This window comes from Syngnathoides biaculeatus, chromosome 7 (genome assembly GCF_019802595.1).
Source record: "Syngnathoides biaculeatus isolate LvHL_M chromosome 7, ASM1980259v1, whole genome shotgun sequence".
In the NCBI taxonomy this organism is placed as follows: domain Eukaryota; kingdom Metazoa; phylum Chordata; class Actinopteri; order Syngnathiformes; family Syngnathidae; genus Syngnathoides; species Syngnathoides biaculeatus.
The window spans coordinates 13,753,745-13,882,933 of record NC_084646.1 but is presented as its reverse complement, the minus strand read 5'-3'; the positions used below and the strand labels follow the sequence as shown (position 1 = coordinate 13,882,933).

The following is a 129,189-nucleotide window of genomic DNA, read 5'->3' as shown; positions in this document are numbered from 1 at the left end:
CATGAGGGGCTTCTCTCCTGGATGCATGTAAGAAAAATCGCCATACTCATCAAAGAAACTCTTTCCAGAAGACGAGAAGAAGCTGTTGTGTGTGCAGAACCAACTCCAACAGCAATTTTCATCCATTTTCACTTCCTCTAGGTGTAATAGCCAGGTCTTCCATGCCGAAAAGCTGAAGAAATTACATCGTCACGCTAAAACGACTCACTCAACAAGGATTACATCACTTAGTTACCACAGTCTGACTCATTTTATCTGCAGCCAACACACTCCTCGGTCCTCTCTTCTCGCCAACCGCTTTGCCATGTCACGATCATGCGATCTCTGAATGCCGTCGTCACCCGGCCATTTAAAACCCTGGAACTTTAAATGAACCTGAGCAAGAGTGAGTCGGCGGCAGGCCCGGATAAACACACGGGCGAAGAGGGGTGGGAGGCCTGGTCTCGGCGGTCGTCTTACTGTAAGTCCAGAGGAAAACCATCCAATAATTCTGTTGGGAGCAAGCTCACCCTTTCACATCCTGAGTAACATCAGACAGAGATGGGAAGTTGGATCACAGCAGTGTGTAGGTAACAGACTGCATTTCGACGTCTTTGCTGAGAGCGGAAAAGCAGATGAAAACTAAATTACACTTCCCCACTTATTTGTGGTTTGCTCATCTCAAATATCCATCCATTTTCTTCACTGCTTATCCTCACGAGGGTCGCGGGGAGTGCTGGAGCCTATTCCAGCTGTCAATGGGCAGGAGGAGGGGTACACCCTGAACTGGTTGCCAGCCAATTGCAGGGCACATTGAGACAAACAGACGTACTCACAATCACACCTAGGGGCAATTTAGAGTCAAATATTTCATGGAAAATGTGTCAATTTCCCGGTGTTGTCTTGTAGGAATGTTGTTGCACTTTTCTCTTTGACAAGACTTTGACGCCATCTTGGACCACTTAAAACAGACAACAAAGGGAGCAAATTGCTGAGATTTTTTTTTTTTTCCTCATCAAGTAATAGAGGCTAGGTTCCCCAAAACAAATTTATGAATAGCCCTAATGGAAAAGTAGTCCTACTGTTTTGGGATTATATTTTGTAGTACATTTATTAGGGCTCGGACTCGCCATCTAAATCCCCATTTACAATTCACGTTGAGAGGAATGAACAATTAACGAATTACAAATGAATTGTTACTTTGTACAGTTCTGGGAAAAAAAGTAATTTTTCAACAAAATATAAATATAATTATTTGAAAATTACCTACAGCCCCTGATTTCACACTTTTTTGCAGATTCTTTGGGGTCGCAGATTTTGTCACAGCACCAAAAACAGAGTATGTTGTTGCTGATTTATTTGGATTCCCTCATAAACTCCAGTCAGGACACTCCCCGCTGCAACGTGATTGGCTCTTGTGTTGCAGGTGACAAATATGTAACGAGATGACGATCCCAAGTACTTATCATATTTGAAAAAAAAAAAAAAAAAAAAACGAACATTTATAATGGTTTGGTGTAGGCCTAGTTTTTAGACTTAAGGTGGTTTAAGACGATGGCTCAGGGTTAGTGCGGAATCATATTGACGACACGACACTTAAGTCACATTTTTTTACATTTGGAAGCAGGAGAACATGTTCTCATGGAATACAGCTGCCAAACATGTCCTGTAGCTAGTAATATCAGAGCAGAGCATGTCCTGCTTGGAAAGCATCAATCCTAATAACGCTTTTTGGGGCAGGCTGGAATTTAAATTAGTTTTTCGCTATTCAGCAGTCTCTAGCGCTCGCAAACTTCAATGAACTCCGCCTAATTGAGGTTAACTATTCTGTAATTGGTGACACAATGGTGCAACTGGTTAGAGTGTTGGCCTCAGAGTTCTGAGGACCGGGGTTCAAATCCTGGACCCGCCTGTGTGGAGTTTGCATGTTCTCCCCGTGCCTGTGTGGATTTTCGCCAGGCACTCCGGTTTTGTCCCACATCCCAAAAACATGCATTAATTGGGCTCTATATTGCCCTTAGGTGTGATTGTGAGTACAAATGTTGTCTGTCTCTATGTGCCCTGCAATTAGCTGGCAACCAGTTCATGGTGTATGTACCCCACCTCCAGCCCGTGGATAGCTGGGATAGGCTCCAGGACCCCGCCAAACCGAGTGAGCATAAGTGGCTCAGAAAGTGTATCACTGGAAAAAGATACTCACTAAGTCATCAATTTTAATAACTATCCTTTTTTGTGCTCTTTCTATAACAAAGCCGAGGTTACCAGAATCGCAGAGAAGTAATTTGAAGTGTTGTAGACTTCACTAACAAGTTTTTTTTTCATGTCGAGAAGTAGCTTAGTTTTTGTCACGTTTGGTCTGGGTTGTTACGAAAAGTCTTCTGTTTTTTTTGGTATAAAACATCGGATGATAAACTACAGCAGTCTCAACTTTGCTTTGCTACAACTGGTATTGTAAAAGATTCTAAATGAAAAATAATGTACATGTGCACTTCCTGTGCATTCAAACTTTTTCCAAGTCTAATCACTTGTAACCCCTTTTTTTTTTTTAAATATTGTTTTAAGATTAACTTAAAATGATACACGTTTTTAGGCTCACAATAATTTACAGTTAAACCTATAGGCAAATATTTAAACTCTTTGGAGGAAGTATTTTTTTTTTCTCTGCTCTTTGCAATTGCTGACATTTACGGTATTGCCATCAGGAAAGCATTTAAGCTCTTGCACACTGCAGTTTTAAATTACACAAACTAAAAATGCAAGGACCTCACACCTGAGCTACTGTCCATATGTTCAGCATTGCAATACGACTTTTGCTTCATGCAGTAGTATGGATGTCTTCTGCCTCTTTGGCTCTCTTGTCCCATCCCCCTTCAACTTTGACTAGCAGTGGTTTAAGGTAGCCGCAGGAGTCCTTATGAGGAAAACAAAAATCCTTCACAGACAGAACTCTGTATTCATCTTAAGAGTTTTGATGTGTTAAAAAGTTGCTTATGTGAGAGGTGACTCGACCAAATTTGGGTGATATAACCATCATTCTATCTCGTGGTTAACACTATCTGCCTGGTGGAGTAGAGTAGTGCTGATCATAAATAAAGTAGACGTTTAGCGTCTCCAAATGCACGTACGTGCACTTTTTAAAATATATCTTTACTTTTTATCTACAGTATGTGAAACAAAGTACTGCATTTGTGTTTCATAAATAATACATTCAATTTGCAACACCTAATACTTTGTAACTCAAACTGGATTTTTTGGATGTCAATTGAGTAGTTGTACTCATTACATTTATATGTGCTCCATTTTTAATTTGACAAAACTAAAGATCAAATTTTCAATTTGCACTTGAGCGGGGATGATGCAACAAGTACACTATGGAGCTCGTGCACGTGACACCACCATTTTCACCGCGCCATATTTCTGGTCAAAAAGACCTGCTCTACAATGTGGGGGACATTGAATAGTCACAATGCCCGAGACCTGTTGTGTGGTTGGTTGTTACAACGGACGAGACAGATATTCAAAGAGGTCATTCTGTAGAATAACAGCTGAAAAGATGAGAAAAGATCGATGGATTTCAGCAATTAAACGTGATGGATAGTGCCCAACCAAATACACACGACTGTGTAGCGATCACTTCAATTCAGGTAGGAATTATTCTTCTCAATCTCAAATTCCCAAGAAGTATTTATCATGCCAAGTTGGCTCATTTGAGAACAATGCATTAAAGAAAAACAAAAACGACAGAGTCGTCTCCAACATACACAGGAGCGTGTTGTGGCCACACCTTAAACTTCGGTTGCATTGTTCTCAAATGAGTCCAGTGGGTATTTAAAAAAAGAAAATAAACCGTCTGTGACAGACGTCTACGTAGGTTAACGTGTGGCCGCAACATGCTTCTGTGTACGGGGGCTGAAGCTTATCTCAGCGGTTTATTTTCTTTTTTTAAATAAGCATTGTACTCATTTGAGAACACTGCATATTTAAAAAAAATAAATAAATCTGTCATGGAAACTTTTACCGAAATTTAATGTGTGGCCGCAACACGCTTCTGTGCATGAGGAGCCGACTCGCTGTCTTTTTTTTTTTCTTTCATTCATAGTTAATGAATGAGAGTTTGTGTAAAACCAGGAGTCATTTATTTAAATATTGGTACTTGTGTTGAAAAAAATCTGAGTGGGTCCATCACTATGTGGAATTTATTCTTCATTGAGAACAGATCCAGCAACGAAGTATTTGTATGCGTCCAGACTTTTATATACTTTCAAACTCTTCCGTGTAAATCTCGGCGGCTTACTCACCAGATAAATGTGTACATGTGTAGATCCAGTTGTCCAAGTCAAGCGGAAGCGAATTAATAGTTCAATTTCTTATCGTCTAAAACATCACCTTCGGCCTTAAATATGGGTCCTCTATGCCAAGTGTCCCTTATTTTTCCATGTACCTTCGTTTATCACCTTCTAAATTTTTAACGGTATTGGACAAAACCCTGGGGATTGTGCTATAGGACATATTTTCCTGACGTCTCCAACCGACTTAGCATTGATCAATGCTCTGTTAGATCAGCAATATGGAAAGTCATGTGACTTCAGTGATGTAGGTGTGTTATTTAATAATGTAATAAAAAATAATGAATTACGTTGTCCTAATCCATGAAAATGGGTGACTGTTTGGTAGCAGAGCCCAGACTGGGGGGGGGGGCGGGTGGGGGGGTTGGCTGAGCTAACCCATAAAACATTTTCATTCATAGGTGCAGCACTTCATACAGATCAGTTAGTGCGCACATCAGTGTATGTGGCACATGCAGCAGACCTCAGCGCATCCAACAAATTTCACTCGAGCTCCGCTTGCATTCTAGTATTGATGTGGTCTGGCTATTGCTTAAAAATGGAATTATGATCGCCTGGCCTCACTGCCAAGTCGTTGGCGAAGAAACTGTGAGAGAAGGGATTATTATCTCAGTTAGCCATATTGTGACATCAAAACTTAGAATGGCTCGCTCACGGATTTGGAAATAGGCCAATAACAGGATTTATTCGGTTGTTTAATTTCACACATGATTGCTGAGAACTATTTGTATGTAGGCCATTAAAATGCCCAATTTAAACTGTTGATCAAGAACAGCCTGGTTGCATGTCCAAACCCCTTTGTGTAGAGCTCATGAACGTGATGTCGCCATTTTCACTGTGCCTTATTGGCGGTCAAACAGAGCTGCTTGACATTGTGGGAGACATTGAACCGGAGGAGAATATTTACAATACCCGAGATCATTTGGGCTGTTGGTTGTCACAACAGATGAGACAGATATTGACAGAGATTATTCTATGGAATACCAGCTAAAAAGATCGATGGATTTCGGCAATTAAACGTTATGGCTTGTGCCCCAACCAAATACACACATCTGTATAGCAATCACTTCATTTCATGTGTGTGTGTGTGTGTGTGTGTGTGCGCGCGTGTGACCGCAATACGCTTCTCTGTTGGAGGAGCCGACTCCCTGTCCTCTTCTTTTTCCAGTCATAGTTAATGAATGCGGTTTGTGTAAAACCAGGGGCCATTTATATAAATATTGGTATTTGTATTGAATACTAGCTGAAAAGATCAAAGGTTATCGTGTAGCCGAGTACACTTCGCGTTCAAAAGCCGTCTTCCCGTTGAGAACAGATCCAGCAATGAAGTATTTGTATGCGTCCCGACTTTTATACGTTTTCAAACTTTTCTTTGTGAATCTCAACGACTTGCTCATCAGATACATGTACATATATCCAGTTGTCCAAGACAAGCAGAAGTGAATTAACAGTCCAATTTCTTAGCGGCGAAAACATCGACTTCTGCATTAAATATGGGTCCTCAATGCCAAGTGTCTCTCATGTTTCCACGTACCTTCATTTATTATCACATTGTAAATGTTTAACGGTATTGGACAAAACTCTGGGCGTCGTGCTATAAGACATATTGTTGTTTCGTCTCAACGGAATTAGCATTGAACAACGCTTTGTTTGACCGGCAATATGGCCAGTCACGTGATTTCAGTGATGTAGCTGCACGAGCTCGATAGAAATTGTTTGATTTTGGTGTGATGCAACATATTTTAATTTAGTCATACCTTATTAGTGGTATGAATCTAGTTTTCATTGAAGTGTTATGTTAAAATTGCAATTTCCATAGCTCTTGACAATTGTATTTGCGGTAGTGAACAAAAAGGATCCAGAGTGTAACCCTTAGGTTGTATTCAATGCCTTCTTCGACATGTAATGAGTTAATTGACACCTGGTGTGTTTCACAAAAGAGAAGCGGGGTTTAAACGTAACCGGGGGCTTTGGGGGTGTAGGTGAGGTTGGAGAGGATTGGCCCAGAGTGTTTCCTGTGTCACATCTCCAGCGGAGGTACCCATCCGCCCCTTTGAAGTCAGAGACAAACACTGGAAACACTTTCATCGGCCCGATGTGTCATCACAGCCGGGTCCCATGTATATGTATGGGACAGCCTTAAAATATACAAAATCCAATTTGCCCGGTACAGGCCAACCTCAAGATAATGAATCGCATATGATGTGTTTCTGATTTTGCAGCCTGAGTCATCACCAGATGTTTCGACAGGATGACTTCCAGTTCTCAGGAAGAAATCTGCACTTTTGAAAGAGAACCCAACAAGGCTCTATTAAGCGAGACAAAGAAAAGCAGTCAACAAACATTTGCTGCCATGATTAGTAGCGCATCGGGGCTTGTAAAACGTTCAATGCCTAGTGTCTCTGGAGGGCAGACCAAAGTGTTTCTCTGGTCTCTAATTGGGGCGACACAAGCCAAATGAGAGGAGTGTTTGAGGTCAACAACAGAGGAGGAAGTAGCTCAGGCAGCAGGCCTTCAGATAAAAGCTTACAGGTGCGAGCGAGCGCGCTCGTACATATGCATGCAAGCTGTGGCGCTTGTTTGTTCTGGTGTCTGTTTGTATGCAGAAAATGCAACTCCCAAAGCATAATGTGTTTGCTCAGACTGAGCATGCTGTGTACTCTGGACAACATTCCCTGGCCCGCCTTGCTCGCTGCGAGCTTTGTTTGCGCACGCTAAAGGAGGCTCGGCGCCCTTCCCTTTTTCGCTTACGAATTAGTAATTCACCTCTTGAGGAACATCTCACTGTGTTTATGTGCGAAACGGATTGTGTGCACATGTGAGTGTGTTAGCGTGACTGAGAGTAAGAGTGCGTGCCCGTGTGTGTATGTGTGTGTGAGGGAGAAAGAAAGATGAGTGAATGAATGTGTGTGTGTGTGTGTGCGTGCGTTCCTCCATGAGCCTCAGAGTGCTGCGCATCAGAGAGCGACTCGCAGCATGCCGTGTTGTTGTAGGTGAGGGTGAGGAGCTCCCCTGATGGGATGCTGTGGCAAAAAGGCCAGCTTTGATCGAAGGCCCAAGAAGAAGAAATGGAGGAGGAGGAGGAGTAAAGGAAGATGATTGGAAAGTGGAGGTTACCAAGGAGAGCAGCGAGGTGAAGTGACGCTACAAAATGCGTTGACCATGTTCATCTTTTAGTTTGACAGTCACTCAGTCTCCCAATTTTTTAACCCTCAGCAGAAATGTATTTTCCCTTAATCTACTCATCACTGCATTTGATTATTCTTAGATTACTGAATAATGTATTTATTCAATGGGCTCGGGGTAGCATATCGACCGTGCGCACATTGAGTCGTGTGCCGAATCTGTCGGAAGCGTCTCAAAAGACAAACTGGACACATCTGTGCACACGATGGACAATGCATTCACTCTCGATGCCTGCATGATGCAGACAAATTTAAAACGGTACACAAAGAGAGAAACCGAAATAGTATTTAAGTACTCTGAGAAATGTGCAGCATTTTTCCTGTCAGACTAAGTGTCCCCCTTACAGCTGCCTTTATTTTGTTAACATCCTCAAAATGAGATTCCTACCAGAGGGCTGCTTCCATCTTGCATGCAGCTCGATGTTTCTATTTATTTTTATGTGCTTGCAATTTGGAAGAAACTGCTGCTACTTTTAGTGCTATTACTAACCTATGGTTTTTAGAATATTGATAGACTCACGCATGCATATTGGCTTTATTTCACATAATTTACTATTGCAGGTTGTTCAAGTGAGATGTCTGCATAAAGTGTCAAATAGTAATTATCGGAGTGGTGTTTTAAATACCTAAACAAGGTCCAAATTTGCACAGAATAATATTCTTAACTTCGTTTGATTGCATTTATGTGTAGTGGTCTCTTGACTGAGTTTTATTAATCAATAACTCAATTGCATGTAATGTCGTTACACCAACCCCAATTTTTTTGTTACATTTTAAAATAAATGAATGTATATAATTTAAAAAAAATAAATGTATTTTGAAGCATCAATATAAAAAAATGGATTTAGAGTTGGCGGCACGGTGCATCAGCTGGAAAGCGTTGGCTTGACAGTTCTGAGGTCCCTGGTTCTATCCCTGACCCACGTGTATGGAGTTTGCATGTTCTCCCCGTGCCTGCGTGGATTTTCTCCGGGCACTCTGGTTTCCTCCCACATCCCAAAAACACACAGCATTAATTGGACACTCTAAATTGCCCCTAGGTGTGATTGTGAGTACGGCTGTTTGTCTTGATGTGCCCTGCGATTGGCTGGCAACCAGTTTATGGTCTACCCCGCCTCCTGCCCGTTGACAGCTGGGATAGGCACCAGTACTCCCCACGCTCCTTGTGAGAATAAGCGGCTAAGAAAATGGATGGATGGATAGATTTGGAGAAAGAAAATGGTTTTATAAAGTGTATTGAAGCTGAAAGCCATGCAATGTGCATTTGTGTGTTGATGTGACTTTAAGAGGAGGCGGGGCCTGCTGAATGAGAAGCTGCAGTCATTCGGGTTGGCTTTTTACCGCAGGGTTAGTTCAATGTTCAGGTCTTCTCCGTGCAACATACTGTATGTTAACATGATATGCAACTGTATTTGTCAAAACAAATCTTAAACATCGGAAAATTATCTTTGGTAGTGGTTGAAGACATCTCGTGTATCATAAAATGAAGAATCAGTGATATTGCTACTGTTTGTCCTGGTATTTTAGTCCTGGCCTCCTGCCACTGGGCTCTGCCAGTCACCTTTAACTGGAAGGAAGTGCTTAGACGTGACAAATGAGGAAGCTGGTTGCGCGTCAAACAATGAAATTGTGACTAGTGAAAATGCTGAGTGTTTATTGACTCTGGGAAACCATTAGCCACTGTAGCTGTTAAGTAAAACAGATACATTTAAGCCATGCTTGCGAGGTTTCTTCAATCCAAGCTTGTAACTGGATATACTCACGTAGACACTTTTCCCTATTGAAATATAATCCAATTAGCTCCTAAAAAGATTTTCCGTGGTCCGGGTGAGGGTTTTCATTTTTTTTTTTGTATATCACTGTTTAATTTTATCAATGAGGCTGTGGACTTACTTAGTTTTAAAAACAAATTGTAGAATTTTTGAGCAAATTTGACTCCTTGATAATTATTGTAACATAGTTTTCATATGTTGAGTTTAACACCAACTGCTTTTTAAGACGTAAAAACATTACCGAATCAACACATAGAACACACAATTAATTTAGCATCAGGAAAAAATAAAAAGTCTTGAATTCGCCCACAAGTTCTGCGTGTCTTGACGCAAAGGTTGATGCTGAAAGGGACATCGCACTTCATTATAATTATGGTCTCGCTGACGTCTATAACAACAAGGACGACACTTCCTGCGACTGCTCCTGCATGCAATGCGGGGGGGACCAAAAAAACTCGGCGTCGTTTAGTGTGGTTTCGGCCCCAGTTTTGGGTCCCCATATGTGCTGCCTGCGCGCCTTGTGGGGTGGACTGAAAAAGAAAAACAACAATTAGACATGAATGTGTGTGTCCAAACAAACGAGTCAAAGGGCCTGTTGTGTTTGTGGGAAGATGATTGGTGGGCGAGGGAGAGCGCGTCGCTTCCCTCTGTGAGCTGACCCCATGTTTGAGTCCTGCCGCGCAGGCCCGAGACACGCAGATGGGCCGCTCTCGGCGTCCCCTCGCTTTCATTATTTGTTCGTCCCAGTTAAACTCCCGTGAATCCAGTTCACTTTCATTCAGCTCAATGACTTTCCACTTCGCTCCTCTTCTTTCTTCGCATGTGCCTCGTCATGATAGTGCTGGGAAAATAATAGTACTGCAAATTATCGTATTGCTTGCAATTTTTACTTAATGTTCACATCCATATTTCTCAAATACAGTGGTCAAATTCCATCTTGTGATTTTTTTTTTTTTCCATGGGTTGATACTTCGTGGCTCCTGAAGGTGGCGCTTCCAGTGAAATTGTAGCAGAAAAATAATAAACCAATATAAAGTACATATGCACCCGTAAGCTTGACAAATGTATCAGACCAATATTTTTCTCCAAGAGCATTTGGAATCGTTTGACCTGTGTACCCCTCCACTACCAGCTATTCCATGACCATTATTAAACCTATTACCAGGAATAAATCTTGCTTCATACAACATTTTGTCATAACTCAGTTTACAAGAATAGTTGGCTTTTTAACTCCTATTACAAGTGAAGTTCTTTTTCAGTTTTTTTTTTTTGATAGAAGTTGGAGCCAACATCTGCTGTCTTTACAGACCTTTATACTTTTTCTCAGAATTCTTTTGAGAGTAATATTATGACCCTTCTGAAATTGTTGAATACTGACTTTATAGTATTTTTCAATGGTTTTGATGATCATTGTTTTCATTCAGTTTTATATTTTTATATAGTTATTTTTACACAAACATATTCTAATGTATTGATTTTTGAGACTTTTGAGATTGGTATCATAAGCAAATTGTGACAATATAGTACTTGTGTGTTCTCCTCTCTGCTTCCCTTTTCCCTTTGTCACACAACAAACGAGCTGCAGATCGGTCAGTCAGTCCATGCCTGTCCCAGACGAGCAAAAAAGGAAAAAAAAAAAATCCAATGTTGTTCTCGTTTTTCCCCCAGCAGACACGTGAGGATGTGGTTGCAACCCATCAAAGACAATAACAGGCCCGAGCTGTCACGCTTTAGCCATGTTTTGCAAAAACAATGCGAAGCGAGCGCAAAGATTTGCTCAACACGCCACCCATGCCTTAAGCTGCAATTGTAGCGTAAAGAGCGAAAAGACAGAGACGATCCCAGGAGGAACTATAAAAGGAGCGGAGAGATGAGAAGCAGCTATTTCAAGACTCCAAGAAAGCCGCGACAAGTTTCCTTCCCTGCCTTCTTTTCACTTAGATGCATGTTGAAAAGTTTCCAAAATGCGCGGTGTGGGTTGTGTAGCTAATTTGCAGTTATTCTACCGCAGCAAGTAGGCCCTTTGCGCCTTCCGCAACCGTGCACTTAGAGCCGCGCGGCGTCTCTGTTTCGCAGCCTGTGTGGGCCCGCGGTGTGAAAACCGCATGTCCGCTCGGCTTCGCGCCGCATGGACTCGATATCACGCTTTTCTGCTCTCCCGGGCTGCGTGAGATGGGCCTGCCGCTCCTCCGGGGTCCTGTAGACCTGCGGGCAAAATGAGCCTCTCATGGTTGAGGAGGGCGGGTGTTTGTGTACTCTCCATTTGCCAGTAAGTTGCTTGGATCAAAACCAAGCGGTTCTCAAACGGCAACCAAAGCTTGGGGGTCTGCAAAATAATTTGCATGGTGTATCATTTTAAAAAGTTCACACATTTGGGGATGTTAAAATAAAACTAATTACTCCTCCCACAAACTGTAAATCTGACATCCTAGGTGAATAAAGTTTTTATTTTTTCGAAAGAAGAATTTCTCCAGGACTAGTTATTTTTCAATTACAAATACCTTTAAAAAAAAAAAAGAATATATCCATTTATTTTTCCTGGATAAAAGGTCTAATATGAGGAGAAATGCATTTTTTTGAATTTGCTTGTTAACATGAGTTTCTGTGTGTGTGTGTGTGTATATGTTTATATGTATGTATATAAAAAAATGAAAAAATTGCATGGTAATATTTGTACTCTGTATTGAGTGGTCAGTACTTGTCTACTTTTGTAAAAATATGAATTTGTCATTTGAGTAGGCAACTTTTTAATTTCTATGCCATTTAGGAGTACACCAAAGAGTTGCGTTTTAATTACTGTGAGGATTATGAGGGGTGGGGTGCGTGTGTGTAGATGTGGGGGTGGGGGGGGTGTCATTGAAAAAATTGCTTCCAAGTAAAGGGTCCCGCGACCTGAAAAGTTTGGGAATCCCTGACCGAAACGATTTGTTGACCAGCACAATAAATCTGTTGTGTGTTTCTTGGCATGCTGAGGGGGAGGATTACAAGTTGTCACACAAAGGAATGCAAATCGCAAGCCAAACTCCGAGAGGCCCGCGGACAGCCGCTTTAGGAGTTATTTGTCCCGATCTGTACCTCCTCCTCCACTATTTTAGGTTCCTCTATTGCTCCTAATAACCGTGAAGGGCCTGAGAGTAGCCACTGTATTCATCTCCAATCAATGGCTTAGCCGCCGCGCACCAGCTCCACACCTCCACATTTACATTCCAGCTAGCGAGATGACCGGCGGGACAATGGGTGAGAAGTCGCACTCAGCTTGGCCTTGCCTGATGGAAATCCTGAATCCTAAATAAGACTACGTCCATCCAATGACTACAACCAGCAGAGGCGCTGTTGATTTACTCTCGGTTACTTTGCAGTTGGAAAAAAATATGCATTTCTTTCGGCTTGTCCCATTAGGGGTCGCCATAGCGTGTCGTCTCAGCTGGACGCTCATATTTGTTTGGCACAGTTTTTATGACGGATGCCCTTCCTGATGCAACCCCTCTGCATATATCTGGGGGGGAGAGCTGGAGCCTATCCCAGCTCACTTCGGGCGAAGGCAGACTATATCCCGGACTGGTCGCCAGCCAGTCGCATGATTAAAAGTCAAAGTGGTTGCTCTTTATATATACATCTATTAGAAATAGCTCTCAGTATGACGCAGTGCAATTCTACATCACCTCAAAATTCAGCCACAAGAACAAACAGTTAAATTAATATCCCTCAATCAAAACAACTTTTTATTTTATTTTTTTTCCCAGCCCGAAATATTTGGATGCAGCTCTTCTAATTTGACCGAATGAAGTGTCTGGTGAGTGTACAGACATAGAAGTCGGAGCAGGCTGTCATTTCAGTGTGTGGTCCTTATTCCACTGGAGCCAGCCCTCATTCATACCTCCTCCTAGTGACCGCAGTGGGGAAGTACAAGGAGGCCCGCTGCCCAAATTACAGCCGTCGTGTGTCAACTACATCAGCAGCGGCGGCGGGTCGACCCCCTGTCTGAATGAATAGTAGCGAAATTGTCGGCGTCGGCAGAGACGGCACCGCCAGCCAACTTTCTGTTCGCGCGGCAGCAGCCCGGGGGCCGGGTGGACAAAACCGCAGGACACGGATCAGCACTGCGATAGCGGAATTATTCCACTCAACTCTCAGCAGTAGTCGATCTGCTCCACCAGCACTTGAGCTGAGAGGAAGTGCAGACTGGCTATAAAAGCTCAGGTTGCTGCTGCACTGTGTCAAGCAATCAGACTACAAACACCCCCCCCCCCCCCCCAGAAAAAAAGAAATGACAAGGGATTCCAGTTTAAATTGACAATTAGGTCAAAGCAGTTTCACGAACAGGATAGGGTTTTACCGAATGGGGAAACATTGACAGTGGGACAAAAAAACACTTAAATATTTCACTGTCATTTGTAAAATGTGTATAATTTCTCAAATGCAGTGGTGGGAAATAAGGAAATACTAATACAGTTGTGCCTTGAATTAAAATCTCACCTCTTCTCAGTACAGCCGCAATAGTAATTCTTTTCAGAGGATAAAGAATATGCACTACGTTTGCCAGTCAACTTGTTGCATAGTTTGTGCTTAAAGGGTGATGTCATCGCCATAGATCCTAATTTTTAGCCTCGATTGGAGGTTTTCATTGTATGTTATCATTCAAGTAGTAGAGGCTATGTGGTTGCTTTAAATACACACCGTTCGACGGTAGCTGTGTGCTGTGTCAATAAACAGCTTGAAGCTTTTTTTTTTAATATTTATGAATATTGGTTTAAATGTCGTGTTTTAGTCTGAGTTTGAAAGTATTGTGGGCCAAAGTAGGATGTGCATGGTCATCTTATCTATCGGCTCCCTTTGACTGCCAGTCACAAATTTAGTGCCGCCGGTGTAAGAATTGTGATTGCATTGGGGTATCGGAGGGTATCGGGGGCTGGGAATGTAGCGCATGAGTCTATGCAGAACTTCAATCTACTTCAACAACCTTCTGGTTGGTTGAATTTGTGACTGTATATGTATATCTACACGCACAGTAAATATTTTTGTTACATAATTATGCCTAAGTACCGTGTGAATATTTTTGCCACCTCTGTTAAAATGTAGCACGGCCCATTTGTAGATGTGATTAAGATCATATTCTTTTTTTTTTTTTTTTTTTAAGTTGAAGCTGCTCACCTCGTTCCTTCCTTCTGTCAGGTTTGACGGTGGGTGCGTAACTGTGATTGCAAGATTCAGGTTCACGTCTCCACTCAGCCTGTTTTAATTGGCAATCAGTCCGGAAAGCGTACCCGCGTCCATGCGCACACACACACACACACACACACACACACAAATATGTGGCGTCAATGGATGCATTTTTCCAAATGCTCTCATTCACCAGTACCATATCACCCATTGCAGAATTGATTACCTGGACTCCTACAAACGCAGCGGACATCTCTGCCGTCTTCCCGGACCACTTCACACTGCACGGGAGAGATAGTTTAATTAAAGAACAACATTATCATAGGACTGCTAGCAGTGAAGAATGCTGTGTGCATGTGTGTGTGTGTGTGTATGTGTGTGTGTGTGTGTGTGTGTGTGTGTGTTAGGGTGGACTCTTTTTCTTTATGCCCTCAATGACTCATTCTCTTTCAAAAGCGCTTTTTAATTGGCATGTTTGTAAAACACCTCGTTTTATAAGGGAGTCGCAGTGTTGTTTTACAGGCCAAAGCGTTGCCCTCTGTAACTTTTAAAGCGGCCCTGTGTGTGCGCAATGGGTTGCATAATGGCAAAGGCCCATTATTTTCAAATGTACACTTTGTGTGTTTGTGTCCTCCGTGTGTGTGTGTGTGTGTGTGTGTGTGTGTGTGTGAGTGTGTGTGTTTTTGCGGACCATAAACTGTGTACTAAATCCCAAGGCCGTGGGTACGGACTCTCTTTCACGTCGACAACCAGGACACGTGCAGCATAATGTGAGGCATGTCACCAATTTGAGGCATATTTTAGAGCAATTTTAGACACAGAGAGGCAAATTCCTCATATTGTACCTCCCTGACATCTGGCAGGATCCTCTTATATCCAAAACCTTTATTTTTCAGGGGAATCCCCCACACCTCCTTTAATTAAAAAAAAAGACATTTTGGTAAATAACAGACCGATGTGGTGACCGCGCAATATAATTGATTTGTGAAAAAATATTAAATTGACCAAATTTGGAGATGGTAGGTTGTTTACACCAAACCCCTGGGATTTCACCATTTTACCACATTAAATTATTTCATGACGTTAATTCTGGTTGTTAAAACTAAGAATAGGCTGACGAGGTAAAATATGCATTGCAATATTTTTGTTATGTTACTTGTCCATTTAGTGGAAGTTTGCACAGCAAGTGATTAATAATAGGTTAAGATAGAATAACCGTATAATTTGTATGAAAGTGTCTTTGTGGTGATCTTTTTAAATGAATCTTTATAAAAGTCAATTATATATATATATATATATATATATATATATGTATATATATATATATATATATGTATATGTATTTGTGTGTGTGTTATAAGTAGAGCAGGTGTTAAGGTTGATATTTTCCCTAAATCAACAGTATTCATCATTACTAAAATGTTTTGTTATAAATACAAAGTGTCAGAGTCATTTTTAATTGTAAAATATTGGTATATGAACATTTTAAATGCACTATTGAATAGAGAATACATTTTAAATCATTTGTTTATTCCTCATTATTTCATATTAGTTATTGACCTGTGTTCCTGAACATCACCCCAAAAGTCATTTATCTATACTGTATGGTCAGATGTGAAAACTGTTTATCATTTCAGAGTTCGACTTTTTTTTTGTCCAAAGTGTTTTTGTTTGTCTTCATTTTACTATAAAAAAAAAAGTCAAAGCAAAAAATAGAGCAAACACCACCAAATCCCTTCCACATCAGACTGGCAGGGAAAAAAAAAACAGAAAACGGAGATGTCACGGTCGAGTCAAAATACAAAAATACACCACATCACATCCGAAACACCACAAAGTTCCAGTTGTTGTGTTTTAATATCGTCTAGAAAAGGGAAAAAATATGTTTTTCACAATAAGTTGACTCTACAGTGAATATCTGATTTTTGTCCACCTTTTAATTGTGCATATTTTTAACCTAGTAACTACAGTATTTGTGGATGCCAATTAGTGCTTCCATTTCGTCAGGGTGAACCTTATGAGTTTTACTTTGCTGGACTGCGTACATTAGTGTTTAATTTTCTACTAATTGAGACCGCGTTTGTTTAGAAAATGTCTTAAAACATTCTCTTTTCTGGTCTGCTGTTGGCCTTTGAGGCGACCTAATAGGGGACTTGCACGTGGTACATCTCCATCAGCGAGGCTCGGCGCCTTTGAAATGTTCCCTCCAAATCAAGACGATTGTAACCCCTGCTCCACAAAAGCATGAATATCAATTTCTAAGGGAACGGGTGAGTGCCCTCTCCACACCCCTCCCCTCCGCCCTCCTCGCCCCGCAACGTACTGTACTCGTTGCCCTGGTAACCTCACGGGGGCAGAATGCAGATCAGGGGTTCCGGCCTCTTGTCTGCCCCCCCCCCCCCCATTCGATTTCATCCTGATGATGACAAACACTTTTGTTCACCAAATGCTTCTAAACTCTTCCTTCGCTGCCTTCAATTTTCTTTTTCAGCCAATATTGTTTATTCCTTTCAGATAAAAAGAAAACTTTTATGATGGAAAAATAACAATCCCGAAGCAAAACTAAAAAAAGCTTAGTTATAAATTTGGTCAAGCCAGAGTTCCATTCTGTTGTCCATTTTGTAAAAAGGAAAACAAGATAAATGTTACATTTCCTTAGCGTTGAGAGTGAGTGATCCCATTTTTGATGAAAATGGCATTGTTGAGGTTTTGCTGTATTGTGGTACCATGCTGTACAAATATAGTTTTTTGAGTCATTTCGCTTTGTGTTGCTGGCCAAAATGTGAGTTACAAGTGATCTTAAAGTACTCTGCCGCTCAATTGAAAGGAAAAGAAATAAAAATAGAGCTTTTGTGAGTGTTTTGTTACATGCTTGGTTGCGAAACAGTGTTTTGAGTCAACGTAAGACTGTATACGGAGTATTGGGGAATATCAAAATACACGTAATGAGTGTGTAAATTTATTACCATATTTATGTAATTGTAATCCATTATTACGGGGAGAAAATGTGTAATTAAATTAATTGCCTTGGAAAATTTCTGTAATAAAATTTATTGTTATACATTGAAAAATAGCCTCATGAACTCAGATTTTTATCCCCCCCCCCTCCACATACACACACACACCGTATCACTTCCTCATTCTAATGCTAATGCTTGTGATTGGCCCTCTCTGATCATGAACCAATCTGCTGAAGTCTCAAAGGTAACATATATTTCCAAATTTTTCTTTTAAATTTCTTAAAGTACCACCTTGTGGTGCAGTCTATTTATGTGAAATTTTTGAAAAGGTTGGACTCATAGTTACACTTTTAAACAAATAAAACAACAGACTTTATATTTTTTTGTCTTTTTATGGGACTTTCATTATTCTGTGATATGAAGCTTTAGTGTCTAAATTGTGCATTTGTGTGGTAGGCTGAGGTTTATGGTGGATTTCCACATACTGTACTCATAATGCAATTAAAAAATATATTTCATCCCTTTATAAGTTTAATATTTCTGTAAAGAAACAAATGTGGTTAATTCCAAAATAATGACTAATGCTTTTAATTAGCTTTTTTTTTTTGCGGGGAGGAAACATGCAAGGCTCCTGTCTATTTATTCATTTGACTTTAAGAAAACGGTTCAAATGTAATTAATATTACTTTGGGCAACTTGCAACTGTAACCAACTAGTTTTCCACAGTTCTGTTCCCAACACTGAAAACAAGTAATTTTCCCCAAAGGAAGACTTGTTGACAAACATCTGCCCATTCAGTCATTTCACATTTTTTTTTTTTTTCTTGAGATGTTGTATTGCTCTTTTGGCCAATAATGCACTTAGATTACGTATGTTTTTGGACCTGAACTAGTAAAATGTCCTGAGCTCATTGTTTTACATCTTACAATAAGTTTAATAATTCTGTTAGTTATCTAGCATGACATTCCTCCCGCCCCCAAATATACATTGCCTTATTGTATTTCTCTAATACTGAATCCTGTTGTGTTGACTCCGAGATGACAGCATGTCCCTCCAAAGATCAGCGCAGACGTGGCAGCTTTTTTGTGAGAGGTCAGTGTTATCTAAACACACCCATTGGGCTATTTGCTATAGCACCCTCAATCAGGCGGCAAGCGCCAAGGAATCAGCCCATCACTTCAATCAGCGCCGGCCGCATACGATGAATTTGTAATGCCCGAATCAGACGGGGTTATGGAGGACAAGCGAGGGCTACGCCAGGAGAGTTTAGCTGCTCTCTGTGTGGCCGCCGCAAACATGCCAGCGTGTTTGGTGGGTTGGTAGTTTGTGGCAGAGTGTGACACGAGCGCGTGCATCCGTTCATGTACTTGTGCTGCGTGTTTGTCACCCTGCATATGCAAGTTTCTCCGTTTCACCGCTATATGGCAGTTCACCTACCACGCAACCACTACAGGTGTCTCAAACTTTTTATGTGCTGTTTATCTACTTGTCTCTGTGACCTTTTTTCTGTTTTTACATCTTTTTACGTTTTATTATAAATACTGTACAGTCTTGAGAGCATATCCATATTAATTAATGTGTAGTAAGTCACTGTATACAAAATTAACATTGAAGGAGTCTTGCAAGATTTTCATTCTCTTGGGCTCTGATTAGCTGCTGGTAACATTCTTACAGCCTGCGTTGAGGCTTCTTGTTGTGAGCCGAAGCGGCAGAGTAACCGCCTGACCTTTAAGGTGGCAATTAAATGCCAGGATATGCTTCAGGAAGGGCAGCGTTATGTGGCCATTGCATTGAGAACGCTTGTCAGTGTTCCTCTCTATAGCAGCATTTTGTTTTTTTAGTTTCTACATTTAATTTGGTGATTGTGGTAAGGAAGTGAAGAAATGGGTACAAGCGGGATGGAACAGTTGGCGGAAGGTGTCTGGTGTTCTATGTGACAGAAGAGTCTCCGCTAATATGAAGGGCAAAGTTTATAAAACAGTGGTGAGGCCAGCCATGATGTACGGATTAGAGACGGTGGCACTGAAGAGACAACAGGAAGCAGAACTGGAGGTAGCAGAAATGAAGATGTTGAGGTTCTCGCTCGGAGTGAACAGGTTGGATAGGATTAGAAATGAGCTCATTAGAGGGGCAGCCAAATTTGGATCTTTTAGAGACAAGTTGAGAGAGAGCAGACTTCGATGGTTTGGACATTTTCAGAGGCAAGAGAGTGAGTATATTGGTAGAAGGGTGCTGAGGATGGAGCTGCCAGGCAAAAGAGTGAGAGGAAGACCAATGAAAAGGTTGATGGATGTTGTGAGGGAGGACATGAAGACAGTGGGTGTTAGAGAAGAGTATGCACGAGATAGGCTTAGATGGGCAAAGATGACACGCTGTGGCGACCCCTAATGGGACAAGCCGAAAGAAAAAGAAGAAGTTTGTACATTCAATTTAATTGGAATGCCCTCACGTGCAAAAGGAGAGCCACCATCACCAATGTACTTTTCTTTTTTTTCCCCCCTTTAAATACCCGGAGAACAATAAATAAATAATGTCTTATGCGGAAGCTCCTGTCAGCTATGGCCCACATCCAGACTCTCACACAAAGTTGTTGACATTCTCAAGCCACTCCACCTCTTAAAGGAACACCCAAGTACACTGGCACGATACGTTCTGGACATTTTATTGAAATTTGTTCTCATCTTCAATTACATTTGTCCGTTTAAGCTTTTAAAATGTGTGCTAGGGTTAAAACAAGTTGTGGAACGTCTCCCCTGCGCTTAAAAGCAGTTGTTGTCGCTTTTCAGAGAGTAAGTCCATGTGAGAGTCCATGTTTCTAGATGCGGTGCTGGATAATAACTTGAAAGGAATCTATTTTCAAAAGCTGTGATATGAGTGTTTGTGCGTATCGGCAACCAGAATTAATCTTTTTTTAAAGTCGAACGTGGTCCGGCCACAGTCGCCCATCATCACTCCCCCCACGTGTCAGCGAGCCTCTGCCCTTTGACCACATTAACCGTCGCCGTCAGACTCATCCTTCGGTCGTCCCTTATCGCAAGAATCAAACATTAAAAGAGGGAGGGAGTCAGAGTTGAGTCATAAAAGTCAGAGAAATATGGACATCGGAAGGGCGATAGAGTTAAGCGTAAGAAAAACGGGTTGAAGATGGGAGATAGCTTACCACCCAAGACAAAAACCAAATGTATTTTGTTTAAGAAACCGTGCTTGATAAAGTTGACTTTTTTTTAAAACATATTGCTAGATTTGAATGCATTTAATGCAATTCATGTTAGTATATGCTGTATTTACATGGTTAATATAGTTTGTCTCTTTTTCACCGATCTGCTGCATTTGAAAATTTGCTACAAAGCTTTTGAACAGAGCATCTACTACAAACTTTTGAGTTTGACAACTCACTGGGAAATGTGTGGAAAATGGACACTCGGCTCCCACCTACAACAAAAGGCAGTGAAAAAGCGTTAAACTAAAAGCTACAAGCTTTCGCTTGCAGCCTCGTAAACTTGGCGTCTTATGAGGATGGCGGGGGCGTGGAGCTCAGTCGTAGGCAAACATGTTATTTTACGAGGACCAATTCCGCAATTAGCCGTTACCTTGACTGTCGTGGTTTTAAGAGCAGCTTGCCCTTGGAGTTACCTGGATACACCTGAGGGAGAGCGATAACGGGAGCTGGGAGTGTTCATGCGCAGGATGGAAACGAGACTCAAGTCCTCAGTCTGTGTGCCCCGGTGGCGCCCGCACACGGCAGAGCTGTCTGCTTGTCCGTCTACGGGAGTGACTCAAAAGGCAGCCGCGCACTAGACTGCATGGTACAATCGGAAATAGATTACTGTGGGTGACCGACCCTCCCACACCTACCCACCATCTCAAACTTGCCGCAACAAAAATACCACCTCTTATCGTGGAAAGTTATTTCATTGAACCGCACGTGATATGTTGCGACTGTCAAAGGACTGATTGAAACAAAGAAAAGTGAACTGTGCACAAATGTTTTTGTGTGGTGTGATCTTGGCCTCCTTTGCAAATTTCTGCAGAATCCATCTAGAGATACTGAACAGTATTTGAGATGCTGCTGGCAATGATAGCCTCATTCAATGACCGTGTGAATTATGAATGAAAGAATGATCCATTTTGGCAGCAGAAAGACCACATAATACTTATATTATATTTTTAGCCACAGGTACATATATTTTGAATAAAGTGTAGTTAAGTAGGGCGGCATGGTGGATCAGCTGGTAAAGCGTTGGACTCACAGTTCAGAGGTCCCGGGTTCAATCGCGGACCCGCCTGTGTGGAGTTTGCATGATCTCCCGGTGCCTGTGTGGGTTTTCTCCGGATACTCCGGTTTCCTCCCACCCCTAGGTGTGATTGTGAGTGCGGCTGTTTGTCTCAATGTCCCCTGCGATTGGCTGGCAACCAGTCCAGGGTGTACCCCTCCTGCTCCCCGTTGACAGCTGGGATAGGCTCCAGCACTCTCCGTGACCCTCGTGAGGATGAGTGGCAAAAGAAAATGGATGGATGGATGGATGGATGGATAGTTAGGTAGGTTAAAAAGAAAAAAACATGGACGAGGTGTCTCATAAAAGTTCCAGGACTGGTAGTATTTCAAATGCAAACTTCAAACTTTCTCAAGTAATTCCTCAAACATCATTTGCCAGCCTTCTCTATTTTGCCTTCGTACACTCCTGGAAGGATTCTTTGGGATCACAGCCATTAATGTGTTGTCCATCTCATGAAAACAGATCACCTCCAAGACCACAATAAGCTTGGGGAAGAAGACCAACATGCATGGAGTCATATTAGGTGCTGTTGCTTCACAACGGCGATGGTCTTCTAAGCAGGGAACTGTCGGACGCCATGGGCATAGCAAGCAGCTGCGTTGTCATCCTGAAGCAGCATCCAGTTGTCCTGCCAAACTTGTAGTTTGTTGAGGAAATATCTTGTTAAAATGTTCTTTTTTTTTCCTCAACAGTCCTGGAACTTTTCAAACACACCTAGTACACTACTGTACAAAAGTTGGATTTTATATTTTGCCCATCAATTTCTAATTCACTCTGATAAATGTACAAATTCATTTAGCTGATGATGTGATTTTCCAAGCATCACTGATTGGAGATTTTGGTCGGGTGACTTTTCTGTCGTAACAAAGGGTGGGATTGGCATTTACAGACAGACGGAATACGTCCACCCTTCCCGGTTCTCATTCATTCCCAAAAATGTACAACAATTGAATGTCAGCAGGCCACACAGGCTGGAAAAATCAAGATCACCCGATCATGACACCCTTTTTACCCACAAACGCAAATTTTGTTGATCAAGATCATGTGATATAAGATGGCATTTTAATCAATCATATACATCTGAGTATTCGTTGACAACTAGTAACAGTTTGCTGAACTATGCAGACCGCGTAACGTAAGTGGATTGGTAAAACTGCGTTGGGTCCCGTCGCTCGGTGCGCAGCCGGCTGAAGATGCCTCCATCCTTTCACCACCGTGAAGGCAATCGTGCTCGTCGCACGTCTCAGCCAGGAGATTTGCTCATAGTGATGGCTAGGAAAATATTTGATGTCCCACCCACACTCCTCCCCAGCTAGGCCATTTAACATTCTCACCCTGTGCTCTGACCTTAAAGAGTGCACACGCACGCATACATCGTTCATGAGTTGTGTGCGTATGTGTGTGTGTGTGTGAGAACAACATTGTGTGTTTGCCCACATAGCTTTTAGCCTCAGTTAGCTGGACACACACAGTCCTATTAGTAGGACTTATCAGGGCCCATTTGACCTCCACCTTCTCCCTGACCTCCAGAGCCTCATCTCTTGGGAGGACTGGTGAGCAAGGTGAAAGTGTGTGTGTGTGTGTGTGTGTGTGTGTGTGTGTGTGTGTGTGTGTGTGTGTGTGTGTGGTGTGTGTGGTGTGTGTGTGTGTGTGACAGGAGAGAGAGAGAAACTGTGTGGCGGGTGGGGGTGTTCTGCCGTCTGGCCGAGTGCAAACACTGATGTTCAAACCCATTGCCCCCTCTCCCGCCCCCTTGGTATCCCTCTTGATGTTAAGTGCATAGTGTTACTTCAGCTAATTACGTTCAGCTACGTGTCAAGTAGATGGAGCAAAATGTCATTCGACCGTAGATGTGAGAAACTTACTTTTTTTTTTTTTTTTTTGCACTAACCATAATTCACTTGAGGGCATTTTTGAATAAGTGTTACAGAAATTGGATACCGGATTGTGGATACATCTTTACTGTCCTAAGATCTTTCTATGTTGAGGAGGAGCTAAGTTTAGTTTGGGTTGTTAGCGGAACTTACAGAGTCTTTGTGGTATGTGCATGTTTTTCCTCTGATGAGTGACTATTAAGAATGCTAAAAATGTCTTTTGTACTGAAAAATCTTTTTTTTTACAAGTTTCGAAAGAGACATACAGTTTTGGTGATCCCCCCCCCCCCCCTTATATTTAAGGTTAGTGTTTTAACCCAGGGTGGCAATTTTTTGCCTTATTGAGATAAAAGTGTCCTAACAGGCCCCAATCAAGGAAATAACACTTCTTTTTCGTTTATGGTTAAATTATATGATAACTTTACGAATTTATAATCTCGTCCCAAAAATCTAACTGCTGACTTGGACCGATGCGTTACCAAATACCAAATTATGGCTTCCGGTTAAAACACTTAAATATTTTGATCTACTGAATGATATAATGCGTGAAAATCATGATGTCCCAAAAATGGGATGCTGCCCACGAATTGATTTTGAAATGATATTCAAATGTTTTGGGGTCATATTGTGTGGTATTTTATGGTTTGAAGTATAAATCTAGGCAATTAACAATATTTTTAAAGGGGCATCAATTGTTTTTTCCCCGACGAATCACCAGATTTCACTTTATGCTACTGGACGCCAGCCAATATTTTGCTTATTTAATGATTGCTTATATTAACGGTAGGTGCTTTTGATGGACTTGAGATCTGCAGTGGGCTGTCTTTCATTCACCGAGGTAGAGCCAATCTGCACGCTTACACCACACTCTCATTGTGAGATAATCTGATTGATTTTATCCACAAGTGAAAGAAGCTGGGTGTTCGGTCCTATGTTTTTGTTACCTTAATGTTGCTATTGCACAATTACGTCGCTTGAACTGTGCAATGTGATTTCAGGATTGGATTCCTCATCTTCATATCAGAAAACTTGTTAAACTCTTAAATGCCTGGAAGCACATTTGCAGTCGTCTTTAATCACTCATAGCTCACTTTATGGGTTTCTGGAATAATAATACATTTTTAATAATTTTTCTCTTGACTTGAATCTACAAGTTTGATCCAAATGCAGGGAGTCTACGTTATGTTAATCGTAAATGACATCTTTGGGCCCAAGTTAGAGGGACAGAGGTGTCTTTTCAAATCACTCTCCCACTCAGAGCAGGTTTTCCATTGACATGGAACAATGGGGTTCCTAATCAGTGGACCTTTGCACCCCCATGAAGATGTTCCTGGGTCAACCAGTGGCCCACTGCTTTGTATCAGGTGAACTGCATAAAATGTGTGTATAAAAAGGACTAATAATCACAGTGGGTAAGTCATATTTGTTTTTTTTTTTTAATACCTTTTTGTCCAGTTGCGTCCCCGGGGGCTTTCATGTGGCTGTAATTACCATATTTCATTAGCGCGTGGAGTGTCACCGCCGTGGCATCAAAGCGCTCTGCTCGTCGCCTATGCACACCGACCGCTGACAGGAAAGTACACAACTATCTGCCCCCCCCACCTCCGAATAAATTCGCCTGTGCCTGTGTTTGAGTGCACTCTCTCCCTCAAGCTGCTGTCGATATCAAAGAGAACCCATTCCGCATGTGAAGTGCCCCTTGTGCAGAATAATAAAGCAGTATATCATGGCAAAAAACTGTGAAACACAACACTCTCAGCACCCGCCTTTAATGCACACGCTAGCATTCGTGTGCGTGGCAATATGTACTCGAAGGCACTATTCCCATTTCCTTTGTAGCTTCTTTGCACTTCTTGGCAAAAGCACAATTACTTTAGTTTACGGTGCGTGGCGAACTTGAACAATGCATGCATCGACAATCCCTTCTGTCTTTTGCATAGAAATCAGTATATTGCATATGCATATGGTTCATTTATATTCCCCCCCACACACATTTTTTCACCCCCCCAAAAACACCCATAGTATTTTGTATTTTTAAGAATGAAAATAGCACTTTATTGAATAAAAACACAAAAAAGTAATTTCAAAAAATAAACTGGATTTATGAAGTGTAACTACTACAGGTAACGTAGTATTTGGATGTTGAGGATGTGCCTTTGAGGGCCGTGACCTCGCAAGTGACGTCAGGGAAGTCGCCATCAGGGGAGTAGGTTTTGGTCAACTGCAGCTTGTTGCCAAGTGATTTTGTATTTGTGTGTTTGGCTTTCCATCTCGTTCAAGTTGAACTCAAGTTCTGCACCCATAAGTCAAGGTATCCTGTTTGTCATTTGACTATTTTTCCAACACAAATACACAGACCACAGCAGTGAAGCCCCCACCCCAAACAATGATAATACTTGCGGCGACACACTCCGCAAACATGGTGAACTTGATGCGCTTCAAATTTTGCCATAAAAGCGCTATAAATATTACAGGACCCCTGACTGGGGGAAGGGGTGACAAATCAATTGTGGCCACAAAATAAATAAAACATGGGCAGAAAATCCTGATTTGTGGCCACACTGTGGAAAATCGAATGCACTTTCTCAAGATAGTATTATTAGCGTTTAGAACTACCAAGACTTTGTGAAAATCTTGGTTTTGTAGTTGCTACTGGCAAGATTGGATAATCACAATAAATATAATAATATTAAACCCTCTAATTAGCATTTTCTTTGCATGTTATAGTTATGTTGCCACAATTACACTTGATTTCCCTGTCTTGTCTGGGCCTCTGTAATGTACTGTAAGTATGTTGTCATAATTTAAAAGATAGAATATATTTTCAAAGAGTCATTAAAAACATGAAGAAAAATGTAATTACCAGTTGGAGTAGATTGCTTTTCTTGCTAAATCCTTCCTTACCCACTCTTTTTTTCACAGTTGCATAAAAGTCAGATTAAATATTTTGTTCCTATAATCTGTTCAGAAAATGTAATTTTTATCTGAAAAGATCTGACATTTTTATTTTCCTTATTTTTAAAGACAACAATAACAAAATTAGTTTAATTGTATGTTTCCCAATGTAACATACCTGTGGTGGCGTGAAATAAATTGTATACCACTATGTGAAATTCCAGATTATTATTTTTTTTAGATTTTAATTTTATTTAAAGATGGGTTATTTAAATGTGTACGTGTATTATTTTGGAATATTTTGTTTACCTGGGATTCAACCAATAGATTAACAGTGTAGTCGTATAAAATAAGTATCATGTTGGTATATCTTGATTATAATTTTAAGATAGAGGAGTCAATTTGGGCGTCCTCCCTTTTTTTCATGTAATACAGTGCCGAGGTATTGGATCTGGACTCTGGATCGGTGGATTGATATAAGAAAACAAGTGACTCGGACTCCGGGGTGCAAAAAATGTGATTTGGCCATGCTTAATTTAGATAATTAAATATCCTGCTTGGGTTTTCCAAAAATGGGATTGGGATCTGGCAGAATTTTTATTGGGAATGTCTGAGTAAAAATTGTGTCCAGCAGGTTCACATTAGAAGAATTTAAAAATATAAAGCAACCCTAAAAACCCTAAAAAAACAAAACAAAACAAAAAAAAATTTAACCTGGACTTAAAGGTGTCCAGCATAACCACTAAGTGTTGCTTCATGATGTTCGCTCTGGACTCTGTGCTCCGATATCTGTCCTGAGTCTGCAGATCTCGGACACTTCTGAATTGATATTCCATTAGCATTTCTTTCATGCATTCAGGTCTTTACCATTTAGTTATTTATAGACCAGTAGCACCACATTAAAGTCTATTTTATGCAAATAGAATATTTTATGCTACTCTAAGTGTGGAAACTTCCACCCTTGCCAGATGGATTTTTGGTTTGTGTGTGTTGTAATGAATTTTGTTTTTGCTGTACTGTACATGTAACGAGAGTACTTCTGGTATTTCCAATGCGGCTCATGAGCTGAAAACGTCGAAGCAAGCCTCCTGTTTTGCAAGTGCATTTCTATGCCTTTCGACGTATGCACCTGAACCGCAGTTAAGACTCCCCAAGGCCACCGGGCTCAACACAATTGCACACGTCTTCAACGGAGTCGGGACAATGGAGTGGAATAATGTCTCATCCAGCACAAACACACCCAAGCTTTGAGTTAGAAGCGCTCTCCAAACAGCGTGGCTTTGCGCCCGCTATCACCGGGATTATCTAAAGAGAGACAGAGAGCGGCTCTATCCGGTTCGTCTCCTTACGCACTTTTGTTTTCCTAAAGCTTTTTACGGCCACGCTCGGTTTGGCTCGGCTTGAAGCAGAGAGCCAAAAGCTCTTTCGGGGAAACGCGGGGTAATACTCAGAGCCCGGCGCCTTTCTCTAGCTCATAATTACTTCGCACGTTGAAAAGCAACACGTCGTAAACAACAAGAGGAGGACGAGAACATTGTGCGGTTGCGAATGTTTGGAGGCCATCTCTTGTTCGGCTCCCTTATATTATTGCTGAGCTCAGCGGAGCTCAACAGTTGGAGCGTGACACTTTTGAAAGGCTCTTAATGGCATCGTTTGGATCGATGGAGGTTCACCTTGACTTGGGACATAATTTTGGGGCGGAGGGATCGATCAGCCTTGTGAATTGAGAAAGCATGACCACGCTCGTGACCTTTCACTATTGTGCAGCCGTCCATTTTTTTTTTCTTGCAAAGAATAGCATTGTGTTTAGGTATTTATATTGTATGTACAATAATCCCCCCCCCCTCCGCCTATTTGTGGTTCCCTATTCACAAATTGAATTATTTTTTTGGCCCTTGCTATTTGCTGAAAAACTCGAGTTGTGCTCTTGTGTAATGCTCAAAAATGGTACAAAATGGCGTCAAAGCCATAAGAAAATAGTAATTGGTGTCAAGGAAGTACTGTTTGTTTAAATGCTCAGCTAACAGACTAACATGCTTGGATGTCAGGGAGGAGATAAATTTAGCCTGGGTCATTAGTGGAGAGTCTTCACTGCATGTTACACAATTACATTGTGTTCTGTCTTAACTCAAACTGTCTGTAAGCCTTTTTTTTTTAAGGCGCTGTAAGATAAAATTGAAATTATAGTAAACTCTTTAGGGATCATAGTTTGGTGGAAATCTTTATGGTTTCTCAATTGTTAATACAGTGTTACCTTGACTTCCGAGTGGCCCTTCATGTTACGACTGTCTCCTGTTCAATTTATTTATTTTTGTTTTTGCTTAGAGCTGAAGCAAAATTTGAGGCCCGAGTCAGCTTCAAGTGAAGTCCGAAAAAAATTGAGCAATTTACAGTACGCTAATGGCCTCCCCTGTGGGCATGGAGATCCACTGTCGCCAATAAAAATTTCAGCCCCTTATTGAAACAGGACAAGTAGTTAGATACAAAAATACAAAATGAGAACACTCACAAATACTGCAGCTGCTGTAGGCCACAGATCACACCCAGACACTCACACTGAAGTACCCGATCAACACGACGGCAGTTCCTGACGTCGCTTGCTCAGTCACAAGTCATTTCACTCAAGGATGCTACATACTTGAAAATGTTTATATCACATTCTCTGATTTTTATGCAATATTCTGCTGGTTTTCGTTATCAAAAATCTGTAACGAACAAAACTGTGCTGTAGTGTTAAATTGATTTGAATATATGCGGTGACAGTCCCAACCTGACAGTCCAGACCCTGTCACCTCAGACCACCCCACCAAAACACATTGTGAATTTCAAACAACCACAGCTGTGCCTGAGAAAGTCCACTTAGCGTAATACTAAATAAAAATGAATAACACCACTGACATGCTCATGTTAGCATCCATAGTCGCTGCTATGGAAGCAAAGGACGTTTGAGCACAAATGATGCAACACATATAGACAGATAACAGTACTAACAGCCATATATCTTTTATCCTCTATAATGACAAATATTACTGAGTCACTCCCAGTAGGAGGAGAGGAAAATGTACTATGCTACTTTATCAGCATACTGTAGTATTCCACTGGCACCCAGTGACTGAGGCAGGAGAACCCGAAGGAGCAGCACAATAAATTAGATGGCGGCATGAATTAAATCTCAAGGCACCACTTGTAATTGTATGATAGACAATATATGAACTGCAAAGATTGGGTAGATTTTAATAGGGGAACATCAGTCTTTTTGCGTAAGTTTTTACCGTATTGCACATGCTCCATGATTTGGTTACGCAAGACCTTGACGAGATGCACGGCTAATCCTCCAATCAGGGCAAAGATTGAAGCCATTGAGCAGAGGTGATTTTTAACAACTTCCTCGTCGTCTTTGGGTTGAAATCAATGGCTGGGCTGCTCCTTCCAAATAAGCCTTCACCTTGGACCCTGCATGCCCCCCACCCCCTCCCTCTCTCCACCTTCACAGATGCAACAGAGGAGGGGAGGGGGGTGTGAGGAGGAGCCAGGGGCCTGCCACATTATATGCTTTAACATGACTGGCAAATCCAGCACGGTTAAACAAACTTAACCTTCATTTGCGAAATGCTACAAATCAAAGGGTGAAAAACGACTTGTGCAAGTAATTACCAGCAGGGAGGGCGGATGAAGAAGATGGAGCTTGGGTGTGGGGGTGGGGTGGGGTGGGGTTGGGCCTAACAGGTTGAATGGAAGGAAATGACAATCATTTAAGGTGAGGGGCATTTCTAATGAGTTTGGCCAGAAATTGATTTTTCCACTGTAATCTTTTATTTATATGCGGCAGGCGGCGCGTCCCCAGCAGAGCGAGGGTCAAAGCTCGAGAGCAGCCTGTCAAGGCCTCCAGCCGCTCAAACAACAGCTCCGAAGCCCAGGGAAAATGGTATTGTAGCGAAGGCAAATATTGGCGCGGCTCGGCTTAAGGGGCGCAAAAGCTGTTTGTTCGGGGGAAAAAAACTTCAGTCTTCCTCGTCCTTCGTCGTCGGTCAAGGTGTAGATGAATTCAATTGTTTTGAATTGCCCTCCCCTCCCCACCTCTATCAAATTAACGAGGGGAATTTTCACTCAAATTCAAACTGCAGTAGATCTTATTACGACTTTGTACCATGTGAGCTTAGCTTTTTGAAATCCTGAAGGTGACGCTAATACAGTATCTTTATACGTTAGCCACAGTTTATAGTTTGTATAATTCACAATCACAAACTATTTTTTTGCAATAATATGCTGATCTTGATCTGGTCTTGTCTAGACGCAAAAGGCAATTCCAGCGCTTGCCCTTTCAATCGAACTTTTGTAGATCACAACTGCCTTTTCATCTCAGCGAGCTTCAAGCATTACAAATGGTTGTACTGCAAACTTTGTCATTTTCATCATCTTTTGACCTTTTCAAAGTCAATTCATCTTTTTGTAGACAAATTTAAGGACAAAAATGACTTATCTCCACGAATGTAGGTCAATAAAATGACAAATGTGGTAAAATTTTCTTTTCTATTATTAGCCAGTGCTTTTGAAAATGTATGGCTAACAACGTTTATCAACATCTATACTTTTTTTGTGTTCCAGTTTGATGATTACACCTCTAAGTTTGGATCCATTTTTCTGTAAATTGCCAGACAAAATGGTTTTGTAGAATTCAAAACTCATTCTGCTACTACTGTCGTGAGTTAGTAAACCCATTCCAGAGGCAGCCATGCAAGCCCAAGCCACGACATTACCTCCATCATGCTTTACAGCTGAGTTCGTGTGTTGTGGATCGCAAGATGATCCTTTCGTTCTAAACACTTCAGTTTTCCATAACTTTGGTAGAGTTTAATCTTGGTCTCATCAGTACAGAAAACTTTGTTCCAAAGCCTTTGTGGCTCATCTCCGTACTTCTTGACAAAATCCAATCTGGCCTTCCAATTCTTTTTGCCGATGAGTGGTTCGCATCTTGTGGTACGGCCTGTATATTTCTTCTCAATGTCTTTGAACTGTGGATTGTTCTACGTTCACCTCTGCCCTTTGCAGGTTGGTAGTGTGTCACTGACTGCTGTCTTTGGCTATTTCTTCACAGCTCTCACAATGTTTCTGTCATCTACTGCTGTTCATACCCTTGGCCGACCTGTTCAATGTCTGTCAGTATATCAGTAGTTTCTTTTTCAGGACATTCAAAATTTATACATTTATGCCCAATGTCTGTGCAATAGTTCTGGAGGATTCTCTTTCAGATTTTCATTCTTTTCTCAGCTTCATAATGGTTTGCGTTTATCCCATAACCAGCTCTCTGGTCTGGTCTGGCAGTTACATATATATAAAAATATGAAACACTGTTCTTACTCTTCATGGGTGCTGTAACTTGCGCCTTTGCAGCTCACTTTTGCTTGCAAAAGCAGCGGCGAAAGTTGTCGTGTGACACTGGCGCCCCTTAGCGTTGAAAATCCAAAGTACAGCCTCCAAAAACCTGCTCGGTCAAAATGAAGACTCCTCACTTTGTCAAAAACAATGGGATATTTTTGCTCTGGTTTGGACTGCGTACATATTTGTAAATAGTTTTAATTGTACAAGGCGATGTCAGCAATTTGAAGTATTAGTTTGCAATCCAACTGTTTAGTTGATTTTTTTTTCCCCTCACTGTAGCCAGAAGATGGCAGTGTAGGCCTATACTAAAGCTGAATTTACGTTGACGTCCCATAATTTTAAGGACGACGGAGAAATTATTTACTAGTGTCATCTGGGTCACAGTTATTTGGTTCCATTAAAGTACTTATTAAAACTCATAACAGGTTTATAAATTAAATTCCTGTTTTCAAACCTTTGAATTGTAAATACAATTTAAGTGACCATCAGCATTTGTTTAGCCCTGAAGATATTTGCATTTCTTCTCTCATTTGTCCACAATGACAAATCCATCCATCCATCAATTTTATGAGCCGCTTACCCTCACGAGGGTCACTGGAGTGCTGGAGCCTCTCCCAGCTGTTATCGGGCAGGAGGCGGGGTACACCCTGAACTGGTTACCAGCCAATCCCAGGGCACACGGAGACAGACACTCACAATCACACCTAGGGGCAATTTAGTTTGTAGATACTAGCGCCATCTGGTGGAAAATGGAAAGTCTGCCGTCCAAATTGAAACAGAAGTTGAGATAAATAAAATAAGTTTCTTTCGGTTTATCCCGTTAGGGGTCGCCACAGCGTGACATCTCAGATGAACGCTCATATTTGTTTGGCACAGTTTTTACAATGGAATCCCTTCCTGACGCAACCCCTCTTGGGTGAGATAAATGTGGGATCAAAATTTGCATATCAGGTGGTTGAAAACAATTGTTTCTAAAAAAAAAAAAAGAGGTGAATACAACTTTTTATTTAACATGAGTTTTTTTTAAAAAGTTTCAAAATGTTCTGAGGATGTCATGATTTTATTCTACTAAAATGGAATTTGTTTAGCAACCCATGTATGCTACTGTGGTACTGCATGCGTAAGTCTGGTGTGGCAGAGAAGTATGTTAAAATAGTACAGGACATGTATGATGGCAGCAGAACAATGGTGAGGTGTGCTTTAGGTGTGACAGAATAATTTAAGGTGGAGGTGGGACTGCTCCAGGGATCAGCTCTGAGCCCCTTCCTGTTTGCAGTGGTAATGGATAGGCTGACAGATGAGGTTAGACTGGAATCCCCTTGGACCATGATGTTCGCAGATGATATTGTGGTATGCAGTGAAAGCAGGGAGCATGCAGAGGAACAATTAGAAAGATGGAGACATGCACTAGAAAGGAGAGGAATGAAGATTAGCCGAAGTAAAACAGAATATATGTGCGTGAATGAGAAAAGTGGAGGGGGAAGAGTGAGGCTACAGGGAGAAGAGATAGCGAGGGTGGGCGACTTCACATATTTAGGGTCACCAATCCAGAGCAATGGTGAGTATGGTAAAGAAGTGAAGAAACGGGTCCAAGCAGGTTGGAACAGCTGGCGAAAGGTGTCTGGTGTTCTATGTGACAGAAGAGTCACTGCTAGGATGAAGGGCAAAGTTTACAAAACAGTGGTGAGGCTCTGATGTACGGATTAGAGAAGGTGGCACTGAAGAAACAACAGGAAGCAGAACTGGAGGTAGCAGAAATGAAGATGTTGAGGTTCTCGCTCGGAGTGATCAGGTTGAATAGGATTAGAAATGAGCTCATGAGAGGGACAGCCAAAGTTGGATGTTTTGGAGACAAGGTTCGAGAGAGCAGACTTCGATGGTTTGGACATGTTCAGAGGCGAGAGAGTGAGTATATTGGTGGAAGGGTGCTCAGGATGGAGCTGCCAGGCAAAAGAGCGAGAGGAAGACCAAAGAGAAGGTTTATGGATGTGGTGAGGGAAGACATGAGGGCAGTTGGGGTTAGAGAGGAAGATGCAGAAGAAAGGCTAAGATGGAAAAAGATGACACATTGTGGCGACCCCTAATGGGACAAGCCGAAAGGAAAAGAAGAAGAAATGCTACAAATCTACTGTATAAATATGATCAAATTTATGAGAAGTTTTACATCCAAAGTGCACATCCAAAGTCATCTGCCTTCCAAATAGCCTCAGAATGAAAACTCACATGATTAGCTTTTGAAGACTCTTTATTTTCTTATGTACTTTAAAAAGCAAGAAAATATACTATTTTTCTTTCAGCAATAATAAATATACAATATTTATATATGGACAAAATGAAAAATTTACACAATGAAGTCATGAGTGCTCCCCACCACAGCACTGTTTGTTATCTTACGAAGTTATAGTCGTTATTAGGTTGTATTCACAATATCAGCGTTAATCAAAAATGTCCATTTAGTATTATGAAATGGAGGGATTTTCAGACTTTTTGGGTCCCTTTTAAGGGAGATCACCCCCCCCCCCAGGGTCTGATAATTCTAACACCATCTAGACATAATTTCCGCATTGTGCTTTTAATGCCATAGGAATTTAAAAATTGCATGTTTTTGAGTAAAATTTACAATGTTGCATTGACAAATTTGTGTGTTTTCAGAAAACTTGTAACCTTGTAAGTTTTTTTGTTTTTTTTTCTTCATGCGATATATAAAAAAAATGGCTAAATACATTTTAGAAGGTATGATATATCGTATTGATAATTTGAAAAACCCCAACTGTATTTTTGTGATTTAAAACACTTTATTCCGGAAAAGATGCCTTATTTTCTGTGAGAGGACAATACACTAACGCCTTGAATTACGAGTTGAATTTGTTGAATTACCATGCTCGTATACCGTGGATTCACCTATTTGTGGATTGTTTTTAAAATTAAAAAAAAAAAAAGCTTTTTTTTTTTTTTAACATTACTTTTGAAGGTAGCGTCAAACTATTTCATTTTGTGGGGTGGGATGGCAGAAGGGCAACAGACATGAAAATGCTTATTGCTCATGTTATCACCACAAATTCAAGAACCTATCTATGTGTGTTTCTCCACCATTTGTGTTCAAATATACATCACTTCAAGGTTTATAACTGATGCTATTTGTTAGCCAGTTTATGGTGTTTTCCTTTGTGCGTTAGAGTTACAGTAGTGGACTTAATGGCAAATTTATGTGGTAGCACATATTGTATCTCAAGTTTTTGCTCACAAGTCAGAGCAACAGAAGTTATGGAAACTTTTGCCTTAAAAAAAAACTCTGAAGTTACCTCAAGCCACCACTGCATTCTTAAAAATATGCCTTTCGTTTAACTATTCAAGAAGTGGTGTCAGATGTATGCTCCATCAAAATCCTATTAGAGCATTTCATTGGCCCAAAACTGTCTTTTTCTGTTTTATTAGTGCGACAGTCCCCCATACACACTTCTTTAAACGATAAAACAAATGTTATTGTACATTTTTTTTGCAGGCCCACCAAATTTTGGCTCACGGACCTCACTTTGAGAATCACTGATTTTATGGTCACAATATGCGACCGCACCAGTTCTAAATAGCTCCAGTTCTCCATTTAGTTTCTTCCCTATGGTGTAGAGGCTTTTGGACTATTGTAGTCCACTCATGGTGAGCGTCATGACAGATCCACATGTGAATGCATGGCCAGCTTTAGGAAGGGCTCAGCAGCGTCACTCAAAGCATTCCTGCATGTCTTAGTGCGCATTGTGGTAGTCTAGTGTTCCCTCCGGCGGTCAGGAGGTGAACAGCACGTACAACAGCAGCCAGGCGAAAGCACACGTCAGCGAAAGCGCGCCGTGGGCCGACGATTGCGGCTGCGCCGAGGTGGGGCCGGCTGGCGTGAAAGAGGCCGGACTCGGGTGTTTGTACGTGGCGTGGTCCTCCTGGTGGGTGAGCAGGGGCTCCACTGTCACGTAACCGTTGATGATCCTCACATTAGGTGGCGAGGTGGTGCTGTTGGACGAAGAACAAAAAAGCTTTATTCTTTTGAATTTGACTGTACAATGAACCCTCACCTATTTCCGGTTCACTATTCACAAATTCATCCGTCTTGCAGGTATTGCAGGAGGGGTGGAGCCTATCCCACATCAACCCCCCTCCCCAGCTAATTTTGTAGCACCCATAAATTTCTCAAGATTCCCCACCAAAGCGGTGGCTGATAGGACAGTAGTAATTGGTGTCGATGAAGTGCAGTTATACCTTGATTTCGATTTTGAATTCATTGTGAGACGAGCAATAGGTGAAATCCGCAAAGTAGCGACCATAAAACTGTACAAACATCAGCGGACTCTGCCCCACACTCCTGTCAACCTGTACTTTGTGAATCGCCGACCACGGTATTTCGATTCTCACCCATCTCCGAAGCGAACCCAGAGGTCACTGAAGAGGCGGGGCCTCCCGTGGCCGCGGTGAGCTTTTCGAGGGCGCTTGTGCCGTCCGAACTCCTCCAGCTGACTCAGGCTGTCCGGCTGCAGGATGTGAGGAAGCTCCCCCTCCTCCTCGCCGACGCCAGGCAGGCTACTGAGCTCCATCTCGCTCGAAGCGGTCGGCCAACTGGTGGGGGGGGTTGGGCTCGTGCCACCGGTTGGCTCGCTGTCCGTTGTCCTGTGAAAATGGACAAATGGGCGTGGTTTCTAAGAACGACTGTGCTTCTGGAACATTTACACAGCTTTGTTCTCATTTTGTTATTAAACTATTACAAAATTGATTACATTTTCTTTCCCACAAAATTCTCACACAAAGAATTTTTTCATTTTAAATTTCGGTTTGATTTGGATTAAATGTAGTTTTTAAATTCGATTATAATATATTTAAAAACAACAACCCACATCTTTTGCCTGGTTTTTTGTTGATTAAACCTTTATTTTCTTGCATGACAACATGTAGATGCACTATTTAAGTGTGCACTTTAAGAGCATTTAATTCTTCCGCATGTTGCTGTACATCTCTGGCGTAGATAAACAAAGACACATCATATGGAGCAAATAAGGAACATATTCTGGACTGTTTCAGTGAAATCTGATCACGGTACTGTGGTTGGGAATCCCTGATTTAAAATCGTCAATGCAATGAAAAAAGGCCTGATGACGGCAACATTTTGTGTATTAAACTTAATTACTTCCAGTCTTTCCTATGGGATTTTTTTTTTTTTTTTTTAGATAATAATCGACCAGCATCCCAAAACAGGTTTTGTTTGATCTTTTACAGGTTCGTCCAAATCGCAGGAAGTTGTATGTCATTTGGTTCTGCTTTCGCATCACAACTGAATCTGGCTCAAAGCGGACCACCCAGAATGAAATAATCTGCCATGCTATTCTTCCTTCCAGCCATTACTCATATTTTCTCTCCCCTTGTTTTTCCTCCATCAATATGGTTTGCACGTGAAGCTCTCTTAAAACAAACTACATTTTATTCCTTTAATAGCGGCCCGAGAACACAAAGATAATTAATAGCGAGTGCACGGTAGAACGCCGCCACGTCTCCTCGTGCTGTTTCTATTGTCTGAGTAGCCGCTCGAGCTGATGTGATGCTCATGTTGGGATTTCCTGCAGCCCTCCTCTCACATCCATAATGTTGTAATGTATTCAAGAAGTTGTTTTTTCAGCTTTTACAGGCTCTAAAAAGCTTCCATACGGCACTTTTGATGGCCGGGTCAGGGTGATGATAGCTCCAGGCTTGCGGTCTGGCTTCCACGCAAACCGAAAGACAGCGCCGCTCAGCTGGGCCCGTCAGTCACAGCATCCCTCAAATTCCGGGATAAAAAACGTTCGTAAACACCTCTGCGGCGGCCATCTTTCTGGCGGTTGTTCTGTTTGTGTTTATTTAAATCCCATTCCCTCGTCATGCCACCTTGTATTGTGCACGCTGGCCGTGCGGGATTACACCCGTGACCGCAGTCGGCAACCCGCTTGTCAGTCCACGTACAAGGGCTGGACGGGACTGCTGTTTACATGTGTAATTTGCAGTGTAGTTGGTAAAAGTACAACCGGATGGATGCCTGCGGATGTTTTATTTTGGATTTACCAGTGTTTTTAATCAAGGAAACGGCGGCAGTGCTGAAACTGCACGTGCCATAAATGTGTGGATTATTAATGGGACAGTGGTGACAACATTCACGAGGGAACTTGAAACAGTGCTGACCGTTTCCACCATTCTTTCACAGGTTCTTGCAGAAACATGAAGAGGAGTCATGGAAAAATCTCAAAACAGTAAAAGTCTAGTATTCTTTTGTATTAATGGCACTAAGTGGATACATAGATTAATGTTACCTGCTGCCATCTAGTGGAAGAGCATTTAATTGTTCGGACTGTCATTATACAGTTCAACCTCGGTTTTCGACCACAATCCGTTCCAGAAGGCGGTTCGAGAACGTGGGTCAGCTGGCCTTGTTGCAGGTGTTCGAAAACAGAAGCAAAAAAAATCTCAAAATTTTCGTTCGAAAACCGATTTTTTTCAACGGAGACGTTCGAGAACTGAGTATTCACTGTATGTCGCTAGCATGGAGAGATTATTATTTGCAGTAAATAAAATATACTTTTTGGTCCATGTGATTTAAATTGTGTTATTGATCTTGACTGTGGTTGGGAATCACTGAATTGTGTTATTTCAAGTGTAATTTAATGGCTTTAGTATTAAGTAAGTAAGTATTGAGTATTAAACAGCTGCAGCTTGGGTTCTGACCAGTGGTTCATTTTTATAAAACTAGACCACCCCTTCAAAACAGGCTTATTGTAGTGAGCCTTGAGAATCACTCGAGAAAATTGTTGATTTTGTGTTATTTTGATGAAAAGAATAGGACAAATTATTTTCAATTGCAAATAGAAAAAAAATGTCTCCTTTAAACACAACTTGTTTACCTCCCTTGTACTTACATGATTTAGTGTCGCAACCACAGAATAAGTGTAAGCAATCCCCCATGTTGTTTTCACAACACACACACCAGGCACTGGGGCTCTCCTATGCTTCATGGCACAACTCTGCTGTCTTCACATGCATACACGTGTGCGTGGGCGTTTGTTTGGACCACGGTACCAGTGGCTGCCGCGCGCAGACAAGCAAGGCTGGCACCGCGCCTCCGGGGCGACGGTTGAAGAGGAGGTGATGAAGTATCAAAGGATTCCTGAGCTTTGTTTGTTTTTTCAAAACCGCAGTATGGACTGTGTCTGCACTGCACTTTGATACATTTACTGCGACGTTGAAGGACATTAGGCACGTTCTGTTTTTCCAGACCCAGTTACAGTCGCCGAATCTTTGCAGGACCAAATCGGTTAATTTGCTACCATCGGCTGCGTACTCACAGTGTCGCGGGTTGGCGGTCATTCGGTGTGACGTGATCGATCATGTAGCCGTCTTGTCGGAGGATGTCCAGCACGCTGTGGTTCCCCAGGAAGTGACCTGAAAGCAGGCCGAGACAGGCACAGTCAGCACTAGACCGAGCAGGGAACTGGAGAAAAAAAGCAAAGTCATCATTTAGACTACAGTCTCTTATCACAAGTTTTGGTCTTGAACTTAAAAAAAAAAAAAAAACCTCAATGTGGGAAAAAAAATTATATATATATATATATATATATATATATATATATGCAACATTAATTTGACACTCTAATTTGGCCCTAGGTGTGAGTGTTAGTGCGGCTGTTTGTCTCAATGTGCCCTGCGATTGGCTGGCAACCAGTTCAGGGTCTACCCTGCCTCCTGCCCATTGACAGCTGGGATAGGCTCCAGGACTCCCTGCGACCCTCGTGAGGATAAGCGGCAAAGAAAATCGATGGATGGATGGATATATATGCAATTTTCTCAGATGTTTATTTCTCACAAAATTCACCACCTCTTTGGAAAACTACCACTTTTTCTTTCTTTCTTTTTTTTTTTTACAAAATGTTATACATCATATTTATTTATCTCATTTTGTATCTTTTTTTTGAAACGTGTTTCTTCTCCCTGTTCAACTTCATTTTCTCGTCCTCGGCAGCGCAACATAGCCGGGGAGAATCAAGTGGCAACCTGCTCCTGAACAATGCTTGCTTTCGACACTCAACCTCGTTGTCTCTGTGACCATCAGCCTCTTTTCTTCACCCCCCTCGCACGATTCTTCCACTCTTGCAGCAAATATGTGGGCCCCCTGGCCGACAAGCGTCTTATCCATCAGATCATCTGAGTACACTGTGTGACATCACTTCTACAAACACACAGCTCCCGTTCATCCACGCACTCAATAGTCAACAAGTTCTCCTTTTTGCGGCCTGCTAACAGCCTCTTAAAAATCTCCAAGCTTCACACTTCCATTTAGTCGTCTCCTCCTCTCCATGTGCCATATTTATCATGATGCTGTTTCTGACCAAGTCATAGAAAAGGGCACTACGTGTTGCTCTTGGCAGGGCAACTTCACAACGGGGCCACGCTTGGCTGTTTGGAACGGGAGTGGAGGTGAGATCTGATGGCATCGTTCTTGAGAGGATTCTTTTTTTTAACACCATTTTTGACATGTTGTACAAGCCAGAAACCTGTTTCAAAAATGAAAAATAGATCACATTTAAGGTTGCACGGTGGAGCACCTGGAAAGCGTTGGCCGCACAGTTCTGGGGACCCGGGTTCCATCCCAGCCCTCCCTGTGTGGAGTTTGCATGTTCTTCCCGTCCCTGCCTGGGTTTCCTCCGGGCACTTCAGTTTCCTCCCACATCCCAAAAACATGCAACATTGACTGGACACTCTAAATTGCCCCTAGGTATGATTGCGAGTGCGGCTGTTTGTCTCGATTTGCCCTGCGATTGGCTGGCAACCATTTCAGGGTGTACCCCGCCACCTTCCCATTGAGATCTGTGATAGGCTCCAGCACTCCCCGCAACCCTTGTGAGGATAAGCGGCTAAGATAATGGATGGATCACATTTAAAATCTGATGTAACATTTTCATACGACTTGTTGAATTTAATGTGAATCAGCTTGTTGCATCGCTTTTTTATGTGTGAGGCTGTAGTTAACATGACCTTTTCCAAGTGACAAAATCAACATTGAAGCCCTCCATATTTTGCAGTTGCAAAGTCGCATATTTTCTATTATCTATCCTCCCTTCTCATTTTCTCATCTTTTTGGTGCCTGACCAAAGCAATAAACGTATTACTTCAGCATAATCTGGTGCACTTTGGTTTAATTCGCCAATCGTGCCAATTGTTTTTGTTTTGCTTTAAATCTCAAATACACCTTTTCCGCTGTGGAACGTATAAGCATGTTTTTGCTTTTCTGCTGATGCAGCTCCAGCAGTCTACTTTGTCCTTACAATATGCTTGCATTCCCTACTATTTATTACTCTCTGAATGCAAACAAGTGAATTTAATGATTTAATAACATTTATGAAAAGGCTGCCGTACAGTGAGCTGTGTCGTCGAACCTGACTGAACTATTGTGCGGTGTGCGTGGTTTGAAAACTGTTTTCATAAGTAGCCAATGAAAATTTTAATCGCTGTCGCAATGTCGCAGGTTACAACCCCCCCAAAATACACATAAGCGTTCACTCACACTAAAAATACATTTAGGTTTTAAATAAGCATGAGACTGAATGACTGCCGTGCTGTCCCCAAGCCATATAAATGCAAAGTCTAAAAAAATATTTCAGCTTCTATAAATGTATACCTAGGGGCTCTGAAAAAGGCATACTTTCATTTGAACATATGTACAGTAATATCAATGTATATGTAAATAGAAAATGTTTGTCTTTCCAGTCTGATCTAGACATGAATGATATTTAATGAGCTTTTGAAGACTGTGATTGTCAGTGTCAACCACAAAGTTCTCATTTTGAAAAACAACTCATGTCCTGGTTGTTGTGCAGGTGTAATGTTGTACAGTAGGCAAAGTGTTTACACGTCTGCTTATTTTTCATGGACTCCCCGAAGGCCCGCGCATATCCCCGGAGGCATGTTTTTAATCTCGCATTCGAACACAATGATCCCAAAAGTCCCTCCGAATGTTTCGCTTCATCCGAAACGTGGGGCGAGTGGAAAAAAAACAGTCGGTGACCTCAAATGAAAGCATCTGCTTTGATTCCTCCCTCCACGCATTCATTTTTTCCCCCTCGCCGCGTCGCCCGCTGATGCGTGTGCATGTACACGTGCCTCAAAGTTCTCAGTAAAGGCTGTCGTCTGTTCACCTTGCTGCGCATCAAACGCTGACCCTTTGGACCACCTTTATAAATCACTCAAAGCTCTCTGGAGCGCTGGCAGACTACATACGTTCCTCCAGGTTAAAAGGGTGAATTGCGCCTCTTCAGTCCAGCTCGGACAATTCGGATGGCTTCTCTGCAGCCCCCGCACTCATTCATCATCTCCATAATGACTTCACTTCCTATGAATGCAGTACCACGTCTGTCTGACTGTCTCTATTGAACTCGTGCTCAGGGACTCGCGAGTGACGGCCCCTCACGTTGGAGTTCTGTTTTATAGTCCGATCGCTTGCAAAGCTTGATAAAGCTGGACTGAAAAGCTACAGCAGAAGGCCGGCATGCTTCAGTGCAATTCATAGGACACATTTTATGGAAATGTGACTTTTTTTTATTGCGTTGAACAACTTGTTTATGTCGGGCAGATTTCGCACTACTTTTATTTAACGTGCCATTTAGTTTGTGCTAACAAATTGCTATGTACACTTACAAAAACAAATCGCTTCGCGTAGCGCCCAAGCACTCTTGTTATTCATCATAGTAACGGAAGTCATACTTTTCTTTGGCAGTCAACTGCCCTGGACCCGAGTGATTTCAACCGGAGTGACCTGGTGGATTTTAAGTATGCAGTAATTCTGTATCATATGTCAAGAAAGTCCAAAACCTTTTTGTAAGACTCCTGGGAAGTGTTTTAAATTGTTGAGAGAAAAAAAAGCATAATATGGCTCTTCTAAATCCTACAATATTACTGCTGCTGAATGTAATCATCTCTAAGTGGAGTAACGCTGACAACAATGCAGAAATAGAAGAAAAACAAAACATGCCCAGTGTTGTTTGCATATTTTTTTTTTGTAGCCACAGCAGTGCCCTGCTGAGACGAGAGTATGAGTATGAGTATGAGGAGCAGCTGTTTGACTAGTTCAACTAACGCACGCACGCACACACTCATTCCCACACCTCGGCCCGCTAATTAAAGTTGCAGTTTATTATTCATGGAAGTTCCAAACGATTCTCATTTTCCTTCATTACAACTTCTTTCCTGACAGTTTATTTCTGTTCTTTCAAAAGGGCAGCTTTGTATTGATACACATCTGTGTGTGTGTGTGTGTGTGTGTGTGTGTGTGTGTGTGTGTGTGTGCATGTGTGTGTGTGTGTGTGTTTGTTGCTGGCATGCTAAGATAATGAAGAGATAAGTGTGTGTGTGTCTGTGTACACGTCTATGATTTTTTTTTTTCCTGCTGTTTGTATTGAGGCCAATTTATCTTGAAGCAGGCAAGGCATGGAACGTTGCATTATTGGAATGTAACATTAAGACGGGGGGCCAGGCTAACACATGATGCTCTTTAGTGCTAATCACCAGCATATGCGAATAACCCAATGACCTGCATTAATATCAGTTAGTGAGGTGAATCCGATGTCTTTTGAGGACTGCATTTGGCTCGGAGGCTTGTAAAGATGAGCTGATAATTCTTAAAATTATAACTAGTGAATAATTCCACTTGCATATGAAAGTATAAAACATTGCAGAAATCATCACGTTAAAAATAACGTTCAAAGTATAAAATATTCTCGTGTATTTTAGTCTAACCATCGATTTTCTACCCCACCCCAATGCAGGCGGCTGTTGCCAATGCCAGCTGTCCTTCCGGGTGTAGTAAGGACAGAGCCAAGTCATTGTGCGGTCAAGAGGGAAACTTCCCACCTATTAAATGAAGAGGTAACTTTTGACGAATAACAGTCACTCACATTTGAAAAATGTACAGGTGTGGTCAGTCATGCCGCAGATAAAGTTGCAGGTGTGATTAGGGATGGAATCTCAAGACCTTGAAATAACTTACTGGATTAATATAACATAAATCTAAATTAGAAATAAGATAAACAAATACATAACTAAAATGGAAAACAAAAATTTCAAACTCAGAAATCATCATTTCCAATTTCAACTGATATTGGTATTTGACATGTTACCGCAATAAAAATTCTTGATCTGACAAACTTTATCTGAAGAAAAGTTAAATGCACTGGCCTGTCAGGGAATAAACACGAACGGTCTGTACCCGCAAAGTTTTGAAAAGGCTGAAATTTTAGTTCAGCATAATTGCCGTCAGTGGCAACAACCTAGTGATACATTCTAACAGACATACCTGTTGGCAATCGTCATGTATTGTTAAGGGGGGCGCACGCGCATCGCCGCGACTGCCGTAAATAGGAGGAAATAGGAAATAGAACGCGCCTTCATGTGCGTGTGCTCGACGTATTGGCCAAACCTGAGTCGAGCGACGAGGTGGATGATGGTCTAAAGTCTTTTTTTTGGGGGGGGGGGCGTCACACTGCCTCGCGATCAACGCACTGAGCAACCTCGGTGTAACTGAATTTCCTTTGACATGGCTCATGATGTTGATGGCTTTCGACGTAAATGTGCTCTCAGTACGTGAAGCAGCTCGGAACATGTGCTAATGGCATCATTTCCGTACATGCTCAATATGATTAACTTGCATTTCCTGTTTCTGGGTTAATACTAATTGTTTAGGAGCAGGCTTGTTTAGTTAACGTTTATGAAATAAACACGAAAATTAATGTCAAGACGACACAAAAATTTTTTTCTACTTGTAACAAATTTCACACATGTTATTTTTCGTGCTCGACTGTGCAGATTTGCGAGTGTGATCGTGCTCCTCAAATCACAGTGACTGGAATAATAAGGTTAAAAGAAAGAGAAAGATGAAGAGCGCTGTTGAGAGAGCAGGTTAAAGTGTCATCGTTGAAAGGGTCAAATGTAAAGCGCCACTTTTACACAAGCCATTCATCATGGGGCCAAAGCTGGCCGTCTGCGTACTACTATCCAGTTAGCTATCGTGAACTCAGTGTGCTGTATTTCAGCATCAGCTATAACATGTGCACAAAGGCGGTGTCATTTGATGATGCAATGAAAGCTAACCGGGACCACATAACGAGGAAACAGCACGCCGTATTTTAATGTCTTCATTTTTTGCGTCTGATTTTACCCTTTTACACCCATTGAAGATATTCGAGTCCTGATGTTCAGATTTGTGAAATCATTCGCGTTGTAGAAAATGAGATGCTGGCCTGCTAATAGCCATGAAATTGATGACAAGATTAAACCGCAAATTACCCTTGTTGGTTTTGAGAGCTGGCCAAAGGGAGGGGAAGATTACTTTCATTTTCCAGGAGAAAAGTGTCTTGAAATCATGACACAAACTCGCTTTAAAAAAAAAAAAGAAAATTGTTGGAAGAACGCTGCAACTAATTGAAGTCTTGAGCTTCGCATACAAAGAAGGCGTGCCTATGATTTCATTACGTTACGTCGGGTGCAGATAAGTCTGTGATGTCATCGGTCTTCTAAAAGTGAGAGAGACAAGACAACATGAAGACGCTGATGTCATGTCCGCACGCGAGTTCTGCCATTGATAGTGATGAAAAATAGAGGACTATTTCCACTGCATTTCTGGAAATTTTCCCCCAAATGTTCTTTTGGCATTCTTTGGCAGTGACATATATTTGTTGTTGTTGTTTCAAATGGACAAATATTAGTGTAATGGGCATTTATTGTTGTGTAAATATTGTGGGTACTTTCCCACCCATCAATTATGAAGACACACGAATAGAAATCATTTGAGCTCTGCCTATTTTCGAAATGTCCGTAAATGAGCTGCACTGAATTTGGTGATGTGTCGACTTGGGATTTGGGATTGGCTCCACTGTTCAATAAGTGTCAATGTGGCTAGCAGTTCCTTGAGCTATACTGGTGACCAGTACAGCCTGTAGTCTAAGTCTTTGAATTATTTTAAATGTCATTATGATGTTGCTAACCAATGATGACAAAACCACTTCTTACAATTAGTGCTCCATGGTTTTGCTGATGGCTTTATAGTCTTTCATACCTCATTAGTTTAAGCTTCATGCAGGCGTTGAGACTTCCATCTGTTAATCGTGAACGTAATTCAATTTGATTTGCCATCATGATGGTACAATGGTGAACAGTTCTTGCCAACAATTGCATGCATTTTTTTATTCATTTGATTATTTTGTCTTTATGCGAGAAGTTGTGAAAAAATTCATCAGGCACGCATGCTTTGGCATACTCATCTGTTTGTGAATGGCTGTCTAGTCTTTCCAAAAACTGGAGAACTCGCCATCTTTTTATCTTTGAGCGATCGTTTGCACAATTAGTTCTTGCTACCTGCTCTGCGTTGGACAACTTCTGCGCCTGCGCACATCAACGGCTACGGTGAACTACGGCAACCCCACTTGGACCAACTGTCTCTGCTCATTTGCGTTGCCTACGTGACAGAAATGACATTGTACAGTATGTAGTGATGAGAGCTCTGCGAGCCATACGCAACATCTAAAGAGCCAGATATGGCTCACAAGCCATAGGTTCCCGACCCCTCACTACGATAATTTGGCGGCTTGGTGATGAAATGCTGTGAAAATATAATCAATGCTTTTCCTGTCTTATTGGACGCTTGCTTTTCTCTTCAAACACTGGGACGTCACTGCCACCAGTTGTAGCCCCCGGGCAATTCTGGTAACGGAATTCAAAGTTGGCTTTGCATTCATAGGGTGTAACTGCAATAGTCCTCCTGTAAATTCTGGTAACAAATAAATCTTTGAAGTATTCATATCTTTGTTTCTTACATGAGCAGACTGCTTCTTTTAATTGCCTTTGTTGTTGTTGTTGTTTTCCTTTCGGCTTGTCCCTTTCGGGGTCACCACAGCGTATCATCTCAGATGAACGCATATATATGTTTGGCACAATTTTTACGCCGGATGCCCTTCCTGACGCAACCCTTCTCAGGGAGTTTTTAATTGCCTTTATAGTTCACTATTATTTTTATCATCATTTTGGCCTTTTCCAAAAGCAGCTTTCTCCAGACTTCTGATTGGCCAAAGCCACTTTAAGGTCAAGTTGTACAGTGCCAACTATTTCACTGGCATGCTCTTGGCAGCCTGCAAACGTCTTCTCATGTGGCCAGATTTTCCCCCCCCTCTTTTTAATCTAGACTGAGATTTATTTTGGCCATGGAGTAAAGACTTTTTTTTTTATTTTAGCCGGGTACATGTGGACACAGCCCGAAAAACCGAGGCAGAGTGATGTGGAAATGGAATGAAAGATGAACTCGCAGTGGAGAAAGAGAGACAAACAGACGTAAAGAGAGGCTGAGAAAAGCAAACAGGCTCGGCTAAAGCGTTAAAAAGATGAGACAAGTGATGTGCATGCCTGTATGAGAACTTGTTCCCATGATATTTTTGTATGAAAAAAAAGTGTAGCATATGAAGGGACATTTCAGTGGGAAGCCAAATGTTATTTTTTAAATTTATACAAGTGGATTTCAGTAAATTGGAGTGGTACAGCTCTAACTCGCAAACGCAGACTTCAGATACAAGCCCACCGTGCTGGCAGTGAAATCTAGTCACGTCACAAAAACCGTCACCTTGGCAAATTGTGAACAATTCATGAAAAAAGAGGCTTGAGAGTGTATCATGCCACTCCCTGTCAAAGTTTGCACACTATCTAAACATAAAACAGAGAACTACAACCACATACATTAGCCTTACAGTCTGCTGGCTTAATGCTAACACTAAATAGCAGCTAGGTGCACCGTCAGATGTAGACAGAAAACATAACAGTACTCCCAGTCATACCGTATATTCTTTATCCTCTGCAAAAAAAATAATATTGGTGTTGTACTAATGATCTGAGAGGAGGTGAGCTGTCTGAATGAACAGTGTATCTTTATATCTCTCTTATATTGCCCCCAGGTGCGACTGCGCAGGACAATGGTTATTCAATTGATTCAGTGATGAAAACTATTCAGTTCTCAACTGTTTGGTTACGTTATTAAAGTACCGTAATTCCTGGCCTACAGAGCGCACCTGGTTATAAGCCTCACGCAGTACATTTGTAAAGGAAATACCATTACGTACATACATACGCCGCAGCTGTGTAAAATCAGCAAGTGCCCACATTGAAACCCACATTTAAACACGAGATATTTACAAAGAAAGATGGTACACAGAGAGTTGAACACTAGCAACGCCACGCTATTGCCCCAGGGCCAGTTAAAAATAAATATACCGGTAAAAATCACTGAGACACGGCAGTAACACGCTAGCGCAGCGCTAACAAGGCCGGACCGGTAAAAGTCACTTCCTCGCCACATATATTCCACCGGTCTCACTCTTACCTTTTCCGCTTGAGTGCCCCCTTGCGGCCGTTAATGTTAGGGTTAGCACAAATTGCACAAATTAGCCGCATCACCGCATAAACCGCAGGGTTGAAAGCGTGTGAAAAAAGTCACAGTTTATAGGCCGAAAATTACGGTATATGATTTTTTTTTTTTTTACAAAGCACGCGTTATGGAGCGCTATTTTTCCTCATTAAAATACAATTATTTACTAAATAATAATAATTTACTTTAATTATATACAACAATTATTTGGGGTTTATTGGGCTGAAAGCTGGAATGGTTTTGTGGCATTTCCATTTATTACAGTGGGAAAAGATGATTTGAGATAGACTCGAATGAGGAATATTACTGAATGACAAGAAAAAGTATAAGCAAAATTTGGAAACCACGAAAACAATGACTAACATTAAAAATACAAAACTAGTCAATAACATTTTTTTACCCCCCAATTGCATGTCCTGTTACATATGCTCCTTTTTGTCATAATGGATTTAAAATAGTGAACAGTAATTGTGATCAGAACGGACTCACTTTTGCGCAACTTCTTCTAGACGACACTTGCGGGGAGCCTTCTTTGCCCCCTGAACGGCCGCATGGCAGAGCGTTGGCGCCAGATCAGCTCTTGGGAAGGGAAATTAAAGTGTCTCAAACAAACAAACCTAGAGTACATGTGTATTTTGGAGCGCGCCAACCCTTCCTGGCAATACACGCCGCTCACATGACCGGCCTGGCCTCGCCAGCACCACACGTACAAGCGTGTGAAGCGGCGTCTCGGCTGCGGCCGCGTCAGGAAATTCCACGGGATGTTTTCAATAAGGCGGCAGGCTGAGAGCTGGCAAATGAGGACCTGCTGCACACCACAAAGAACAAGACGCTGCTGAGCGCGAGGCAGCTCTTAAGCACAACTTTGCATGAGCGTGAGAGTAAAGGAGGAGGAAGTCAAGCTGGAAAGTGTGCGTCTTTCCTGCTTGAACCTGATTGTGCAAAGAGGGTAGTCACATTTAATTACATAGGCAAGGAAATGTTAAATGAATTTCGTGTTTTGTCATTCCATTTCCACCGTATGGTACGAACTTGCTCAACATGGATACTGCTAACTGACATTTTATTTTTCATAAAATGGGGGTTTAGCTGGTAGAGCAGTGGCCTCACGGTTCTGGGGACCTGGGTTCAGTCCCAGCCCCCGCCTGTGTGGAATTTACATGTTCTGCCTGCGTGGGTTTCCTCCGGGCACTCCGGTTTCTTCCGACATCCCAAAAACATGCAACGTTAATTGGACACTCTAAATTGCCCCGAGGTGTGTTTGTGAGTGCGACTGTTATCCGTCTCCATGTGCCCTGCGATTGGCTGGCAACCAGTTCAGGGTGTACCCTGACTCCTGCCCATTGACAGCTGGGATAGGCTCCAGCACTTCCGCGACCCTCGTGAGGATAAGCGGCAAAAGAAAGTGGATGGATGGTTAAGCTAACCGGACTTTCCTAAGGCAGAGCTATGTGGGCGTTTTAAATAAACGTGAAACTCTTTTTCTTGTGGTTCAGCCTGGATGTCAACTTTAAATGGCAGTGGCATTAAACAGCATTTTTGGACAAACTGCTGTTTTTGTGAAGTGAGTGTATTTGCACCCCCCCTCACCTCAGCTAATTACCGAAATTCACTTATTCATAGTAGTCTGATGTATTTTCTGTATTGCCACAAGGTTTTCCCAAATCCTGGCATAATAAAGAAAGTAGCAATGGGTGTCAAGGAAGTACATTAAACTGATACATCATGACTGTGAGCTGAGGATTTTTTTATGATTGGAGCTCCATTTAACCTGGGTTGTTAGTGGAAGTTCTGAAACCTTATTCGTTAAAACCTTATTTTTAGGGTTTTGTTATAAGATTACTTTTAAAATTTGAAGTTGTTTGAAATCATAGTTTTAAACTATCAATATAAACAATTGTAAAAAATTTTTTTTAAATATTTGAACCAAGTGAACATATGTTTAATGTACAAGACCACCTCTTTTTGTTAGCCTGTCTCATTCCCAGTGATGCATTCAGTGCGCCACAGTTTTCATTGTCCAGTGTACTACCAAAGTGAGCCAATATTATGCAATCTTACGTTCAACTTGGTACAAGTGCCACTTTGGTGTTGTTGTTGTTGACATGAAGTGACAGCTCTTCCAAATATTACGACACGCTCACTTGCAAAACATCAGAATGTATAAAAATGACAGCAACACAAATCACCTCGGAAAGCTTGGCAGGAAACTCGAATTGTTGCCACCCGAGCTGAAAAACCACCCGCTGACGCATCTGTGTGTATATATATATATAGTCTTAACACAGTATTGAATCGAAGCTAAAAACCACATCAAATGAGAATAATTTAACAATATGATCAGTTTTGGGGGGGTGAAAGTTCGTCGTAGTGCACAACTGCCCTGCTAATCGTCAATACATTCACTCAGATGGACAAGTGTGACTTTAGTTTGTCGTCCGAGCTCTTCCCTGTGGATACTGTAATGTTTCTCATACATTTGTATATGTGAAATGTAGATTAGCATTAAATGTTATAATTCATGACCACCACTGGCCTACGCTGACCTCTGTCAGAGATAGCGACATACAGGGCCAGCCGTGCAGACATTCAAACTCCACACAGGAGGGTCCCGAACCTCCGACCTCTGAACTGAGAGGCGGATGTGCAAACCAGTCGACTGCTGTTTAAGATTTTATTTCACAATTTTAATGATGAATGAACATTTGAAAACTTGATACTACCCTAACTTGTAATATTAATATATTATTCTTTTCTAGTCATATAAAGTCATATAAATGGTTTTCCAACGTACGTACAAATGAGCAGCATGTTTTTGATAGTGATTAGCATGTGATTGCCTTTCTAGAGTTATAAAAAAAAGTTTTTACAAAAATAAAAAAAAGGTATTTTTTCATTTCTGTGCTACTCGCTGAGCAAAATATGAATAAAGAATATGTCATTTAATTGTCACAAAACTGTCCATCACATCTGACAATATTTGCACTTCCAGTCTCTTATGGTTCTCCTCTCGATTTTAACCTTGCGCTTTTGTCATTTGAATTAAGACGCTAAGAACGTATGCAGATGTGTCCAATTGGAGGGACGGAAAATCCGCCTTCCTAATTTGAAAAGCATTCACTTCACACGCAAAGGCACTTCCAGTCAGGAAGGTGTAGGTGTGCCAACCAAAACCGGTCAAAAACGGATTTCCAAGCCGAGCCACCTCGTTTGGTTTAATCGCACGCTGCAAAAACTCCTGGATGGGACCAGAACAGCTGCAAATGTAAACGGATTTGACACGAGATGCTGCCTTAGATGCCTTTTTCCTTGCGAGCAGCCTGTTTTGTTTTGCTTTTGGGATTTCTGTTTGACGAAAATCCCGAAGGTGCACCGGATTCACCTTTATAGATCTTGCTATGTGTACGGGCATCATCTCATGGGAAATTAAAAGGCCCCCCCAAAAAAAATTGTTCCCACACTGTTGGAAAAGATACACTAGCCGTTAAAATGAAGAAGCCCAACTGTTTTGTATTCTGAACCATGTCTGGTGAAACCTTCAATACGTTTTAAAAATTTCCCTACTAAACCCCAAATTTGTGTTGAGTTTGATGCGGTAAAGTCAGTTAAGCACGAACAAATACGATTTCACAACTTCCATTGTGCTAACATGCACCCGGATTGTTGTTTGGTTCTTTCATGTGATTTTATTTTTTTGTAATCCTCCAAAACTACACGGTTTTTGAGTTTTTCTTCGACCAAAGACAGTATGATGGCAGTGAACTCATCCAACTCACTTCACAATCAGCCATTGAGCAGATCATTATTTTTTTTTAAATTCAATTCAAAGCCTTTAATTCAACTTTCAGTTTAAGACTACTGTTGAATTAATCATAAAACAGAGTACAGTGGTTCCTCGGTTTTCAAACGTCTCTGTTTTCGTACAAATCGTTTTTCGAATTGAAAATTTTGAGATTTTTTGCTTTGGTTTTCGAACGAATATTTGCATTCGAACGCCCCGACCAGCTGACCCACGACGATTTGTTATTGTGCTTTCAAATACACCCCCGAAAAATACGGAAACGACGTAACGCAGGTGACGCAACCAGTTGACCCACACACTCCTCTGCCGTCTGTCCCGGTTTTGACTTTTATTTGTTCCAATTGAGCAATATTAACCCCGATCGTGGTGCCAAAGAAGGCAAGTGGTTCTGGTGCTGAAAAAAGGAAAGCGGTGCGTAAAACTGTAAACCCCAAGAAGGAATTGATAGTCGAATACGAATCTGGTGTGCGTGTTTCTGAGCTATCGAAGAAGTATGGCATGGCGAAATCGACGATCAGCACCATTTGTGAAACACAAGGATGCCCTCAAAACAACCGTGTTGACCAAGCAGAGGCCACAGATCTTGGAGGAAGTCGAAAAGTTGCTTCTCATTCTGATGTGGCTGAAGGCCGGAAGGATGTCTCAAGTGCCGATATAAAAGCTATCTGCACTAAATGGAACGACATCCATAATTTTGTAGAACTACATCACCCTATCAAAGCAGAATGAAATTTCAATGATGTTATGATGAGCCACTTCAGGCTTGTGCTCAAAAGACGGCAGAAAGTCTACGTTAGATTTTTTTCTTTGTTAAAAAGGGGCGAGTCACCCCCACCAAAGACATTTGAAACAGTTGTTTTGCATTGCTTTTTTCTTTTCTTCCATTAACCCTACCTCTTGTTGCAAGTAAAAAAAATTGTACGTTATGTGCTTTCTGTGCAAATGAAAAACAAATTGTCTGTTTTTCCCCTCTGATTTTTGCTTCTTTAAAGTTATTCTGCACTTTTGTTGATTTAAAAAAAAAAAATGTTTACAAAGCTGGGGGGGCGAGTCGCTACAAATACGGCAATGCACTCCCAGCCTAGCATACTCTACTGCTATAGCATACATTTTAAGCCAAAAATAAAGATATTTCTTCAATGATTTAATTATATAAAGTATTTAAACTATACATGTATTTCTACTATGCAGTTTATTATCAGGAAAAGTTTAAAAAAAAAAAACAAATTTTCAAGGCTTGGAACGCATTATTTAATTTTCCATTCATTGTAACGGGAAAACGCGCTTCGGTTTTTGAACGTTTCACTTTTCAACTGGCACATATTTAAATCAATCACATAACTTTATTTGATGTCTGCTTGTGTAACGCTAAGATAATGGGAACAGTTCAGGAATGCAAGTTTAGAGCTTCTAATTGATGTCGCCCTGTCACGATCAAATCTTTTTAATTCAATTCAATTATCCTAGAGACATTTTGTGGAATACTCGAGCAACACTGTGGTCCCGCTGTCGACCTATTTTGAAAGTCAAAAGTTGTTTTTTCTTTTTTTTGCTTTCTTGGTCATTTTTGCGCCTGGAAATGTGAGTTTTTGAATAGTTGAACACAAGGCCTCAAGATGGTGATTGATTTAGCCTATGAATAATAATGATGAAGTACAAAAAATTCCAAGAATGTCTTCCGCCACCCCCTTGCCCTGGCCTTAAATAAAATATAGCTGGTCTAACCCTGTGAAGAATGTAGAACACATCGTAATGTTGTACCATGCGGTCCTTGTAATTGGAAACACTCGATATCTTCTATGTTGTTTTTTTACATTATTACATTGTTTTTGACAGCATGTAACATGAGTAAGAATTGTCATTACAACTGATTGCTGGTGAAAGTGGTATTTGCGTCTAACTTTTACGCACGGACACGAGCGCGTGCACACGTACAATTTGGGGAAACATTAGCAGCATTAGCTAAGAATGCTAATTGAAACCAACAGCTCGTTTCTTTGTTTCTAATGTGCATACGAGCTAGCTGTAATCGAGACTTATGAGTGTGTGCCTGCGTGTGTCAATGTATGTGTGCACAAATGTCTAAACATTTTTCTGTGCCAGAGGTCTGTGAGCGATTGTGTGCTATTATCCTCCTTTTTCGCTTGTTATGCTTTCAAACGGAGTGAATTGTTCACTATAAACACACAATAACACAAAGAGAGATTCCATTGCATACTAAATCAAACCAAAACGTCTCCTAGGGGCTGCTTTAATATGCAAATTGTGTGGGCTCCCCCTCCCTGTGCTAACTAGCTCACCGGCGCCGAAGGCAAAAAAGTAGGTCTGGTTGGGATTCCTCTGCAGCAGAGCGGACACGCGGCGAGCCATGCGCTCGTTGCGCTTGTAGATGAGCTCCTGGCGGAAGTAGCTGTCGATCTGTTGAGCCGTGGTGCGTTCGTGGGCCGGCAGAGAACTGTTGATGAAGTGGGGTAACTGGAGGAGGGGTGGGGGTAAAAGGAAGAGGAAAAGAGTATTTCATTGGGAAGCGATTCATGGTGGGCATTTGAAGTAGACATACAAGACTGTACAGTAATCCCACACATATTTACCGTCCAATAGGAATGTCATGAAGTAATTTGGTGACAAGGAACTGCAAGGAAAAAAAAATGAGTAAAAGCTACCTAAAAGTCACCGGTATTACAATATGTATCACGTGATGACATGATATATATATGTATAAAGAAAAAGTCAAAAAAAAATTTCTCAAAAGTTTTTGAAGCTGTACAAATGAGCCACCCCCTTCTACTGGAGGGTTCATCACTGTGCTGTTGTTTGGATGTTGCCTGGTGCCTGCTACCATGTAACTTTATGGTCACCCTAAAAATAAATAAATACATTTATAAGAGTCATTTGTCCAATGAATTTAGTGCAACAATTTGCAGTCACTTTAATTGTGTAAATTTCAACCACATATTTTGGGCAAAGACATTAATTCAATAGCTATAAAATACAAAACTTGGATGGTTTATCACACATTTATGGTTCCATTCCAACCATGGCGAAATGGGGGCGTGGGGGTTGTGTCAGGGAGCCCTTGCCCCCCCATACGATACCTTGTATACTCCTAAAAAATGTTTTTATTTTAGTCACCCTATTTTTCCAGTGTCTGAAGACTTGCGGAAGACACAACCTCAACATTTTCCCATACCCTATCGAGCCTGGCCGAGAAATCACTTTTACGAAGAATCCCCAGAGATGGTTTTATGAAATAAAATGCACAGATGGCCCGCTAACCTTGCCCGACTCTCATAATACAAGCAGCAACAAATCTCAGTAAGGATCAACGTTTCATCCACCTCTATTTTACCATACAGTGGCTTTTTCTTTGTCGTTTGTTTGCTTTTGTGCTGGTTCGCTAGCCAACAGCCAATCAGAGTCATTCGTTGTCACAAATGGCCAATGCTATTTTGCATAGAGAATCTGGCAAAAACGCAGTGGACGGAATGTGCGAGCCACATGTGAAAACTACCCAACGACGATGGCTCATTCATGCAAAAAAAAAAAAAAAAACATCACGTGATACATATTGTAATACTGGTGACTTTTAGGTAGCTTTTACTCGTTTTTTTTCCCTTGGCCACACATTATACTAGTAGGGAGTGTCTGAAAATTAACCCTATATTTTAACCATCTAAAAAATTCTATTTGATTTTCATGGATTATATTTACCAGTCTCCAAAATCTTTTTTTTTTTAAACACTTTTTACACCGCCAAATTGGTCTATCAAGAGGATAATATCGGATCTGACTTGTGCATTTCAGACAGAGCTCACCGGAATTGCCACCTCTGTTTTGCCTGTTTTGCATGTTCTCCAGCTGCACGCATTTAGAGCATCAGACGCGTGGCGACCTGTCTCCAACAACAACAATCGCTATCCACGCAAAGGCGAGTGGGCAGTCATTGTCGGGTGTTAAACTTCGCACGCCAGTCAAAATCTACACCCGTAACAACGTGACGTTTTATTAGCTTATTTAAGAGCAGTGAATCACTGAAACGCGTACTGTGTAGCGATCCCCGCCTTGCCTCAGTAAGACAAATGAAATGCTATCGAGTTGCCGGTGAGAGACGGACATCATTTGGTGTGAGCGCAGATGTTTCATGTATTTGTGTTTGACACTTTTTAGTGATTTATTGCACTACGCGTGAGCAAGTCTTGCTCGCTTGCATCCATCTTTTAACTGACACCTTCTTGACTTCACGCTTAGAGTATATTACATTCGATGTAAAGTCTCTTAAGATTGTAAGATTCAGAAATGGCAAGCATGAAGAGATAAACTGGCCGTCTGTCTCGCTTCTTGTTTTGGATTTTTTTGTGATCACATTCCAAAGGAAGGATGAGACTTAATGAGTCTTGTTAATCGAAGATCAAGATGATTATCGGTTTGAGGCAGAAACCCTAAATATGGTCAATTTTGCAAATTGGTACCATAGGTCTTTTTCCACACTGTCTGATTTTTTTTCCACATTATTAACCAATTTACAGCCTTGAAAATAGCTTGTGAACAAATATATTAACTCTTAAACATTTGAAATGTCTGGAAACACTCTGCGGGAGCCGTGCAGTAGTATGTCGCCTCAAGATTGAAAGTCAGGAGGTTAGTATTTTTAAAAGACAAAGAGGAGAAATCCATCCATCCATCCATTTTCTGTGCTGCTTATCCTCACGAGGGTTGCGGGGAGTGCTGCAGCCTATCACAGCTGTCAAGGGGCAGGAGGCGGTGTACACCCCGAGTTGTTTGCCAGCCAATCGCAGGGCACGTAGAGACAAACAGCCTCACTCACAATCACACCTAGGGGCAATTGAGTGCCCAGTTAATTTTGCATGTTTTTGGAACGTGGGAGGAAACCGGAGTGCCCGGAGAAAACCTGCGCAGGCACGGGGAGAACATGCAAACTCCTACATAGGCGGGTCCGGATTTGATCCCGGGACCTCTGAACTGTGAGGCCAAAGCTTTTTTAACTGATCCACCTTGCCACCTATGAGGAGAAATCATTTTGTTAAAAATAAATGGCAGTAATACTTGAGTTTTTTTCTGAAGTATTAAAGGCCTCTTGATTGGTGTGAGCACAAACGTTTATGTAGGCAGCCAGCAATGGAACCTACCAATTCAGTCATTGACAGGGTCATTATTTAGTTATTTTTCACATATTAAATTAGCCAATGTACAGGTTTATGGGGTGGTGTTTATGATGGTGCACAATGATACATGACACCTATTTAAAGTAGTACCAACTTTAACGATTGAGTGTTGGTCACCCAAGCAAGACAACGTTTCCATTCATTTCTCAGGTAAAAAGCATATTCTAGCGGTTCAAGGATTTGCCTAACAGCAAATTTTTCATATCCTAATAATTATGAAATCACATTTTGGATTTATTTTATGTAACAGATCTTTTGAACTTTCACTTTGACAACCAAATTTACATGGAGCAGAACTGAATTAATACATAGCGGTAACGCACACTCGCTCGCCCCTTGGAGGGGACGCACAAACTCTGGTTGCGAAGCACTGACACTAGTACAGAGACGTGTAGTCTGGGATCCAGAATTAGTGTGGGAAATAGAGCTCGTGCACGTGATGTCACCATTTTCACGGCGCCATATTGCTGGTCAGAAAGATTTATTCGACAGTGTGGGGGACATTGAACCGTAGCAGAATATTCACAATACCCGAGACCTGTTGTGCTGGTGGTTGACAGATATTCAAAGAGGTCATTCTAGAGAATAGCAGCTGAAAATACGAGAAAAGATCAATGGATTTTGGCAATTAAACATGATGGGTGGTGCCCAACCAAAATACACACGACTGTGTAGCGATCACTTCATTTCAGGTAGGAATTATTCTTCTCAAATTCCCAAGAAGTACTTATAATGCCAAGTTGGTTCATTTGAGAACAATGTGTTAAAAAAAAAAAAAAACAACAACAGGGAGTTGTCTCCAACGTACACGGAAGCGTGTTGTGGCCACACGTTAAACTTCGGTAAACCTCTCTCCGACAGCCTTTTTTTTTTTTTTTTTTTTAATATGCATTGTTCTCAAATGAGTCCAATGCGTAATTAAAAAAAGAAAATAAACCGTTGGTCACACAGAGGTTTATGTAGGTTAATGTGTGGCTGCAACACACTTCCGTGTACGGGGGCTGAAGCCTATGCCAGCGGTTTATTTTCTTTTTTTAAATGCGCATTGGACTCATTTGAGAACAATGCATATTTTAAAAATAAAAACATCTGTCACGGAGAGTGTTACCGAAGTTTAACGTGTGGCTGCAACACGTTTCATCTTATTTGTTTATTTTTTTTACGCACTGTTCTCAAATGAGCCAACTTTCATGATAAATACTTCTCGGGAAACGGTACAGAAGAGCCGACTCGCTTGTCCTCTTTTTTTTTTTTCTAATCGTAGTTAGTGAATGCGAGTTTGTGTAAAACCAGGGGTCATTTATTTTAATATTGGTATTTGTATTGAATACTAGCTGAAAAGATCAATGGATTTCGGTAAAGGTTAACGTATAGCCGTCTCCCCGTTGAGAACAGATCCAGCAACGAAGTATTTGTATGCGTCCAGACTTTTATACGCTTTCAAACTCTTCCGTGTAAATCTCGACGACTTACTCACCAGATACATGATCCAGTTGTCCAAGACAAGTGAAAGCGGGTTAACAGTCCGATTTCTTCTCAGCGAAAAACATCGACTTTGGCATTAAATATGGGTCCTCTATGCCAAGTGTCTCTCATTTTTCCACGCACCTTCGTTTATTATCACCTTCTGAATGTTTAACGGTATCGGACAAAACTCTGGCCGATCAGCAATTGATAACACTAGAGCAGATTTTCTCCATTTCCACTTTTCCTTAGGCAAAGATCTGTGAAATATGAACAAATGAGGTGGAACAACTTCTCTATAGAGTACTTTACAATATTGCCCCATTGCATTTCCATTCAGGCAATGTGTTGAAATTATAGCGTTATACGAGTGTTTGTTACTAGCTACTTCACAATTGATACCAGAGCTGTTTTTAACATGAGCGGCTCTGTTGGAGGTCTCCGAACTGGATCCAATCAGTCGCTCACTCGCAGTCCTTAGTGTTAACTCTGCTTTCTCTCTCACACACGTACATAAACACACCATGCGCCGAGCCCCAGGCGTCTGATGGCTCTAGCATGTGCCACAGAGCTCAACTTCGTGTCATTTCATTACGGTTCGATTACTCTGATTTAAAGGGCAGGAGGCCACCGCCGGTCCACTCTCGTGAAAGGAGCACCGAAGCGAGCTCCCGGGGCCGGCCGAGTAAGAGAGACAAATGGGCAGAAAGCATGAAAGTGACGCGAGAGAGGCCAAGAGTGAAAATATTTGTAACTTTTTTTCTTTCCCCCTCTCTGTGACATTCACACTTTCTTGCAGGTCCCTGGTGTGAATAACTTGTAAAGCTAAGGTTACCTTGTGTGCCGGGTTTAATGTGTCCGTTAAACCTGACTTGGGAGTGTGTCAAGATCGAGTGACAACATTTTGCGTGTGTGGTTTTAGAAGCTGTAAAGCTGTTGTTTTCTTTGAAATGAGAGCAGTTTTGTAAAATGTTGGAAACTCCAGTATTTTTTTGATCATCAAGAAGATGCAGTGTTGTTTTGAAGCATTTCCTGATTCATGTCCCGTGAGTATTTTTATTATATGTCATAGTTACAGACATACAAGTCAGGGAAGCCCCCACTAAGAACTGCGGTTTATTTGTGACCTAAAGATGTTTCAGAAATTGAACGGAATCTTTTGACATGCCCATTTATTTAGAATTTGACAATTGTTATGCGCGGTGCATATCCAAAGAGGCTGGTTGCCATTTAGGGGGAAAAAAATGGTCATGTTGTTTTTGTGTGTGGTTAGCTTCTGCTTGTGTTTAAAATGAGCCAAAAAATAAATAAATAAAATACAGAAAAACATTTTCATAAACTGCAAGGGTGGCTATTAATCTTGTTTTGCAGTTTTGTTTTGTACTGAAAAGAAATTCACGCAAACTTCATGATTCATAAATTTCATGTCAAATTAACTTATGCTACAAGCTAGCAAAGAAGCCTATTGCTTTCGATGCAACTAGGCCGGTATCGGATTCTGACACTATGATAACTGTGAGCAGAACTATCATGGTTCCAAACTATCACAGTACTGCAAGTTCAGCTCTAACATTGATTTTGAAGTTTGGTGGGTAAAAACGTTTTTCCCATTGAATTTTCTGTAATCATATGTAATCAAAACTTAAAAATGTAAATGTAGTATCCTAGAGTAGAAAAATAAATACTTATTTGGTGAAGCCATTTCTTTGCTCTTCTCCACTTTGTGGTGCAACTCCAGAGTGGATTGAAGTAATATTAGCCATGGTAATTTGCAAGTTATCTGCTTTGGTAGCCAGTCTGTTGTGTTTATTTTGCTAACTGTTGACACGCTAACTCTTGTAGCCGGCTGCTAGCTCCAGTGGAATCTGGCTGAAAACTGTCTTTGTGTATCTCAACAGCGTAAAACAAAATAATTTGTTAGAGGACCTGTTAAAAATCTGTTTTTGTGTTTGTGCTTTTGAAATGATTGACATACTGACACCACTGTCAAAGTGATGTTTTCTACAAATTACATAATTGACCCTGTAACATATTGTCAGGAAAAGCCTACGAGAATGTGACCTTTATGAATGGAGGCAGGTGTGCGCTGATTCCCAGTGAACATGGGTGATTGGTTGATTACCTACAGCCCCAATTATGAAGGTGTGCACACTTGTGCAACCACATGTTATTTGACGTTTTTAATGTTTTTAATTGGGTGGTACAGGACAATGGCAATAATGGAAGTTGTTTTTGAATTATTTAAATGAAATTAAATGGGGGGGGGGGCTTTTTATATCCAGTACACGTTATATTTGCAGTTGGTGACGTTATCTTGTAAAGAAACCGGACCAAAATGGCGACCAACTGCTTTGGCCACCTAGGGCTTTTCCAGAGCCATTTTATAAACACTCTGATCAGTTTCAATATTCATGCAGTGCTGTTTAAAAGAGTTTTGATTAGATTTTCAGGTTCCAGAACTGCTGTCATGTCAGCAAGCAACCATGACAACAATTTTTATCCATCGTCAGGTACAGAATAGCCATGAAAACATGGCCGATAACGCGGCGTGGTAGATCATGCAGACCTGTGAGTTGTCGTGGTTAAAGATGATGGAGCTCAGGTCCCCGCAGTTGTAGTGAGTGATGAGGTCCTCGGTGGTGTAGGAGCCCTGCAGACTGCCCGCTCGGACACCCTCGTGCTGCAGCAGCGTCTGGTTCAAGGCGAACAGCACCTGAGGGAAGAAACACACAGACAGATGAAGAGAGCGGTTTTGCATCCGCTGATTCCAATTTTCTCTTCATTTTACTTTTGCATAATAACAACAAATCTGGGACAGCACATCAGAGACAATTTCGTCTCTTTCAGACTATTCCGAGACAAACTAGCCCGCCTTGCTCGTAGGCTCGACGCTAACGTTACCTCTGCTCTCCATGCTTGCTACAATTTCTTGCATTAAGTACACATGTACGTTGCCTTCGCAATTTGTACAACTAGGAACTGTCAAGCAGTAATGAGACTTCCATTGTTTGTTAGCTTGAGCTTTTTAATAGCCACTCAACAGCGCAAAAATATACACACACAGTCAAGACCCTTGGACTCACTACTCCTCCGCTAACCAGACTTAGCTCCTCTTTGACATGCAAAGATCTTTGTCTCTCAGTTGAGATGCATAACTTCAACATCCTTCTTTGTGAGCAATTACTATTTTCCTCTTAACTAGAGCTTGCAAGTTTGAAGTCATTACCGAATGAGCCCAATACGCCGAAATCCACAAATAGATATCATATCATCTGCCTTTTACATTTTCCAGTTTCACCCATTTCCTGTTAAACCATTGTATTAAATAGATGGCATGCAGTATTGGTCAAGTCAGTTTTTTTTTTCCATTGGGAAAAGAGAATACTGCAAGCAGGCAAAGTACGTTCAAACAGCAAAATATGTACGCTTGATGGCAATATGGCTAATGAAGGGTTGATAATTCTGGCTAATGTTCACGTTCAGCTGGTAAAGCGTTGGCCTCACAGTTCTGAGGACCTGGGTTTGATCCCGGCCCCACCTGTATGGATTTTGCATGTTCTCCCCGTGCCTACGTGGGTTTTCTCCGGGCACTCCGGTTTCCTCCCACATCCCAAAAACTTGCAACATTAATTGGACACTCGGTGTGATTATGAGTTTCTCAATGTGCCCTGCGATTGGCTGGCAACCAGTTCAGGGTGTACTCCGCCTCCCTCCCGTTGACAGCTGGGATAGGCTCCAGCACTCCCTGCGACCCTTGTGAGGATAAGCGGCAAAGAAAATGGATGGATGGATGGACCTTCGCTGTGCAACCTGATTTAATGAGCAAAAAAGACTCCAAACTGTTCAACAGATGGGTTAAACATTTCTCAACATTCCCTGATGCCAATTAAAAATCTCACAACGACAGTGGACGTGTTAAGTTTGACATCCAACTCCACTCGTAATATGATGTGAATTGTAAAACAGGAGTGCAAATATTTACTGTGGAGCTAACCACTATTTCCGCCTCAAGCAAAGGAATCCAAAATGCTGATAGTAATGTAAGAGGGATTCTTAAAGCGGCAGTTTCCCAATAATGAGAGGGTGGACAGCAATCTTGCGAGGACACCAAAGGCACTTCATTTTAATAGTTTTTCCACACACACAAATACAAAAAGGTGATTTTGATATATGCCTCGCATAGATGAATAAATGGCGTCTTGCCAGACCATGATGTGGAATCTCTGTGTAAAAGAGCCTAACGTCTTTAGCAATTTGTAAGGTACTTTCTCTTGAGGTCAGCTGCAGGTAAAACCCCACCGCAAATGCACACCACTGCGTTTCTGGCAAAGGGTGGAGAAAGTTTGGAGGGAGTTCTTTAAAACCTTTCTCTGTCACCAGGGCACCGTAAATCTGCGTCGGCCATTAATAGCAGAAGTAAACCCTCTTTAAAGAGAATTTACTGCACACAGCCGGCGTTCTGCATAGCGACTACGCTCGATGGGTCAAATCGAAGCCGTTCCCCCCTCCCGCCTCGCACCGACCCCTGCAGCGCCGTGGCACATGTGATCGACCCGACATGTGGGCCGGGGCAGTCGAGCGCTCCCCTGCAGGACCCGGAGGCCCAACGTGAAACCCTTTCACACACTTCTACATTGCACCTAAACTGACTTGATTACGCCAAGTGACTCATCTCGTCATAACTTCAAGTCTCACTTGGCTTCGGAGGCCGGGAGCCGTCCAAGAAAGTCAACTTTGGGAATGCAGATGATTCTCATAGCAGCTACAGTCCGATACAGCTGCGCAACTCATTTAGCCTGCAGCTGTAATTTACACAATTACATACATGTTGCTTTCCCAACCATACATACATTATATACCCACGGGACACGTCCTTAGGTACAGCTGCTTAATTTAATGAGAGGTAGGACACGAGTATTATAAGATAATATGCCCTCAAAAAGAGATGCGGTCAAACCCTAAGTATCTTTTCTAGAGAGGAACCACTGATTAAGTAAAAAATGTAGCTAATAGAGGTTCGATCCCGGCCCCGCCTGTGTGGAGTTTGCATGTTCTCCCCGTGCCTGTGTGGGTTTCCTCCCACATCCCAAAAACATGCAACATTAATTGGACACTCTAAATTGCCCCTAGGTGTGATTGTGAGTGTGGCTGTTGTCTATCTCCATGTGCCCTGCGATTGGCTGGCAACTAGTTCAGGGTGTACCCCGCCTCCTGCCTGTTGACAGCTGGGATAGGCTGCAGCACTCTCTGCGACCCTCGTGAGGATAAGTGGCAAAAATGGAAAATGGATGGATAAATGAATTTTTTTAAAATATGCCTATACGTTCCACTTCCACAACAACTTAGGCTAAACTTAGCTCCGCCCCAATACACAGTCTGTTGAGGTTGATCACTTCAACGTACTGTACTTCTTTGACCCTAATTACCACATTTGGATTCGCCAGCCCTTTGGTGCCATCTTGAGGCATCTGAGAATGTAACGGAAAGATTACAACAAATGGGAATTTGTGAGTTTTCCTTCAAAGGGCTGAAATTCAGTTCCACAGAAAAAAAAAGCATAAAGAGGCGAATTTATGGCTAACAAACCACGGGTGGGGGGTTCAGTGTAAAGCATTTCTGTTATGCATAACTTGCAAACCACCTTGCACCATACAAATACAATAAATTCAGGCTTCTTTCGCACGTTATTTATGATCGCTGCCTCTTTGCACCGTAGGAATGAACGGACTAGAACACTTCAATATATTTTATTAAATAATCTATACATAAAAAACAGCTAGCATGAAACCAGATGCATCACTTTTTTTTTTTTTCTTTTTTAAGAAAATCCCAAAGTCTTTGTATGTAATTCTGCTATTGAAAAAAAAACACTCTTTGGCCGAGGAAACTACCTTCTGTGTTTCTTTTGACATCATATCTCAGCCCTCAATCTTCTGGCTCGGCAATAAAAGTATCATTCTTCACTTTATCTTTCTATCATACATAAACCTACTAGAGTATTTTTTTTCTTCTGGCCAATGTGAACCCAAAGAGGCCCACTCCAACAAATTTGCAAGAGATGCTAATTTTGCAACTCTGGATGAGTGACTGCTCTCTTAAATCCTGACCACCACTGGACCTTTTTTTTTCCCTTAATATTTTTTGCCTTGATTGGAGTCGGTGCATGAAAATGTCAGAACACCTGCTCAATGCTTTAGAACACTTCTCTGAACAAACGCTGACAGCCAGAAAAAAACAGAAATCTTGAATGAATTTGCTGCTGTACAAGTTCAATATTGTCTTTCTCCAGGGCACAAAACCAAACTGCAGCTGTAACCATGGTGATGGAGTTAATAAAAAAAAAAACCTTTCCAGCCTTACTAAAGTGGCTCCATTTTGATGGGCACTACTCACAATATCCACAAAATTAAAGATTTCAAAATGACTTTGACAACACTATTGCAATATTGGTAGTAAATTTGAGATTTTTTTTGTGAGCCAATAATAATTAAAAAAAATCAATTGGGCTCACAATACATATTACGACAATACTTCCGACGAGTTACCTTCGCAAACAGGTATTTCTCATACTCCAAATAGAAAATAACATCAACTTTGGTGACTATGCTCAGGAAAACAAGTTTAGGTTTCAAGTGCTTCAGTCATAACTCATTTAACGGTTTTCTATTATTAATTAATTAATGCATTCAGGTTTATGATGGGTGTTAAACATTCTGTGTCTTCCTAATTTTGCTTAATAGTTTAATTGAGGGCTTAAAACAATGTCCATATTTCAAGCAATTTAAAAATAAAGATAAAAATCATATTTCTACATGGTACACCGATGAAACTGGCTTTTGATTCTTTCCAGGTGTTCACAAGGGTGCTGTTTGATTATTTTTTTGGTTTGCATTTCCTATTTGGTACTTGTCTATCTGATGATTTTGTTATAGTTTGGTTCCCTCGTCCTCGCCAATTCATAATGATGATGTAAATATCTCTTTACATTATGCATTATAATCATGTTCATTTTTCGTTGGCGTTGTTGTCATGGCAGTGGTATAGATGTTGACTATACAGTAACTTAACTGAACATACAGAATGGGTTGGGTTGTTAAATCCGGGTTTATTCTCTTTCCTTTTTAAACATGAATCACTGCGTAGTTTTGATTGTTTTGCTTTCATGTTCAAAATGACCGATTCAGACATTCACCAATTCAGTGACACTGTAATATTCAAAACAGCCTTGTTGGTCTGAGGTGTACCTAAGAAAGTGGCCATTGATTTATTTATTTTTTTCTCCCTAGTCTACATTTTTGTCATCAAATAAAATGAACTAAACTGGACAGTGGAGTGCAAACTGAGGGTCACATTGATTTATTTTTTTTTAACATGTCCTAAAATCCATAAGGTAGCCTATGGAAAGCAAACTGTTAAAAATCATTCACGTTATGTCTATGTGCATTCACAGCGATTGACCTTTATGGCTCCGAATAATGTTGGCCAGCTTGCACGAGGGTGTGGCAAAATATACGGGCAACACATTACTGTAAAAAAATGTATCTATAAAAATAAAATTACTTCATTTACACATACACACGAGCCTGCTCCCCTTTATGCTTTCCTTGAAACCTCAAGAAAGGGCATCTAAATGGAGTCAAAGAGAGATTAAAATGTGAGCGAATTGTCCGATAGGATGAAAAGCTTGTTTTTGAAAAGTTGGAGCATGTGTTGCACAGATGGAAGTGATGATCCTCCAGGATTACCAAGTGGCGCAGAGTTTGGGTTGGTGGTTATTGCACGCATGCAGGCTATTATAAATCAGGTGCAAGAAAATGAGCGTATGCCTTCCCCTTATTCATTTCTCTCTTTTCTCCTTGCTTTTCCGCTGATGTTCACCCATTTACTGAAATACTCTAAATCCCCGCTTTTCGTGAGACCTGAGTAATTGAGGCCTCGCCTAAAAGTAGTTAACTGCCCGTACAAATAGTTGAAACTATAAAAAGCAAAAGCTATGATCAAATACTATAACATCATTTCAAACTCATCTTGCAAGTACTGCCCTTAAAAAGAAATAGTTTGTCTACATGCAAAGCTTCTCTCAGTGCTTACCGTCACTTCAACATACTGTACAGTGTAAAAAGGATTTTGGAAAGTGGTGAATATAATCCATGAAAATCTAAAATGTACTTATTTTAAAATAAAGGGTAAATGATACTGGCACTCGCCATTTGACAAAAGTAACAAGTGTTCTTGAGAAAAGTTGAATCAAATCGACTGGTTTTCGCCCGATTCAATCCATAAAATGGCATCAGACGTCGGTGACAGTTGATCCCACTGATTGGTTGCCAGCTAGCCAACAAGAAACAGAAGACAAAAGGAAACAAGCCGCAAAGAAAATATTCGTGGAAAAGTTCCTCTGAAAAAAATGGGTATACAGTATCTGAATTTGGTGACTGCCCTTATCCAGGGATTACTCTATATACACATTTGGGGTAAAAAAGCCCCTAGAGATTCTGTTATTGTTGATCATGTTCTTTAGTTGAAATTGAGCAGTCACAATTTTCTCTGTCTTTGCAACAAAGCGACTACGTGACAGCGAAATGTGTTCTTAATTTCAAGCAAGAGCCTCTAAATTCACAATGATGCAGTGTGGTTATTGTTATCATAATCGTGGATATATTCAGACTCCGCGGTGACCCTCCAAACTCGAGGAGAGTCCTTCCTCTGCGTCTTTGTCTCGCCGTCATTTAATCAGGCGCTGATGAAGAAAAACAGGGTGGTGCGTTCCCCTCGGCCGCTCTCGCCTCCCCACTGAGCCGCTTGAGTTTCACGGCTTGAAAAGACTTCGCCGGACCCCTGACCCCTCCAAGACATGCACCGTTGTGTCCCTCTGGGGGCGGGTGGGGGATTGGATTCGTGGCACCCTGCGGGGCCAAAGTTAGGTAAGGAGTTGAAATAACATCTAGGGCAGCCCGGATAGGAAAGATCAGTGCTGGGTTCCCAGCAGCTCCGAAACAACTTGTGAGCGAGCGCGTTCCCATCATGACGACTAAATTAAGCATTTAGGCCAGTGAGTCCCAACGCTCAGTGCTGCGAGAGATGATGATCGGGTTATCGCTATTACATTATGAGTTTCACTTAACTGGTCAGAAAATGATTTCTGTAGTACAAATAACATCGGAATTATGTTCATCTGTGCATGTCAGTCACGTCTAATGACAGGTTAAATGATTTAACAAACCTTTACTCGATGGCAGAAGGTAAAATTAACCCCTTGCATTCATACAACAGAATTATTATCACCATTCTCATTATTTCGGGAGTGGGCAGACTTCCCAGTATTTCAAAATGGGATTTCCCCCCACCCCCCCAAAGTTGCGAGGAAAAATTGGGCTCGCGAGTGTTTCATAAGCAAACGTTCCACAAATTGTGAGGGATTTTCAAGCTGTTGGATATTTGAATACAAATGGTGTAGCGGCACATGCACTGTACAATGACAATAGGACAATACTCAAATGTATTCTTTACACCAGGGGTGCCCAGATTTTTTTACCCCAAGATCTACTTTTCAAGCAGCCAGCTTCTCGCGAACTACCGACGACGTTTTAAGGATAGTGTCATGTTGCCTCCTAAGTTTAAAATATAGAATTAGCTTTTTGCGTACTGTATTGTCTGTGCTTTCATCCTGGATCAGACTGTGCCAAGGTGGAATTTCAAAATGACACACCATCTCATCCTGCACTTTCTACTTTGGCTGGCTTCAAACCAGACCTTTCCCACTTGGAAAAGTGAAAATCTCATCCAGTTTAACCACTTTTTCTTCGATTATTCAGATACACCAACAGTAATTGCATTTTAAAACAATAGCATTTCTTTTTAACTTTCTCCATTAATATCAAAAGTAAACATAAGCAGCATACCTAGCTCGTCTTGGCTCTACGGACTGTGTTGCTAACTAAAACGGCGATGGTGGATGCTGTCATTATAAAACACATCGTTGTTATAGAAAGTTCCGTGTGCTGCCTAAAAGAAACCAGTGGCTTCTTCTTTTCAGTATGTATGTGAATTGTGCCATTGGATGGAACAACCAGTCATCCCTCACTCATTGAATCCCATCATAAAATGCCACAAATTGAATAGCTGTATCTTATACTTTCAATTTGCATTGGATTTTTTTTTTTTTTTTTTTTTAGCGCAACGCAGAATATCTGCGAAGAGACTCCATCACTGGTACACAATTGCGCACACGCGCAGTTTAGAGGGAACATTGGCTAACATCTTTTTTTTTGGTATGCTGTCCCGCGATCGACCAAGACGCATTGAGCATCATTGCTTTATAACTTCCTCAAAAATGACCAATATTACTGCAGCTTACTAAGCAAATCTAAAAATATTTTTCAGGTACAATATGTACTTGTATGTTTATCACTGCCTCCAGCTGGCCATCTTAAGGACACCGGACAATTAATGCATGACATTGCAATAGGGAAACTGTTGAATTATAAATAAAGTAATTCAAGTCCTTGAACTATTGCGAAACTTCTGGACTTCTGGTGTCGGCCCAAGCACACCACTGACTGCCTGCAGTGTGTATGCGGTAAAACACCCCTGTGGCCGTTACCATCAAACCTGTAGTATCTCATATACTTCATGCATGCATGTGTAATTGGCAGTCTTATAATCCTGCTGTTGTCTGATGTTCTGGTCAGGGAAGCACCTTGAATACATTAAGTAGAGGAAGAGATGTTGTCACCCAAGAGCCCATCAAAGTCATGTGGACAGTCTCGCACGATAGCTCCGCCGTTCTCTCATCTGCTTTTATCAGCTGCTCCTCGTGACTTTCTTGGGTTTTGTACTCTCAGGGGACCTGTGTAACCTGTCAGGGGCTTTTCAAGGCAGCATTTAAAGGTCTCCCTGCGTCGGAACCTCGCCAGAAGACGTTTTACGGCGTCTTGGCGCCTTGCAGCACGCGGACTTGACTCGCTTGTTTGAAGGTAAGCGGCACTTCCAACTCATCCCATCTGGCGTCGGCCTCGTGTTGAGTCATCGCCCGCGTCCGTGTTCCTTCGGCCCCTGTTAATGCCAACGCCGAACGCAACCCAGCGTGAACACGAGTTCTCCTTTTCGCTTCCTTCTACCGCTGTGCCTACTCGGCCTTCTGTTTTAGAATAGGAAATCCAGGGATTACCACGGGGACAATCCCTGGTGCCGGAGGCCTGCTGCTCGCAGCGTCCAAAGAAAGCCTCGTTTTATTCCCCTTCCGTCTTGCTTCCACCCTTCCGGGGCAAGGGAGGGCAAATCTGCCCATCTCGGCCTGTCTCTCATCCTTCCTGTCTCTCCACGTGCACCTTGCTCTGTTTGCCCCCGTGCCCCTGGGACTCCTGCTTCTCCATTTAATCAGAGTGAGGGGTGCTGGGTGTTGCCCCGGCTCTCTGTGTACTTGTCTCCAAATAAACCCTGCTGTTTGACTTGGCAGGGCCGCCGCTGCGCCGGTCATGCCGGCTTTCCTGCTCACCCGCCCCCAGAAAACACTGAACATAATAAAGTTTCACTTGATTCACACGGAAAAAGCTCGCAGCTGCTCCCTCGCAGTGGAAGTCCACAGTGTCGGAAAGCGAAGTAAAAAATACAGCGTGAAATCTCGCTAATCTTTGTTGTCGATCCTACATCAGGTGAGCTGGCAAACGTCTTACTTATAAATGGATCCATTTATGATGATCCAACTACGCCTTATAAACATGAAGCAATGAAATTTTAGGCAAGTTGGGTGGGCCCAAGAACCAAATGGCAAGCATAAATTGTGAAGTGTTTTTTGGAAAAATACTTAAAACTTTATTTCATTGATTATCCTAATGATATTTTACTCAGATTTTCCTAAATATTTGGTGCAAATGACAGATGGCATAATATTCAAGTCACCTGGGGAACGCCAACAATTATCTTGGGTGAATCCCTTTCAAGACAGAGGAGAGATGCGCAAAACGCGGCCCGTGAGATCGGCGCTACCGCAACTCCGTTCGGGCCGGTGTCACAAGCTCAACAACTATCAGCATACATACAGAATAACGTTCGTCGTACTTGGCTACAACAACAACGAAATGCAGTACACTAGCATGACAACTGCTGTCAGACTTACTGTATATTCAACACGAGCTACGTTTTCTTTTTTTTCTTATCTATGGCTTGAGATACGAGCAACTTTCATCACAAGAAGCAGCAGTTTGTCTAATAGTGAGCAATTGTTCTAAAAATGTCTAAAATATTGCCACTCCCAGTTGAGAAATACAGAAACAGTCGCACAATGCCAATTATAAAATTATAGTTTAAATGAAATTAGAGGCAGGGATGATTTATTTAATCATTTAAATAACATTCTACATTGTACTCTCAGATCATACACAGTCTTCACATGTCCGAGTTTTTTTTTTTTTAAACTGTAAATGCTACCTTTAAATGATTAACAGATCGTAAAAACCTCTTGTCCGTGGGCTTTATTGTGAGATTTCTGCACCCTGTCTATATCAGGTCGCGCTAACTTTAGCCTATTCTTAAAGGTTGTCGTCCATCACGAACATCGTGGCCTCCACTAATCCCCACACATTTCACAGCCTGCATTTTCCCTTACGGGAAAAAAATAATATGCTTTATATTTGTGCCAACAATGTGCGGGATACTATCCAAACCAGATTAGAACGGTCAGCATATGTTTAAGACGTCGCAACATCGCCCTCTCCTATCTCCTTCAACTTTGCCTGGGCTTATGGGTTGGGACGCAATCAATCCCAAAGAATGATTTGTCCCATATAAAGTCCACATCAGAAGTCCCGCTGAAATGTGAGAGCGCCACATAATCACCTGCGAGAGGTCCTGGTGACTGAAGTCATGGCGGTGGCGAACGTCCGTCCGTCCTAGCCATCATTCTAGCGTGAGACAGACCACGTTATGTGAGTCGTTTTGAGCAGATTCCAGTCAAATCCCCTTTTCGGAGGAAAAATATTTGCCACCCACTGAGAATACGTTGTTCTTATTAGTGCACTTTCACATCGATTGTGGACTCCAGAGCTTAAAAAAAAAAAAAAAAACTTTAAATCTATTGTGAGGGGCATAACCTAACCATTTGTAGTTGCTACGTGGTCTACTGGCTACACACTAATCAGGTGATCAAGTCCAGTTGTTGTCCATTCATTGGTCCTCAAACATGCCCCCTTGAGTCCTTGCAAGCATACACTATTGATCACTTTCTGCAACTACAAATGACCCAAATAGACGTTATTTAAAAGTAATTTGAGCAAAGGGCAAAGATTTTTGTGACAATACCACGAGGCTTCCACTTAGTGAGACAAATTAGCCCTGCTTGTAGGAGAAAAAAGGTAAAAATGTAGCATGGCCTTCTTGTGACTGTGCAGATGTTTGCATCTTTACTACGGCAGGTGTCTTTTATTGCATCAGTGTGTCGCTAGCTGCTGTGCGTGGTGTCAATGGTATGTGATGGTTTCAATAAAAAAAGGGGGTCTTTCTCCTTCCTCTCCTGGCCTTGACTGGCAGAAGTGAGGTCATCATTTCAGACGCCCAAACTGTGCATGTAATCATAACCGGTCAGTTTTCGAGGCAGTGAGCATAAAGCTTTGTGACTCTTTTGTGGATAGAGAGTAAGCATGGGGCTGGGGAATGTCGGATGTCTCATATTTATCAAGAAACTAATTTGTGGGATATCTACTCTTGGCTCAATACTTTTTCCATTTCTGTTGAATCCTGTGATAAGAGGCTTAGAAAAGTATGGAAAGTATGTGTAGTTTCAGCAGGGTGTGCTTGCGTTTTGACCATTCTAAGGGAGATAGCAATAGTTGCACAGCACCTAATGAACAAGTGCAGTTCTCTCACATGTTTTGATGATAAATGTCTCATTACCACAGTTTATTCCATGTTCTGCTCTTGGTTGTGTTAACGTGTCTGGCTTCTCACAACCATTCATCCACTTTACTCTGAAAATGGAATTTTAGAAATTCTGGTTTTGGCTGTCTACGTGAAAACGGTCATGTGTGAAACCAGAACAGATCCATGAATAAGTGTATATTAAGCGATGCGTGTTGACCTATAGCGCTCGTGCACGTGACTTCACAGTTTTCACGGCGCCATATTGCCGGTCAAACAGAGCTGCTCGACATTGTGGGAAACATTGAACCGTAGCAGAATATTCAAATTGCCCGAGACCTGTTGTGTCGTTGGTTGTCACAACAGACGAGACAGATATTCAAAGAGATCATTCTATGGAATATCAGCTGAAAAGATGAGAAAATATCAATGGATTTAGGCAATTAAACGTGATGGATGGTGCCCAACCAAATACACACGACTGTGTAGTAATCACTTCATTTCAGGAAGAAATATTCTTCTCAATCTTAAATTACCAAGAAGTAATTATAATGCCAAATTGAATCTTTTGAGAACAATGTGTTTAAAAAAAAAAAAAAAACGTCTGTCGCAGAGAGGTTTACAGAGGTTAACGTGTGGTTGCAATATGCTTCCGTGTACGGAGGAGACAACTCCTGATCCTAAATTTTTTTTCCCAATCATAGTTAATGAATGTGAGTTTGTGTAAATATTGGTATTTGTATTGATAAAAATCTGAGTGGGTCCATCACTTTCTGGGATTTATTCCTGATTGACAACAGATCCAGCAACGAAGTATTTGTATGCGTCCAGACTTTTATACGCTTTGAAAGTTTTCCATGTAAATCTTGACGACTTACTCACCAGATCCATGTGTAGATCCAGTTGTCCCAGACAAGCGGAAGCAGGTTAACAGTCCAATTTCTTATCAGCGAAAACATAAATTTCGGCATTAAATATGGGTCCTCTATGCCAAGTGTCTACAATTTTTCCACATACCTTCATTTATTATCACCTTCTAAATTTTTAACGTGTCGGACAAAACTCTGGGTGTCGTGCTATAAGACATATTTTCGTTTCGTCTCAACAGAATTAACTTGCAACAATGCTTTGTTTGACCGGCAATATGGCGATGTCACGTGATTTTATGACGTCGGTGCACCAGCTCTATACCAATATTGCTGCCGGACTCTTTGCTGTTTGGGTGCTGATTAAAATTTGATCAGATTTTGTTTTTCTGGACGTTTGTCCACCCCGTGGCTGTGGCCTGATTCGATTTACTCCAATCTTGCGTTTACATGGGCCATTACATTCAATCAGAACAGCCGTTCAATAGCTGCGAGGCATGCGTAGATCTATGTAAACGTCACATCATTTACCAAAATGCTAATCAGTCGTCTATTTAGCACGGTAGTTGTGATTGATTCTACTCTTTTATTAATGTACCATCTTAATAAAACTAGTTAAAAACAAGTTCTCTAATGCAGACCAGCTGTGTTTGTCAGCCGCCGTATTTTCAAGTGCGTCAATGTCGTCAGCGCGCGTTCACATCAAGACAGAACATGCGCAGACAGAACGCAGCAGTTGAACCGTTTACGTGACTTTCGATCCTTTAGTGTGCGCGTGCGTGCGTTGACCCAGCAAAGAACAGCTGCACAAGTATGTTTGATAAAAGCAGGTACTGCCCAGTACGCCTTTATGACTCAAGGGATTGACAAAGGCTGCCCCATTGGAACGAGATGAAACAGATTTCAGCAGACAGCCAGCAATAATTTTTAACTTTTACCGTTGCCTTTTCCCCCGACTCCTTCGGACATTCCTTCTCTCACAAAAAAAAACATGCGTGTGGAGATGGCAGCCCTGCAGCCTTCCAAGAAAATGCATGGTCGAAAGAAAAGCAATTCCATTACAACTGTGTGATTGTTGTCTTTAATCGTTTTAGCACCCAGACCGTCTTCTTGAGCAAACATTGGTTCTGAACCGCAGCTAAACGCTGGCTTCTGAACAAGGGGGTTGACCGGTGGCAGAGTGCGCATTGAATGTGTGCGCGCGCTGTTTAAACACTAGTGTTCTGGCACATCTGTTCGTGTGTGCGAGCTTGTACGTGTGCCAGTGGCCCTAAAGGGCAGACCTGGGCAGCAGTGCTTGGGGGTTTTGTGGTCTCCCCCATCAGCACATCGCCCCATTGCGGCCTTTAAAAGGTCCACAAATCATCAGAGGGACGACACCGATGTTGAGGAATCTCAGATACGGATGATAGCTTTGGTGTGAGAACACCGCAAGTTTTGTGTCAATAGTGTGGTAGATAAATTGGACTGGTTTTAGCGCGGTTATCACAGTCATTGCTACACACACTTGCATTGCGAGGAACGTAAACAAGTAATAAAATGAGCAATATAATTTTTGATTTAAGCGAAATTATCGGGCAGTTGAACAGGAAAATTTGACTTGGCAAGCTTTCTTAAAACGAGTAAACACGGCAAGCCTCAAAATCATCTGTCCGTGCCTTCATGTATTTATACTACCTACATTAATAGATTTATGGGATTTCTTTTTTAAACTAAACTCTCTCATAGCCGCTAATAAAATCAATTTAGAATACCGCGGAAAATGCTTGATGCAAGTGAAAGGCACGTACACACAAAAATACATCATAAGAAGAATGTATTTATTTTACTGTATTATATACTATATTTTACACTAATAAGGTACCACACGTTTTTTTTTTTAAAAAAGCACAAAAGCTTTTTACATAAAACGTAGAGTTAAAATGGCATGTCTTTTCTGTAGTACCGTAATTTCTCAAATAATACGCACATTTTTCCCAAAATATTTTCAAAAAGTTGATAGAGCGCATTATATTTGGGTATGGATGAAAAAAAAATACAATCACACTGTATAGACGTATAAAGGTACATAGCGTGGTAAAAAACGTATACATATACATTTCGATATGATATTCGATGTCTTATGATGCACATTTATATATATTACAGTAATGTGCGCCCCCAACCTGAGCTCTCAGAGCTCCTCCGCGAGCTTGAATTTCATGATTGTTAGCGTAGCATGCTTGTTGCTACCGCACCAAAGATCAGAAACGACTGCCCATGAGTTTGTTTAAGCTTAAATTAAGACAAACAAATGTCGACTACAACGGCTAGTTGTGCAGCTGCTTTTCAAAGAAATGTATTATCACTCGTGCCGAAGATGCCGGCAACCCGGAAGCCGCGCCGCAGTCCGAAACAGGGATAGCTCCCCTCAATGGCTTCAGGTGGGTATCAAAACAATGTGAGCTCAAACTATGTAATACGAGTGTCTTGGAGACATTAAAAAAACGGGAGAGCGCACACAATTGAAATGCTCGCTTTTTAAAAAATGTGCCCATTACACTTGTTTTTATGTCGTGTGAGGTCACGTTGTTTTGATAGCCACCTGACGCCGTAGTGAAAGATGCTACGGATTGGAGCCGAATGGAGGGAGAGAGGTTGCGCTGCGCAACCCAAACTCTTGGGATTAAAAAAATATTTCAAGTCATCAATGATGAGTTCCACAGCGATGCACCAAATAAAGTTACTATGGATTTTTTTCGGATTGGAGATGCGTCATAATGCATCGTTTGAAGACTTGGCCAAGGATGTGTAATGTAGTGGATGAACTGCACTATGCACAAATACTTAATGCTGTGTTTAATAAACAATGTTAAAGAGTTTATATTTTTAAGACTGAAATATATGTTCACAGTATTAATCAAGTTTAGTGCCATCATTGAGCATTTATTTTCGTTGGTTGAGCGATTCTGTTCTGACAATTACAGGGACCAGGTCAAGCGTGTCCAGTGGCCTGTCCTGAGATTATATTACTGCTACTTCAGCACATGCAGAGTATTATTAATGATTCTTGTACGGACAGTTTTTTGAAAAACAAAACAAGTACAAACCTAACAGAATATAAATACAGATCATTCCTAATATTCTGAGCATATGGGTAGCGGCAAATTCGTGCTGCGCATTGTACATTGGTAGAAGGGTTTTTAGGTCAGCTTTGGGGGTGCGCATTATACTCGAGAAATTACGGTAGTTGTAACTCTATTCGTCTTTGTAACTGTATTCATCCATGTGACTTTGCATCATTAGCACTTTTTTTTTATCAGTATCACTGCGCTATGGTAGACTTGTACATTGTAGTGTAGATACGTTTACGCCTGTATATCATTGCAATCCACTTTTTTTTTTTATGTCCTTTGCCACATATAGGCCTCACTTAGCATCTCACACCCACACACGCGGACTATAACATCGGCGAGGGTAGCTGTAAACTGTCAAAGTCTGCGGAGCAGCAACGAAGCCACATCAAGAAAGGCCGCGGCGGGAGTGTTGATGTGCTCTCCGATGGGTTACGGGTGAGCGGCCGTGGTTTCACGGGCGGTGCACGTATGTGCGCACACGCTGACAGATGTATTATACACTTTGGGATTATTGCAAAAGAATGTGAAAGGGGGGAATAACTGCGCCGGGACTGACTCACACACTTCGGTGCGGCACATACGTTTACACACGGAAACACGTGCAAACACACACTAGACCGAAGACCGAATATGTTTGCACTGTGCCACTTGGAGAAAAGCAAGGACAAGCCCAACGAGAATGTTTACCCCACCAAAACAAAACACTCCCTCGCGCTCCACTCCGGTTCTTCTAAATATATCTTTCCTTTCACCCCCACGTGCCCCCACCCCACCCCACCTGGTTCATTGCGCCAAAGTGGCCATGGCAACCCTCCAATACGGTGGATGAGTCAACACTGAGCTCCTTGCTTCCCATCGTCTGTGTCAAGATGAAGTAAAAGTGAGCGGAGAAATAGCTACTCAATACTCTCACTACTACTTCACTGTTTAGCTTTTTTTTTTAAGAAATCTTAATGAGGTATTCTAGCTCGTGATTGAAATTTTCTTGCTGGTTATGAGTAAGCTAAAATAATACCCTAATTTCATAAAGACGTGTGTCTCTTTAGGAAGGTTTTGTTTACTTTTTCGAGGAATCTTCCCAAGTCCAATTCCCTTTTTTCTTGTTTTATTTTCAGCCCCGTCTTTAGTCACTCTACCCGTGATCAGATTGTGAAGTTCAACACTTGAGGCTCAGTCCCAGTCGCCTTTGTGTTGAAAACAAATGTTGCTGTCATATAAAAGTCACCAAGCAAGCATCAAATTATTTAAATGAGCAACTTTTATTTACGATAACCAAACTGTGTTGATACAGCCTGCCTACCACAACCACAACCAACGAGCTATGACACATAAAACATCACATTGGAACAATGTCCGATATAAAGAGACTGTACAAGCTGCTTTTACAGTTTTACCCCTACCACACGTTAAACACTTTTTTCAACTTAGTGTCTGCTCTCTCTGTCTTAACTGTTGCAGAAATAATGTTTCTAATGTAGATGTTTTATTTTTAATTATACTGTACAGTGTCACTAAATAACATTTCTAACCGATAAATTTAGTTTAAGAGGAAGACTATTGCGAAGAAGCCATGCCATTAACAGAGCAGCTGCGGCTAATCTTGGCTTGTTTACACTGCTAATGATAGCGTAGTGTTGCTAGCGCTGCTGTTTTGTGAAAACTGGATTTGTGTTCTCTGTGACTATTTTTTGCTATCACAAGTACACACTTTCATAATCACATACCATTATGAATGGTCATGTTTGAGAATCTTGCTCGTGCATGTTGGTGAGAGGCCTGCCTTACCGCGTGCAGCGACTGGAGGGATTTGTGAAGTGAGGCAACGTTCAAATCTTGCTCGCAGTTTCAAAACTGCAAACTCACTGTAAATGGATGGGCTAGCCGAATTTAGTCTATGGTGATTATAAACTCAAGTGTCTAACTTTACATACAGTAAATATATACAGAGACAGGTATGTAGGTCGGTAAGTCCTTTTTTTTCCATTCCCATTAAAAGTCTGGTAGATTAATGCTAACGTACAGTATAATATGCAATACCAGCGACAGACGAATTTAAATTAGCATACAGTATATTTTATTGAAAATAATGCAGCCCTATGGGGGCACAAACCAGTGCAATCTGTAGGCCGGTCCCAAGCCCGGATAAATGCAGAGGGTTGCGTCAGGAAGGGCATCCGGCGTAAAAACTGTGCCAAACAAATATGAGCGTTCATCTAAAGAATCCCATACCGGATCGGTCGTGGCCCGGGTTAACAACGCCCGCCCCCGGCACTGCTAACCTGCAGGGCGTCGGTGGAAATTCAGCTACTGTGGGTCGAAGACAAAGAAGAGGAGGAAACCGGATCCAGCGTCAGAAGAAAAAGAGGAATGCACAGAGCCTACAACTGAGTGTAGGCACTTTGAATGTTGGGACTATGACAGGAAAAGCACAGGAGTTGGTTGACATGATGATTAGGAGAAAGGTTGATATTCTGTGCATCCAAGAGAGCAGGTGGAAAGGTAGTAAGGCTAGAAGTTTGGGAGCAGGGTTTAAATTATTCTACCACGGAGTAGATGGGAAGAGAAATGGAGTAGGGGTTATTTTAAAGGAAGAGCTGGCTAAGAATGTCTTGGAGGTGAAAAGAGTATCAGATCGAGTGATGAGACTAAAATTTGAAATTGAGGGTGTTATGTATAATGTGGTTAGCGGCTATGCACCACAGGTAGGATGTGACCTAGAGTTGAAAGAGAAATTCTGGAAGGAACTAGATGAAGTAGTTCTGAGCATCCCAGACAGCGAGAGAGTTGTGATTGGTGCAGATTGTAATGGACATATTGGTAAAGGAAACAGGGGCGATGAAGAAGTGATGGGTAAGTACGGCATCCAGGAAAGGAACTTTGAAGGGCAGATGGTGGTGGACTTTGCAAAAAGGATGGAGATGGCTGTAGTGAACACTTATTTCCAGAAGAGGGAGGAACATATAGTGACCTACAAGAGCGGAGGTAGAACCACGCAGGTAGATTATATTTTGTGCAGACGATGTAATCTGAAGGAGGTTACTGACTGTAAAGTAGTGGTAGGGGAGAGTGTAGCTCGACAGCATAGGATGGTAGTATGTAGGATGATTCTGGTGGTGGGTAGGAAGATTAAGAAGACAAAGGTAGAGCAGAGAACCATGTGGTGGAAGCTGAAAAAGGAAGAATGTTGTGCAGCCTTCCGGAAAGAGGTGAGACAGGCTCTCGATGGACAACCGAAGCTCCCGGAAGACTGGACGACGACAGCCAAGGTGATCAGAGAGACAGGCAGGAGAGTACTTGGTGTGTCATCTGGTAGGAAAGGGGAGAAGGAGACTTGGTGGTGGAACCCCAAAATAAAGGGAGTCATACAAGGAAGAGATTAGCGAAGAAGAAGTGGGATACTGAGAGGACTGAGGAGAGGCGAAAGGAGTACATCGAGATGCGACGTAGGGCAAAGGTAGAGGTGGCAAAGGCTAAACAAGAGGCATATGAAGACATGTACACCAGGTTGGACACGAAAGAAGGAGAAAAGGATCTCTACAAGTTGGCCAGACAGAGGGATAGAGATGGGAAGGATGTGCAGCAGGTCAGGGTGATTAAGGATAGAGATGGAAATGTGTTGACTGGTGCCGGTAGTGTACTAAATAGATGGAAAGAATACTTTGAGAAGTTGATGAATGAAGAAAATGAGAGAGAAGGAAGAGTTGAAGAGGCAAGAGTGAAGGACCAGGAAGTGGAAATGATTACTAAGGGGGAAGTCAGAAAGGCACTACAAAGGATGAAAACTGGAAAGGCAGTTGGTCCTGATGACATACCGGTAGAGGTATGGAAGCAATTTGGAGAGATGGCTGTGGAGTTTTTGACCAACTTATTCAACAGAATACTAGCGGGCGAAAAGATGCCTGAAGAATGGAGGAAAAGTGTTCTAGTTCCCATTTTTAAGAACAAAGGGGATGTTCAGAGCTGTGGGAACTATAGAGGAATAAAGTTGATGAGCCACACAATGAAGTTATGGGAAAGAGTAGTGGAGGCTAGACTCAGGACAGAAGTAAGTATCTGCGAGCAACAGTATGGTTTCATGCCTAGAAAGAGTACCACAGATGCATTATTTGCCTTGAGGATGCTCGTGGAAAAGTACAGAGAAGGTCAGAAGGAGCTACATTGCGTCTTTGTGGATCTAGAGAAAGCCTATGACAGAGTACCAAGAGAGGAACTGTGGTACTGCATGCGTAAGTCTGGTGTGGCAGAGAAGTATGTTAAAATAGTACAGGACATGTATGATGGCAGCAGAACAATGGTGAGGTGTGCCTTAGGTGTGACAGAGGAATTTAAGGTGGAGGTGGGACTGCATCAGGGATCAGCTCTTAGCCCCTTCCTGTTTGCAGTGGTAATGGATAGGCTGACAGATGAGGTTAGACTGGAATCCCCTTGGACCATGATGTTCGCAGATGATATTGTCATGTGCAGTGAAAGCAGGGAGCATGCAGAGGAACAATTGGAAAGATGGAGACATGCACTGGAAAGGAGAGGATTGAAGATTAGCCGAAGTAAAACAGAATATATGTGCGTGAATGAGAAAAGTGGAGGGGGAAGAGTGAGGCTACAGGGAGAAGAGATAGCGAGGGTGGACGACTTCAAATACTTGGGGTCAACAATACAGAGCAATGGAGAGTGTGGTCAGGAAGTGAAGAAACGGGTCCAAGCAGGTTGGAACAGCTGGCGAAAGGTGTCTGGTGTGTTATGTGACAGAAGAGTGTCTGCTAGGATGAAGGGCAAAGTTTACAAAACAGTGGTGAGGCCGGCCATGATGTATGGATTAGAGACAGTGGCACTGAAGAAACAACAGGAATCTGAACTGGAGGTGGCAGAAATGAAGATGTTGAGGTTCTCGCTCGGAGTGACCAGGTTGGATAGGATTAGAAATGAGCTCATTAGAGGGACAGCCAAAGCTGGATGTTTTGGAGACAAGATTCGAGAGAGCAGACTTCGATGGTTTGGACATGTTCAGAGCGAGAGAGTGAGTATATTGGTAGAAGGATGCTGAGGATGGAGCTCCCAGGCAAAAGAGCGAGAGGAAGACCAAAGAGAAGGTTTATGGATGTGGTGAGGGAAGACATGAGGGCAGTTGGGGTTAGAGAGGAAGATGCAGGAGATAGGCTAAGATGGCAAAAGATGACACGCTGTGGCGACCCCTAACGGGACAAGCCGAAAGGAAAAGAAGAAGAAGAAGATATTTTATTGAAAATATAAACCCTTAAACAACTGTTATCTTACCAAATGTGGAGGAACGACATACAAACACAGCATACAACATGGGAACAACTTTATGAGGTTCCATCCATCCATAATCTACGGCTTTTCTGGGTCAGGTCGCGGGGAAAGTACCTTCAGCAGGGATACCCAGACTTCCCTTTCCCCAGCTACTTCTTCCAGCTCTTCCGGAGGTATCCCGAGGCGTTCCCAAGCCAGCCGAGAGACATAGTCTCTCCAGCGTGTCCTGGGTCGTCCTCGGGGTCTCTTTCTGGTGGGACATGCCCGGAACACCTCACCAGGGAGGCGTCCGGGAGGCATCCGAATCAGATGCCCCAGCCACCTTATCTGGTTCCTCTCAATGCGGAGGAGCAGCAGCTCGACACTGAGTCCCTCGCGGATGACCGAGCTTCTCACCCTATCTATAAGGGAGAGCCCAGACACCATGCAGAGGAAACTCATTTCAGCCGCTTGTATCCAGGATCTTGTTCTTTCGATCACGACCTACAGCTCATGCCCATAGGTGAGGGTAGGAACGTAGAGAGCTTCACCTATCGACTTAGCTCCCTCTTTACCACAACAGACCGATAGAAAGGCCGGACACTGCTTTATGAGGTTGTTCTTCTCATTTGTACTTGTATATTGTAAGAAAATCTTAAAAATCTGTGAAGGATAAACTGATATAGTTAGGGGGACACTGTAGGACGTGTATTTGCCGCTCAAAAGGCCTTAGCACAAACGTGTTGGGCTGACTAGCTACCGTGTAGTAGAACACAGAGAGGCGACGCGCCGCTATCGACTGCTGTGTCAAGCTTGTGATGGTTCCTATCAGCAAACTCTCATGGTTCTTGATTTACCCCTTTGCTGTTACCAAAACAGCCAACAAGTTGTCAGCGCGTATCGTCACATGCGTGTCAGTATGCAGGAGACGGACGCACATAAATTGCCTTCGTCATCTTTTAGCAGCTGCGTCTTCGCTTACATCCTGCCTGACCCCCTCGTTTTGCCTTTATCTGCGCACCCCATCGCCTCCCGTTGACTTATGTCCATTTTATTCCTCTTCCTGTCCCCTTTTGTTTCTGACTCTCACTCTTCTGCCACCCATCTGTTTCTCATCACACAGCAGAGAGTCTGCTGCTTGTGGCCACGAGGGAGCTGGATGAGATAGAGGAGAAGGAGGAGAGAGTTTCACTTATCCTTTCCTATCAAATTATGACTATATGAACAACCATCCAACTGTACTTTTGTGGGGGGGTTGTGTGTGTGTGTGTGGTGTGTGTGTGTGTGTGTGTGTGTGTGTGGAAAACCAGCAAACAAACCCCCAAAAAGGAGAAGTGAGTTAATGAGCTCCTCCAGGGATGTTTGCCTTATTCATAACCAACTCAAATAGATATTTGGCCCGCCGGTGCGGCCCTTAAAGACGCACATAAGCGCCTCTCAGTGCGATGAGCTGTCAGACCCTGTTAGGCTTGGCGTTCCTGTTCCTGCGGTTTGGATCTCCTTTCAGAGGACCTTTTCCCTGCATCAGGAACTTCCAGGGAGCGGCGGGAGCCAACGCGAGGAGGAAAGAGGACAGACAGGAAGGGAGCGCCGAGGGCCTCTCGTTATTGTAGTCATTCGCTGAAATAACTCGGATGATTTGTGACTCATGTTAAGGATTCCGTGCCACTTGGAACAACCGCTTCCTCATCGGAGCCACTCCATCGGCCTCGGGTGCGGAGAGCGCATTTGCCTATGAATAATATTAGGATACCTTCAGTATCAATTACATTCCTTCCATATGAGCCCCCGAAGAGCTCACGGCTGATTAAAATGAAATTTATTTGTGTTTCTTCAAGGGGGGAAAAAGTGGAATGGATTTGCTTTTGAAGGACAAGAGCCACATTGGCGGCTTGTCCTCCTGGGTGGGCAGAGAGGCCGCAGAGGAGCCGAACCGTACAGACATCCATCATAATGATTTCACCCACAGTCACTGATGCGTCCATAATGGCCAATAACTATTGGAGACCAGCGTCGCTTTCTGAGCTTGTTATTCCTGCTGCAAAGAAAACTTTGCTTTCCTACCTTGGCATCTACTTCTTTAAATCAAACACAATCGTTCTTTTTGCTCAAACAAGTTCCTTTATCATATTGCAATCTACTTGTTTGTTTTTTTGAAACTTAAACGTGTACTGCTAGCGAGCTAGCAAGGCATTATTGTAGGTTGATAAGATTATACACAAAGAAAATTCCCATGTCGACATTTTAAAAAAAAAAATTCATATTCATACCCAACTAATAATGTACTAAGGTACTATGAATAAATATAGATCTAGGCTTTTGACGCCGTTTAGCTAAAATCCCGAGGAGGAGACGCTTGTAGTATCATTTTGCAAAGTCCATCAAAACGGGCAAGAAATCAAAATGGCCGACAATCTTTGACGTCGATATGCACAGGTCATCTGATATCATGAACGTGCATGCCAGGCACACTTGAGAATATTTTTGCACTTTTTGCAATACATTTTGGGTGAGGGTTAGGGTTAGGGTTAGGGTTAGTTGGGCTACTTGTGGCAGGGTTCTGTTCCTATTGCTCTAATGTATATGCTAACTTAAACAACAGTTGTTGCTTTTCCTCTAAAATCCAGTCTATGTCTGTAGCGTACTTTCATACTCTCGTCAAAAGAAAATGAAGCTATCACCAGCATCTTTGGAAGAGAAATGCCAATGCTAAAAAGCAACGTGCTTCTCTGAACAGAGAGTTGGGGACCGATTTTATTTTAGCAACGATTTCCCTCAATTTGTGCATTGCTTCTCATCCGTAATTGCACTAATTTGAGAACACGACAGCTAGTCAGCGTGAGATTGGATGGGCGAGCTGGTGTGTCTGCAGCCCATTTGCAGAGTTGTCTTCAAACCCTCCGCCGAGTTCAGTTCCAAATCAGCCTCATACTGCTAACAGGCTGATGTCACTTAAGTCATAAACGTTTTGGCTGTGGCTTTTTTCTTCTCTTTCTCTCCCTCTTTTCACTCGCCAATGTAATATTTTCTTCCATCTTTCTCCCTCATTCTTTCCCCTCCTAATCTTTCTTTTTTTTTTGGTCTCGTCTCAGTTTCCAGGGGCGATGCTCAGCAATTCTTTGGGTCAGAGCATTTCATTCGGAAGCAAACATTGGCCAGGTTGGGAGTCAGATTATTTTTGCTTCACTGCGTTCTGTCTCTCTCCATTGCTGGAATGTGTTTATGTTCAGGTAAAATACTCCTGAATCTTTTTTTTTTTTTTTTTTTTTTTCCCCAGAATTGATTTGACACAACTTGCTGCCTTGGCAACAGCGCACAAATATAATCAGCAATGCAGAGCGTGGGTGTTGGAACGCTCCCAAATGCAGAAAAACTCAGCGTGCTGCTAAATCTATTATTAGCCCATGTACAGTCAGTTACTTATGTAAAGACGGCATCGTTTACAGTTGCCAAGTGCGTGGACATGGCTTGAAGAGTAAAAAAAATGGAAGCCATGTGATGTATTGATCGCCAGATGTAAAATATGTAGGAAAAATGGAAAAGATCTCACTGTTGGGACCCTCAAACTTTTAAAGCGTCACTCCAACACTAACAATAACAAACGAAGAGTGCAAATGTGTCAGATTTTCGCCATTGATCTTATACTTAACTTCAAATCTATGTTAGACTTCATTTCTCAGCAGCCTATAAATCTACTCTCCTTATGTGTTGAGAGGGCAATGAAGGCAATTACCGCTGTGATTTCCACGTAAGTGAGTCGTCTTATGTGTCAGCTTTGTGGTGGGTTCAGGCACAGAGAAAAATGGACTTGGAGTCAAAGAAAATGTTGTGTTTAAGTCTTGCCGCCGCAGCGCTGGTGTTGCCATCATGGTCTACAAGGACAAAGCAATTATTGTCAACCCACGCTCTTCGCGGGGGTTGAGGACCAAGACTTGCCACAAGGAGGGCCACCATAAAAAAGACTGAAATGTTTTGCCTACATTATTACAGGGAACCGCCGTGTATTTGTGATTGGCTATTCAGAAAGTCAAACTTTTTTCCTTCTGCTGCACGTCCCTGGCTAGTAAGAAAGTAGTAACTGGCGTCAAGAAAGTATCCTTTTTAACTACCTGTCAGAGGAGTTAGTTTCATATACACCAAAGTTATGGAAAATCCTTGCGATGGTGTGGTTTTTTTCTGCTCAGTTGGCCGTGAAAAAGCCAATTATTCATGTCAGTGACGCACATTTTTTTGCTATTCAGGGAAGGTCTCGGTCTCTCACCTCCATGATAAGCAAGGCTGGCTGTTTAAACGCCGCGTACAATCATAATAGCTGAGATTTGCTCCTTGGGGAGTTGATGCTGGAGAAAGCGGAGTGGTAAACCTCTCAAGATGATGCAAAGAGAGCTCAGTGTGGCTATTGGCAGCGGTGGAAATTATCAACTGATCAGATGGCGACAGTTTGCTTCTCAAACTAAGCTATGGGTGGAGTCCAATTCAAGATGAAAGATGAAGATACAATGTCATCAGATAATAATGTATTTGTCTTTGTGACGGACTTGGTGAAGCAACATGTGGCTCATTTCCCAAGGTCGCACTCTGTGTTCCAAGTAACTGTAAGCAATCGTGTTTGTGGTGAAGAGGCGGCTCAATGTACAGTACTTTGCAGATTTTCACAGTTTTCACAGTTCTTGTCCCAATTAACTGCGAAAAACAATGGATTATTGTAGTTGTCTTCCGTCTAGATGTGTTCCTCCACCGTTTGTGATCTGCCACCCCCATCAAAGAAAAAAAGAAACAAAAGCCCAAAAAAAAAGAAACACAAGTTAATTATTTGCTCTTGCAAGGTAAGGAAATGTGCCGTAACCTGACATCCCCAAAGTTTAGTGCAATTGTATGAGCAACCTCCATTTTTTTCCCAACCTTTTTACGTGTTGGCAAGTTGATGACAAACACTTGTTTCCACACCAACTCTCGCTCCATGCGCAATCACACAACGGCACGCTCGCCTGTGCCTCGTGTCTCCCGACGTGTTGAAACCATTACCTTTGACAATCAGCTACGGGCGGGAGGAGAATTCTTTGCAGAACCTGTGATTTGTTCCAGATCCACATTGCAACACAACGACAGTGCTGTTACTGTATGTAAAATGTGAACAAGTATCAAGGACACGCTGGAAAAAAAGCAAACAAAGCTCAGTGACATTCTAGTTGTAATTTTACAATAGTCCCATTTTCAAGGGAAAAAATATGTACTAGTTTCAAAATCCTCACATTTAATCAACAGGTCAATGATTTCCAAGTCCTGATACTGATGTTATGAGTTTCATGTGATAAAATATGGAGTAATTACTTAAAAGAAAAAAAAAACTGCACTAAAGTGTACCTTGATGAGATTCTTTTCAATCTACATTACTCAATCTTACGCATGTAAAATATGACTCTATACTTGCAATATGATGTGAATTTTGCTAAACCACAAAAGAGATGCTTTTTTTCTCTTTAGGTATGTTTACAGAATGACTCAATAGAGCGCTACACATAAAACGGTCTTTCAATACATCAATTTTCACTTGTACTTGTAGGCCTAATACTGTGTGAATCTAAAAATATTCATCTTTTAATCTTGAAAATATACAACTTTTTTTTCCCTCATTTTTCTGTAAACTTTTCCTAGCACTGTGAGAAAATTAACTTTTTTTTTTGTCCTGAAATTTTTTTTACAAAAATTAAACAGCTTTTCCCCTCCAATACAGAACACAACTATTCCAAAAGGATATATTATTTAATCTTGTGCCTTTGTCAAAAATATACAAATATTTTCATTTTTTTTAATTCTCGTAATATAGCAACTTTAATCTACAAAATTATTTTTGCTAAATCTTGAAAATCCCCAACTTTTTTCCCCCCTGCACAAATCCACAACTTTTTCACATAAAGATGACTTCAACATCACATTGTAAATTCTTTTTGTGTTTTTCGCTGTGGCTCTAATACTCTTGTAGATCCTCTAACAACTGAACATATGAAACTGCATTTGTAATACTTTGATAGTCATGTTATGTCCAGTACAGCGGATCCTTGTACAAACATACATTGGACCCCCCATTGGAAATAAGTCACTTATACCGTAGCGAAACGAGTCGGAGGATGAAATACGGCTTCTTCATAATGGGACGCTGCCTCCACCGTGGTGCGGGTGGTCTGCCGCAGTGAGTCGACGTATGCATCAAAAAGCAATAAGCGTGTGCGTGCGGCCAAGTTAAACTCTACGGCGTGATGATTAGATTGATCTGCTGCTCTCGGATTCTGGGTCTACTCAGCTGTGCACCAAAGATCTCACCCGCCTTCCATTAAACTAAGAAGTCAGAAAATGTTGAGCAGAAGTGTATTGGAGTCTGGGCAATTTGGTATTCCAGAATTCTACGAGATACATTAATCTGACATCACACAATTAGGACAGCATTCACTTTTTTTTTTTTTTTTTTTTTTAACTCTAAGCATCTGAAACACATAGGACAAATAATTGAAGTTTTTGAGAGCTTTCTCAAACATGTGTAATATTTTGTAGATGAGTTACTCATAGGAAAACTCACTGATTCAGCATGAAATTTTCCTAAAATGTTGGTTGTACTAATTATATATGAACACAGCAAGTATGTTTTGCATGGCAAATCTAGCTGTAGCTATATTACTATGTTACGACTTTTTCAATTTTTTTTGGGGGGGGGGTGAGGACAAACCCTAAAAACTCATTGTTAGTTTATTCTCACTTATTCAATTATTTTGGTGGTTTAATTTATTATTATTACCAATCCATCCATTTTCTTAGCCACTTATCCTCACAAGGGTCACGGGAGTGCGAGAGTGCCAATCGCAGGGCACATAGAAACAAACGCATCACAATCACACCCAGAGGCAATTTAGAGTGTCCAATTAATGTTGCATATTTTTGGGATGTGGGAGGAAACCGGAGTACCCGCAGGAAACCCACGCAGGCACGGTGAGAACATGCAAACTCCACACAAGCGGGTCCGGGATTGAACCCAGGACCTCAGAACTGTGTGGCCAACGCTTTCCAGTTGATCCACCGTGCCGCCGACTATAATAATAATAATAATTATTATTATTATTATTATCCATCCATCCATTTCCTTAGCCGCTTATCCTCACAAGGGTCGCGGGGAGTGCTGGATCCTGTCCCAGCTGTCAACGGACAGGAGGCATATTATTGTTATTGTCAATGCAATTACAAATGGGCGTCAAATATTTGCAGATTGTCGCTTTTTGCAGTCTGGCCGGTTCCCCCTACCCTGCAAATAGTGGGGGGGCGCTGTATTTTTTGTTGTTGTTCTTGTTGTAATATTGAAACTAGTACCAGATGTGATTTCAGTGCATTAGCATGTAACAGACCAAGCTACAAGTGCGGATACGTAGAGCCTAAAACAAAAGACGGTCTACAACTATCTGTTTTTTGCTGTTTAGCACTGTATTTTTGCATGGAAATTTCTATGGAGATGTATTGCTATCTCATGTCTCTATTATTAGGTCAACTGTATGAAAAGAAGATTAATTACGTCTAATTTGTAACCACTGCTGATGGAACAACGATCTATTTACAAGATCGTCAGCAGTATTTTCTTCTTTTTTTGTGTGCAATGCTTTGAGATCGGAACTTCAGAGGAGCAACGTGTGTCAAGGGCAACTGAGCTGAGAAACTGTTTATTGAGTCGATTAGTCTATATGATTTCATATTTTTATAGCGTCAATATAGTCTAGACAGACCTGAGGTGGCGCTTCTATTTTTCATACGGGAGTTTGGCAGCACGCTTGAAACACCTCTCCATAAAATTCCACTCCATGTGGACGGCATGCCAAGGAGCAGCCACCCGCTCGGCCCTCGCTAATGAACATCAAGTAAAATTATTGCCGCTACTGGCAATGTCAACAAAAGCCGCTTCATAAAAAAAAGAAAGAAAAAAGAGGAATTCGGGGCCCCGCCGCTGCCGATCAGCATCGCGTTACGTTGCGCAGGTGTACCTAACAAAGTGGCTGCTGAGTGTCACATCCACAGCGCACAAGAGCGCATTTAACATGCAGCCAGAGGCCCTTTGCACATAACTTCCACTCGGTGATTTCTTCCCTTGCCTGAGAAGACCGCAAACCGCAGAGACTCTGTGAAAATAGGAGCGGCACATGATTTACTCGACCCCGTTAAAATTTGTGTATCAATAGACGCGTCTTTATTCAAAGACAGCGCACGTTCGGGACTCCTCCTCCACCTGCTCGTCATCCGTTTGCCTTCCGCCCTATCCGAAGCGCACAATCCCACGTGTGTGAGCTGCACAGCGCACGCATTCATCTGGCGCCGCACCCGCACGTCGACGTTTCCCCGCTAATCTGTTTGCACAGCTCTGCCGCCGACCACGGCCAATCACAAGTTCGGCCGGCCGGTGCAGTGGTGGGTTGGGGGTGTGCGATTAATCAAAATATAATCTGGCCTTCAATTACGATCAATTCCAATCATAAAAACTGTCTCGTCGAAGAAATATAAATAAAGGTACTATGCCATCTATTTTTAAAAATATTTATCATAATCTTTGATCTCCTTGTATTGGGTTTGCAGGATAATTTAAGTTGGAAATGCCCAGGATGCCCTTTTTATATTTTGTCTTGCTCCATGCAGTTATATTGTTTTGTTTATGTTTCTTTTTTTTTTTTTTTTAATCACAGTGATAGTGTCTATAATTGCGACTTGAATATTGGTGGTCCCAAGCAATGGATGAAGTTGGATAAACCCCCACTCAAAAACCAAGTACCAAGATCACATCCTGCGTTTTGCAGACCGGTACTGATCATTTGGTAAAGGGCCAAAATGAGAGAATAACTTTCTTTTAAGCAATCTGTGGAAAAATTGCTCCTTCAAACAAGGTTGGGGGGCTCTGAGGTGGTCGAGTAGGAAAAGCCGTGAAATGAAGAAAGATGAGAGGCGAGCCACCCACCGAGTCTCATCGCCCATTGTCTCATCTTTCCCATCTTCTTCCTCTCGCCCGTCCTTCCCGGAAAGCGGAGACGACTCGCTAAGTGCATTTGATTCCTCGTCTCATTTGCTCTCCGTAAACTCTGCCATGTGTGCGATATTACGTCTAAACTGTTCCAGCGCTGGAAATGCCGTCCGGCCGAGTGACAGGTGAAATTGAGCGTGATGTGAGGGCGTGGAAAGGGAGGAAGAACACCTTCAATAATACTTTGGAAAAAAGAAAGAGAGAGAGAAAGCAATGGGACCTCACTACTGGGACCTCTTGGGTTGGATATACGCGGCATCCAGAGTTCATGATGGTACTGGCCTGGCTTTTGTGTTTGGAAAACCAAAGTGTAATAATCTGGCTCCACAAAGTCAGATCTCTGTATTGGTCCCACCTTGTTAAGCCTCATTTTAGTCATTTTCAGTAGTCCTTCATATATGATTTCATAGATAATCAGATGAATGGCGCTAAGTGACGAGAATTTTTTTTTTCTTTTACATTGCATTGCACCTAAATTTGATGATTCACCTTAAAAGGCTGAACTATAATACCTCGGTTGAATAATCTGTGGTCAAATGTCTTGTAGGTGACAATATGAAACATGAGAATGCAATATTTGCACTTTTCCAGTATGGCTCTGATTTCCGTCATATTCGCTATTCTAACATGGATTCCGGCATTCAAGCGTGTAGAGGCCTGTGCATCGCTTCCTCCCTTACCCTCCCTACCATCATTCTGGACGATGAGATTTTCCTCACGCTGATATTCTGTTTCCTTTGTTTTCCTCCCTTCTCATGATTCCTCGACTCCTGTGGTCAGGACCAGGATCACCAGGTGACACGTGAATTTGAGGGGCGGATGAGGAGTGAACCTCCAGGGAGAAGAGATAGCAAGGGTGGATGTCTTTAAATACTTGGGGTCAATAATCCAGAGCAATTGAGAGTGTGGTAAGGAAGTGAAGAAACGGGTCCAAGGGGGGTGGAACAGTTGGCGGAAGGTGTCTGGTGTTCTATGTGACAGAAGAGTTTCTGCTAGGATGAAGGGCAAAGTTGATAAAACTGTGGTGAGGCCGGCCTTGATATAAGGATTAGAGATGGTGGCACTAAAGAAACAACAGGAAGCAGAACTGGAGGTAGCAGAAATGAAGATGCCGAGGTTCTCGCTTGGAGTGAGCAGGTTGGATAGGATTAGAAATGAGCTCATCAGAGGGACGGCCAAAGTTGGATGTTTTGGAGACAAGATTCGAGAGAGCAGACTTTGATGGTTTGGACATGTTCAGAGGCGAGAGTGAGTATATCAGTAGAAGGGTGCTGAGGATGGAGCTGCCAGGCAAAAGAGCAAGAGGAAGACCAAAGAGAAGGTTGATGCATGTTGTGAGGGAGGACGTGAGGACAGCGGGTGTTAGAGAAGAAGATGCACAAGATTGGCTAATGATGGAAAAAGATGACACGCTGTGGCGACCACTAACGGGACAGGCCGAAAGAAAAAGAAGAACACACGTCAAACACAAGGTAGCCTAAATTATCTTTTCATCCTGTAGTTCCGAATGTGAGATGAAGAATTCAACAATCTTCAGTCAGTCGATTACCTGGTCACGATCCCGATATTAACCACTTCACCAAATATCCCAAATCTCCACCTGCCTATCCTATTAAACGTCATCTGCTCTAACTAATTGGCTCAGGGTGGTGTCGTTGCACGTTGAGCTGCTTGGGAGGGTTAGGTTGAGGGGGGTACTGTGAGTTTATCCAAAGGGATTGGGGGGGTCATAGGGAGGCTAACGAGGAAGGCAACCGCCCCCTTCGGTCAATCAGGCTCAGAGAAAGTCCTGGGAATTTCAAAGGTCCAAGCGGCGTTCTGAGCATGGAGCCGTCTGAACCTCCCCTCTCACCCTTCTCTACTGGAACGGTCGCTGGGCCAAAGCGTCATAAAGCACGTCCATTAACCACGGGTCAGCCGGATTTTAACGAAGGCCGATGAAACGTGAGGCCAAAGGTCTCCCAAGACAGCTGGCTTCTGGTTTGGATCATTTTTGTAGTGTTTTTCTTGAATTCTCACCGACCCGCAGAGTTTTAAGAAGCACTCCACAACCCCCCCCCCGTCCCCCTCCGCCCCCACGGAGGCCGTTGCTTGGTTACTCTTAAGTGTCATCTCAGACAGTTGGACATCAACTGATGTGTAATGGTACCAGAACCTTCTGCCTCACCGCCTCCTCCTCGTAATATCTTGCCTTCATGTGTCTTTGCTCATCTATTGTATATTTTCTTAATAAGACGTGGAATGGTTGAATAGCAGTTTGCACATCTGCTGCACATTTCTGGGGTTCTGAGTTTGAATCTCAGTTCAGGCCTTCCTGTTTGGAGTTTGTATGTTCTCCCCTTGCTTGCGTGTTTTTTTTCCTCCAAAGACTAGATCCAAGATGGGTTCAGTCAAGAGGCGGGGAACACCCTGGACTCCTTGTCAGCCAATCTCAGGTCACATACAGGATAGAAAAACAACCGTTTAACCTCATTTACAATTTTGAGTCTTGAGTTTTTTCTCTTGGGTACTCAAGCCTTAGGCATTCGTGTCTTAAATCCTGCCCTGTACATATCTTGATAGCAATAAAAGCCAGATACAGTAAAGCCTCGGTTTTCAAACGTCCCCGTTTTCAAACGAAAATTTCAAGATTTTTTTGCTTCTGTTTTCGAGCAAAAATCAGTACTTGAACGCCCCTGACAAAACCCGAAAATAGTATAATGCGCGCGGCCAAACCAGCTGACCCACGACGCGCTTTGTTGTGAATTCCCACACCCCAAAAACCCCCCAGAAATAACATAATGCGCGCGACACAAGCAGCCGACCCACCCAGGACGCGCTTTGTTATTTTCAATTCGAACGCCCCCCCCAAAAAAAAACGGAAATAGCATAATGCGCGCGCCGCAAGCAGTTGACCCACTCACGAAGCTCTTTGTTATTGTGAATTCAAACGCCCCCTGAAAAAACCCAGAAATAACATCATGCGCACGGCGCAAGCAATTGACCCACATGTGACGCGTTTTGTTCTTGTCAATTCGAACGCCCCCTGAAAAAAAAACAAAAAACAATGGAAATGACATAACGCACATGGTGCAACCACTGCACTTTTGTTATTCTGTATAACGCAGCCTCTGTACACAAATGTGTCCCGGTGGTGACTGTTTTTTAGCTGTACTCTACTACTAAAGCATAGATTATAAGCAAAAAAGAAATATATTCCTTAAATTATTTTATTATATAAAGTATTTAAACAATACATGTATCTCTACTATGCAGTTTCTCTTCACGAAAAGCAAAAATAAATGCTTTAAAATGCCCAATTCTTTAGGCTTGGAACGCATTATTTATATTTCCATTCATTGTAATGGGAAACATCGATTCGGTTTTCGAACAACTCACTTCTTGAACCATTTTCTGGAAAGGATTGTGGTCGCGAACTGAGGCATCACTGTACCAGAAAATTGTCAGAGACCCGGACTTCCTCAAACGTTCCCAATACATGAATGTTAGGTTAGTTCAAAATTCTAAATTGTCCATGTGTGAGGATGTGTATGTCACTGGTTGTTTATTAATATGAACTCTGCGATAGGCTGGCGTCCAGTCCAGCGCTTACCCCACCTCTTGCCCACAGTCATCAGGGGTAAGCTAAGGTGCAAATGTGACCAGAGTGATGACAGGTGCAAGAGAAAAAAAATAAGTAGCTTTGATTTCTTTGTATCGCGTTGTTTCCTCCTCCTCATCAAGGGTCTGATTAGATAAAAATGTGCTCGTAAAAAATAAAAAACAGAACAATGATCCCCGCCCACCCTTTGTAGCAATGTGATGGGCGTCACTCTGCTCAAGGATTCAGCAGATTGCTTGGAAGAAACATTTATGGATTACCAATAAAACGTCACAGCATGTGCTTTTATGAGCCAAGTACGACATAGTACATTTCCCAACTATAGCCAAACAAGTATTAAATAACCACAAACGGTGAATCAAAAGCAGCTAGAATCCAAAATGCTTCTTCACTTCAAATGTTTTGCGGTCGTTGACAATTGAGAACTGAAGTAGGATCTCGGTCTGAAGGTGATACGGAAGAAGTCCAATTACTTTAGGCAGCCTTTGTGCATTAGTTATACTGTAGTTTACCATCATTTTATGAAAAATTAAAATCTCATTAGTGTGAATTCAATCAGCTTGATTAAAGTGCTTCTGCAGCCTATGTTCTACATGTGTTTACTACTTTATTAAAATGTTTGTAAAAGTTTTCCCCATCATTTTGAGGCTTTCGACCACTGGTATCAAACTCAAGGCCCGGAGGCTGGATCTGGCCTTTCGCATGATTCAATGTGGCCTGCAAAGGCAAATCATGTGTGTCAACTTCTGTGATTCTTGTTAAAATCTGTACAAGCATTTCAAATTGTCATATCATGATTGATAACTTTGAGATATTCTGAGCATTTTTGTTACCAAACATCAACATCAGTTGAAAAACCCATTACCCTTGATTTCTGATTCCAAAACTAGTTCATAAATTTTACATCGAAATATGATGAGGCGATTAAAGATTTTTGTTTGTCCTAACGGCCTCGTGAGGGGAACCGGTCAAGTCATAAATCCCAATAATATCAATGAATAGAAATGTATTGCGCTCCTCTCATAATTGACCAAATTCAAATGTGAACAGGCTCTACTTACCAACCGACTCCCCCAATTGAGCGGTCAGCTAAAAATAAAAGGCGTGAAAGCAAGAATGGCGCAGAATACGAGAGCGCCAGCGACGTCGAGATGCGAGCACGGCGTTGCTGAAGCGTTCCACTGGCTTGTGTGCAACGGGGACAAGGCGAAGGGGCCGTGGGAGATGCATGGGTCACATTAGAAGTGGGTTCAGTGAGAGGGCTTCGCTAATTCTACTTAATCCTCGACAAGCCTGCCTCACACACACACACTCGCTCTCTGCTGGCACCTATTTATGACTGCTTGTCAGTGTGTGTGTGAGTGAGGGAGGCAGGGAGGGAGGGGTGTGTTAGTTATGCGCGAGCCAGGACGCTGAGTTCATGTGAGACCAACAAGTCTCCCACATGGAAAATTGCATGCCTAGGCACACTGGAAATCTTTTTTGTTCCTCCAGATACCTGTGCCGTGGACACACTTTCTTGGGAATGTGCAGGACACTGTCCAGTGTTAAGCACCCCGGGAGAAACTGACCTGCGGAGAACTACAATGGACCCTCAGAACTCGCACTGATTGTTTGGTGATTTCTTTTGGATTCGCCGTTATTTTTTCCTCATTACAAATAACGGAAATGGAAAGAATCCGGCAGAACAACAACATACATATGCAGCGAAGACTGATTCGTAACTTCGTTCATCGGCAAAATACAAAGATCTTTGCCTCCCATTCTGCATGTATTTTTTCAACATACTTCCTTGACAGAAATTACTGCTTTCCTATTAGGTGAGGCTTGGACGGAATCTTGGGGCAACTTATGGCATTCCAAAAAAAGCACACCCGAACACATTATTCACTTCAATGTCTATACGAAAAAATAAATACCAGCGGAGAGCGCGTCACCCATGCGCAAAGTTGCGGAAGTTTCATTCGACATCCAAGTGGTCGCCATATTGGCTGTATCTATTGTCCGTGACGTCACCCCGGACATTCGCCATTTGCCACCTACTGTGGGAGACCAACACGCCCCTTCTGACACGGAAGCTCTTTTCGAAGAAGAGAACATCTCACAATCAAGTTAAGTGTCCGGGGCAATATTACCCTATTGTTTCGAGCCATATTTGGATGATATGCGGATCACGGCCAAACCACCTCTCCGCTCGAGCCACGTCCGCGCGGCGGTGATAAAAACGACACCGCCCGCGAGCGACGACGACGCCGCGGCCAAACTGCCTCCCCGTCCGATCCACTTCCGCGGCAAAGATGAGCCACCCTGGCCGACAAGACCGGTGTCGATTCACAAGGGCTGCGGAGGCCGTCCTTCAGCGGCTGCTGCACGAAACCCTTCCGATGCGGACATCGACACATTTAGCACCCCTGACTTAAGGATTACGAACCCTACCCCCAACTATTGTTTTTTTTAGTTGCTGTATACACACCTACCTGTCATTTGGAACCCACGAAGATCTTGTCCTTTCCACCTGTGCAATACATTTTTCACGACGAACCGGGTCTTTTGGAAAAGTATGAAGAGCGAATCCATCCTCCCGAGTGTTCGAGGAATATCCAGCAATGCAACGAGCCGAAATTTTAGCTAACACGAAGGAACAACGAGCTATCTTCCCGCAGGTAAAACTAATAGAAAGAAACGAGTCCGCTTGAGCATGCTAGTGCCTCCAACGTCACTTCCTGCTTCTTGTCGAAAACAAATCCCTCGAGAGGATTTTCATGGCAGGAGTTACAAAAAGCTGCATACGTCAAAATCATGTTTTGTGGTGAAAAAAATGGATGGGTCCATACCGGCTGCCATTTTTTCATTAATATACTAAAAATCATCCATTTCATGACATTTGACCTTAGATGTCTGTGATTAGGAGATGGCTTATTGTTTCTATTTTGTCTTAACTCCAGGTACCGTGTTAGCCAGAAGATGTTGTATACCGCATTCCACGCATGTTCTTGATACAATATATCCTCTTCTTTAAGGATTGAAACAAAAAATATTTTGACGCTATATTAAGTTTAAGTCTGTTCAAGTTCTGTGGGTCAGTTGTTTTGTAAGAAAAAACAAACATACACATATCAAAGGTGCTGTCCTTGGTTTGGACCTCAATAATCTACTTAAACTAAAGACTAACTAAAGTTAGAAAACAGTGACATCCCAAAAGACAACAACATTCCAGAAGGGGCCAAGTGGGTCTCAGAGGAAATCAGTCAGTCACATTCCAACCTGTGATCAATCAGCCCAGACAACCCGAGATTAACCTCACGCAGTCCTTCTGGAAAACTACCTGTCTTCCATCCCTAAACAACCTCTCAGGGCTGATGTGTCACCTTTGATGGGAAAAGCAGAAATACAGCATACAATGATGGAGTACGTTGTTATTACTCCCCGGGGAAATTCAAGGCCTTTGCGACGAACTGTAGAGCACAGCCCGCTCTTGTTAGAATTCAGTGTAGTATCTTTTCGATGCAAATCAAATGAGAAGGTCAGGTGAGGATTTTACACGGCGTTTATGACAGCCACGGCAGCTCCTTTTCAGGACACCGTGGGCCAAATTTGGATAGTCTTGAGATAATGCAGGCGGGCCTCTCCTCTATTAAATCAGTTAAATCGAGGTTCCAACGTACGAATAATATCCCTCTTCTCTAGATCACAAGATTCCTCTATTGGACTCTGTAGTCTTAACTTGCCTTAAATTAAGCACCGTCATCCCAGTAACCAAAGAACTCAACACAGTGAGCTGCTCGAAAGACTTTTTTACGCAGTTGCTTGAACACCCACAATTAGCAAACATCCAGAGAGGACTCATCCTGTCTTTAAAAAAAGACTCTCTTCCTGAGGCTCTCGATCCCCATCAGTTTCGGGCAGTCACCACGCACCTGGACATTGGACTTGCTCAGAAACAGAACCCACAATCTCAGAATGAGAAACAACACCTCCTCTTCTCTCATCCTGAACATCAGAACACCTCAAGGGTGTGTCCTCCCCCTGCATATCCAGTAATAATATGAATACTTGTTGGGTGTGTAAATACTGGATGCTGAACTGATTTTCATTGTTCCTGTCACAGTGACAATAAGGTTCTATTGTGTTCTATTTTATTAGATGGCAGAAGGTACGATTAACGTGTATCCACTTCCAACATTCAAACAACAGAATAATACCTTTGTGATGAAACTCAGAAATTAGCGCTGCTCCCTCTGGAGAAATAGTTTCTTGACCTGCCGTGTCACTTACATCTGGATTTTGGCCTGATTTTCTGCTCCTTTTCTCAGATTCTGGATCAAACCCCTTCTTCATTGAGATTTTTGTATTCATTAGTCTATTTCTCTTTCAACTTTTGACAAAATGTCTTTTTGATTTATTTTTTTTCCTTCCCGCAATCACGCTTTTCTGGCTTTTGCTGTGTTTTCTTGTTTTATCGCATGTTTTCCTACAATTGATGCGAAAACACCGTGCTTCATCCCTCGTACACTTAGGCCCCTTGTTTTCTCCGCATCCCCGTCTCACAGCCAGCCTGCAGAGTCCCGGCCAGCACGTAATTGTCTAAATGCTTCTGGATGGTAGCGGGCTATTTGGTCATTAAGGGGGCCTATTAAGTCATTAGTGCAAGAGTGAGACGGCCGTCTGCCTGTCGACACGAGCAGATGATCAGGGTTGATACACGCTGCCTCGCCGTTTTTCCACATATTTGCGCGGGTAATTACAGCTTGGATGCGAAACAACTTCAGATGTCCCGCTTAAAGAGAGGAAACACGTCTGCGTGTACACTTTACAGCAAATCTCCTGCTCTGTCATCGCCCTTTTTCCTTGTGTGTGTGTGTGTGTGTGTGTGTGTGTGTGTGTGTGTGTGTGTGTGTGTGTGTGTGTTGTGTGTGTGTGTGTGTGTGTGTGTTAATGAGATGAGCAGTGGGTGAGCGGCGGGACAACGGCGGCCTTAGGTCATGTCAGGCAGAATGATGGAGCGAGGAGAAGCAGCAGCAGAGGTTCAGACGGGGAATCCTTTTTTCTCTGTAGACCTGACTCATCGGATGCTTCGTTAGGCACACCTTAACGATCAGCTTCCTCCCACGGTCCAAAAACATATTATATAGCGTATGATCTACAATTGCCCATGGGTGTGAAAAGGGTTTCAGTTAAGTTACACCCAAAATGATTCACACCTTTTTGGGGTAGAAGTGCTTTTGAATCTTTATTTATTTTTAATTTTTTTAGGGGTAAATGACAAGTTTTTTTTTGTTGTTTGCTTTTTTTTTAAAAAAATCAGTTTCTCATTACATGCATAAAAAAATCTAACTTTATTATCTATTATAATAGTGTACTCTAGATCAGGGGTGTGCAGACTTTAGTCCTCAAAAGCTATATTTAATTTTTAAATTGATCCGATGGGACAGTCAAAAATAAGATTATTTATTTTAAGAATAAAATCATTTATCCCCATTTGTATTTTTTTATTAATTTGACTATAATTAATTGACAATTATTTAATCCAATATATAAATGTTTGTTTGCCAAATTATTCTGCATTTTTATTTACAATAATTCTTCCAATTTTTTTAATAAATACAAAATCAATTGAAAAAAAATTACATTAAAATCAATACATTTTAAGGAACACGTAAAAATAAATGAATGTAACAAATATTGTGGAACTATTGATAATGCAACTGCACATTGCAGAAATTTTTTTTCCTCAAAATTGTCAGGGATAGTAACAATTTTCAAACTATATAAAACAAACAAATGGGCAAATGTGTCTTTTTTTCCCCATCTCTATATTTGATAGGGAAAAAAAAATCACTTAAACTCAAATGTGGCCATGCCAGGAATCAATTTGGGCTTACTGAGTTTAATGTAAAAAAAAAAAAAAAAAAAAAAAAAAAAGCATAAATGTGTAGCTTGTGTCCGTGATCACCTTGACACAGTAAAGCAGTGTAACGATATGACTTGACTTATCGTAAATTATTCTGTGGAGCCCAAGTTAGTGCTTAAAAACCCCATCTGAGAAGAACTGTTTGACTTGGATGCGGTCAAGGTGCACTGATCTAGGCGGGCATTGCGCTTGAAGCTGTAAACCGAGCTCCACCTCACCAGCAGGACGGGAGCCTCCTGCTGGCCTCCTCCGAGGTCGCCGGACGTCCACCAGCAACAATTAGTCACATCTTTCAAGTCCAAAGCGGTCCGAACCTTCCTCAAAGGTCGGCCTCCGTGCTCCGCTGCCCAGACTGACCCCGGCAAACTGCCAATCTCCGAAGCGCTCTGCTGCATCTCTGACTCCCTTCCCACCTCCCACGTGACCCCTGAACCCCTGCCCAGGAGTCAGGCGCCACAGATATGATCCTTTTTATTTTTTATTTTTTTTCTCCGACAGGGGCCGGTGGCCTCAACTTACATCGTGACCCAGGGAAAATAAATATAGGTGTTTATTTGCTGGGAGCCCTGCAGACTGGAGCCACCCTGGACATACCTGAGCAGTTTTGTGGCATATCTACAGTATATCTTTTAACAATAGGCCATCGCCAAGACATTCTTTGTTTTAGACAATAACACAATACATGATGAAGTTGTAAATGTTTCAATTTAGAGTAACCTTTAACTGGGAGTGGTTTTAAATAGCTTGAAGCTTCGCTTTTTATACATCTGGTCACTGTCTTCCGAACTGCAGCTGATTGTGACCTGAGATGCGTTTACTGCCACATTAGAGTGTTCGTATCTTAAATTTTTGCTTGCAAGACAAACAGCTGCTTAGATCTTGAATAAGTCATACGCACCATTGGGAAATAGCTAATTCCATGGAACAAGGTAACGTAATTTTGCATAGTCCCAGGGATTTTTTCATTGCAAAACCTGATAGTCAAGCTACTTCTGTGTCACCGTAACTCGACAAAAAGCATGCGCCCTGAATGGCCGTTGTTTTCGCATTCTGTGAAGTCGCTCCTGCGTGATGAGACAGCCACAACCTCGCTGTGATCTCCAGGGCCTGTGGAGAGGTCGCAAACAGACCCGTGTGACGGTTTGAGCGCTCCCAGTGCTGGAAAGTTTTCTTCAGGTTAATGCGCATGCACGTAGAATTTTTTGAATTTTTGGTCAGTCTGAAACCTCCCCATCCATGCTTCTGCTGCGTGTTCATTTTCGCTTTGGACGTCTCACAAAGCCGAACACAGCGAATGAAAGAATACAGAAACAAATGCGAACGCATCGTTTGTTATTTATCAACTGGAAATCACGTTCCAGTATTGACCAAGAATCGATTTAGGATTGTTCGGGCTCAGTCATTAAGGCACATTTGGGATAGTGAAAGTAAGTGTCACATCATTTTCACGTGCTGAAAGTAGCCTATATTGTCGGCAGTGGGCAGAGTTTTCATTCGCTGTGTTCAGTATTGTGAGAGTCCATAGCGAAATACACACGGACCGAAAATGAACACGCGGAAGAAGCTTCGATGGGGAAGTTTCAGACTGGCACGGAAGTAAAAAAAAAAAAAATTGAAAAAATTCTACACGCATTAATCCCAAGGGGACTTTTCAGCACGGGAGAGCGCTCAGACCGTCACACCGGACCTGTCACTCGAGCGCAATGACCGCTTTGATGCACCGACGACTCGCCGCTCTTAGCACCATCGCCGCTACGAACAGGGCTGCCGAGGAGCAACGACTTCCTCTGAGTTCACCGGTCCCTCGGCGGTCTCTGCAGCAACCGTACGGCGACCAGGTGTTTACAGATGATGAATTACCGCTTCTTTTGTTTCTAAAGAGTCCGTTGCGAAAGTCAGCCGCAGAAAATTTTAAGCTGCTTTTATTGGGAACAAATAGCTTGTTGGCCGGGAGCGTTTGGAAGCGTTCCCAAGACGGATTTCCTTTTTTTCAACGTGGCTCATGTTTCAGATTAGCTCAAGCAGTGACCACACAGGCCCAGTCCGGTCTGCATCTCACTTGACTTCCCTCGGATTCCCACCCACCGCCTTCACGTCTGTCCGCCGCATATCCCTCTGACCTCGTCGCCGTTACAGCCCAGCGTTCAGGGAGCCAATCAACCGCAGTGTTCAGATTTAATCACAAATTGTTATAATTGACAATAATGGTTTCCATGTCAGCTGGGCTTGTGCATACATATTTGGAAAAGGAGATTGCAAGCTAATCGATGTTCAACAAAATGTTTCATGGCACTGAAACATTTTAACATTTGGCAAAAAAAAAATAAATAAATAAAGGGGGTTGCATTTTCCAGACCCAAAAAAGCTACCAAACAGTAAAAGTTAAGTTTACACAAGGAGTACATTACACACTATTGGACCCTCACATGTTCATTTTTACCCAATTCCCATAGAGCCAACATTATACTGTTATTCCAAACCCGCCACATCTGCTATGAAACCATTTTGTGTTGGAGATGGACAGTAATTGCCAAAGCCTGGCAACCTATTTGATACAGTGTTTACACAAAAGTATTGGGACATCCCTCATAATCAGTCTTTTAACCAGTCAGAGTTTGACTTGCATTACATTCTTTTCTTCAAAATCTCAGTTCAAGACATTTTAGACCACTTTATGCTTTCAAATTGGTGGTGTGGAAGAGAAGAAATTGAATATAAAACTCCGCACAGAAAGACCGGACCCCAGATTCATTCGTCGTCAGCGCCAATCCCATCAAAACAGCAAATGAGGACATTACAGCCGACACAATCTCATTTACTCTGGGGAAATTCCTTGTCGTCGTGTATGTTTGAGTCCGACAGTTACTTGGTTTTAATTAGCTTCTATCCTTGAAACACGTGCAGAGTTGTAGTAATCTGGGTCAGCAACCGTATACCCACGGTGAACAGAATCGTGGCTAATCATTGTTAGCAACAAAGTCCAAAAGTTTCGTAGTCAAGTGGGATACGATGCACGACCTTCGAGAGATGAATTGGGTAAATAGCAGCACGACAGTGATGGACAACCATCTAAATGGGAAGCACGCTGTGGCCGATTCTGTTCCTCACGAGGAGCCACGGCCACTCGGCGAGCTGTTTGGCTAGTTAGTTGCGCAAACGTTAACGTTGGCGAGCTACTTGCTTGTAACGTTGGCAAGCTACTTGCTTGTAACTTTAACACGAATTTAAGCCTAAATATGCCAATTTCTTTAGCCTTAGCACACAGGTTATGTGTGTTATGTAACATTATAACGACATATATGGATCGAATACTAGCTGGGATAAATAGCAAGGCTAAATGGCAGCTAGGTAGAGTACATTGCTTAAAATCAGATCTGTGATGGTTAAACTCAGTAGTCAGTCGATGATGAGGACAAAAAATTGTGATCATCTAAGGCAGGGGTGTCAAAGTCTTTTTTTTATTGCGGGCCACATTGTAGTTAGAGGGCCATTATGACTGAAACCACGAAAATCTTTATATAAAATATATATAAAATATTTTGGTTCAAATTGTAACAGAACTCATGGAAGTTGATACACATGATTTGCATTCGCGGGCCACATAAAATCATGTGGCGGGCCGCATCTGGCCCCCGGGCCTTGAGTTTGACACCTGTGATCTAAGGCCTTGTATATGTATGTTTGAGTGTGTGAGCAAACGCCACACAGGAAACTCAGAGCCAAGATTCAAACCCCGAACCTTGAAACTGTTCAAGGTATGGGAACCACTCCTACACCGTGGCACACCACAACATATTTGCCTCCATTTTCACTTTCTGCGGTTGTATTGGCCAGAGTGCCAATATTTTTGTCCGTGCAGTAGCTTACTAAAGTGGCCCACTAAATTTGGGCGTTCGGTCTTCGAAGCGTGCAAATTGCAAATCTTTCCGACAGCATCTTTCTCCACGCTGACGAGGGCTGCTGATCTTATTTAAGGAGCCGCAAAGCTTCCCGGCACGCAAGGGACGCGCATACGGTGTGACTGACAGCATCGTTAGGAGGTTCCGATGAAAGCAAAGATGCTGAGATGGTAGTTTGTTCCTAAAATTAGCCCCCGGGACCCCTTTGACCTATCACGTGGACGCTAAGGCCCTTACATATTCCGTTGTGCGCGAAATGGAGAGTTGAGCGCATGTGGACATGGCGTGCATGCAAAGCACATGTGGCGGAGCTGAGGGAAGTCTTGGATGACTGAGATATTTCTCCTCCTCCGTGGAGATCAAAGAGCGGAGGCTAACATAAATTACAACGCAGCGCCTTCCTCATGCTGTCAAGGCTCGTTGCTGATTTTTATGGGACCTCCCACGAGAGAAATAGTTTAGGATTAGTGTTGCTCATTATTTAATTCGATGCGCCCGCCCTTAATTCGTTCATCCCAAAACAATTAATTAAAGATTGATGTTTTGCTTGTGGTGGGATGGCTTTGTTCCACTTCCCTTTTGTTGTTCACCACAAGTCGCACTAAAAACCAGAAGATGTGTTTGCGTCAATGGAAGAGAGAGCATTGTGCTCCTCTCACCTTGTCCAATCTGTTCCTTTGGCCTGCATCGGTCAGCCCGACACCCTCTATGCTCAGCCGTGTTTGTCGACCCAGGCGCTGGGAGATCCATAACCGTAAAGCTGTCACATACAGAGACGTTTTAATCACTTTTTCTTTTTCCCTTGCCTAATGTTTTCTTCTCTCACATTTCTTTGGGAAAGGCATTCAGGCCCACTCCTGAATTTCTCCTTTGGACTGTGGTCCCTTTTGGTGTTTGGCTTGTATGTATCTTCTCACGCCACCAAACGGCAAATGTCATTGCCAATTTACCCCCTTTGAGCTATTAAAGACAAAGGTTGTTGCCGTACCCCGACCACACACAGTCACGTAAATTTAAATATGTTGCAGTCTAGTGTCGCTTGTCTATCATTCATTCAAATTTGGGGCCAATCCACCCCAAAAATGTGTTTGTCTTTGAAGGACAACTGGATTTTGTCTCATTGACGCTAAAATGGTCACTCCAACCCAAAGTGGACTTTTCAGGCACGGGTTCTTCAGACTTTTTGTGAGACTTTACCTAATAAACACGACTGCCAACTTTTATATTACTCAGTGAAACTGGCTTTGAGGGCTAAATATTTCAAGGCCTCTTCTAGAAAGTGTTTTTTGTGGTTTATGAGGTTTAAATGTAAATGTTTTCCTAGATGAAAATGCTTACAAAATTAGTTTTTGGAGAATGGGAAACCCTCAAAATGCCTTAAGAATTCCAAAACGCTATTTCAAGAGGTCTAGTTACAACCTGATCTGAGAAAGCTACATTATACGCATAGGGTGAAGGTCAATGGTATTTGCCATGTTCCATTTACATCATTACCAATTTTACCATTTGAATCTGATGCAGATTTAACTTCAGCACAGTTTATTCAAAGTGAGGAAGTATTTTGGAGCCACACTGTTAAATGTTTTGATTTTCTTTATGTGGAATGTATCCTCAGCTATTGAGGATAAAAAGCTTAAAAAAAAAAAAAAAAAAAAACAAAGCAACAACACTTATTTACGTTTTGCTGCTCTTTCCGTAATTCCGTAAAATGCCAAAAAATAATGCCAAAGCCAAGTCTGGGTTGTTAGTAGAAATTACGAAAGGCCCTATTTTTGTTATCTGCCAAATTGGCACACATAGCAGCACGCCTTGAGCTTGCATGAAAATCAGAATCTGCCGGCCTTTGAGCCCCACCGCAGAGGAGCTGTCCATGAAAATAGTTCCCGGAGAGGCTTCGCTCTTGGTAGCTTATAAAAACTCGAGCCAAAAACAGTAAAGATCTCGTTATTGCTGAGACAATTGGTATTTTCACCAATTGGCAAATCAATTTACATTTTCACTTCCGGGAAATTTTTGTGGAGTCAAATGATCTGTTAGCCGTAATATTGTAAGACGAGTGAGAAATGATGTAAAAATGTTTAGGTATCAGTTTCTGCGCCGTACCGGACTTATTTCAAGCGCTGTCCCTGAAAAACAATAATGATTTTGATCATTGGAAAAATGGAATAATACCCCACATGGGTGTGTTTTTACAGGAAGTTGCAAACCGACAGCCAAACGTAACTTCCTCGGCGGAGGTACAAAAACAAAGAGAGAGCTCTTGTCATACCTGAGAGAAGTTGAGGCCATTGAGGGGGTGACACTGTTCCTCCACCCGTTCTACCGCCCCTGTGGTTTTTCCCATCTTCTCGGCCTCCTGAGCCAAAAACAAGTCCAGCACCGGCGTCCCCCTGGACCTCACATCCCACTCAGTCAGTGAGTTGACCATCAGCATCACCCACACGGGCCTCTTCCTCTCCCAGTTTCCCGCTATAGCGTTGAATAGGTAGTCGGCGTAGAGGCCGCGACCGCGCTGGTCCGCCGTCATCCAGTACGGCATCATGTGCTTGACGTAGTCCAGGTGGCGTTTGAGGCGACGGTACAAGTCTCGAGGTAGCAGGCTTTGGAGGTTCTCCCCGTGGGGAAGCAGCTGGCAGCTGGTCAGCTTGGAGACTGTGAGCGGGTCGGTCAGGTCCAGCTCAAAGAAAACACTGCGGCTGCTGTGGAAAGCCTGCTTGGAGACGTCCGGGATGAAGTCCCACACCCGGGTGTACGGCACGTGGATGGTGCCGTAAAGATAGGAAGGCGGAAGCGGGGGGGTGCGCTTGACTTTCCACAGGAAAGAGTTCATGTCATTTTGCTGAGGAAGAAGCAGAGGAACCAGGTAAATAAGCAATCTGGATGAAAATACAATCACACTGCAGTTTCATGGTTTTCATCATGGCCCTAGCCGCTGTTGTGTTTGTATTTCGAATCGACGGACATGTTTGCATTCGGGTTGTTTGTAAATTAAAAATGTACTCCATTCATCTTCTACCACTTATCTGACGTGATGCCGCTGGTGGAGTAGCTGTAGCAGGGATGCCCAGACTTCCCTTTTCCCAGCCACTTCATCCAGTTCTTCGCGAGCGATCCCGAGGTGTTCCCAGGCCAGCCGAGAGGCCTCGTCTCTCCATCATGTTTTGGATCATCCCCGGGGTATCCTTCCAGTGAGAGGTGCCCGCAGCACCTCACCGGGGAGGTATCCGGGAGGCAGCTGAATCAGATGCCCCAGCCACCTCATTCGGCTCCCCTCAATGTGGAGGAGCAATGGCTCTACTCTGAGCTCCTCTCAGATGAACGCGCTTCCCACCCTATCACCATGGGAGAACTCATTCCGGCCGTTTGTATCCGGGATCTTGTTCTTTCGATCATGACCCACTGCTCGCGAACTTAGGTGAAGGTAGGAATGTAGATCGATTGGCTTCAGGGTGTACCCCGCCGCCTGACCGTTGACAGCTGGGATAGGCTCCAGCACTCCCCTCGACCCTTCTGAGGATAAGCAGCTAAGAAAATTGATGGATGGATAGTTTTTCTAGTTTCCCTTCCTCATTTTCCGTTGACTAAGAAGTTTTCTGTCCCTCTGTGTTTGTTGGTCCTGTCAATTAGCTTCTGTTACTGCTGTTAGCAGTTCTCTCACTGCTGAGAATCTGCTTGTTTTTGTCCAATACTGAGTCAACTCTGTCCTGAAGTGTTTTTTTGTTTCCTACACAAATTCTGATTTAACAAGTCATGTAAAATGTTAAAAATATTCGAGTGAAAAAGTCCTTTTGTACTCACAGCTGGTGAAGCTGACTTCCACCGTTGCCTTGACTACAGCGTAGCATGCTCATCACCTCATATAAGACCAAGATATCATTTTGGGGGCGCTAAGTAGATATGACGCCCCATCAGGCCGTGCTGCCATGGTGCCGTTTATAGAGAGGCCCTCTTGGCTGTAAACAGACCTCCGTTTATTGTCGAGCTGCGAACAGCTCGCTTGCCAAAGGCTCTTTGGGCCCGACGAAGTATTTGAAGGCCGCAGTGCAAATATACGGAGCGGCGCTCATAAAGTCCAAAAAGCTGAAAGGAGCCCGTTCCTTACTGGGAAGCCGCTGCGAGACTTTGCTTTGTGACATTTCTGACACCAGAGGGGGGGGGGCTTTGTTGCCGGTGAGCACGCTGCATTGCTTGTGACGCGTACCTCTTATGTTGCAGCAAATTAAATCAGCATAAGGCCATATTGCCTTATGAATATGGTTCTTGTTAAGCGCGCTGCAAAAAGTGCATGTGCTGCGACTTTGCTATTGGCACGATGGCCACTTTTGGCTTTTATAAACAATCTTCTGGCTTAGGAGACACGGTGTAATCAGGCATTTGAGGGATCAAGCCCATTGCCGGGATTGAAAGTTATTCTTTGAAATTGTGGACTTCAAAAATCTGACCAAGGTTTCCTTCGGCTCCAATTATAGCAGGCTGCCAACGCTGTGTTTGTCGTCGGGGGTGGGGAACATCCACGCCAAAAAATAAGAAATAAAAAAAGACAGTCATCTTGCGGGACTCACTTTGTATCTTCGAAATTAGGTGCGATGAACATATTGCAATATCTGGCACAGTGTCGGACCAGACGAAATAAATCCCGAGTGCTTTATTTAATCCAGAGCATCGTCGTTCCTTGCAGCACACTTGCAGAAATAATTTGATTTTCAGTTTCAGACAAAGTGGAAGTCATTTTCATCTTCTTGTCGTCTTCATTTTTTTGGGGGGGGGGGGTTGTATGTGAAGCATCTCATGCCATTAGTCATCGTGTCACGCAGTGAGAAGATCATGCACACAGAAGACTTTAAGACATGGAAAAGTGGTGATCTTATTCACTGGACCTCTCCGCAGGGCCTTGACATGCCGGGCTGCTTTTTTTTTTTTTTTTTTTTTTCTTAAATGGTGGTAATTACTCTTAACACAAACCAGAATGTGGCGTCGTGCATTAGAAGTTATGTGAAATTATGGAGCACCATCTCCTGAAGCTCGTGATCTTGGATGAATAGTGTCCACTACTACTACCCCCCCCCCATAATTATCATAGCTGCTGTTGAATGAATGACGGGGACTAGACCCACACTTGCTGCTACTTTTTTTTTCTTTTTTTATGTGGAACATGCCAAATTTGGCCTGAATATATAAATCTTTTGATATAAGTCATTCAATCCTGACCCGCAAAAATGTTTCAAATGAAGTGAAGTCCTCCACTTGCACTTGTCTCATAAACAGCTTTTGAAAACTGAAGAGGTCGCCATTTCTCTTGAGCGAGAGATTTCCCAAAACCATCTGATTGTGATAATTTACTTCACGAATACGCACGCAATAGACACGCATTATCATTATCAACAATACAAGGGGTACTGTAGCAGTTGCAGTACCGAATTGTATTGTTATTAGAAATAAGGAAAGGTAAAGTTTGAGAATGTCGTCATCATTGTGAGGAGAAAAAATAATATGCAAGTAGTGGGATTTCTTTTCGGGAAAAAAGTTTGAGGTAAAAAAAAAAAAAAGAGTGATAAAATACATTCTTACTATACATTATTCTTTGAAATCCCACAACAATACAATATATATATATATATATATATATATATATATATATATATATATTTATATATTTATATATATATTGTAATATCTTGACTTCATTATTATAAAGTGTGAAAAAATCAGTACTGTATCCAGTATTGTGCAAGTTTATTTGACTTATTCCTTCTGTGTTCTTGTCAAGCATTTTCTATTTTTCTTCATTTCATTTTCCCCTTTTCCTTCTTAAGATAGTGACTTTCACTTTGAAAATGTTTTCAATCTTTACCCCAACAATTCTTAAACTTAATTCGTGCTTTTCCTCATAATTTTACTTCTTCCTGGCAAAATCAACTGTATTTACTTTAAAACTAGAACTTTCTTACACTTGCTTTACGTCCACCAATGTGCCTATGTCATACAGTATTTCATGAGTTGTTCAAAGAAGTTATAGCATTTGGATGAGTAATATTGCAATCACATATTTGTTCCTCTATAAGTGATGGATGATAGTGGCCCTGTCAAACACCTTCCAGAGTCATAAACTGCTTCAACAGACTTTTGACAGGGCCACAATATCCCATAAATGCTCTGGATTTGTCTTTCAAGTGACTCGTATGCTCGCGTTGCGCGTTCCAGGGGAAGCAGGGCGCGCACTCACCGACTTTGGCACGTCGCACTGGCTCGATCTGGCGGCTGGCCGCACGCCCCAGGGCGCCACGGGCTGCAGGAGCGCGCTCAGGAGCACCCAGCCGAGCCCCTGCACGCGCACCATGCTGTCCAGGTGACGGGAGGACCTGCGGCTCACCCTGTAATCCGCGTCTCACTACTCTGTCCGCGTGGAGTTTGAAAGCGTCACGTTTCTCGCTGCGGCCTCAGATGAGCCGCGCGGCGGGGCCACCATCGTGCCTCCTCGCCATCCCCCCTTGCGCAACTTTCACCTCTCCGGAGCCACAAAGGCGTCTCTACTCCTGTCAGCGCCGGGCGAGCCACTGTTAAAAAGTTTCCGCGGTGCGCTCCACAAGTTTGGAGCGTCTCTGTGTGTGCTGGAGGAGTGGGAGGTGGCGTGGCCCCCCTCCTCCTGCACCGCCTCCGCCTCCTCTTTAAAAAGAGGGAAAGTGGGGTGGGCGCAGGTTAAGAGGGGGATGACAGGTTTGCTGTAAACTTTCAATGCATTTGAATAGCTATTTCAAGGGCTGGTGATTCTAGCCCGTTTAGGGGGAACAGAACCGAAGTAACTTTAGCCTCACACAAAGTTTTCTGCTAACATGAATGCAGGCTGTACACTTACAAAGTGATCACTTATATTCAATTCTGCTGACAGGTTTTGATACAAGAAATTGTCAATCAAATAAATTGATGTGAAACAATTTGACAAAATATATTCATTTACTCACGCAAAATAATTCCCTTCATTGGGTTTTTATTGTCAAATGTATTGAAAATTTGCCACTGAGAAAAATTGATTGTACTGTGACTTTATTGGAATTGTATAAATTCTTCTCTACACAATACTAAACTGAACTGTATTGAACACAAATATATTGACCAACTGTTTTTTTTCCCTCAACTTTTAAAGAACTGAATGCAAAGATTCTTTGTTTTTCTCAAATATTATTCACAAGTCTGTCTTAAATGTGTGTTATTGAACTGGGATTCTCCATTCACCTCACAGATGTGACATAACATGATGCTCAGGTGTGCCTCAGGCTTCCCACATAAAAATATTATTTTAAAATGTGCATTTTTACATTACAGAACTTTTTTTTTGTTGAATTGACGAAAAGTAAATTTTCCCCTCCTTTTTCTCCACTATAATTATTTTCATTTGGGCACTTTGAGACAATGAACATCCAGCAGCCACGGCGGTGGCACCATCGTGTTTTGGGGCTGCTTTTCGTCAGATGCAACTGGGGCCTTAGACAAGGTGGATGAAATTATGCAGAGTTGAAAAAAAAAATCAATATTAGTGCTACACCTGAAGGGTTTTGCTAGGAAGCAAAAAAAAAAAAGTCAGGAAAAGCCATAGAAAATCTGAAATTTGAGGTTAAACAGAGGGAACTTTAAATGGTGGTCACCTGACCTGGCTTAGCATGACTTTGAATGAGTGGTTAATCCTAAACAGTTTATCCCAATTATGAGGGTATGCATATTTGTGCAACTGTATTGCTATTATTTCAGTTATTTTTACTTTCCCTCTCAAAAATCAATTGAGTTACACAGGTTATGGACCATGTTAATGGTGGAAAAAGTTTTAGAATGACTTAGTCTTATTTTCATACACTTAAAAAAAATAAATAAATTTGGGTGTGTAGACTTTTAATATGCACTGTACCTTGACTTTGCTGTGATATTTTGCTTTAAGCTGAAACTATGTGATTGGTGTTCCGGTTTGGTGTTTTTCAAAGCATTCCTCAAATGTAAATGAACCATACATCAAATGTTGTCATGTGCTTCCTCCTCGGCAGGCCTCGCATCCATCTCCGTCCGTTTGTGTTTGACTCGCCGGCGGCACGAGAGCGCGACTGCGGCGGCCAGCGCCGAGTCTTTATGGGCATGATGAATGGTCACAAATAAACACGCTTGAGTAAAGACAACAGTGAGAAGTGTTTTGTTGACTTTCCAGCCCAGCAAGTCCTGATGCAGAGCAGACGCATTTGAAATAAACAGTGCGAGAGAATGGAAGTGGCCCCTTTTGCTCTGGTCTGACCCCCGGCCATTGTCCCGGCCGCGGGCCCGGTGACAGAATCGAGTAGTGGGGACATTTATCACAGAGAGGCCTCATACTGGTGACCCCCCCCCCCCCAGCGGACTGGAAGCTGATGGACGTGGTACAAGCGCTTCTTTGTCCAGGGCCGTGTTCCCCTCGTGTCTTCCTCGACCCGCCGAGCAGTCCTCCGCCACACTCATCAGGCGTCCTTTTGATCGGCTTGTCTTTTAACAGACTCCCGCTGGAAAAAACACGCTGACCCCTGACTCTCGTGTCTTTCTCTGCATGGGCACTATTTATCAAGATGTTTCTGAAAGCCTACCGTGTTCTTCCGCAGCTTTCAAACCACTTTTTTTTTTGTTATCCTTAGTCTACTTGCTGTTGCTTTTGTTCTGGTACAGGTGTGAGATTTCAGTTCGCGGCTCGAGTGTGGGCACCTGTGGAGTCGGGTATACCTGCTTTAACTGCACTTCGCTCCTTTGAAGGAGCTCTGGCGCATTCTTGGCCACTTCGAAGGTGGACTTCTAAGCTGCTGGCTGCAGCAGATTCCTGGACCGACTCCAGGACCTTACGGTATGCTGCACACCAGCCAGCGACCAAAGTAGGCTTTAAACTTTAAATATTGGAAATCGGTGGTCAGTTAAGAGCACAAGTCTGGGGAGAAAGAGAAGATGAGAATGTCAAAAGTTGGCTTGGGGGGAACAGGACGTCACAGGTGAGAGGACGTACATATTTGGGGTTCATTGTTCACAAATTCATCTGCAGTATCCCCTCCCTTTATCATGGTTTATCGTACCACAATCAGTCTTTTTTTTCCTGTGTAATCAATCCAAGAAACGTCCTGTGCTGGTTGCTGCAGCTTGGCGCCAAAGCCAAAGGAACTATCTTGAAGTGATTGCAACACTGAGATTTTCAGTTGCAAACCAGTATTTGGAGGTCTCTCCTGGGAAGCCAAACTTGATGACTGGACATACAAGTCAAGAAAAATGTTAGTGAGATTGCATGGTAGAGACCCACTATATGCGTCTGTAGGCCTAAATTTAGGAATTTGGGAATGGCCACTGACGAGATTTCAGATTTGAGATTCACAAGGGGCCAAACACTTACCGGTATGAAAAATTTGGACGTTGAGGGAGACCTTACCTTGCTTTGCCTTGCTTACGACTACTAATATTGCTTCTATTGTGGTCCAGTATTTGGTTAGGGAGTGCCAGCTGGCCAGCACGCACATTTGAATGTGACTGCTGGCCATGCATTTGAAGACCAGGATTCAAAGGTCAAGACTAGCTGTTGGAGTGATCGCAGGCCAAATATTTACAAACCAAAAAGATTAAGTTTTAGAATGATTTGGAAAAAAAAAATAAAAATACCTGACAGATCAGAAGTTTGAGACCTTGAAAAGAACAATGAGTATAAAGAGAATTTTCCCAAGAGGAGTAATTACCTCCACCAAGGAGAAGGGGATTACGCTTTCATGGCCATTTGTAAGTGAGCCGGATTAAGCAACAACAACCATTTTCTGTAAAACTCCGACAAAAGGGTGAATACTGGATTTGAATTGCCACCTTTGTTGTCATTGAGTGACGGGGATGGTATTTTTCACCCAGATTTCCCCCAATTCTTTAGTGAGTAATGACTAGATGTTAATGACGTTTATTTATATAACATCATTCTTACACAAGGCAGATCCAAGATTTTGCTGTCGTCCATTTATGAAAAATCAGTCATCAACGATAAAGCTTACAAGTCACTTCTAACTGTAGCAGCAATTTAAGCAGATGTCAGGTGATCAGGATGTATGTTTAACATTAGAGGAACATTAAAAATTTGGGATTGTCATTTTGTTCAGACCTGTAAAAAACCCAAGTACAATCGTCCAATTTGACTGAAAATGAACGTGCGAAGCAGCATTTCTGTCTGGTTTGGACATCGAATCTTTGAGATGGTCTCAAAGTGGTAATAATTTAGACATGCATTAGTTGGGTGAAAATTGGCACCAGTCTTGCCGCTAAAGATCTGTAGCAGAATCCTGCTTCCACCGTGCCAATACATGGAAGCGATTTTATGCAAGCGTCCAGAAAAAGGACTCAACTTGGCCCCGGCGGTGAAGATCCAGTGTCGGCTTGTCCTTGTAGCTCCGTGGCTGCCTCTCTGTCTAATACCAAGTAGGAATCTTGCCTCAAAAATGCAGCTGTAACTCACCGCCTACGCCTAAGAAACCATAACTTGTCTATGAGCGTGTAATGAAAGAGGTGCTTCTTCTGTTCCCTTCTAAACCGCACCACACTAGACGCACCGCTGGCTCATTGAAGACGGGGACGGGGCCCCCTAGCGGCGGACTCTCCGGCTTACGCACTGTCCAGATTGAGAATGATATGTGGTTGAACCCTGAGGTGCAAAGACGGAGCTTCAAAGAAACGATCAACATGATGGATACCAAGGAGGGGTTCATAGCTTCGGGCTTGTGAGACCGGGACAGCCAAACTGAACAGCCTCTCTGTCTTCCTTCAGCTGGAAAACACACACAAATAGAGGAGACGTACACTCCTGCTCTCTATCTCCTCCCGTCTCCAGCTTGGGCTCCAATATCCTCTGTCCCGCTTTGAAGATGTCAAAGAATAATATTGACTGAGTCTCCGGTGAGATGTTATTGTGGTTTCCCTTTCCAGATAGCTTGGGAAAAGAGGGAATTAGGATGCGTTAGACGAGGTGGAGGAGGAGGACAGTGTCGGGACGGGAGTGAACGTGTCCGCCGGCTGGCGACAGGGAGGCGAGCGGAAGGCAACTCGAACGAGGGAACACGCGTGCCAACAATCAGGCCAAATTCGATCATTTTACTTTTACGATCAACGTCAGCAAAGGTCGGATCGTTAGCTTTGAAAGAACGATTGTCCTGTAGGGTGTGAAGAGTGATTTGCCCGTTCAGCTCAGAAAACGGAAAGGACCGACAAATGTACGCAAATGATGAACCTGTTCAATATTTACAAGAGCAAGTCCTTGCATCTGGTCAACGAGTCGAGCTCACCCACGGACGCTGAAAAACAGCAAATTAGAAAGTGACCTGAAGCATGTTTCTGTAACCTGGTCTTAGGGAAGACTCCTTGTAACTTCCACTAACAACCCGAGCTAAACATAGCTCCTCCCATGGAGTTACAAAATCTTGAAAAGTCTGTATCGCTCCAATACACTTTTTTGACAGCAATTATTATTTTCCTCTTAACGTTGGTGCTGTCTGAGGATAGAAATATCTTGCATTTTGAAAACTAGTTAAAATGTTTAAAATGCCTACTTGTGTCCGTCCACCAGTTGATTTCCTCTAACTTTCTCTCTGCAAAGTCCACCATCTGATTCACCTTACCCCCAAACACCCCCCGATCCCTGCACAGTCTTGCCCCTCAGGGCACGTCAGCATGCGCACAGGATGCCTGTCGGTCTATCTTCATCATTCCGGGGTCATCGTGACAAAAGGCAGGACAGGGAAAAGATAAAGTGACAGGGGTCACGCTGGGGGGTTGTTTCGTGAAAACAATGCGTCTTGTTTTGTTCTTGGCATGGTTTGGCAGTGAAGTCATTTGTTGTGTTGAAGTATTTGTTGTCGTTTCAAAACTAATGAGTGAACTAATGGGACCATATTATGGAAAAGTAATATTTGAATTGCTCGTAAGCATACATTTGACTCTGTGGTTGTCACATTGTTGTTGGGTACACAGATTAGTGTATAATCTGATAACAAGCACATAAACGCGCTGTGCAACGACATGGTCATAGTAACGAGAATATCCATGGAGCTCACAAAAGCACATACATTGGACCACAAAGTGACAAACTAACAATCCCCCGGCATACTGTTGTATCCGTGACTCTTGCTGTATGGCCGTGTTTCTTGCTCAGGAGTCTCGATGGTGACGCAAGTCGTACTACTTGGCACAAACTGCAGCCGAGGGGGTGGGGGTTAGCAGTAGCTAATTCTTGAGAGAGGACAAGCTGTACAATATTTTCAAGCCTGGCATTGAAGAAATCTGGGAGCTGTTTTGAATTATGGAAAGACGGCGTGATATGGATCCAATTTGCCAGTCAAGCTAATACACAACAAACAAATGATTTTAGCTCATGTAAATTAATCTCCATCGCTATAAAACTATGAATGAGTGCTTGGTGTTGTTAACAACCCAATTTTGAATCCATCCATTTTCTTTTGCCGCTTATCCTCACGAGGGTCGCAAGGCGTGCTGGAGCCTATCCCAGCTGTCAACGGGCAGGAGGCAGGCTACACCCTGAACTGGTTGCCAGTCAATCGCAGGGCACATGGAGACAAACAGTCGCACTCACAATCACAAACAATTTTTTTTCACTTCAAAGTCAATTTAGAGTCTCCAATTAATGTTGCATGTTTTTGGAATGTGGGAGGAAACCGAAGTGCCCGGAGAAAACTCACGCAGCAACGGGGAGAACATACAAACTCCACACAGATGGGGCCGGGAACAAACCCAGGTCCTCAGAACTGTGAGGCCAACGCTTTACCAGCTTAAAAGAAATAAATAAATCACAAATACTGTGCATAAAATAATCTTCAGATCCTTTGTGGCTACAAATTGGTATTTTGGAGCCCAAAAATGATATTTCATGGCCACAAATGAACATTTCCTGCACATTATTTTTCATATATATAAAAGCCAAGATTCAAAAATGTCCTTTCTGCGGTTCAATACTAGTTAGAGATAAAGGATATATTTTCTCAGCGGGACCTAAACATACCATTACAAGCACTACCCCAACAGCCCGACTAGACCGCAGACATCAACTATTGTGATTATGGTGTGTGTGGTTGTCCCCTCCTCCCCCCCACACACCCCCACCTGCCTTCTTTTTTTTTCTTCCTCATCACACCGTCAGTCTCTCTTCATGCAGGACTGCAGCACATCAAAGCCGGCCGGCGAGGGCGAGGGCGCTCCGTGATGCATCCCCTCTCCCACTGATCACGGGCCATTGTGAGTAATTGTATTATCCCATAACCATATCTCGTCTCTCCCTCTCTTGGCCCGATGAATAGAAGCAAAGTGGACGGATGGAGGCGAGCGAACGAGAGCCGTCCCGCTGTTAGGCAAATCTACCTTTTTGGCCTGTTAAGATATGGAGGAATAATCACGTTCTCCCCTCTTGTCGTTGCAACAAGTCTTTGTGCTGCACAGAAGAGGCCATTTATGACATAATATCATGGAAATAGGAAACTTCTACCCAGTAAAAAAAAAAAAAAAAAGAAATCTTTGTAGTCGCGTGATGGTGCCACATGAGGCCTTTTGCCATTTCGGTGGCGGGGGGTGTTGCATGAACAGCATGTGTTGTATGAACCAGATACGTGACTTCCACATGAACTCTTCTTATAAGACGTAAAAGTCAGGATTTGGAATTCTTTTGAAGACAGGCATCATACTTCTTTTGAAGATTATCTTGGCGAGAGGGCTTTTATGGCACACGTATGCTGACTGCGTGGCATCAAAGCTCACACGTGCGGGAAGATATTGATAGGAAGTAGCCGGTAATCCGCTGTCTGGCAACATTGTTCGTTGACGGGAGAACGTTGAAAAGCTTTCTCAACCATTAAGTCCACCCGCGCAGTCTAATGAGGCCCGAGGCAAGAGATGCCTCCAAAAAAATCTGCCTTTGCAAAGATGATAATTCTCAGTTTTGACTGATTTTAGAGATGTGTGGTAATCCCCCGCTCAAACACTGTGGACCTGTGGCGTTCAGATGAAAAATACTATGCTAGCATAAAGTGTAGTTATTTTTAGTAGCTTTCTCATGCCTCCACATGGCTGCATGTTTGAGCAGTGAAAATGCACTGAAAGAATCCATCCTGCACTATCCACGTCCCGACAAGATGCTCTAGCGACCAGCTAGCTTGTGAGCTAACAGGATTCAGCGGCATCGCTAAATATCAACACGGAGTTGTTCCGTACAGTGTGGCATCCAGCTAAGATTCCACGCGGTGACGGCGTTGCTAGCTAGCTAACAGACATTTGCCTTGTAATTACAACAAGCAGGAGCCACGGTGGTACAGCTGGTAAAGCGTTGGCCTCACAGTTCTGAGGACCCAGGTTCGATCTCGGTCCCGCCCGTGTGGAGTTTATATGTTCTCCCCATACCTGCGTGGATTTTCTCCAGGCACTCCAGTTTCCTCCCACGTCCCAAAAACATGCAACATTACACTCTAAATTGCTCCGAGGTGTGATTGTGAGTATGGCCATTTGTCTCAATGCGCCCTGCGATTGGCTGGTAACCAGTTCAGGGCATCGCCCGCCTTCTGCCCATTGACAGCTGGGATAGGCTCCCGCACTCCCCGCAACCCTCTTGAGGATAAGCAGGAAAGAAAATGGATGGATGGAGAATAACAAGCAACTCGAAATTGTGCCACATAATCACTGATGCTAGCAAAGGCGCTCAGATTCTTTTACAGTGCCTGGCGGAGGGCGGACTCATGTCTGAGCAGAAATGATATGCAATAAACCTTGCCACCTTTTTAGTCCCACCCCCCACTCAAAAAAAATCAAGAAAACGGAAATGGTACAAAACATGATTTACTTCCGCAATGCCTTTTTTTGTAATTCTGTTTTGGCCCGTGCCTAATATCGTGGACAGTTATGAATCGCCCCTCCATTTATCTTGCCTTAGTTTTACCCTAAATTTTTAATCTTTTTTTTTTTTTTTTTTGGGGGGGGGGGTCATTATGTCTTCCTATGTCCTGTATGTACAGGAAGAAGTGTCACTGCATATTATGGAGATAAATAGAGCAGGTCTCATTGATGACATGTATGAGATTAGGGTTTGCCCAACATAATGCACTAATTTAAACGGTGCTTTCAAGTGACTATAATGGATGGTCTGTACGAAGAGTGCAGGGAAGCTTTTGAAGCCGCGTCTTCTAATAATAACCTGGCTGTGGACTCTGATAATCATACGCACGCACACAGGCACGCATAGCGCTCTCGCCAGTATGAGGTAGAATACTGTACTCTTATATCTACTCTTCAGCAACACGTAGAACTGTTCTGGCGCTTGAAAGGAAGCAGAAGGGCTGTCAACAGGCCGGCCCGCAGCCTGTTAGGAAGCAGTCTGGCCCGGCCCCGTGCTGCAAACACAAACACGTGCACCCGGCGACACGAACGCAGATGAAACACGTCAACAGTCGGCAGCGCGGCTTCGATGGCACCGTAAAAACAAATGCGCACAGAGGTCCGGAGACGTGGGGGTTGGGGGGTGGGTTTAAACAGCACGCCTTGGATGACTGGAGGGCTCGCCAATAAAGAACGCACATACGCACACAGAACTCTCACAGGAAACATCGAGTGAGGTCACTTTCTGCTTCTTCAGCTGAACATGTGTTCGGCTGTGATCTATGCTTGAAGACCCTGACAAAAGAAAATAGACCAACTTTATGTACATTTTATTTATGCTTTGGCCCCCGAGCTGTGTTTATTGGCCTTGTGTGTGCTGCTGACGTCACCACCTACTTGTCGCGGGTTAGACTTTCAGATATTTCCCAACATGTCAGGACCAATCTGATAACCTCCACCTTATACAATCAAGTGTTCTTCACCGCTCGGCAGTCATGAACCACTTTATGATGCGTCTCGCTGCCACCTGCAGAACTGGAAAAGAGCATAAACCACATTTTGCAACGCTTTATGAGGTTTTCGGTCGGATTCTCGAATGGTCTTTCCCCACTGAAATGAGTGTAAATGCCCGCAACTGTTCCAGCACTAAGAAAACAGCAACAACATTTTTTGAAACATCTGAAGACTGAGAAACGTAGGACTCAAAATAATTATAGTTGATAATAAATACATGGCATGAAAAGAATTAAACAGTTAGTGTGATAATTCAATAGGACATTGTGCTGCAAGCAAGCGACGACGCCGCGTCCAAACCGCCTCCCTGTCCGATCCACTTCCACGGCGGTAATGAGCCACCTCGGCCCGGCGCCGTGACGGGGCACCCCATCCGCCAATCACAGCTTCGGCCGGGGTGCCACATCGACACATTTAGCACCCCTGACTTATGGATTAGCCCCCCCCCCCCCCCCCCCAACTATTAGTATTTTTATTAGCTGTATTCACACCTACCTGTCATTTGGAACCCACGAAGCTCTCGTCCTTTGCACCTGTGCAATCAATTTGTCACGACGAACCGGGTCTTTTGGAAAAGTATGACGAGCAAATCCATCCTCACGAGTGTTCGAGGAATATCCAACAATACAACGAGTCGGCATTTTGGCTAACACGAAGGAACAAAGAGCTACCTTCCAGCAGATAAAACTAGTATAAACATACGAGACCGCTTGAGTGCGCTACTGCCTTGTACGTCACTTCCTGCTTCTTCTCAAAAACAAATCCCTCGAGAGGTTTTTCATGGCGGGAGTTACGAAAAGCTGTATACGTCAAAATCATGTTTTGTGGTGAAAAAACGGATGGTTCCATACCAGCTGCCATTTTTTCATTAATAACGTACTAAAAATCATGCATTTCATGACAGTGCCACTTTAGTGACCAAGTGACTAAGCTGCAATAATTAGTTTTTCACAAAGGGTTACAAATGTCAAAATACTCTGTCTTGCATGAGTTTCTACTGCTTGTGTTCACATATAATCCAATCTAACTTCATTTGTTAAGCTTTTCAAGAGTTGCTTCAATGTTTATTACCGCAATATCAATGCTAGTGATTTTATGTCTGGTGTTTTTGCATTGTGTGCAAGCACAAAGCTAGTAGAATTTCACCAGACAAAGTTAAAAGGTTTTATTTAAATACACAATGCATAAGTCTTTGTTTTCATGAGTAAACTTCAAGAGGGAGTGACAATAAAGAGCTTTTAAGCATAAAGAATTTTTCACAATCTGCTACATCGGTGCTTGTTGTGAAATTCTCTCCCATCTTAGCTATCTAGCGCTTGTAACTCCAATTTTTGCTCGCAACTTCAGACAAAAAACAAATTAATTACCCGGATTAAATACCAGCGAAGGAAATATTCAAGTAAATTACAGTTACCTGAAAAATCTACTTGAGTACAGTAAACGAGGTACTGTATGCGTACCCTCCACTAAGAGGGTCAGACTATAGATTTCACTCCGGGGGCCTCAGAAATCTTAGGCCGGCACGGCGAGACAGTCGGCTGATTTATGAGCCGGCACTGAGCCCGTTTCAGCGTATTTGGGTGCGGGGCACACCGCGGTGATTGAAAGTCCCTTTCGGAGCAAGCCCTTGCGGACTCCTCACTCATCGCGCCGCAGACGCCCACAGGTGAATGAATTCTGTTTTGACATTGCGCGCTCCCCACCAAAGTTGACAGAGTAACATTTACGAAGTAATCTGAGCATACGGGATACTGACTGTACTGTTCTTACGGGCACGGTGTTTGGATTTTATCCCTCGAAGGCTCGGAAACCACAGATTCCCCTCGCCGCCGAACCCGCAGACTCATTCATTATGGGTTTTTTTTTTTCCGCAAGTTAAGGCAGCTCCCAGGTGTCTGTGGCAAGGATCGGCCAAAATACCCCGAGGATCAACAATTATACTGATGCCTCGAGATCCAAGTTCAATGTTTTACGTGACCACGCGTGTAACTCAAAAGACTTGTTCACTTTCTGCCTCGCAAAACTAACAACAGAAGTTCATAAAAACATACAATAATGACAAATAAAATGTAAATAATAAATCAATGGACGATGCGTTCAATTCATTGGACATTGTTCTTCTCCTTTTGCTGTGCTTCTTAGCTAAGGGTGGCAGTATAACGCAGACGTAAAGATATACATGACACTTGACTTCATGGAGACAGTCGCCGCTCCTCAGTAATATGCTGTAATATTAATTGCTCTTCACAGAGGATAAAGAATATTTGGGTATTGTGTGCATTGGCTGGGCCATCATTTGTGTTCAAATATATTGTGTTTCAAGGGTTATAACGAAGCAACACTGATGCTATTTGTTAGCTCGTCTATGGCATTTTGTGTTGTTTGTTAGCCCGAAGTTAGGTCTGGTACACAGACGGGGACTTTTGAAACCTTATAAATATAAATGTTTTTTTATCCGTTGCAGACCTCACACATGAAAATGATTTTTTTTTTTTAAATCAGGCCTATAACTGTAATGTTCCATTACTGATCTCGACTCGAGGCCACCAAGACCAAAATCTGGTATGATTTGACGCGATGTGACAAAAATGAAGAAGACAAAACAGCAACTAAATGTCAAAGAGGACACACGGGAGGATGAATTGGTGGCGGTCTCGAAACTATTTTTAACAGAAACAATATAATTGTCTTCGTTAACGTGAGCGAGAACGAGTGTTGAACCCAGAACCTCCGAGGCAGAAATCCCTAACACAAAAGTGTTACAGTATTTCTCTTGTTTTTTCATAAAAAAAATTTTTTTAAAAATCACACCACAGAGTATCACTGGCTGATATTCCCACGCATTCTCAGTCATTCAGGCAAATTCACGTCTCAGTTTTCTCCTCCTCTGTTGTCCTTCGCATTTTTGATGTGTTAAAATCTCAAACGTCATCAACATCCAAACCTCAGTCCATCGATGCTGTGAAGAATCCCTTATTTTTGAAATGTGTTTCGCATTTCATGTTATTATTGTATCACCCAACATGTCCGCTAGCATAAATGAGCCAGCGAGTCGGTAATTTGAGCTGTAATCCTTTAATGGAGACTTGACTGGTGAATATTTTCACAGACAGGAGGAAAGTGATAAAAACGAACGAATAATGCCAACGTTCCTGTTTGTTTGGCTTTATTGCCTACCACCCAGAGACAAATACAGACAGTTAAGACAAAAAAAAAAACCTAGACAGCTTAAATTTACTGTAAGTCCATTTTTACATTTATTTATTTTTGGGTCTGTTGATTGTATATCTTCTGGCTGGAAATGACACAATATGACAAAAGATTGGAAGAACATGTGTTGAATATTTACAAGATTAACTATTTTGGAACTTAAACGTATTTCCAAAACAAACAAAACACAAAAAGTGTGCTACTTTTGGAAGATTTATCCTTATTAATTGCGTGACTACTTTCCTCGACACCATGAACGCTATTGACACCAACTGTTTTTTCAATGGCTTTTGAATGGAAATAGTACATAGAAATGTTATAGACAACCAGAATTACACAATCACAAAAGCGCTCCTCCCCCTTGTGAAGAAAAATGTAATTGGTGTCATCACGCTTCAGTCTTTCTTTAAATATCACATAGACGTGTATAAATTAATCAGTATTGTTGTAAAGCACAATATATCGTTTGATATCATGCTAATCAGATGGGATGGGCTTCAGCAGTGCACACCTGTGACCCGAGGAGGATAATCGTTGATGGATCAATATCACTTTTTTTTTATCTGAATATGGATAAATACATATCATGATAGATAGATAGATAGATAGATAGATAGATAGATAGATAGATAGATAGATAGATATAGATAGATAGATAGATAGATAGATAGATAGATAGATAGATAGATAGATAGATAGATAGATAGATAGATAGATAGATAGATAGATAGATAGATAGAGTAATTTCCGGCCTACAAGCCGTGACTTTTTTCACACACTTTCAACCCTCCGGTTTATGCTAATGTGTGCATTTTTTTCTAACGGCCGCAAGGGGGCACTCGAGCGGAAAAGGTAAGAATGAGACCAGTGGAATATATGTGGCGAGGAAGTGACTTTTACCGGCCCCGCTAGCGTTAGCTCTGTGCTAACGTGTTGGTACTGTGTTACTGGCGTGTTTGAGTGATATTAACCAGTAACTTTTATTTTAACCGGCCCTGTTAGCATTAGCGCTAGCTTTAAACTCGTTCTGTGTCCCGTTTTTCTTCTATATCTCGTTTGAATGTGGGTTTCAATGTGGGCACTTGCGGCTTTTACACAAGTGTGGCGTATGTATGTACCAAATGGTATTTCCTTTACAAATTACAAAATACAAAAAAAACTGTAGGCTGGAAATTATGGTATGTTAACAGTTAGATCAGGGCTCAGCAACCTTTTTGAGGCTGAGGGCTACTTCGTGAGCACCAATCGTATGAAGGGCTGCGTGACCTGTTTGCGGCAAATTTCAGACTCAGTTCATCACACGTACATAAAATATTTTTGTTTTAAATTTATTGTAGTAAATGACATTACAGGTATTTTATAATTTTAATTCACATATGCAAGTCAGATTCAGAATTTCAGGTATTTCCTTTACAAATGTACTCGGTGAGGCTTATAACCAGGTGCGCTGTTGGCCGGGTATTACAGTATATATCATTGCCATGGTGTTCATGATTAGTCCATTGGGGTGCATTGGTCCTTTTTTTTCCAGAGCTGACAAAGACTGAGGACCTAACCCATGACTTCTGCCACTTAAGTTGTGGGCAGAGGGTTTATAACTTCTTCTGGTGCAAATGTAATATTTCAAGCAGTTTGCAGGAATCTCCAACTTGCCTTGCAGGACCTCTTCTTCTTCTTCTTCTTCTTCTTCTTCTTCTTCTTCTTCCCGCCCTTGAGAAAACCACAAGCGTTTCAACACCAAGAGGGAGATCAGTTCTCTTGGGCGTGATTACAGGCAGCCATTAGCGTTTCAAGCAAATCCCATAATGATGTGTAGTCTGGCGGCCACACAGGCAGCGGATTTGGAGAAGCGGTGTATCTACAACTGGACTTCTACCAGCCCTTAAACGGTTCAGGTCCTCATCTGACAACGTTAACTCTAACCTCAGCCTTGAGACCTGATCTGGATCAGAGGCTTCTGCCATATATCCATCAATAAATGTACAGGAAGTACATGGTGACAATGGAGACATATTTGACCTCAACTGTGTTATCCAAATCTTACCTAGATTATGTCAACACACCCCGGAAGAGCCAGTCTCAAAGCTATCTCGAAGATTCCCAAGTGGGATTTCATTCTCAGCTCATAGCGCCACCGATCCCAGGCTTCCCTGGCACTACGTAGTGTAAACACCCACGCAAAAAAACACGGCGTTATGAAGACATCCATCATCCTGACAGACGACAGAGGGAGGGAAAAAAAAATATCTCGCTGTTTCTTCCTTGCCGATGAAACCCAAACCAGTTTGCTTTGTGGGCAACATTGAAGTTCCAAGCGTGCTCGAGCCAATACCACAAAAATTTGAGGATACACAATCACAAATTACAAAAGTCTAATTATTAGGCTTATACAGTATATTAAATGATGATGAATGCTCATCATTTACAGCAAAAGCACTGAGATGATTTATCGCTTGGGTAAGAATCTTCAAGGAGGAGTTTGAGGACTTTATCTATCTTGGGAAACAGGAGAATTTTCTCACATGAACATTTTAAAGTTGATGATAGACATCCATCCGTTTCCAGAGCCGCCTATCCATACAAGGGTCACCGGAGTGCTGGAACCTATCCCAGCTGTTAACCCTGAACTAGTTGCCAGCCAATCGCAGGGCACACAGAGTCAGAGAACAGTCGTACTTGCAATCACACCTACGGCCAAATTAGCGTGTCCAATTAGTTCATGTTTTTGGGATGTGGGAGGAAACCCACGCAGGCGCGGGGAGAACATGCAAACTCCACACAGGCAGGGCCGGGATTTGAACCCTGTAACCAGTTGTGCCACTTTTCCACCCGATGATAGATATTAATGTCAAAAAACTTTTGTAGGCCTCCAAATGACTAAACATGCCCCTGAGTTGCTGCATCTTCGATTGTTTTTACTTTAATCCATCGCAGCTGGTAATGAGAAAAAAAGAGTAAGAGACTTCTGAGGTTTTTCAGAAGCGGTTGCTGCCCCACCGCTTATTTGACACAAAACTTTCAGTGTGTGTTTAGCACGGGCGTCCAACAAGAAACATTGGCAAGGGGCCCTTGGCAAGGTGAGTCTGACGGACAGAACAGGATTAATTACACTTCATGTTTTGTTATTTTCCTAAGAGCCTGCAATAATTTTGGCGGATTTTGCTTATCCCGTAAAAGCAAAAAAAAAAAAAAAAAAAAAACAGTTTTCAAGACTGTAAACGTTGAAAGACTTTGGACAGAGGAACCAGTCATGGTATCAGGTGCGATACCCGTTTTGGCACCAGAGAGAACTGTTAAAGTGGAGGAGCTCACCCTGGCGGGAAGTTTGTACTAAGCTGTTGAAGCTGTCGTTTTATTATTATTATTATTATATGATATATATGCTACATTTAGATTCATGCTTGTTTTCTCAGTCAGAGTGATAAATTGCTATTTCAGTAAACTTTTTTTTTTTTATTGGACCCACTTTTGACAGTAACAAGCTGAGGATTGATGGAAACTGTTTGTTTTAGAGGAAAGGACGGGACCAGTCGGATGTTTCTTGTTTTTTTTTAAAGCGTCTCATGGACGAATTCACCCCAACCCAAAAGGTCTCCTCCTCCGGTTCACTGTTGTAAATGTCACCTCAGTTACACTTGATCCCATCCCCACACACGGGCCTTTATTCAGAACCCTTTTCTAAAGAGACCTGCGCTCACATTGCATGTTTGCTCACTTTTACTACGTGTCAGCGAGCTCCTTTCATCGCTGCCCATTTAGCTGGAGGACAAGTCTTTTCTGCCCGTCATATTTTTCGACAGCATCGTTGTGTTTTTTTTTTAATAAACTGGGCAATTTTTTTTATGCAGCTTAAAGAAACATGTATGGAGGCGTGTTTACATGGAAAGTGATTTCAATTAGCTATTAGTTTACATAACGCGAGCCGAGAGGGGACGCAAGCGAAAATAAAAGGAGATTGGATATTTCGAGCTTGTCATCAGATGTCATCCGTGTGAATGGAAGTTGCCGTGACAATCATGAACGCCATTTTCAGTTGTGCTTACAACCAACCCGAAAATGTCGTGTTGCCGTTTAGATGAGTGCAGAATATAAACCTCAAATGCTAGACCATTTCAAAAAAAAAATTGATTTAGAACTGTTATCTTGCTGGGCGGCAGCATGGGGGCTCAGATGGAAAGTGTTAGCCTCACAGTTGTGAGGACCTTGGTTCGATCCCAGCCCTCCTTATATGTAGTTTGAATGTTCTCCCCGTGCCTGCGTGGGTTTTCTCCGGACACTCCGGTTTCCTCCCACATCCCAAAAACATGCAACATCAATTGGACACTCTAAATGGCCCCGAGGTGTGATTGGGAGTGCGTTTGTTTGTCTCCATGTGCCCTGCGATTGGCTGGCAACCGGTTCAGGGTGTACCCCGCTTCCTGCCCGTTGGCACCTGGGATAGGCTCCAGCACTCCCACGACCCTTGTGAGGATAAGCGGCTAAGAAAATGGATGGATGGATGTCGGGGTGTTTGCATGAAAATTTATTTTAATTATCAGTTAGTTTACATAAGAGGCGGCACGGTGGCTCAGCTGGTAAAGCGTTGGCCTCAGAGTTCTGAGGACCCGGGTTTGATCCCGGCCTCGCCTGTGTGGAGTTTGTATGTTCACCCCGTGCCTGCGTGGGTTTTCTCCGGGCACTCCCGTTTCCTCCCACATCCCAAAAGCATGCAACATCAATTGGACACTCTAAATTGCCCCAAGGTCTGATTGGGAATGCGGCTGTTTGTCTCCATGTGCCCTGCAATTGGTTGGCAACCAGTTCAGGGTGTACCCCGCCTCTTGATCTTTGACAGCTGGGATAGGCTCCAGCACTCGCTGTGACCCTCGTAACTATAAGCAGCAAAGAAAATTGATGGATCGATAGTTTACACAACGTGAGGCGAGAGGGTACGAAAATAAAAAGCGAGTGTATATTTTCAGCTCATCGTCTGTGTGAATGGAACTTGCCGTGACGATCATGAACGCCATTTCCAGTTGTGCTTGCAACAAACCCGAAAATGTCGCGTTGCCGTTCAGATGAGCGGAGAATGTCAACCTCAAGTCATAGACCTTTTTTTTTTTTTTTAAATTAGATTTAGAAGTATTATATTGCTCTTCAATTTTCATGTATATACTGTTGTGTACATTCCCAAATGCGTCGCAGTGATCGTAATTCGGAGGTTTGAAGTCAAGCCACGTTGTTGGACTTGACTCAAGGAAGCGTCGACATATCTTGCATGATGCGAATGCTTTTGTGGCGTATAAAGACGAGAAGAGGAGCGCGGCGACAGCGTGATTAATAATGCCCACCCCTACAAGCGCTCGCAAAACAAGGAGAAAACTGAGAGAAGCTGAAGGAAAGCGTCTCGTAGGGCCAACAAAATAAACAAAGCGCCACGCAGCTGAGGATACGATCCTCCACTGCAAGGTCAACTAAAAGGCACTCTTAGCTCATTTTATAAGAAGCTTATTTTAAAGTGACGTTACACTAATAAAAGTGCATTTTTTTTTAAGTTTTATGCAAGTGCCATGGCTCCATGTTACTTAGCACTTCTGAAGTCTAACAAGTCGCTTTTTATTTCCTACTTTCTGTAGAAACACTTTTGGCTCGGTGTGAAAAGAACTGGACAGGTATTAAACCTTTGGTGACCGAGTTCCTAAATGCTGTGTTTGATGACATCGGGAGATTTGGGGAAAGAAAAAAAAAACATTCACAAAGCTTATTGAAAAAATGTCAGCACTCGCATAGCTCGGTAAGATGTTTCCATTTTGTATAGGTTTGTGGTATTATGTAAT

At 42.4% G+C, this 129,189-nt stretch overlaps 1 protein-coding gene across 2 annotated transcripts; it reads right to left on the bottom strand.

The window, feature by feature from the left end:
• Positions 1-34,201: 34,201 nt before the first annotated feature.
• On the bottom strand, positions 34,202-110,903 carry trabd2b (TraB domain containing 2B). Of its 2 annotated transcripts, none has more exons than XM_061825948.1 (7): positions 110,490-110,903; positions 106,536-107,105; positions 61,296-61,442; positions 54,383-54,557; positions 39,171-39,267; positions 36,226-36,477; positions 34,202-35,826 (listed from the first exon to the last, which is right to left on the bottom strand). In XM_061825948.1, the coding sequence occupies exons 1-7, from the start codon at positions 110,601-110,603 to the stop codon at positions 35,607-35,609; spliced, it is 1,575 nt and encodes a 524-aa protein (XP_061681932.1). In that variant the 5' UTR covers positions 110,604-110,903; the 3' UTR covers positions 34,202-35,606. The 2 variants fall into 2 exon arrangements, with proteins under 2 accessions (XP_061681932.1, XP_061681933.1); XM_061825949.1 differs by lacking the exon at positions 110,490-110,903 and adding an exon at positions 108,065-108,266.
• Positions 110,904-129,189: the final 18,286 nt, after the last annotated feature.

Bases quoted from the DNA above. Each gene is read 5' to 3' on its own strand.
- trabd2b (XM_061825948.1), bottom strand. From the start codon at position 110,603: ATGGTGCGCGTGCAGGGGCTCGGCTGGGTGCTCCTGAGCGCGCTCCTG. The intron at 107,106-110,489 runs GTGAGTGCGCGC...CTTCTTCCTCAG, and splicing joins AGTGCGACGTGCCAAAGTCG to CAAAATGACATGAACTCTTT. The intron at 35,827-36,225 runs GTGAGAATCGAA...TTCGTCCAACAG, and splicing joins TGGGTTCGCTTCGGAGATGG to CACCACCTCGCCACCTAATG.